General features: G+C 41.8%; 6 protein-coding genes across 17 annotated transcripts in view; 1 reads left to right on the top strand and 5 right to left on the bottom strand.

Moving 5' to 3' along the window:
• Nucleotides 1-7114: 7114 nt before the first annotated feature.
• Nucleotides 7115-17726, bottom strand: LOC116043703 (solute carrier family 26 member 9). The gene is made up of 20 exons (XM_031290570.2): nt 16589-17726; nt 16268-16407; nt 16009-16119; nt 15681-15856; nt 15410-15574; nt 15163-15315; nt 14919-15001; nt 14242-14389; nt 14050-14163; nt 13356-13433; nt 13152-13247; nt 12949-13055; nt 12778-12847; nt 12604-12696; nt 12381-12515; nt 11969-12211; nt 10549-10603; nt 9983-10119; nt 7406-7465; nt 7115-7292 (listed from the first exon to the last, which is right to left on the bottom strand). The coding sequence occupies exons 1-20, from the start codon at nt 16711-16713 to the stop codon at nt 7281-7283; spliced, it is 2301 nt and encodes a 766-aa protein (XP_031146430.1). The 5' UTR covers nt 16714-17726; the 3' UTR covers nt 7115-7280.
• A 329-nt stretch (nt 17727-18055) lies between these two features.
• Nucleotides 18056-21016, bottom strand: slc48a1a (solute carrier family 48 member 1a). Its single transcript, XM_031290644.2, has 3 exons — nt 20347-21016; nt 19540-19707; nt 18056-19393 (listed from the first exon to the last, which is right to left on the bottom strand). Exons 1-3 carry the CDS (start codon nt 20474-20476, stop codon nt 19257-19259), a joined length of 435 nt encoding a protein of 144 aa, XP_031146504.1. The 5' UTR covers nt 20477-21016; the 3' UTR covers nt 18056-19256.
• Nucleotides 21017-24117: 3101 nt separating this feature from the next.
• On the top strand, nt 24118-54583 carry rapgef3 (Rap guanine nucleotide exchange factor (GEF) 3). 11 transcript variants are annotated; one of them, XM_031290635.2, is made up of 28 exons: nt 24118-24228; nt 26551-26636; nt 33478-33522; nt 38146-38252; nt 38342-38463; nt 39665-39842; nt 40601-40685; nt 42256-42316; nt 42720-42796; nt 42926-43072; nt 44173-44279; nt 46610-46698; nt 46819-46897; nt 46986-47136; nt 47252-47334; nt 47436-47466; nt 47600-47675; nt 47869-48006; nt 48236-48333; nt 49081-49206; nt 49592-49773; nt 51020-51110; nt 51197-51247; nt 51382-51469; nt 51786-51850; nt 51960-52014; nt 52694-52765; nt 53819-54583. In XM_031290635.2, exons 2-28 carry the CDS (start codon nt 26574-26576, stop codon nt 53935-53937), a joined length of 2586 nt encoding a protein of 861 aa, XP_031146495.1. In that variant the 5' UTR covers nt 24118-24228; nt 26551-26573; the 3' UTR covers nt 53938-54583. The 11 variants fall into 11 exon arrangements, with proteins under 11 accessions (XP_031146495.1, XP_031146493.1, XP_031146496.1 ...); XM_031290633.2 differs by having other exon boundaries at nt 33478-33540; XM_036007818.1 differs by lacking the exon at nt 24118-24228 and adding an exon at nt 25760-25907.
• A 31-nt stretch (nt 54584-54614) lies between these two features.
• On the bottom strand, nt 54615-93923 carry itga5 (integrin, alpha 5 (fibronectin receptor, alpha polypeptide)). Its single transcript, XM_031290629.2, has 30 exons — nt 93460-93923; nt 82869-82999; nt 78599-78699; nt 77923-78046; nt 77071-77132; nt 76931-76976; nt 76706-76831; nt 76071-76115; nt 75773-75816; nt 75498-75554; nt 74825-74877; nt 74440-74648; nt 73509-73700; nt 73373-73418; nt 72790-72903; nt 71424-71479; nt 70846-71003; nt 70494-70631; nt 66235-66302; nt 64603-64753; nt 64420-64512; nt 63048-63127; nt 62814-62894; nt 62606-62711; nt 62067-62225; nt 61299-61406; nt 58451-58564; nt 57758-57859; nt 57529-57651; nt 54615-57423 (listed from the first exon to the last, which is right to left on the bottom strand). The coding sequence occupies exons 1-30, from the start codon at nt 93666-93668 to the stop codon at nt 57340-57342; spliced, it is 3180 nt and encodes a 1059-aa protein (XP_031146489.1). The 5' UTR covers nt 93669-93923; the 3' UTR covers nt 54615-57339.
• Nucleotides 93924-126174: 32251 nt separating this feature from the next.
• Nucleotides 126175-135143, bottom strand: csrnp2 (cysteine-serine-rich nuclear protein 2). Of its 2 annotated transcripts, none has more exons than XM_036008061.1 (5): nt 134446-135143; nt 132581-132892; nt 132205-132467; nt 130611-130907; nt 126175-129308 (listed from the first exon to the last, which is right to left on the bottom strand). In XM_036008061.1, exons 2-5 carry the CDS (start codon nt 132801-132803, stop codon nt 128352-128354), a joined length of 1740 nt encoding a protein of 579 aa, XP_035863954.1. In that variant the 5' UTR covers nt 132804-132892; nt 134446-135143; the 3' UTR covers nt 126175-128351. The 2 variants fall into 2 exon arrangements, with proteins under 2 accessions (XP_035863954.1, XP_035863955.1); XM_036008062.1 differs by having other exon boundaries at nt 132611-132892; nt 134446-135142.
• Nucleotides 135144-135507: 364 nt separating this feature from the next.
• The window catches only part of tfcp2 (transcription factor CP2), a 13128-nt gene continuing 4456 nt past the window's right edge, over nt 135508-144179 (bottom strand). Inside the window, exons 4-16 of the mRNA XM_031290551.2 lie at nt 143567-143643; nt 143077-143182; nt 142689-142795; nt 142315-142467; nt 142105-142215; nt 141269-141360; nt 141041-141089; nt 140465-140558; nt 138656-138746; nt 138091-138197; nt 137102-137244; nt 136900-136951; nt 135508-136795 (exon numbers count right to left, since the gene is read on the bottom strand). Coding sequence (XP_031146411.1) covers nt 136758-136795; nt 136900-136951; nt 137102-137244; nt 138091-138197; nt 138656-138746; nt 140465-140558; nt 141041-141089; nt 141269-141360; nt 142105-142215; nt 142315-142467; nt 142689-142795; nt 143077-143182; nt 143567-143643 — 1220 coding nt within the window. The 3' untranslated portion in view covers nt 135508-136757. The remainder of the gene's footprint in view (nt 136796-136899; nt 136952-137101; nt 137245-138090; nt 138198-138655; nt 138747-140464; nt 140559-141040; nt 141090-141268; nt 141361-142104; nt 142216-142314; nt 142468-142688; nt 142796-143076; nt 143183-143566; nt 143644-144179) is intronic.

Below are 144179 nucleotides of genomic sequence, written 5' to 3'. Positions count from 1 at the left end.
CCCCAGAATCCAGGCTAGCTAGCAGCCTTCCTGATTCCCGGCTGGCTAGCAGCCCCCCTGAATTTAGGCTGGCTAGCAAACCCCCTGAATCCAGGCTAGCTAGCAGCTTTCTTGATCCCCGGCTGGCTAGCAGCCTCTCTGAGCCCCAGCTAGCTAGCAACCCCCCTGATTCCCTGCTAGCTAGCATCTCCCCTGAATCCAGGCTAGCTAGCAGCCTTCTTGATCCCCGGCTGGCTAGTAGCCTTCCTGAGCCCAGGCTAGTTAGCAGCCCCTCTGAATCCAGGCTAGCTAGCAGCCCACTTGAGCCCCAGCTAGCTAGCAGCCCTCCTGAATTCAAGCGAGCTAGCAGCCTTCCTGAGCCCAGGCTAGTTAGCAACCCCCCTGAGTCCAGGCTAGCTAGCACTCTCCCAGATCCCAGGCTAGCTAGCAGCCCCCCTGAATTTAGGCTGGCTAGCAGCCTCTCAGAGCCCCAGCTAGCTAGCAACCTCCCCGAATCCAGGCCACCTAGTAACCCCCCTGACTCCAGGCTTGCTAGCAGCCTCCCTGGTGTCCCTGAGCTCCCTAGTATCCCCGAGCTCCCTAGGGTCCCCAAGCTGCCCAGTGTCCCAGCACTGCCCAGTGTCCCAGCACTGCCCAGCTTCCCCGAGCTCCCTGGTGTCCCCGAGCTCCCTGGTGTCCCCGAGCTCCCTAGTGTCCCAGCACTGCCCAGCTTCCCCGAGCTCCCTAGTGTCCCCGAGCTCCCTAGTGTCCCAGCACTGCCCAGCTTCCCCGAGCTTCCTAGTGTCCCCGAGCTTTTCCCCGAGTTTCCTAGAGTCCCCGAGTTTCCTAGAGTCCCCGAGTTTCCTAGTGTCCCAAGGCTGTCCTTGATCCTTGATCCCCAGCTGACTAGTAGCTCTCCTGATCCCCAGCTGACTAGCAGCTTTCCTGATCCCCGGCTGGCTAGCAGCCCTCCTGAATCCAAGCTAGCTAGCAACCCCCCTGAGCCTAGGTTAGCTAGCAGCCTCCCTAGTCCCCGGCTGGCTAGCCACCCCCCTGAATCCTGGCTGGTGTCCAGCCCCTCTGAACTGGCTATAGTCGCCCCTGAGACCGCCCCTGAGACTTTGCCGGTCTCCGGCGTCCCTGGAACGGCCCCTGGGACCGCCCCTGAGACTTTGCCGGTCCCCGGCGCCCCTGAGACCGCCCCTGAGACTTTGCCGGTCCCCGGCGCCCCTGAGACCGCCCCGGAGGGGCGCTGCCCTCAACGTCCAGTACGGCCACCAGAGAGATTCTGCCTTCGTCGCCGGTGGCCAGAAGGTTTCTGCCTTCGTCACCAACCACCTGAGGACTTCTGCCTTCGTCGCCGGTGGCCAGAAGGTTTCTGCCTTCGTTGCAGGCCGTCTTCGTTGCTGCTCTCAGTCCCCTGTTGCCGAGGTCTCAGTCCCTTGTCACCGAGGCCTCTCTGCCCTCTGTCGCCGAGGCCTCTCTGCTCCCTGTCGCTGAGGTCTCCCTGTGCTCTGTTCCCTGTGCCCCAGTGAACCTCTGTTCCCTGTGCCCCTGTGACTCTCTGTTCCCCGGCCCGAGTGGCCCCGCTCTGTGTTCGCCCGAGTGGCCCCGCTCTGTGTTCCCCCAAGTGGCCCCGCTCTGTTTCCCCTCTGTTTCCCCCCGAGTGGCCCCGCTCTGTTTCCCCCGAGACTCTCTGTTCCCCCCAGGCCTCTCCGGCCCTCTGTTCCCTGTGCCCCAGTGACTCTTTGTTCCCTGTGCCCCAGTGACACTCTGCCTCCCCCGGACTCTAGCCGCCCTTTTTGGTTTTTTTTTTTTTTTTTTTGGTTTTTTTTTGTTAGGGACGTCTGGTATCCGCCCCTTGAGGGGGGGGCTCTGTTATGGTTTTGTACATTTTCTGTTTTTTTTGCATTATTCTGTATATTTCTGTTCCCTGTTGTGTCGTATCTTGTTGTGTCAAGTCTCTGTGTTTAGTTTATTTCATGTTTCCTGTCTGTTGTTCTGGTTTCCTGTTTTATTTTGATAGTCTGTTTTCTGTCTTGTCTAGCTTTACTTTGTGTTTTCCCGCCTGTGTGATTGTCTGATGTGCTCCACCTGTTCCCCAGCCCTGGTGTCACCTGTCTTGCGTCTTCTCGTTACCTAGTTTATTTAGCCCCTGTGTTTCCTTTGTCTGGTGTCAGATCGTTTTGTGTCTGTTTGTGTTCCTGTCCTGTCAGCGTGTCGTAGCCTGTGCCCTTGTTTTTGGATTCCCTATTCTGTTTTTTGTATTTTGGACCTTTTTGCCTGTGCCTTCAGGACTTCCTTCGTTGTTTGCTCTCCTCATTTTTTGTTCATTAAACCTGTGTTTAACCATCGCCTGCCTGCCTGCCTCTCTCTGCTTTTGGGTCCTCTTTCCTCCGCCTCCCCGTAACAGTTTGCCATTTCCTAGTTGATGGCTATTATAAAGTGTTACCGAAACAGGTAATTAGAGACTGATCCATCTCATGTTTGCTAATATCTGCTGACCCAGAGTTTAATATCACGACACTCGGTTCAAAAGACTAGGCTTGTAGGCTTTGTGACAGTTGTTATTCAATTTAATTTGGCTCAAATTTAAGACTTAATAAATCACCAGCAGAGTTAAATTCCACCCCGATGAAAGATGAGCCATGATAGAGAAGTAAACAAAAGCAGCAAAGGGCTTTGGATAATGGCTGCCTGGCGTGTCTGTTTACTTCGATAAAAGCAGAGATGTCTCCTCTGAGCTTCAGACAGGTGGGTTTCCTCTGCAGACAGAGGTTCCCATGGGACAACAGGAGAACAAATCACCACTGTCTGAACCACAGTTTTGATGAAAAACACTGCACAACCCACCAATTGTTCCCTTATTTTCAGTGAGTTTTGTGTTTTTGAAATAAATGTGTCATACGGAGAACTGTATGGGGCGCTTTCATGAAGAGCTCAGTGGAAAGTTAACTTGCAAATGTTTGTTAATGATTCGGATGTATTTAAGCAGTTGAAGCAAAGGGGCAATTTCACTAATGCTTGTGTGGTCAATGGTCTCCTGGCAGACATTTGTAGACACTCAGACACGGCTGGTCTTTGTCTCTAAAGACTGATTCAAGTGTCTGCTGAGCCACACTCCTGACAGTTCAATTCTTCAAGCCTGACTTTTTATAGTGTCAAGAAGTGAAGTGAAACGGATGGCTCTTGTAGATTTTCCAAGCAGTCCGTTACTCTTACTGTGCATGAGTCTAATCATCTCTTTAAACAACCCTGTCTGTCTCTTACAAAAACATCTTGTCATACAGGATGTCCTGTGTATATGACCATATATTCACAGCTATATCGACATCCTGTCAATGGCGATGAAGCTCTTGTCAATAGATTAAAGACTTGAGAGAAAAGCCTAAGCAACCCCCCCCACCCCTCCTGAAATGAACAAGCAATACATATACAGTAAATTATGGTTCACCATTGGACATCAAAGCTTTTCCCTCTTTTATGTCCTTCTTGGCCCAGGAGTTTATCCTGCAAGATTCTGAAATGTAATTAATTGTGCACAAGCTTTAAAATTATGATTGTGTAATAACACTCACAACACTGATGACATGTTGCAAAGCATCAAGTTGAGTTGTTTAGTGACTTCCCTTTGCGTTGCACCACACTGCGTTGTTTTGCATTGTCTTATCTAATTTCCCCGCTGATTCTGAACAGTTCAGTAAGGAGCTAGTATCTGTAATCATCGAAACTGCCGTTTTTATCCAATAAGACAGGAGAGCAAACAGTACCTGACGATGACATGATAAAACGCCTCAGTGATGACAGTCATATAGTATATATATATATATATATATATATATATATATATATATATATATATATATATATATAAGCTGCACATCTATCTTTGTATTGATGGCATGTTCAGAAGGAAGGTCAAATGTGTTCATCCTTCCAAAGCTTTATCTTCTTGTGCCAGCTTTGGTTTATGATGCTGTTTATGAAATTCAAATTAATTCCTTTACTCCCTTTCCCCTTAAAAACAAACACATTGAAAATATAATGATACATCTTTGAGCTTCTCTGTCACCTCAATTTCAATTTCTCTGTTGGTAGTTTTTATCGTGCCATAAAGGTCAACGTCTTATGAAATAATTGAACACGTGTGATTGCTTTTAATGCAATAATGTTACCGTGAAATGAAAGAAGTCATAACATCTACAAAATGCAAAAGAGAAATACAAAAATGGCGAGCGGGTTGAGCAGTACTTTCCATCAGACATGGAGCTGTGGCTTAATTTAACTATAAATAATTAACCATCCTCCAGTCAGAGACGCAGACTCGATAATTTTATGCCTTAATTAATCACAGGAGAATGTTCCATTGTTGGTGCATTTAATTGCTGTTGGAACTACTGAAATGAGACAATGTGGAACATTAATTAATATCAGCTATCAGTGGTCAGATTTGCCCTCAGCAACTTTGTAAACAAACCCTGTCCAAAAACAATTTGCTGACATTGCACAATCAAGATTTATGATTCCCCAGCTGCAAACTGGTTTGTTAATTAATCAAAATAGATCCCCAAACATAGGTCTACAAAATGCATATGCAAAGCACCAACTGCTATCGCTTGATCAATGTCAAACATCCATTATTTAAAAATTCCAGAAATGGTTTTGGTTGTCGTTGTCATCCTCTCTCTTACAGGCCCACCGCCCATTTGAGCAACAATCTTTTGATGCAATTTGGCTTCCCTGGCTCTTTATTAAAGCGCTCCAAATTCAAATCTTGATTCTGAAAGGTCAGAGCTGAATATTTTCTCAGGGACAGCTCTTCATAAAGGCAGACGAGCACTAAATGACAAGGTCCCATGCCTCAACGAGGAGATAGAGCCTCTGACACCGTGCAATTAGTCTCAATAGTATGAAACCACTGGGCGTGTAAACAAATTGAATACATTAATCTCTCCGTCTCAAATATCTAAAAGGGACCTTGTTAATTAAACCATCATGGTCAATGAATGTGCAAGGGGTGTAAAATGAATTTTTTTGTGAACTTGCAATTACAGGGATTGAGAAGCTAGCCCATTATAACAGGATCTCATTTGAAACAGGATTTAGCTAGAAGCATTTCATAATTCAGTGTAATCATCATTTGACCTCCAGAAATGATAGGGGGGGGGGGGGGGGTTCTACCTATGGCTTTACTGATAAGGGCCAATTATATGGCACAATATCAATAAGGTCAAATTAAAAGGCCTATAGTAAATTTAGACAAATGAAAAAAAGAATAAAGGCAGTACACCACAACTTTAAATGTAATGAGGGCAGGTAGAGATAAAAAAAAAAAGCCGAGCAGTACCACAGGGCAGCCCTCCACTGATAGGTGGGTGTAGTCTAGATGCGAGTTGACAACTATAGAGTGTTACTGGTGTTCAAATCAATTTCGGGAAGGTGCTCCTGAGCAAGGCACTGCAAGTGCAAAAGGGCTTTACCCTGACTGACCCTTTACTGTAATTTCTGAAAGAATGGATAGAGGCAGTGGCATGTGTCCCAATTCCATACTACACACTCATTGGGTACAGTACTACTGCAGTGTTTCTCTGGAGTACTGCAGGCGGTACGTGAGATTTTTCTTCATGCACAATTCTTAAAATAATTATACTATAATAATGAATGAATTTGGTGATGGGTCCTAAACATTTGGAATGAAGGCTAGCATTTCATTGTTTTTCAGTTACACGGTTGTTGTTAAGCCTAAACAGTTGCAGCGCAAATTTAAAAAAAAATATTTCAAAAAGGGGTACATTATTTTAAAAAGTTTGAGAGTATTTGTCTTGGTATACTGTATTTGCAGTTAGTTTTCAGGGAAATGAAACAATACGTGTGCCTGAATATGTGTGCAATACTGTACTGTTGGAATGACAAAGCTAAATGTTATACCAAGGATTGAATACTTTGTTTTTCAACAGAGCTGTGAGCAACTCTTCAACTATTTCTTCTGTGCATCGTATTAGTATGCATCAACAAGACAGTCAAAAACCATGCATGTGTAGTATGCATAGTGACTGTTTTGTGTATTTAACTTTGTAATTTGTCCAGTGTGAACACACTACATGCTCAACACCTGCTTAGAATTAGTATGTTGTATGCGATTGGGACATAGCTTATGTTTATGTATAAGTGGGACGTAATATGTGAAGAAACAGTCAAGTTCTTGTTCCTTATAAATTCAAACATTTAAAGACAAGAAAACCAGCTAAGAGTGTCTTAATGGCTCAAGCTAATTATTCAGGCCCAAGCAGCAAAAGGCTTCTACAGACAGGCCTCAACACACACACACACACACACACACACACACACACACACACACACACACACACACACACACACACACACACACACACACACACACACACACACACACACAAACACACACACACACACACACACACACACACACACACACTTTCCCAGAGCTCCAAATTAAAGCTGATGGCCATAGAAACCTTGTAATCACTTGTGGTGCCAATTTGCTGCAGAGAGGAAGGAGAGCAGAGGAGCAGATGTGTGCCAGAATACCTTAGGAGGATTTCTTAATAGCTTCATAAATCCATTCAAGCATCACAAGCATACCAACACCACTGTAAGCCACCACATGCCTTTAAGCACCTGCTACAAGTCAGTTGGCCCACATATTTGTTACAGTCACTCTACCAATGCAACTGGCAACCAATTCAAAGTTATTTTGGTTGTTGGTAGGAGGTTTTATTCTGCCTGATGGAAAATGATGGATACTGTGAAAAATAGAGTTTGCGAGACAACAAAGTGATGGAAGTGCTGATGTTACAGTATGTGTTCCTCCTTTCATTTGTGTTTAGTCTTTCTCAGTGTCTTGCCTCCTCAAGGACTTGGCCAGACTGCTCAGCTGGCTGTAGCACACAGCTGTGGCCATGCACACTCTCAGTTAATTACAGGAGCACTTCGGTATGACTGCACAGTCAGCAGGTTCCCTCCACAGTTACTGTGAGAGGTGGGCGAACTGAGCCTCACAGTTCCCCTCATTATCTGCTCAGAGCTCACTTGTGCTGGTATGTACCACCCCCTGTCAGTGGAGTCAAGTACTGATTACTGGGCCCATCCACAAAGTTAAACATTTTATTTAGATTATTTATACCCAGCAAAGAAATACGAGATCAAGCACAGAAAGTATTTTTGGCAACAATACATTTCAATAAATTACAGTGACATTGAAAGTTTACAGTTAGTATCTTCGGCATGTTTCTCCCGCTCGTCTTCACTGCAGGGATCAGTGCTCAAAACATTTCCTGTAAAAGTAAAACTACTCTTAGATATAGAGTAATGGTTTCATGGTGAGGTAGGCGAGTTTGTCATTTTGTATCATGCTTGTATGCTTTTGTATAGGCGAGCAAGTGCATACCTGCTCCAGATCCTTCTTCTCATTAATGTTAAAGGCAAGTTCCTGTCTTGCTCTCTCTGCCTGCAGCCAACAAAGTGAATGTACATATTTAAAGTCAAACAGGCATGAAAGCAAACAAAAACAAAAAAAATTATGTCGGTAGTAGAATACATATGGATGTTAGAGGCAAGCTTTAGCTAAAATAACTCTAAAGTGGTCTTTAAAGTTATCACATACTCAAGGGTTACATTAATGTTTACAATTTGTAGTGATCTTGTGAAATAGTGTTATTTTGTGTCTCTGGTGCTTCCACACGCATACAAACTTGGAAAAAAAAACATCCATGCAATTTTGAGTGAGATAAGGGTTTCTGAATGTATCCTGCCTTCAGTCTCCGGGTGAGCTCGTCAAAATCAGCAGGGCCGTTTACGTCATTGGCCGAAACATTTGGTGTGTGCTAACCACCTTAGCTAATACCACATCAGCTAGCTGAATTAAAAAACTAGACTTTTGAAGGCATCGTGATGAACCAAAACTGGGTGTAATACACAATGAAAATGTTCAAATAGACCAAACATATAGGTACTTAGGCACAGTGTTTGACTCACAACTGAAATTCAGTGAGAACACCGATAGTATCATTAAGCGAGCAAACCAAAGAATATACCTACGGAGGAAGCTTAACTCTTTTGGGGTCTGTAAAAGAATTTTATGCACATTTTATCAAGCTTTCATTGAGAGCCTATTAACATTTTCTTTTATATGTTGGTTTAATGGACTAACCGTAAAAGACAAAAAGAGCTTGAACAACATTGTTATGGTATGCTCAAAAATTACTGGTACCCAGTTAAAAGATCTCTGTTCTCTCTGGAACACACGAGTTGTCCAGAAAGCAGGCAGAATACTGTGCCAACCAGATCATGTACTCAGTAATGGATTTGTTATCATGCAGTCAGGTCAGCGGTACTATGTGCCAATACGGAAAACTAACCGCTATGCCAACTCATTCATTCCCTCTGCTATAAGACTGTTAAATGAACAGCATACAAGACTGTTAAATGAAAACAGATAACTATAACAAAACTTTTTCTTGCACTCCGTTGCTCTGTTCCGTCACTGGCAGGTGTGTGTGAGTGTGAGTGTGTGTGTGTGTGTGTGTGTGTGTGTGTGTGTGTGTGTGTGTGTGTGTGTGTGTGTGTGTGTGGGTGGGTGGGTTGGTGGGTGTGTGTGTGTGTAATGATTGGGTCATGTGTAAATGTGTGGATGTTACGGAAGAGAGAAGCTTCTGTATACAGGGGGATGTATGCCTGCTGCAGTACTATTTATTTATTGTCTATTGTTTGTTGTTTATTTTTTAATTTATTATTTTATAACATTACATTATATAGATTGCGTGCTAATGCACTTTTTAATGCACTTTTTAAGTTAGTTTAACCTTTAATGGATGGGTTGGCTGTAAAACTGAATTGCCCCTTCGGGGATTAATAAAGTTATCTGAATCTGAATCTGAATCTGTTTTTCCAACTTCGGTCAGTACAAGGCAGGATTAGCCGGGAGACTTCTTCTAAACGAGGGCGCACTTCCAACTTTGCGTGGAATACCTGAAGACGAGGGACATGTAAGTAGTTCTATAGTGCTCTAGCAGTGTTTTGCCATTGAGAACGAGGTGGCTAACTGCTAGCAGCGCTAGCTTCTAGCTAGTAGTCCTTTCCTAGCTACTGCGCATGTGCGACTCCCAACAAAGATGCGATAGAAGTGTGATGTCTCACTCTGTAGCTAAAACAGAGAGCTCAACACACAGGGTGAAAAGAGGAGCTGCAGCAATGTGCAGTACAACAAATATATGGTGTTTTTTTGAATATTAAACCATATAAACCTATTCTGATATAACCTCTAAATACAATTATGAATCTGAAGATGGGCACTTTAAGTCCTTCTGAGCATCAGGGGTTTTGACAGTTGAGACTGGCAGCACATAAATAACCTCCCTTAATGAATCGTGAATCAATTGCAACATTGTTATCCATATTAATTATTTGAAGCTCATCCTGTCTTTTATTTCTTTTAAAAATATGTTTTCTTATTCTTACCTACATTGTACAGGTTTTATACACCAACTGGTTTTGTCAATTGAAAAACCTGATGTTTTTATGACTGTTCTGGTTTATTTTGCTGTTTCGTGAAGCACTTTGTAACATGGATTTTGAAAAGTGCTCTATAAATAAAGATTATTATTATTAATAATAAAGTGTAGTGTATGTCCTGTCAGATGCTTCAAAAGTTGCCTATGCCTACCAGGCGGTAAAGCGAAGACAAAATCAGGCACGCAGCTACAATATGCAGCGTGACCTTGGTGTAACTTACAACTTTGTTTGCTGTGGCACTTAATGTGTCACAAAAACCTGTGTGATATTACTGTTTACCCTTGTTGAACCAGATAAGGTGACAAAAGCTGTGCTGAAAGAGGAATTTGGTACTTAGAAAATAAATCTCTCCTTATACCACTAACCTTAGAACCTTTGAACAGCAGGTGTTTGTATGTGATGTTATGAAAAGGATTTGTATGATAAGGTTATTTTGTACAGTGGGGGGGCCTACCTTTGGGGAGACTCGCCTCTCTTCAGTGGTCTGCTGAGCAAACACAATGGCATCGTGGACAGAAAGGAAGAGATTACTGCGGGCAATATTGCCATCATCAAAAGCTCCTCCATTCTCCAGTTCTTCATACACCGGGGCTGCAGGCCACAAGACAAAAAACATCACACAAGGACTTTCATGTGCTATTTAAAGTGAAATAAAATGGCTACACTATTGGCCAAAAAAAAGTGCCATGCTTAAAGTGGAAAGAGGGTCTTTTCATAAAACTGGGCTTGCTATGCACTAGAATGAAAATCAGCAAAGTATCCCTTTAAAGGTTATCAATCCCAACAAATTACTGTGGATCACCATTATATCTTTATCTCGCAAGGAAATGGAAAGCCCATGTGCCCTATGACGAGTGTTTAGACATTTAATCTCTGACTTACAATTGTACTCTCATTCTACCAGTGTCCTTCACAGACCTTATGGACTTAAAGTTGAAGGAATAACTAGGTCTCTGTATTCATGCACTGTTCATTATAGCCAACAAGTGTGAAATGCACTTAAGTCATTTAAGATCTTACCTTGAACATTAGCCAGGTACAGCTTAATGCCCAGCATTGTGTAGCTTGAGTTCATCTGTATGGGAAATAAAGGACACAAGACATGGACATGTTGGAATAACTCTGATTGAATACTTCCATACTTAAAGCAACACTAGAGAACTTTTCCCGCTTTGGTCCCCCTACAGGTTGGAAGCGGAATTGTCCAGTTCATTCAAACTACAGATCCGCTACCCGATCTGGCAAACTTGCATAATGTAATGTAATGGACAATTCCGCTTCCAACCTGTAGGGGGACCGAAGCGGGAAAAGTTCTCTAGTGTTGCTTTAAACATTCTCATGAAAAGGTTCAGTAAGGAACGCCAGGGTTATTCTCACAGTTCAGTTTGTCAGCAGGATTACAAAAAAAACTACTGGCCTGATTTGTATGAAACTTGGTGGATAGGTGTTAGCCTGGTCCTACCAGACTCTGGCAAATTTAATTTGTACAGAGAGTCTGGCCACTCTCCATTGACAAGTGTTAACTTCCCTGAAGGCGGGTACTCTGTTGAAGTTTAAAACTATTGGATCTGCCCAGAGCCACTCTGGATCTGCCATAACCAATCGCTAACGTTTGGTTGTGAGGTATGTCATGCGCATGTGCAACAAGAGGGGAGACCGACAACTATCGGCTTATATTTACCAGCTGCATTAGCATCGCTAGCGTTAGCCTTAGCCAACTCCTTCACCACTAACGGAGCGAGCTGGAAAATCTAACTTTTCCCGAACCCCGTGGGGAGGAGGGCCACAACATCATGGCCACCAACAAAACTCAGCAAAGATTGTTCTTGCTTGGGCTTTAACTTCTGGATATTCGGCAGCGTTGCCACAACGGACCGAATGGCTTCGCTCGCATCTTTCTAGCGCACGTCCTAACGTCATCGTTCTCAGCCACTCCCTCTGTTCGCTGATTGGACCGCCAAATATTTGGCCGGAGAAAACCCAAGAATATACCGCGAACCCAGACGAAGTACTGAAGGAAAATGAAAATTGAGTGGAACTACGTAGGAGGGCAGAGCCAGGCTAGATGGGTGTTGCATGGGCCAATACATTTAAAAGCGGATCCAAATCACAGGGTGGATACACAAACACTTTTGTTAACATTGCGAGATAAAGTGCGGCCTTGGCGGAGTTCTGCGCTCTCCGAGTGCCCTTCTAGTTAATGTTGTTGTTGTTACTATTATCATTTAATTAAATAGAAACCTTTTCTGTGATCTAAAAGAGCCTTTTCATGCAAGAACCTCAAAGGTTCTTTTGGATGAACCCTGAAAAATTGCTTCTTAATAAAGCTTTTAGGGGTGCCATACTATATACTGAATGCACCAAAAAAGTGAACATAAGAAGGTTTAATATAGAATTATTCGTTTTAAGAGTGAATCTATTATTGCAAACAAGCTTATACCTTTATCAATACTTTGATGCCCATTAGGTCTATGAAGCAGACCCCTGCCAAGTCGAGGATGAGGGTGTGGAAGGGCATGGGCTGGGACACCAGTGTGGGGCTGGGTGGCTCTTGGTCAGGCGCCTGCTCGCCCAGCTCAATGTCACTAGAGTGGAAGTTGACATAGCTGGTGGGAGGTTCAGGTTTGCTGGCACTGCCATCGTTCATCTCAAAGTCTATTTGCAGTTCAAGCTGAGATATGGTCTAGATTCAGAGGAAATACATAAGAGCCAGGTGCACAGAAAAGGTCACAGGTTGTATTTTCAGAAAATCTTTGTAAAGTTTAACCTAATGGGAAATACTGACAATAGAATCATGACCCATAAAAAGCTTTGTGTTTCTGGCTGGTAGCTTCTAGGTCAAAAATCCCCACCTTCATGTTCGCCAAAGAGCTGGGTTTCCTCTTTCTTGTCTCATTCTCCTTCTTCTCTTCTTTCGTTTTTTGTTTCTGTTCTTTCTCTAAGAACTTCCGTCTGGCCAGGATAAGTTTACCAGGGTCCAGCCCAGTCTAGACACAAACATGCCTAAGTAAACACCAATATGCCACATCATTCTGATCTTGAATGATAGCAAAATAGGTCATTTTTTCACTGTACCTTTTTGATGACTCTCTGGCGAAATATTTCAGCATTTGCAAAATAGAGTGGTGAGCAATAGTTCACTATTTTCACACCAGTTATTGACACGACCTGTGGAGTTGTGACGAACAAATGAGATGCAATTCCTCTTACATTACGTGTAAAACTAAAATACACACAAATACGTCATACCTTACTGTACACCTTTGGATTTTTGTAGATATCTGTATCCATAATTTGAACCATTGCTGAACCATTGCGACTATGAGGAACACATTATTAAAATGAGCAACATATTAAGAAACATTTACACTTTGTTGCATTTTCTTAATTTTGGTTAAAAAATATAGAGCGTTTACTCACAACTGTGTCTTGAATATCACTACCAGGATGGAAAAGCCCACTCCGATAGCAACTCCATAAGGCAAGCTGAGAAAGAATGTGGCCAAGAATGACACAACCCACACACACTGGAAGAGAAAGAACAATAGAATAAGATAAAATATAGAGAGAAAAAAACATACATCACATTGTGCTGCAATGTTGCAGACAAGGCTTTGACTTACACAGTCCAATTTGCTCTTCTTCCATAAGTAATAGGGATCAGAGAGCTGTAGGAGCGTGTTCTTCAGGTTGACTGCAATCAAGGCTCCAAGCACTGACTGGGGAAACCAAGATTACATAGGTCACTGATCATGCCTAGATGTTTCTCATACCGCTACTTCAACTTTTTGTCTACTTTTTCAAGTATCAGTCCTTTGTCCACCTACTTTTGGAAGTGGTTTCAGGAAGGCTCCCAATGCCAGCATGGTAACCATAACAACCAGCATCACACATAGACTGGCAAACTATTAGAGGGCAGCAACAGAGGTGCAGTAATTAGTTGTACATACTACATATTTTTTTTATGAAATTGCACTTAAAGGCAGGGTTGGTCACTATTTCCAATATCCCATTTTTTATATATTGTTTTGAAATGGTCTTTACACCCCGACAGCTAAAAATAACTTATGGGATCTGAAAAAGGAGCGAAAAAAATCTGTCATCTGCAGCTGCTGTGATCCTGTAACAACGCTCACCAACCACTGCCTCGCGGTCCGCTTGGAAATAACCAATGAAATGCCTCTCTGCTACGCTGCGCGTACTCTACCCCTCCCGTGTACGAGCCTAAGCTCACTGCGCGTCGTAGCCGCATTACTAACAGTAGTCATGTTGGTTTTAAACATTCGTTATGATAGCATTAGGTGTTTGTTAAAATTGCGATCCTTTTTCCGTTCTGCTCTGAAGCAGCAACGTGTGTGGACGGAGCCATGAGGGCAGGGGTTAGACGGAGCCCCGAGGAGATACTACTTTGAGATCTTGCTAGCTTTTCAACATTACCAACCCTGCCTTTGATGAATAACCCACACACTACTTGAGCTCAATTACAGTTACAGTACGTGGGAGCGGTGACGCAGCACTCACCTGTGATGTTCCACCAGCATTGTCTACCGCCAGGGTTACCGACAGGGCACAGCAGATCACATGGATCTTAAAGAAGGACCCGAGGAAATTGCTGCAGCCAAGAGCCAACATTTCCTGCGCAAGAACATGCATGTTGTATTTACTAAATTGAATGAAATGCACATTTTGAACTAGTAAAAGATATGCTGTTACCTGGTTGGGATCCACGTCGTAGCCATGCTTGGCAGCCAGTGTCCTGCCCATTGCCAGGTTAATGACATACCCCACGATTGCCAGGGAGAAAGCTGTGCTCAACATGTCTTCCCACTGATTCACTGTTGGCAGGATGGGGGCTGGGAATCTGGAAAAGAGTGAAAGAAGTAAATCTAAATTGCATGAGTAATTTGAATTAATGAAACTACCATTGATTAAAAGTATTAGGGCTGCACGATATGAGGAAAATATGCAATAACGGTGAGAATCACAATAATGTTATTACTTATAATAAATGGTAAATAAACAGATATTAAAGTGTACTCAGTTAGGCTGCTTTCAGTATTCTGCTAAAATACAACAAATTGCTTGTTGAATCTAAAACAAATGAAAGGACATATTTTCAACATTCTTTTATTGAACAAATTGAATATTGAATTGTATTTTAAAAGGCAGCACTAAAAAAAAGAATGACAGTTACATTATAAAGTGCAGTTTTCTACTGATATTTTCTTTCAACTAAAACAAACAAAATCTGTTGTGTGGTTTTTGCGATATGTCGCAGCCTTTTGCGATGTGTTTATTGTGCCAGTTGATATCACGATAATGATTTTTTTTTTTTTTTTTAAAAACGATATATTTTGCAGCCCTACAAGGTATGGTGATGTATGCTTTACCCCAAAGGTATTTCTCCCACTATGTCCATGTGGTAGATCTCAGGAAGATGCAGAGGGCCTGAGATGGCTGTCGCCACCACCACCTGTGGAGAATAGGAATCAATCCTCACTTTAGTCCTGATATTGTATATAATTATGTCACAAATCTACTAAAGAGATCTGTGCAACAGCTTCATGAAATTAAACAAAAATTAAAATAGGCACTTTTGTGTCCTCGGGGAAATGACAACTATAAACTACTTACAATTATGATCTCCATAGGAATGGGAAAGGGCAGCTTGTGGCGGTAGCGTGCACTCAGCTCCTTCACTACAATCAGAACTATGCTGCTGACCAGAGCAAATACCAACGACGCTATGTTGGTATCAGGAAGGCTACGTATAATATCTACGAGAGTCTGTGACAGAAAATGTAAATTACATCTTTTAATGACAAATCATACTACCAAAGTATTTTGATGTTCTTTGACAACTATATGGGGAATCACTTACATATATAACGGCCAGCGGACCACTATAAGGTGGCATTTGGATGCCAAAGATGTACTTGAGCACTGAGATGAGGATCTGCAGTCCTGCAGCAGTCATGAAGCCCCTGACGAAGGATTCCGACAGATAGATGGCTACAAACCCAAACTGCATGAAACCAAGGCCAATCTGCACACACATAAGTAGTTCTCAATGTGTCACGTCTACATTAAACTATACCTCACGTCTTTCAAACTTCACTAAGCTTTAACTGACTTTGATTTTAGACGAGTACCTGTATAATTGCAGTGAGACAGGCCAGGGTTCCAGATATTCCCAGACGAACCTCATTCATCTGGTCTGTGTCCACTATTGTAGAATTAAGTGTGGCATTGAAATGACTGAAGTCTGACTCTGGCGCCAGCCTAAGACATACGATTCCCACCATAATGCTGAGGACAGCAAACGTACCTAGACAAAAAAAGCAGTGTGTCACATTTATTTTCTTTGCCATACTACAAACTGGGCAGTCAGGCCGAGCGCAGCTGATCTGCACTGCGCAGCTCCGGCAACTTATCACTGTCATCATATGAAACCGCTGTAGATAAATCAATCTAATTTACCTGGGACCATCTGGTGAGCAGTGCCCATGAAGAAATACGGGATGAGAGGGAAGAAAGAGGAATAGAGACCATTGACAGGAGGGAGGCTTGCCAGGAGGGCAAATGCCATGCCTGGAAAGAACAGGAACCTTTTTTATAACTGTCACGTAAATCAACAAGAAAAATCCAAACACAATGTTATGTACTGGAGCCAACGTCACTGCAACTAGCTTCAGTCAGTGGGTATTAGACAGAGGCATCAGAGAGAGTATTGACTGACCCTGGGGAACCTGAATGGTGCTGGCGCTGACCCCGCTGATGACATCACACAGCAGGTTGTCTTTCACTTTGTACTTGGGCAGCCAGCTCAGTACAGGCAGATGTCGGAATAACAAGCCCTTGAGTCTCAGCACAGAGCATCTGACAGAAACAAACAAGGGAAACTCTTTGAAGAGCTCGGATTCTCTGGTTGCAGCGCAACTAAACTTTATAGCTACAGGGCTCTCCACTGTTTGAGCACAAAGCTTGTCAAAGGTAGAGTTTGCGTGATGGGAAGACTTGTAGTTCATGTTGACTGTGCGGCGAGATTGCAATTCTGTACCTGAAGAGTTTCTTCACTTTCTCTCCAACGGGGAATTGTCGACTCTTCTTGTCAAACTCTCTGTCAAAGTCTGGGAGGTTATATGCCGGCCTGTCAATCACATAACGTGGGCGGTCCTGGTTCATGGCTATAGCATATTGAGACACATTAAGACCATAGAAAGATCTCTCCAATACTATGTCCTCATGGTGCAATTTAAGGAATTATATTTTTTAAAGGTAGCATCAATACCATTATACTTCAACAGCACATGCTTGGAACAAGTTTACACAGTTGATTTTTTACACGTAAAACATTAAGTTTCAGGATGATATTTATACAGCTGTGGACACAAGGGGATCTTTAGGATTGTACTTCTGTTGTTTTACATTTAGGTGGCACATTTCAAGTGCAAGGCCTTCATCTCACCTTGAAGGGTGTAGGATCAGCCAACAGGTGGGTGGACTGCTAAAATATTTGCTCAAGACCAGGTAAATAATAGCACACGCACAAGATCACTCTATGCGTCTTAAAGTTTGGACGCTGTAGAAACAATTCTACCAAATTACATGTTCTATAAGAAAATCAACAATAAAAAAAAAATCTGCACATAAAAACATGGCCATTTTGCTATTTGGAGTAAACAAATGGTCAAAAACTGGCAACTAACTTCTAACAAAAAAGCATATTTAACTTTAGGCAAAAAGTGCTTGGAACATTGTAAAAATTGTTTAGGCAGGAGGGTTAAAGCTCAAGAAGAAATAACGGAATATAAAAGACAGAGCTGCATATTAGCTTAATTACATTTAGTCAACAATGTGCATTTAGTAAAAGTTTGTGTTCTGTTTAATCTCTGCCATTGTCTTTCTTAGAGATGTGTCCTCTTCGAATGAGGGCACCAATTAATTCATCAAAAATGACAGCAGCAAGTAATGAGCTGAGCCCTAGAATTTAACACGTTGATTTCAATGTCGGTAGGTTTACAATATGATTTGTTGAAGTAGAAGTATGAAAAGACAGCGCTGTACCTTATTGTTGAAGTGCAACGTCTGCAGGCATGTGGCTCAGATGTATGTGTGTATTGCCCACTTGTTTGTTTCCTTATCAAGCGATGCTAAAGACCCTCTACACCTTGTGGGTGGAGCTTAGAAACTAAAACGCTTTATCACACAGGTGTCAAACTCAAGGCCCGCGGGCCAAATCCAGCCCCTCGCAGATTTCTACTTCACTTCTTCTACCTCTCTTTTTTTCTATGATGGATAAGGAACTTTTTTTAGGACTTTGTGTCGACCAAACCCTAAGAGAGGAATATATGAGACACAGTCTCAGTCAAAGACTATTTGACTTTTGCGTTTAAATAAAATAAACTAAACATGTCTGTCTCTGGATGTGATTCTCATTTTCCAGTGTGCTTTAGCACATACAGCCTTAAATGGTTGTTAGGGTGCTGCTGTATCTGTGTAGTATAGAGGCAAGGAGACATGATGCAATTACCAATGAATGCAACTTTAATGGGTTCAGTTTCTATTTACATGTAGCATCCTCACATTCATAATCTCTCAACAACAAAAATACATTTAAACATGTTTTTGTGGTAGCAAGCAGACATGAGCAACAGCTGGGACTTAACCACTTACACAGCCTAGTTTAACTTGACTTACACAAATCATACTAACAGTAAAATAAATGATACATATAGTGTCTTTCAACATTTAAAAAAGCGTGAGACAGAGACGGCCATGTGTAAAACATGATTATTCCATTGTATTAGGATTTGAGTGTAAAACACTAGCATCAATATGAAAGATTAAAGTGCAATCATTTTTCAAATTCATTTGCGTTTTCTCTTAAAAGGAATGTCATAATTTTCCAGTGGACTCTTGACTGAAAAATGCAAGTCTCCCCCTGGTGGAAATAAACATGAAAAGCACAAATTCCACAGGAATGCCCTTTCTTCAATTCTACTAATAGAAAAGCGGGGTATGAAGGGAGAAAGTAAGTACATTAACTACCATATCTAGAAAGCTTTGAATGAGAATTCAAATATTCATATTGGTGAATGGATTTTAAAAAAAAAATGGTTTCCCAAACTGCTTCATTGACGGATGAAAGGGAGCTAAGAGACTGACTTTGTATAGACAATAGTGACGAGAGTATTCTGTGGTTTAAGACTGCAACTCTGAAAAAGCTCATTTGGGTACAAACATTCAAGCACTCTAACAAACACCGTCAACCAATTAGCAGAGTGGCTTCAGGTAGGAGGTTTTAGTTTTGGTTTGAGGATTTCGACTTTTGGGAGTATTTTCACTTTCACTTTAACAACGTATTTGATTTAAAGCCTGTTATGGTGGGGAATTCCTTGTATGTGTTAGCTGCTGTTTTAAGATTAAACAATCTCGATAAACAGCCTCAAGCAATCAATTCACAATCAGTTCCAGTCTTCAGAGGTTTAGACTTATGGCTAATTACAGGAATATAGTATCTGGGTCATTACAAGTAGGAGAACAGGTAACAATACAAATACAGAGCTTAAGCAAGTGCAACTCCATATAGTTAAGAGTCACATGACTTTTTTTAAATCTAGCCTGGACTGCTTTTCCTCCTCTTTGTTACAAAAGCTCTTTGACCAGCTCCTGCTGGCAGCTTAAAACTCCTCAAAGTCCATTGCAGACTATAAAATCAGTACTGACTAGAAATCGCTGAGGATGCTGATGTCTGCAAACTCCTGGCGATATCTGTAGGAGTATAAGGCCAGGAGAAAGGACCATTTCAGAGTCAGGAAGCTCCACACACAGGAGAGATAGAGGCTCCTCGGGTCAGTAGGAGCTGTGGGACAGAAAACGCAGAAAGGTGAAAACTTTGCATCAGGAAATCAATCTAATAAACAATAAGCATGAGTCCTAATAATTTCTTCTAATTCTCTAGTATACCGATTACTCATTATGAACTAGGAAAATTAGAGAGAGGATTACCTTGCTTCTGTGTGATGGCGAAAGTTAGGAAGGTAATGAAAGCGGTCACTGCAAAAACTGAGAAGAGCACACCAACAGCGATGAAGAACTTGAGGCCTTTGAGCCAGGTGCGCCAGAAATCCTGCAGGTACATGATGTGTGTGACAAGACACCAGAGCGCCAAAACTCCTGTTGAAACAAACAAACACACACACACTTTCATAAACTATCAAAAATAGAAATTATACATTTGGAGACAAAATGACATGATAAAGTGAGTGGTGTGATTAACAGCAGCAGAGTCAACGGGTCTATGAAAACAGTTTAGACTAGACTAATATATGGTTAAGTAATTAAAAGTTAGTATTAAAAACATTTTTTTAAATCTAAGAGATCTGTATAAAGATTGTTTATCTTATGTGGGTTTTTTTTAGTGACATTCACTAAAACTAGTATCGGCAGAGTTAGAGCTTATAGTGATGCTGGGGAAGCGGATAAGCTACAAATCTGGTCATTTGCACAAATGTGACCTACATTAGAGTATTTAGCCAGCTAAAACAGAACGAAAATGAATTCAAACCAACACTGACAGCAAATAATATGTTAGGAACCTTAGTGGCAACAAGAGTGAGACTATATAAATAAAAGAAAACAAAATACAACAAACACCTTGTTATGATTATGGTATGGTGTGATGTTTGACTGCGCAGGCCTTGTATAAGTATTAGGCAGCCTGATCCAATATCCAATATCACGTAAACAAGACGCTCCCATTAACAGTTAACGATATAACTTGAACTTTGTGATAGCTAAAGTGTGTAAACATACCTGACAGGCCTCCCATGGCCGCCGTCCATGGCTGTTTGTATGCTATATTCCAGACGAGGAAAGCCGAAAGTCCAACCATGGTGCCAAAGGTAGCATATGCTATGCTAATGTAAATTCTGCTGACTCCCATTGTAAAATACAATTACTGCCTCCCAAATGTTTGTAACAGGCGTTAAGTATGGCGTATGTTTATTAAGCTACATCAACAAACTTACCGCCTCATTATGTAATATCAGTGATACAAACGAAAGGAAAACGACAACATCAAAGTCCCCTGGACTAATAGACTAACGTTAGGGAAAACGACGCTTATCACTGTTGGCAAGACTAGCTAGCTTTAGAAAAAGCTAAGTAATAGCCTGTTCGCGTACCTGATACAACCCACAAACTCCGATGACATAATTTAGATTTCAAGCTAACAGGCAGCAGCTAAACAGCAACCAAGTGTTTATCTGATGTACACCGCAAAGATGGCAGATGGTTATGCTCCAGAAAACACCCCCACCGTGGATCCCCGTCTTCAGCCGATGCCGAAACACATCCGTCTTCGGTTACATACTTCACTGTTATAAAACACTTGAAATACAACATAGTTGATGTTGCTGTGTTTAAAAAACGAATATGTTCCGAGTGTGTTTTCAACAATTTGCCGCAAAGTCATCTATCACTTATACATACAAATATCTTTGCACTGAGGAAACCCCCAACTCGCCAACACACCGCCCCTAGTGGAGCAAAGAGAAACGGCAACTTAAAACTTCTGGTGCCAAATCGGTTATGATAATTTGGTATTCAGTACATTGGGTATTCATTTTTGGTTACATGGAGGCCATTGACAGCTCACTGTGAAGGCATTTGTTATTCAAAAATATAACAATCTATAAGATGTTGCATAAGTTCATACAGTCAGGCAAAGAAATAAAAGCATTGTGTTAATACCAACTGTCAGCTGGAAAGACTATAGTTCACAAACAGGGGTGGAAGAAAATCCTTCACTTAAGAAAAAGTAGCAAAAACAGACTCAATACTCATTTGCAAGTAAAAGTCCTGTATTAAATGTCACTAAATGTGGAAATGTATTTAAAGTATCAAAGTAAAAATACTCAATGCTGAGAAAATGGTTAGTTTTACTATTGAATTATTGTTTCTGGTGAATTCATGTGTAAAAACTCATGCATTGCCAGACCTTACTGCACAGCGCTGTGGAGAAAGGTCTGGCAATTAAACCTGTTTGAGTCTTGATTCACTTGGATCTTTAACCCGAGTCTTTAAATTGACTCACAATCGCGAGTTGTTGACAACAGTTAACGATGACTTGTGAGTTCTCGCGGGAGACAGTCAATCCCGCGAATCAGCCGGCTACGTTGTCATGAGTGGATCTGTAACAGTCGAGCGAGTGAAGTCTCTCCTCGAGCTCAGGGTAAATCAAATCCACAACAAAAGCCATTCTTTCACTTGTGAAATAACATACAATGTTCTGCACGTAGCCTAGCTAGGCATACAGTAGGTTTGGTGTATAAATGTAATATGTTAAAATGCAATTAGGTCGAGCAGACAGTCCGAAACATTGCCAGCTCGCAGACAACTCACGAGTCCTCAATGACTCGTGAGTTGTCGATGACTCGTGAGTTCTCGCGGGAGTCAGTCTAGGCCTACTGTAGGTGTATAAATGTAATATGTTAAAATGCAATTAGGTCGAGCAGACAGTCGATTTAAAAAAAAAAAAAAATAATAATGTATTCACTACGGGCATTTCTTCCTGTTTCTATGTCTACACTGAAAGCCTATATATTGCTTAGGTTACACTAAGTTAAGACAATAAATAAACAGTCAGGCTCAAAATGCTTTCTTTCCCATGACTAAATGGTTCTCCTGTGAGCTGATTTGAACTTTTACTTACTGTTGGGAAGTCTAACATATTTTACATACTAAACATTTGATGAACTTGTTGTTTTATAAGTTCATCATTATGTTTTATACGTAAAATCTGTGTCTGCAAAGTACTAACTAAAGCTGTCAGATAAATGTAGTGGAGTAAAGAGTACAATATTTTCTTCTGAATTGTATTAATTAGCATAAAATGGAAATAAGTAATTTACAATTACATCAAATTAGTACCCAAGTACAGTACTTACAGTTTTTCTCAATTGCTAAAACACTAAAACCCATTGGCTGAACAAAGTTCTCAGTTGCCTGAACTCATTTAGCTAATGGTGCAGTCTATTGTCAATACCTTAAACCATTTCACATGGTAAAACACAATTTGCAGATCTCACTTTGACTTTTCGGCAAAACTCTGAACACATTCTCATTCTCAAAACACATTCTGCACTCTAATGCACATGTCATCCATACTGGTAAACACAAGTGGCAACAATCAATACAAATAGAGAACACATGTCATTGATTTCACTTGTTTCAAATGATGTGACACAACCACTATAAGCCAGTTCAGAGAGCAAACAGGTTTGTGAAGGTGGGAAGGAGAAAGTCTGAGAATGGATAGAAGAAACGATGTGAGAGGACGAGGACGAGTGCGTATACGCGAGGTGTCAGGGCTGGATACGGAACACAAGAGGCTTCTTCCCCCGTTGCCTCAGGAGGGACAATATTGCTTGTGATGTAGACAAAGTGCTCTGGCTTGACCCAGCCCAAAGACAAGAAGAAGCACAGTGATCACATGTTTACTCCTTTGATTTTTGTCATTTTTAGTATTGTATATTGTAGTACAGTGCATTGTAGGCTTTACACTGTACAATGAACAAATTGTATGGCCCTGAACATTGTGCTTTCCAACAGTACTGACTGCTCAATAGATTTTGACTGGTTGCAGGTTCATATCAACAAAGAACAAGAATTACAGTATCACAGAGACAAAGGACAAGTTTGTGAGATGCAGGGTACAGTACTGTAAAAATAAGGGTACAAGGAGGAGGAAGAACAAAAACAAATTGCAAAGAGCAAAGCAGAGTAGTAATTTCTGATCAATTTTGAGCTACTATGATAGAACATGTTTTTGTTCATCTAAAGACAATGATGGAAAAATATGAAATTTGTTTTGAGATTAAAAATGTACTTCTCCCTGAGAACTATATGTTTTGAACAATGTGTTTTCTATTTTTTGGTGTATTGTTTACTGACTGCTTGATAGTGTATATCATTTTGATCACTTTGTTTATGATTTGAGAGCAGTGTTTGATTTTGAACACAGGTAAAACTGTTTTGAGGCGAAAGTTTCATTTTGCAAGAGGAGTCAGAGGTTTTGGAAATAGTGCTTGAAGATGAGGTTTTGTGTTTGTTTTCAAAAAATGGAGCAATTTTCAGTAATTGTGTTTTAGCAATTGAGAACAACTGTAAGTAAATGTACTGTTACATTCCACAACTATTAAATATTAAACAAGATGCACAATTTGCGAAGCAAAAATGTGAATAAATCTACAAAAAGGAGATATTCACATGAAAACATGACTGTGGCTAGATGGGAGCATGCAGGAAGTAAATGTATCTGCAGGAAACATTAAAGCATAATGTTATCATTTATTCTGAGCAATGTTTTATAGTTTGACTGTAAATCTAGCAAATACACATAATGTGTAGAGAATTTAAATATGTGGTCCAAAGCATTCCTGTGGTTGTTAGTAGCTATGTTGCAGTAAAGGATGTCACCCTGCCCCCCCCCACCCCCACCCTCCGGGGCACTGTCTTCTGTCTTCACAGCCAATCAAAAAGATACAGGAAGCTATGTTCAGCAACACTCCCCACAACTTGCATAAAAATCATCCTCCGGCATTTGAAAAAAGCAAAGGCTGAAAAGAGAAAGCAGAAAACCCCAAAAAGCGTGGAAGCCAAAAGGCTGAAGAATCTTACACGAGTGTGCTAGTGGTGAGTTACTGATGATTACTTATTAAAATAACGCAATAGACTGACATTTTGTGTGGTGTGTATATATGTGTGGTATGTATATGTATATGTGTATATATATATATATATATATATATATATATATATATAATTATTTTATTTCTTCAGATAGAAAATTGGCCATGGTATACCATGCAAATTTAAGAGAAATATGAAATGTCTGACAAGATGTTATGAGCAGTTTTTATATATACACACACAGATCATTTTACTACTAACTGCGTAAAATTTCAAGACAAAGCAAGTTATACTCTAATATGACTGCATGTATTTGGTAAGTATCAACATGTGACTGAGCAGCAGGAGGTACATGTGTAAGAACGATGCTCACAGACTGATTTTAAAAAAAAAGTTTAGAATTATTGTCATCTATTTTATTGCTTTTGCTCGTGTGCTTCAGTCTTCGTTTGACCATGGGGTCAAACTAAAAAAAAACTGTCACTGCTTACTGGACAGGGGAAAGGAAGGAAAAGGTGTGTGTGAGTGTGAGTGTGAGTGTGTGTGTGTGTGTGTGTGTGTGTGTGTACCACCAGACAGGCACAACAAAGATACTTGGCAAAGTACACATTCCATGGGCGTAGATGTGTTGCAGGAAATCCCACTCCCATTCCCAGAGGATCCAAATAGAAACACACACAAATAAATACAGAGAGAGAGAGAGAGAGAGAGAGAGAGAGACAGACAACACAGCAAAAAAACAAAAAATATTAGTTCACCAGTATAATACAATATAAAAGTGCATTCACATCCATCACTAAAACTTAATTTATGTAGTTTTGATGCTTAAGTTGTTTCAGTGTATAGATTATCATTAAATCATTTCATACATTTTTAAGGATTTATGTTTACATGAGCATGAGGCTTTCATGAATTTCCTCTCCACGTGTTGTAGATTGTAGAGCATTAGTGTTCTCAATAGAGGGCAGCATTTATTTTCAAAATGCCAGACGTGCATGTGAACCGAAGCTTCAATTCAAAATGACCCCGGGACCTGAGTCACCGAAGAGTTCAAGGTGTCAGCGGCCTACTATGTCTCTCCTGTGAGATGGAACTTTCTGATGTTCACACCTGAACAGTATTCTCTGAACCTCAAACAAGGCCATTAAACAATGCAGCAATCATGAGCTTTCATGTCAATCCCAGGGCCACAAAGCAATTACCAATTATTACATTTTCTGGCTTTTCATAAATCAATCCTGAGATTATCCCCATCCAGTGTAGATTAGCCTTCTAGAAAGCAGTTTGCTCCTTTAGTGTGTATTTGGTACGGAACTACCATAAATTCCCCAAAACAAAACTTTTTCTCAGTGATGTGCCACTGTGCACACAAGACAAACAAGTCACTTTGTCAAGATACTATCAAACAGACACATCTTAGCAATGTGCTCTTCCTTATCAGCTAAACCATCATGTTTACATTCCCTCAGGAGGTCATAAGAAGGAAAACTGGATTCCTTTATTGTGAACATTCTTAATTTTGCAACATAGAGAGTCCCTGTGCGGCATTTGGAAGAGACAGAGTCACAAGTTTAGCAGGAGCACGGAAAACTTTGTTTTGACTGCTTGCTTGCTTTTAATACTGGATCTGGGACAGCTCTGACTGGAGCATCCTCATGATCCATCCCGGAGGTCTAAACTTGGTAAGGAGTTAGTTTTTTTTTTTCCAGGGTGTGCAACGTAGCTTCTGTTATGCAATTGAGATGAAGGAGGGGTTGTGATTCCAAGGGAATTGAACTCTGTAGGCTTTTGGCATTCACTCAATACACACGCTAATGTAGTAGGACTCTGAGAAGGGAGCACTAATGTCTAAAACAGAGGCAACATACAAGAGCAACAGGTGCTGGACTTTTAATTATATTGCACAGAAGAGGCAGTTCCATTACATTGCCCTCCTGCATCTTTCCAGCTGGAGGAACCACCAAACCGAAGCACAGGAAAGCAGGACAGAATTAGTCTTCTTGTCTGTGTGCGTCTTGTGGAAAGCCATGGCAAACTGACTCAGGCACTGAGGTCAGTACAGGAAGGGCAGCCCTGCACTGGAACAATAGCAGGGATTTAAACAAGTCTTGCATAACATATCCAGGCTGCAGGACACAGTCATAACTGGAGGTGCACAGGAAATCAAGTTAAATAGAGGGTCCCCTTGTCCTTGTTTGACAGTCTGCACATTTACATCCATTTGCTTTGCTTTGGCCATGAATCCACGAATGACATGACAAATGTATTAATGTTATTTACTTGGTACTTAAAGAAACTTATTATTACCCTGTTTATTTCACACAGATACTGTTCAATCCATCTCCTCGATGGAGAACTTGGTCAAATCCATCTGTTCCCCACCAAGACGTTGTACACCAGACATAAGTGAAGTAAGTCATCTGCTTCTATGCTGGAACACAAATATAAAGTCAATACAATAACACTGAACCAGAGACAGAGAAAGATTAGGCTAAAAGCAATATAGCAAGATGCATTCACAGCTGAACGTTTCAACACCTGTTGGTACAATATACAGCATCATGAGTTTTATGAATCCATAAACCAGTAATGGGTAACAGTTTAACACCTGTGCAAAGGACAAACCCCTGTCATCAAACTGACAATTGGAACTGTACCAAACTACTGATGAGAGACACACACCAAGTGCAGTTCACCAACCTAAACTGTTTTCTGCCCTTGAAACAGTTTATCTGCGAGTCCATGCCTATACAGACCCAGTTGAGCCAGACAGCTGGACAGCCTGATAAGTGTGTGTGCAGAGTTCTGCAGCTCAAGTGTTCTGCTCTGAACTACTACACTGAGCAAACTAGACTATACAGTGACTGCATGGAACATTATGACTCCTTTAATAACCTTGACCCAGTCTTGTGAAATTGCAGAGCCAGGTGAACTGCTAAACAGGTAGCTTACCAGCAGGTTAAAGGGTAACTACCGTTTTTTTTCAATCTGGACCGTATTTTCCTATGATTTTGTGTTTAAGTGGCAGATGGGAACAACAATCTTTGACATTGGTCCAGTATTAAGCGAGAACGCTACAGTCGGCAGTGGCGAAACAAGCTACAATGTAAGTTAATAGGGCAATTGTGCAGCTTGTATTTATGTTTACAAAAGTGCTCGTTTTGCCACCGACAGGCTCAGATTAATATCCTAAGTGTCTGACAACATTATGGAAAGGATTTCTAAGGAGGTCAACCTTTCTGTTAAAGAGGAAGATCCTTTTTTTAAACATAAAAACATCCACGAAACTGTATTAGCTAAAGCCACTAGACTCCATGTAAATAAACAATAATTTTAGCATTGTAAAATACACTTCATTCAAAGTCGACAGAAACAAAATAAAACTATAAAAAGCCGTTTTGGGTCGTCTTTCCACTTTTCCAACCATCACAACCCTAGTTTTGGTTAAAAATAAACACATAGTTTACCGATTTACATGTGAAGATATGTTGGCTCTATACATGCTTAAAAGTATGTTTTTTTAAAAGGGAGTCTGGTGGGTTAAGCGCTAGCGACCTCAGAGCTGTTTCTGGTTAAACAGAAAGGTCTCAAAGAGGTTTTAAAAAGGTCTATCTCTGTAGGGATCCTTTCCATAATGTTGTCAGACACTTAGAATGATAATCTGAGCCTTTCAGTGGCCAAAACAGCACTTTAAGTGGACCAAACTGACTGAACATTTGCCCCATAGGGTTACATGCAGCCCGGTTTGTGGCTGCTGGTTACAGCGTTCACGCTTAATACTGGACCAATATCAAAGATTGTTGTTCCTATCAGTCACTTAGACACAAAACCATAGGAAAATAGGGTCCAGGTTGAAAAAAAACAGTAGTTACCCTTTAAGCCCAGCTACAAATGGGTCATTCCATACCAACTCACCTAGACCTCCCAGTTCATGGACTTTCATGAAAAGAATCATGTGAAAACTTTAACTTCATGGGACCTTGCAAAATCCTATAGTTCTACTCCAAATATTTTTTCAGTTATGAAGTTTGGTGGAGCTGAATTTCATATTTTTTTTTTGTGATTTTTGTATGTGTATTCTAAGCTTTACCAATTGCTTATTTTTCACTGGACTGGGTTGAAATTTGTGAACATCCAAGAAACCCTAAAGATAATTTTCAACATGTATGTGTTTTACATATAAAAAAATAATAAAAAGAAATAATTTAACTAGTGGACATATATTTATTTATTTTTTTTAATTTAAAGATTCTTCATTCGGGTTAAAAAAAAAAATGGAATGAGCCAGATGTAACTTAAAAATATATTGCTGTGTAACACATTGATGAGGTATTTTAAAGAAAAGATGGAGATCTAGCCATAGATTTTTGGTTACATTTACATTACATTACATTTGGTCATTCTTGCTATCAGTGAAATCTGTATATGCCTGGTGACACATTAGGCTACATTTCCTGTTCACGTTTTAAAATAAAAGGACAAAATATACAGTGTGCACCTGCCCACATACACACGGAGTGCAGGTGTCACGTTAAATAAATCAAACGCCAATGATTAATTAGGCGGTAAAAAAAATGCCAGAGGAGGCCGTCTCTCTGATGACTCCGTGTTAGTGCCTTGCCAAAAAAAAACACGCAACACAGCAGTGCGCCTGTGCTGCCAGGGATGGCTGGAGACTACACACTCCTTCCTCACTGAGAGGCAGACACGTCTATCGAAGGTAGCCGGTGTAGGTTTTGGATGCAGGGACAACGTACAGAATCCTGCCTGGATTTTCTCGTACAATATGCGGAGTCCTGAGCTGACGCTGCGTTGTGTCGTCGGTGCGCAGTAAAAAAAAAAAAAAAAATGAAGATAAAAAAAGCGGCTGACAGATCGATCTACTTTGCTGTGAATAATGTCTGGAGGTGCAGAGTCCGTGTGCACAGCTTCTGACTGGGAAAGTTGTTTGTCGGTTGTTTGGATCTGAGACAAGATGCATCTGTTTCGGAGTCACAATTACCAAGTGTTCCCGGACCGCTCCTCAGTGGAAACACCGACCATACGAGGCATCAGCTGGGTATGCCGCTTTAATGTTTGCTTCAGAGAAATAACTGCGAAGTAGGAGATGAGAGGGATGACAATCACTATGTACCGCCAATGTCTTGCAGGCTATCGTAGTGCCTTTTAAAAAGTAATGCTAAGATAACTTAGGCTGTCCATATTCATATGGAGACTTCACATATCTTAGACTTTATCACAAAAATAAGCACTCAAGAGAGGTCACTTGCTTTCTGTAAATGTTTTGAATTAGTCACTGCTGGAGAAGCTGATATAATCCTAACGTGTAGTCCAAATTGGCATGTAGTGAATGTCTGCACATGGCTTAAAAGCCCTAAAAGCCCTAGTTTTTTGTTAAAGTGACAACCACCCAATTGGCATCTAATGCATTTTGTGCAGAAACTCAGGAAAAAAAGTCTGAGTTGCAGGATAGGTGGAGAAAGAGAGCAGGTGAAATGTGTTTATGTGAAAATGGGGTTTAGTTCACCTCACTTCCTCTCACCTCCACTATGAAAGAGTTTAAGTCCCCAAAACAGCAGCTTGCACATATTTCACGAATGCGTCCAGGCAGTGGACTGAAGCAGACTTCTCTATTGTTTTAGCAGCTTGGGTGTGGAGACGCAAGAAGGTAACAAAGCACAGTCTTTTTTTAAACTTAAACTCAGGTTATAAATAGTGTATTGTTCACCTACACTACAATATCCCCGCTCAGTTTACAGACGAGATTGTAGAAGAATGCACAAAGGGGAGGTTTTAGTCTCCAGGTCACAGGAAGACACAGAACAGTGAGGCTCTAAATTTACTTTGGCGTTTTAAGCATTAATAGGTCAAAGACGACTGTAAATCTCCAGACTGCATTCTGCATTCGCCGCTGTTACCAGCCAAATATCATGTCATATTTTACATAATGCAGCACAAAAGGTACAATACAATATACAATACAAATACAAATACAGTTACAGTAAATAACTGACAATTATGTTTTGGATCTGGCATGTCAGTCTGATACCAGACAACCTGAGCTCATAGGCTCAATGTAACATGCTACACATATTATCCAATGTCACAGGAGTGGTCAAACTTGTTGCAGTGAGTTTGTCTTTACTCAGGTTATCTTATGCATGATATATTACACAGAGATGTCCCTGCCAGGCCAATAAGATTTACACAAAAGTGTAATGTTCAAGTTAACAGCATACTAAAAAAAAACAAAAAAACACCCTTATCATACAATGAATAAATGCACTGACTTGACATTATGATTATCTTTGCTTTGGGAACAGTGTTTGTAGTACTGAACCGGCACAAAGGCAGTCAGATCTGCTTCAATAACAAGATTCCTTTTAGAATTGCATGCTACATTTAAGGCTTGATAAGCAGAGACATTCCCCCCCAAAATACTATCCAGTACATCTGTTGATTGAGGTATGATATCAACAATTGGCACAATTTAACTGGCATTGAGGCATTTGCTAATTCCTTCTCTGAGCTTATGCAGGCGAATACCTTCAACAGGGGCAAAACTGAGCTCTGTTTGCTGTCATTATTAGGAGATGCCAGGGCATCGTCTCCCTGTCGCTATTGCTATTTCATACCAGTGCTGAGAGATGAGACAAAGCAGAAAAAAATACCTCACATTCATAAAAAAATAAATAAAATAAATTAAAAAAAAAAAAAAAATATATATATATATATATATATATATATATATATATATATATATATATATATATATTCAGTCAAATATACTTTAATTAGAACCAAAATCACAAACATACCATATTTTCAAGCTCTTCACCTACAGTAACAAACTTGCACTGGGAGCTAATGGGTTGTTTTTGTTGTCCAATGTGCCATTCAGGCTATGATCATCACGGCTGGCTGCACAACGGCTAGACAAAGCAGCAAACGCCACAGAGTCTGTCTCTAGAGGGACTGGAGACACTTGACAGATGTATATCAGTCATGTGAGGTTGAGAAGCTTCCTGATCAATACAGTCTGTCACTGTATGAATGACTTACTTTGCATCACGTATTTAGGCTTCATAGCCAACAGGTACCCATCCCATTTAGAAGGCCTTAATATTTATCCTTGCAACATGAGCAATCCAAAGCGCACTGAAAGCAATTGCCTTTAGAATACAGGTAACCTTATACGACGTTAATGGGATCATAAAAACTAAGCCACAAAGAACACAGCGAAAAAATTACAATTTAGGGCGAAGTAACGTTACACACATGAGAATGTTAAATTACAACTAGATTACTGCACAGATGCAAAACCAAAAAAAATACATAATTTCCCATAATACGCAATTTCATATTTTCCACAGTTTATATAATTCGAATTCGAATGTTCTCAGTTCTCACTGATTTGATTATACTGCTCAGCCCCTGTTTGTAACGTTAACGTATGCCTAGCTGCGTAAGTTAAGTTACGCGCTGTCAGTTTGTGTAACGTTAGCATGTTTGCCCAACTTATAGTCTTGCAACTTTATCGCGTTGTCCTGCTGCTTTGATGCTTGTTAATCCTTTCAGAAAGATGCTTGAGAATCCTGGAAGCCTGTTCTTGACCAGGTATCAACTCCTCCGAATAACACAAAAAAAATTCTCTGACAAGCTAACGTTAGTTTTTTTTTTTTTTTTTTTTTTACCAGCGGTTCGGTTTATAACAATACCCCGCGGCTGGTGGGCACCGATGTGTTTAATTTCAACTTTTAGTTCTGAAGTCTGACTTTTTGTGCTGTAGAAGATAACCCACATCGTTCATGATGGCCACAGTTACTATCTTTAAAAGAACTACCAGCAGAAGACGACACGTAGGCTATGACTTGGCAGACAGCCAATCAAATTGCTGAGGCAATCAGTCACACCTGGCAAATTAAAACAATATTTGCAAATAAATAATAAGTTCACCAAACACTACACAAGACCAATGCTGCAGACTGAGGAAAATATAATTTATTTCTCTCCATATACCCAAATCAGTTAACATGTCAACATGGAGAATCCCAACCAAACATGTCCCAGTTTTCATACAGCTACTGCAGTAGTGTGCATAACACTGTTAGCTCAGCAAACAACAGACAGACATAAAGTACTCTATCCAGTACAGGTTACAATTACAGTAAAAAAAAAAAGATCTGAAAAAAAAACAGAAAATACAGTACAGAAAACATTAGACTTACCTTCTGCATTTGTATAGTGCTTAAACCTGATTGGTGTGTCTACAATTAAGCAATCATGTGTTTGAGTACCTGATGGCTGTGTTACACAGATTGGCTCATAGGTGTGGTAATTTGATAGTCAGTGCTTTGGAATTGCAAGGAAGAGACATCATGATGTACTTCTGTGTCTAATGTATACAAGTGTGTTTAGTGTTTTGCAAAAAGTGTGAGGGTGACATTGATAATTGTGTAATACTTTTGATTTCAGTGTGTAAGCAATCGACAAAAATTGTAAAACTATTCTATCCAGCAACTGTAAGCTAAATTGTAAGATATAATAATGACAAATAACAGCAGTAATCGGTGATGCTTATGTCATGCATTAATCCAGAATTATATTCATTCAAAGCCATTCAAATGACTTAGTACCACTAAAACCACACTTTCTTCTGCCACCAGCAGGTCTCCCCAAATGAATATTTGTACATTGCAGCAAGTTAGGGCTGATCTGACTCACAGAGGTAGGGAGTCTCCATGAATAACAGGCAGATGGTTACATGCTTGTATATGTTGCAAACGCTGCAGTTCATTTAACCTTGAAATGGATGGATTTTCAAAAGCCTTTTCATATAAAAAGCATAGTACATAGTTAAAAGCAACCTTTTCACTTAGCAAAATGCATGGCAACAGGCTATGTACTTTCCTTTGCTGATGTCTATGAACTCTTTCCTCCCACTTCATCACACTCACTTGACACCCACCCACACCACGCTGGAGACAATGGTAACACAGCGCAGATTGAGATAATGTATTTGTGTTGACCTTCATCTCAATGAAAAGAAATAATTATTCTTTCTATCTGGATGGTCCAGCTTGGTTATATCTGTTTATTTGGTGCAACGGCAGCAAGATAATCATCGGCGACCAGTCCAGCTAGTTCCTGTGGAATCCTGTTCCAAAGAAAGGTGTCTGCTTTATTTCAGAGGCTTTGGACTTTGCAGAAATGGCTCAGTAGTGATAACGTCTTTCTTCCTGTTTCTCTTAGACTCCACTGCCAGAGGCCCTGAATTCAAAGGACACTATGAAGCAGGTGTGTATGCCAGAGATGGTGAGCTATGCCTTGGTACATCACATCCCCACAGCAGAGAGTAATCCAAGGTTCTCACTGGTGTTAGACCCCTGCTGAACATAGGAAGACACACAGTGTCAGAGAAGTGTGATTTCAGCAAGTTTTAGCACTTAAGCAAGTATAGATAGTTTCCAACATTATTGAAAACGGACATTTCTAATAAGACTGTTGGAAACTGGATTGTCTTTAAGCTTTGATCATCAGGGTTAATTATTGTCTAGCATCTTAAGTCATATGATATCCTTGTAATTTCTTCTTTATAACAATTTCATAATCATGTTTTCAAGCACATATCAGGCTTCTTGTCACTCTTTAAACTGTCACCGGCTTAGACGTTTCTCGCTCCTCATGGGTCTACTGACCTCTGCCATCACCCAGAGTTGCAGTGCTTGCATCCTCTCAAACTGCTGAACTTGTTCTTTTGTTGTTATAACATCCTGCATTACTACTCAAGCGAGTCTTAAAAAACACATTCCTAGCAGGGCATGCAGTCACAAGGAGTCTAAAGGCCGCTCCAGGGCCCACAGTTAATTGACCCTCCCTACACTCCCAAGCCCTATACCTCACCCGGCCCAGGCCCCTCTCCCTGCCTTATCTCTGTTCCTTCAACAGCATGCCATGGAGAGAACTTTGAAAACACTCACAACAGGGTTGTAGGCCTACATCGTCACCTTCCTAAAACAATGGCCTAAGTCATTTTTTGACAAAAAAAAATATTTTTGCCTAAATCATCTCCTCATGGTGCTGGCCACTGGTAAAATTGCCTACATCCTCAGTTGAACAGGTCTTGTGATTCTACAGCTTTAGTATAATTGCCTATGTCAAGCGTGTGACTTAGGCTGTTTAGTTTTTTGTTTTCTGAAAAACCGGAAAAAAATAACTTATGCCATTATTTTAGGAAGGTGACGACATGGAAAGTCAATTCTGTTTGGGTTTGGGTTGGGTTTGAGAAGAAAGAGAGAGAGAGAGAGAGAGAGAGAGAGAGAGAGAGAGAGAGAGAGAGAGAGAGAGAGAGAATGAGAGAGAGAGAGAATGAGAGAGAGAATGAGAGAGAGAGAGAATGAGAGAGAGAGAGAGAGAGAGAATGAGAGAGAGAGAGAGAGAGAGAATGAGAGAGAGAGAGAGAGAGAGAGAGAGAGAGAGAGAGAGAGAGAGAGAGAGAGAGAGCGAGCATCTTTTAAACCCAAAATAATCAATGCCTGTGCATTTTAGTTGTGTGCTGGAGAGAGAAGATAGAGTAATCATGTCTGCAGGAGGCAGGCGTTGCTAACATCTTGAAGCTTTGTTTGGTTGCTTAGCAAGTGTTGGCTCCAGATTCTAAAAGTCACTAATGAGCATCATACATTCTGATAGCACTGGACAAGACGGATTGTTTTTGATAACCTGCGTTTGATTGTTGTGCCCCAAGTTTGATATGAGATGCAAAAGATGTCGTTTTCCTCTTTAGACACGAGCATACTGAAGTAGAATTCACCATACTTAATCACAAGCTTAACTTGTAACTTGTAACTTGATCTCTGCTCACATTTAGAAATACATTTTTCATTTGTGTAACGAAAGTTGGACACGTCCCAGTGTAATTTTGTTAACAAAACATACTTTTAATTTTCTTTTGGCTGAGGTGGTTCTGCTCTGCATGTATACAGGACTTCATAGACTGGATACATAGGTTGCGCACAGTTATAAAATGTGTTTGTGAGGCTTTCCCTTGTAGGTCAGATGTGTAAGTTCACATAAACTACAGATACAACTTGAAAGATCTGAAAACTGATGCCTAATGACCTGATCAAAGGCCTGGAAAGGGGAAAAAAAAAAAAACATATCCGTCATGTATTGCAGGATGGCAATGTTGCCTTCCAAAGAGTGGTCTTGTATTTTTCTCACACAGAGAGAAGGAAAAAAAGTCAGGTATCTGTGGTCCACAGAGCTGGGTAACGCTTCTCGTCAACTCACACAGTGTTCATCTGTAGCTTCTTCTCACACAACACAGCCCACCAAGGTCACTGAGAGTGAGAAACAGAGAAATGTCTCGCCTACAGAGTGGGTAACTGTGCTCATCATCATTCCACCCCACAAGAAAATTGCATGAAACAAAACCACCGACACTCTAACACAAGTTAAAGAAACTAATACACAGAATAGATCATGTGATTGTGTTGTGATAAATGCAATTACGACCTTCTTTCAACCAAATGACTGTGTTCACTCCTGTGTGATATTAAGCACATGCCCTGCTGGAGAGTGTTTGAGAAAACTGTACAGGCTGTAAAGCAGCTGTTCTGTAGCCCTGCAAAATAAAAGTAGGTGTAGTAATTTAGAATCATATAAATATCCTATACATTTTACAGTTTAAGTGTACTTAAACTGTATTACTTTACTTAACATCAGCAGTCTTAAAGAACTTTTTGAATATAGGCTCTTGGCAGTAAAATTACCTCAGCAGCACAATGGACCCGAGTCATAAAATGGGTTATAACTTCCTGTCCATGTGCAAGTACATCGGTGTTGGTCGCTGCACACTGGCTGAGTGCGTATTGTACTTGGGGAAGGTGTTTTCCCTGTAAACAGTTACCTGCGGGTTATAGTTTCTAGATAACATGATTAGGTGGCCTCTGGTTAGGTTAGGTTACGTTCAGACGATAAACAACACACAGTTCAGCGCACAGCACTGCTATGAATCACAGACTAAATGTTTCTGCATGTTTACATGATGGTCAAGTTTAGCAGTGAGGGCTAGGCTCCCTTCAGTGAAATTAGGCTTTTGATAATGTTTTTATAAGGACTGGGTTAGGTAATGGAAAATGCCTCATCAAGAAAATACGTTTTGGAGCTGACATGCCTGAGAATGTGAGTCCCGGGGGAAAATGGGCCCCTGGGAATATTGGTGACCTCGAGACAACATAACTCCGGAGGGGCACAGCAGACGCCTTAGAGCACATTTACTCTGCTGATGTCAGGTCTGGGAACAGGCATATTAGGTTGAAGTAGGGCTGGGTGATTTGGCCAAAATCTTCTATCCCGATATAGGTCATTTCATATCTCCATAACGATATATATCATGATATAGCATGTTTTCTCGTAATTGAATAAATAAATAGTCTATTTAAAAAAAACACAGCCTATTTTTGTACACTCCTGTGTGAATTAAATACTTGACAAATGAAAAGTACTGAGAATTTTCTCATTTTATTAAGCACTTTAGTGCAAAAGAAAACATAGCAAGGTTAAGAACATAAAGCGTCGTCCAAATGACGTCAATATTGCCGTTACGCAGTTCGGCCACTGGTTTTTCGGCATTGTGATAGAAACGAGATATAGCGTCATATCACCCAGCCCTAGGTTGAAGTGTGTACTGTGTAGTGTTACCCACAGGAGTCTGTTATAGTTGTATGTTGTAATTAGCAGTCCTGTGTGAATGTGGATCTAACAAGCACGTGTCATAGCCCCCAAAGAGCATCACAGGAAGAGGTCAGTACATAAGTCAAAGGTCATCAGGCGTTTCTATATCCTGAATGAGTTGTAGAACACTAGAAAAGGCAAAGGGCGTAAGTAGTTTCTGACAATTGCTTCCTTAAATCGCTACGCCAAACACTGATATAGGAAATGGTCATTGTTGGTAATTTTTTTGTGCATCTCAAGAACACCACCTTGCGCAAATAGCAGTGGCTTGAGGGAAATCCAAAGAACAAACAGGCAACCATCTGAGGCACTCGTGGAGTCACAAGACTTGGTGCAGGAGATATGAGAGAGGGAGTCTAACAGGGAGGAGCACAGTAAAACTGTCTACTTTTCTCAATCATTGGAACAGTAAATATTGTTGGATGGTTGTTTGATCCAATTTGGTTTTGAATTGAGTGTACTGTGAAGCGTGAAAAGGCCTGAACCAGAACGGCCGCATTACAGCCAAAAAACAAAGCACATTCTTGTTACATAAGCCCTTGCTTCTGCATCGGTGGCTGACAGGTTTTGCACCCCTGTCTGCAGTCTTTTTTAGACCTGACTCGAGTGAGTTGTGTGTATGTGTGTCAGGGGGTGGGAGTGAGGTGGGGAAGAATCGAGAGAGTTTCAAAGGAAATACAGTGAGGGTGGTCAGAAAGGGAAAGTTTGTTGTCGCTGCGTACCGCCCAGAGAGTGAGTTGTAGAGGCAGGGAACTCGGCGAGATGTGGGAGAGTTTAACAGCAATTTTTAACACATTCTCACCTCCCTGAAACCCACACACACACCACATTACAGTCCAACACCCACAGGAATCTCCACTCACGCTGTTGACGTACGTGCCATTACACACACGATATTCACGCTGAGGGGAAATGCAAAGAAACTAGTCTCCATCTCTCACACTCACACATGCACACTTGTTTCTTTTGCTAACTTCTTTCTGCTGCCAACACACAAGCCTGCTGTTTCAGTAAACAAGACCGCCTGTGTTACACATCCTCCTTCTTTATGTACACATCCCCCTCTCACTCTTTTGCTCCCTGTTTGATCAGAACATAGAAGGGAACACAACTCACATTAATGTCTACTTATAAAAGAAAGATTCTAGTAGTTTAATTGCTGTTTTCCTTTTCATTTTTTTCAAGTTTCTTTCAGATCGTGTTGTGAAAGCAGCGAGATCAGTGTATAGTGTTATGATCGAGAGGAACCCGGGTCTGATCCGAGATAGAAAGTATCACCTCAAAACATACAGGTACCTACACTGGTGGTGGGATCTCTTCCACGTTAAAAAAAAACCTCTACAAATGAAATGCATATTCATACGTTACATTTCTCTCACAGACAATGTTGTTCCGGTAAGGAACTTGTTGATTGGCTGATGAAACAAAATGAATGCCTGCAATCAAGAAGCCAGGCAGTTGGAATGTGGCAAGTCTTGGTAGATGAAGGAATCATTGTTCATGGTAAGAAGTAAAGAGATGAATTTTTTAAATATAAATCTGCCTTTTGCTTTCGGCTTGGATGTATACCCTTCACACCAGACAGTTTTACTTACCAATATTTGAGCAGCCATAATTACAGAGACATTAACATAATCATGTCTTGTAACATAATCATGTCTTGGGCGATTAAAGGACAATTCCGGCGCAAAATGAACCTAGGGGTTAATAACATATGCGTACCGAGTCGACCGTTCTCTGGGACATGTTTTCATGCTAATCGAATGTGTCTCTAGCTTGAAACAAGCTACCGCAAACCGGTGATTAGCTTATAACGCTAGCCTTCGGGGCAGAGGGTAAATCGCTATTTCTACAACCGAAGCATTGAGAACTTTGTAAGTGTACAGACAGTTTATTAAAAAGACCAAAAAGTCATGACCAGTCAAACCACAAATGCCCTGCTTGAGCTATGCTACTGGTTACTGGTTGCACGGCGTTCGTCGTAGAAATAGCGATTTACCCTCTGCCCCGAAGGCTAGCGTTATAAGCTAATCACCGGTTCGCAGTAGCTTCAAGCTAGAGACACAGTTGATTAGCATGAAAACATGTCCCAGAGAATGGTCGACTCGGTACACATATGTTATTAACCCCTAGGTTCATTTTGCGCCGGAATTGTCCTTTAAGGCCTTGGTGTGGACTGTAGTATGTATAATAATTCCACAAGAATTCAGTCATATTCAGCTTTTTTTTAATATATATAATGATAATAATGTCTCAGACTGCACTTGAGAATTTACCAAAACATGCTTGAGTAGCTTGAAATCTGTTTACTGAGCCTGCCAGGGCATTTGTTTCACAATGTGTTCTCAGTCAGTCAAGTGCTCACTAACCACTTATGCTCTTTGGATGGGGCACTGTCTTCCTGGAAGAGACCACTCCAATCAGGATATAAATGCTTCATCATCAAATTAAGGGGATCACTCTGCATAAATGAATCTGATTTCCATGTATCTTGTCAGTCTGGAGTTTTGTAACGTTACTACATGACAACTCATTCTCTTTAAAAGGTCAAAATGTATTTATGTATTTCCAATTTTGTTTCCTTTTTTTTTTTTAAACTGTGTGTTTTAGTTAATTATCTGATTTTTATGTAAACATCTTTTCTCTTAGTTACATTTGGGTCTCATTTAGTCTTTTCCCGCCTCTGTGTTCTGCCTCAATCAAGTGAAACATGAGTTGAACTTCCATGACAAGGACACCCAGTTCTACCGCTTCCAGGACTCAGAGTTTGGCCTGAACCACGTAACAAACGAGAAGGAGTTGGAGGACGAGCTGCAGGAGGCTCTGTCGCTGCTGTCTCAGCTGGGTCCCGATGCTCTGCTCACTATGATTCTACGCAAATGGTCAGTATGTGGAGCCTTTATAGAAGTATTACCAGTGGTGGAAGTACATTTATTCGAGTACTGTACTTAAGTAGAAATTTGAGGTACTTGTACTTGACTTGAGTCTTTTGTTTTCATGCCACTTTCTACTATTACTCCGCTACATTTCAGAGAGAACTATTGTACTTTTTACTCCACTACATTAATCCGAAAGCTTTAGTTACTTTACAGATTAAGATCTGTGCACACAAAACACAGTTTATAAAATACGATGTTTCCATATTAAATTAAACTACCCAACAATGCACAGTACAGCTGAAATGATTAGCCGATTAAAGACTTAGTTGATTGGCAGAACAGTTTGGATCGTTTCCAGTTTCTAATATGTGAGGACTGTTCTGCATTGAGTACTTTTACTTTTAATACTTTAAGTACATTTTCCTGATGATACCTACATACGTTTACTTAAGTAACATTTTCAATGCAGGGCTTTTACTTGTAACGTAGTATTTTTACAGTGTGGTATTAGTACTTTTACTTAAGCAAAATATCTGAATACTTCTTCCACCACTGACTATTACGCATGAAAACCTGTTGTATATTTGTTACTGCCTATCTAGCAAAGACCTTTTCATAGTGATCATATCTAACAATCCTGTAAGGGTCAAACAACCTTTCAAAGGAACCAGTGAAGTCGGATTTTGTCATCAAGCCTGCAGAGTTTTTAAGTGCATCAGTGGTTGATTGCATGTGTGGTGTCTGAACGTCCCTGTGTTTAGCCCCAGTCAGAGGAGTGCTGAGGACCTGGAGGTCATCTATGAGGAGCTGCTCCATGTCAAGGCTGCAGCTCATCTCTCCACCTCTGTAAGTCTCTGTTTCTGCCTGCTCTGGACATCTATGTCATTGTGATTAAAGCCACTATACGTAGTTTTTGTGCGTAGAAAAGTCAGACAGTCAAGCACTTACACTGCACTTAAGAATCGGTACTTTGATGGTAATAGTATACCTTGAATCTAATTTGATACAAGAGCTCCATTTGAATCTGAATCTTTGAATCAAGGCGAGCATTCTTCTTGCTTAAAGCTTTAGCGCGTAACTTTTATATTAATGAACATCCATTACATCCAAGCCATTGCCAAATGAGTTGATACAAAGCTAATTAAGACTATCAGCTCCTCCAACTCTCTCTGTATTTCTCAGTATGGCTTTGTTTACAAAATAGAGTCGTCCGGTGACTTTCGCACGCAGAAGCTCAAGTACAGTTAATGACCTCTTCTGAAGAGTCCATCATGTTTTTTTTTTATTTTCTGTGTCCTCCTTGACTACAAGCAACTGTGTGGAGGAGGGGGGGTGTCCACGATCACGGAAGGCTTCCGTCATGTGGACGCGCCGACAGTGTTGTTGTCATTACTTAGAATTTCTCACTACACACTATAGCTTTAAAGTGTCTACGAGGAACTCTCAGTTGATTCTAGCAGCCCCTTTATTTACAATAAGAGAATAAGTTACAGATGCATCGTTGCATTTCAAGTGTTGCATACGGTAACTTAGCCTACTTTGGATGTATCGTGGGCTAAACAGGGTATCACTGTCACTGTGTCACGAACCAAAGCATTAGCAAGAGTTTGTTGTAGCAACCAACTTAATGATAAAAATAATAACTTAGATTTATATAGCCTCTTTCATGAAACCCAAGGACGCTTTACATGTACAAGTACAGGGGGACAAAAAGAAAATAGTAGGCAAACACAAACACGGACTGGAAAGAAATAAAAACTGGGCACTAAATGGAAGGGGGACGTAATTTCTTGTAGGCTACTGACATACATCCACATCTCGCATTGTAAAGTTATTTTATGAAGGAAATAGACATATCACATACCTGTCTAGGAGGAAGAGGGCCAATTCGGGGTCGGTTTTGAATCCTTTACAATCCCGTAATTGTCTCCATCTGTTGAAAGCTCGATTCTCACCATTGTATGCTAAATAAAGGAAATTAAAGCAGTTAAAGCAACACTTGCCCCATGATGTTTCTGCTATTTTTTCATTTGGGATAATAGACCTTTTTCACAGCAGACATGTTGACATGTCATAGTAGGAAAAGCACAGGTGTATTCAAAACCATTAATGATGGCTGCATTCCACTTAGGAGAGGCCCTGGTATTGTGCATGCTGACTCACTGAAATAGCTTACTGGGACACTTGATGGAATTGAGCCATCCTTAAGATTATCAATTTCAGCTGTGCTTTCCTACTATGACAAGTCAAAATGTCTGCTGTGAAAAAGGTCCATAGTAGTTGCTTATTACCAAACCATGCAGTTTCCTCTGATTCTTAAAGTACTTTGATCAAAGAACCTTTGGAGTTAAACAATCAAACAATAAGGAGTTATCAATGCAGTTCAGTCTAACTTCTTACCCTGTTGTGCTTGTAGGTGCGTAAGGAGCTGGCAGCAGTGCTGGTCTTTGAATCACATGCCAAGGCCGGAACAGTCTGTGAGTGTGACAGCTTTGCTGACGTTTGAGCTTGGCTGGGAGAAAGAACCTTGGACACAGAGACACTCACAGTTTCATTGTGTATTTGAACCACACTGCAGTACACTAATGTTATGATGTGCACAAATGCCCTCCTATCCTAACATCCTCTTCTGCACAACACGCCATTCAGATATATTATCTCTACCAAACCATGTATTAAATCAGGAATATTCAAACTGATTCATTACTTCAGTGGAGACAATCAGGGCATCATGTGCATTTTTTTTCATGAATATGAAAGTCATGCATACATAATGAAGCCCATTGTAGACGTGATCTTCATGCAATTGTGATGGTTATTCACACAGAGACATGTGTAAAGTACCGATGTTGTTGCTGACTGTCTATTTTTGTGATGTAGTGTTCAGTCAGGGGGACAAAGGCACTTCTTGGTACATCATCTGGAAAGGCTCTGTAAACGTGATCACGCACGGGAAGGTAAATCCATTTACTGCTTGCTAATATAATAATAATAATCAATCTCAGAACTGGCACTCATGAAATGCCTCGTTGCTTCGGAATTGGATTCCAGTACAATGCAATGCTGAAAGTGCTGTGTGCACACAGGGCCTGGTGACTACACTACATGAGGGGGAAGACTTTGGGCAGCTAGCTTTGCTGAACGATGCCCCTCGTGCTGCCACCATCATCTTGAGAGAAGACAACTGCCATTTCCTCCGTGTGGATAAACAGGACTTTATACGCATCCTCAAGGTGTGTCTGAGCATCTAATTACATGTCTAGACCAGTGGTTCTCAACCTGGGTATAATTTCTAGGGGGTCGCCAGATGGTTAGGGAGAAAAAAAAATGAAATAACATATTCTAGATTGGGGAATGTTTTTTACATTGCTATGTGAGTTTGGTACATTTTGTGTGGTGTATTCAGAGCTTCATTTGTAAATCAGCAGGTCCTGGAACACAGAAAGGGGTCTGAAGATGGGTCAGGGGGAGAGAAAAAGTCACAAACGCGTCAAAAGTCCACAGAGCCCGGAGCACATTGGACAAGGCTAGGTGCTAGCTGCTAAACTAAAACTTAACTGTCATTAAAGCATAGCATGTATTAGTCTCGCTTTGCCAGACCTTCCTCCACAGCGCTACGGAGGAGGGTCTGGCTAGTCCACACAGCATTCTGGGATGGGAGAGAAATGTGCTCTGGTTTATTGGCATTTCTTTAAACCAATCACAATTGTCATGGGCGGTGCTAAGCGCCACACGGAGCTCCGGTGTCGCTGCAAAACAACCTGGGGAAGGAACTTGTTTTGGTGGAACGTGTACGTTCAAAAGTTGTTTTAGTTGTGCAACAACAGAAAACTCAGACTGGACAGATAGTCTAGCTAGCTGTCTGGATTTACCCTGCAGAGATCTGAGGAGCAGTTAACCATAGTCCTCAGAAATCCACCGGAGTTTAAAATGCCAACACAAAGAAAGCGGAAGGTGACGGACATCCGGCCGAAAAGAAGGACGTATGGTGGAATGTCCGCCAGCAACGGGGCAATCCCGGAAGTGGGACATCGTGGATATAGACTTAACATGTATTAATCAGAGCATTCACAAAAATCACTCAAAATCATCAGGGAGAGGCATTTAGAAACAGCTGTTTACACCAGTTTGCAGCTCTCTTTCTCATTGTCGAGGGGGGGCGGGGGGTCGCGAACACCAACCTCATTATTTTGGGGGGTCGCGACTCGAAAAGGTTGAGAACCACTGGTCTAGACAATGTCAAAAATGTACTAAAGTGGCTTTTTCTCTGTGCGCACCACATATTCAGATACCCAAATATGCATTTGACTCGTCATCCATGTGTGTCCTTTAGGACGTTGAAGCTAACACAGTGCGGCTGCAAGAGCATGGGAAAACGGTGCTGGTGTTAGAGAAGAGCACCGACTGGGCCGCGCAGGGAGGAGCAGGAAACAACAGCAAGTGAGAAATTCTGATGCACTCACCTCTGAAACAACACAACACTTCACAAGCAGGTTTACAATCATTAAGATACTTTACCTGGGCGTGGGCAGATACTAGACTGTATCACGCCAGTAACACAAGCACTGCCATTGGTCATCATAACACAGTGACAGACAAGTATGCAGAGCTTTTTTTGTCAAACGTGGCTAAGGCCTTATTAATCGGCTGCTATCTGACAACCAGTAAATAAATGGACTTCAACCCTGCCTTGGTGAATGACTTGTTATCAGTCTCAAAGTGTTTTAGCAAACATAAATTAAGTAACAACCCTTACTTGCACACTTACACACACTGCAACCATCTTCTCTTGTTCTCTCCACTCTACTAAACAACCAAGGTGTATTATCTGAGGAGCCCAAACAATTAGGGCTGTCAAATGATTACATTTTCTTAATCGCAATTAATTGAATTTCTATAGTTAATCGTGATTAATCGCATGTTTTATCACATGATTAAAATTCTATTATTTTGCATTTCAGAACTGTTTTTAAGTACATATTAACAATGGAAAGCAATTCTTACCAGTGTATCTTGATTGGGAATCAAATGAATGCAAAGAAAGTGACTTTATGAACTTGATTTTAAGATTTGTATTTGTTTATTATATATTTAATCACACAGTCATTCAGTCACACATTTGAATCTAGAGTCAATATTAGGGTTGGGTATTGTTTGGTTTGGATACCGGTGCTAAAGCGGTACTTTTAAAACGGTACCGGTGCCTTAACGGTGCCTGAACCGATACTTTTTAAGAAAGTTAAAAAAAAAAGGGTACTAAACAGTTGGCAACATTAAAGAACGGCTTGTTTATTGCTAAGGCCATATCGTCAAAATTAAATGTTTAATAATAATGTAATCACTATAACAATAACTTATTTCACTAGTAAATAGCTGTTGAATGACAAAAACAACCACCAGATGGGAAAAGGACATTTAACAACAACTTTGAATGCACCACGAGACTGTAAATTACCAGTTTCATTGAACGCACCGTCTGTGTTTTTCTGACAACAGCAGCTGCATCCCAGTGTTGAATCCTCTACAGTGAAATATAGTCACACTTTACACAGTTTACTGTAGTTGTCAGCATTGTAACCGTGTTTAATCCAGCTACTAGCTAGCGGTAGGCTAACGTTAGCTGCTGTCGAGTATAGTGTTAACTAGCGTCACGTGCAGCAATGTTTCTGTTTCCTGTAACGTCTGTTTCAGAGCATCACAGAGAAGTGCAGACATATCAGTGGCACCTGAGGCGCCAAAATCCGCGTTGCTATTCCTGCAGCAGCAGGATGTGTTACGAGGAAGTACGGCAAAATAGTAGTCTGTTAGGCACGACGCAAAGCCGAGTGAAGTGAAAATCAATTAATAAATGGCGGCATGCGATTAATACGATTAAAAAAAATTAACGCATTATGCTCGGCCCTTAATTGCATCTTGATTAACGCGTTAATGCTGACAGCCCTACAAACAATATTACATTTTTCGGACCTGATGCTATTAGGCAATAAGCCCTCAAATTTAGAGATAAAACTGTCATGACGTGGATACAGTGTGTGCCGGATGGCACTGCATTTTATAGGTCGACAATAAACACATGATCTGTAATTCATCCAACGCTGCTGTTCACTCATGATATGCTAGTGCCAACTCGCCAAGTGTTGTAAATACAGTAGAGGAGTCTGCAGGACAAACAATGCAATGATTATGTCAAAATCTTTTTTCTAGTTCTTCTTTTTGGGCGTCAGTCAATGTGCACACAAACCGATGATACATATATGCAATAAACTAAGATGTGTTAGCAATAAGCTCAAAGCACCACTGTGCCTAAACAGAGTCTCAACGAGCCTATAGCTTGGCTGTAGACTGAGTCTCGGTCATCTGTAGTCCCTGGACAGAGGTTACGCAGCTGGATGGAGACGGATAACTTTGTTAAGCAGCACTTTACTGTTCTTCACACTTCATCAGCTCCACAACAACAACGTGTCCTCATTTTACTTCCTCACATGTAGCTGAACTAACCAATCAGATGCTAGTATAACTTAGACTCAGGTAAATGTGAGGAAATCCACAGAGGTAGATTCTTAACTGCTGATGTAAATATGCAAGTACTGACTGATAAACACAAATATGTAAATAGTTAAGTGTATAAACATTGTAAATACATTTTGGTAAATTAACTCCAATATATGAGTTAACTTGTAAGGCACTAATTAAAAACACACAAAGGAATGTGTGCAGAGCAATACGTCAGGAAAAATAATCTGTTCTTTCTCGTGTTGTGCTCTGTGCAGGTACACGGTTATGTCAGGAACACCTGAGAAAATCCTGGAACACCTCCTGGAAACAGTAAAGCTGGACTCTAATGGAAATGACGCAATAGGTGGGAGCCTGCAGGCATATTCTAGTCTTTTTTCCTGTTTTAATGGAGTGATTCAAGATGATCAGACTTGGTCAGCTAGTTAGTTAACGGTGTGTTGTTGTGATGTTTGTCTCCCTGCAGCTCCCTGTGTGACCGACTTTCTGCTCACCCACAAAGTCTTTATGCCCTCCAGCCACCTGTGTCCCGCACTACATCACCAATATCCTCTGATGGTTATTATTATTATTATTATTAACTTAATTAACTAAGTTAATTAACTTAATTATTAACCTTAACCGTCATTGCACCTATGAGGCAGAGCTCTCTGAGGGTACCGATCAGGAGAAGGCTTCCTACATTCTCAGCACCAAGCAGAAGGTAGTGAAGCTGATTGGCCAGTGGGTGGCACTGTATGGCCTTCTGCTGAAAGAAGACCCTATTGCTTTGGACTCTCTGGAGGTGAGATTGCAGTCTCCGTTTAATCATTCTGTGTATTGGAATATTTCCATTGTGAGGACAGAAAATAAATAATTGTATGCCTGCTTTTTCAATTTCCATGTTTGGGCTCCAACAGAGGTTGAAGAAGGAGGTGGCAGGTGATTTCCGTCTGTCCAGCATGCTGAAAGAACAATTTAGGGAAAGGAGGAGAACCAAAGTGTAAATTGTCTATATTATCTTATAACATCTAGCTATTTCTCAACTCATAAATACTGCAGCATGCCATTTAACACCTTTTTTATCTTTTAATGTCTTTACAGATTGGAAAACGGATATCAGTCACTGAGCAGGGTAAGCGTCTTGTCTTTTTGCACACGACAGCTGGGTGCAGAATATTAACGTCAGAGATACATTTGAATGAGAAAGCAGTTAGAATGTCATTTGCCAGTTTAATGTCACTGACACACTCTGATGATCTTGATAGAACCAGCAATTTGATTGGTTCTCAAACTGTGAGGAGCCAGTGGGGAGGTTACAACCAATCAGAGCACAAGATAAAGGTGAGTAAGACTCTATATCTGTTTTGGATCATCTATATCACTACAATAGGTTGCATACGCAGACGAGTTCCATCATATTAGCTCATGTATCTGTGGGTGTTGTTCCTGAGAAACACACATCGTTACTCAACGTCATCAGTTATCAAATCAGCATATCTTGACATGTTTTGGCGTCTGTGTCTTTTCGGTGCAGTGCTGTATGAGATCTACAGACCAGACAACAAGCCTCTCACTCTGATGCTCCCAGTCAACACATCTGTACAGGACGTCTTGTCAGCGATAGTCAAACCTGGCACTGATCACATCCTGGTCAAAATGAACTCTACGGGAGGTGGGACTCTATATATAGAAAGAGTATTTTTATTTTATGTACCAAGATATTTTTCGTTTTACTTGCTGGTTCCTGTAAAATTGTTTCAATAAAGCATTTAGAGCTGCATATTAAAACAGTTTCCAAGCTTGAATTCCAGTCTAGAGTCATGTTTATAGATTTTTTACCATTTCACCTCTGTCAGTTCATCATGCTTAAATGTAGTTTTTGATGTATTGAATGCACACAGAAAGAGCTCAGCTAAAGCTGGATGCGACTGCAGTCTACACGGCCCTGGGGCTCAACGAGAGACTGTTCATCTGCACAAGCAGCCAAGTGGAACAACTGGTGAGGAATAGGTGCCCTCCATTCCATTTCTTGTTTTGGACACTTCAGACATATTGTCATCAGTGGTGGAAGAAGTATTCAGATCCTTAAGTAAAAGTACTAATACCACACTGTAAAAATACTCTGTTACAAGTAAAAGTCCTGCATTTCAATCAAAATGTTACTTAAGTAAAAGTATGTGAGTATCATCATGAAAATACAGTTAAAGTATTAAAAGTAAAAGTACTCAATGCAGAAAGAAACTCACATTTTACAAACTGGAAACGATCCAAACAGTTCTGTCAATCAGCTAAGTGTTTAATGGTCTAATCATGTCAGCTGGACTTGTAGGGCGTTACATTGTTGGGTAGTTTAATTTATAATAAAACATTGTATTTGTAAATCGAATATGTTTAGTGTGCAAACATCTGTTTGATTTGTAAGGTAACTAGTAACTAAAGCTGTCAGATTAATGTAGTGGAGTAAAAAAAATAACAGTATTTCCCTCTGAAATGTAGCGGAGTAGAAGTAGAAAGTGGCATGAAAAGAAAAGACTCAAGAAAAGTACAAGTACCTCAAATTTGTACTTAAGTACAGTACTTGAGTAAATGTAATTAGTTACATTCCACCACTGGTCATTATGTTCATTGCTTACAGTTGAGTTAGGGTTAAACATGGTGGTTTGGTTCAAAACAGCTTACCTGCCCTAAAAGGCACTATTATTTTCTACCTGCTCATTTTCTTTCCCTTTCTCTCTCTTTCTCCTAGATGCCCCTGGCGGAGCAGCAGGGTCCAGAGCGAGGAACAACGGACATCCTGGAACAGATGTGCTCCAAAGACATCGCCAATGAACTCACCAACTATGACTGGGAACTGTTCACTGCCATGCATGAGGTAGCTAACTCTGAAGCAGATATGACACATTTTACACCTGACCGCAGCATATAAACCAATTGATACATAACAAAGAGGAAATTGCTTATTTACACTTCAAATGCCTCATCAAGGCTGAGCTCCAGTAGTCTATCATGAAAGTAGCGCCAAGGCTGAAACCGACATTCAGATATTTCCTCGTTTAAACAAAGGACTGGGTGTCTCTTTGATGAATGTCTCTGAGCCATGCTCCTTGGCACTTTGCCATCAGATCACCTGGTACTCCGGTACAACACTTACTGCATGCTTTGCATGTTTCCGGATCAAATCATAATTATGAAGTATTCGCCGTGTTCACAGTGTGTGTGTCTGTAATTTATGTGACTCACTGTTCCTGTTTCTGAAGGTGGAGCTTGTCTACTACATATTTGGCCGTCATAAATTCCCAGGTGCCATCACAGCTAACCTGGAGCGCTTTGTGCGTCGCTTTAATGAGGTGCAGTACTGGGTGGTGACTGAATTGTGCCTCTGCGAAGACCTGGTGAAACGTGCCATTCTGCTCAAGAAGTTCATAAAGATCGCTGCAGTGTAAGTTAGAAACCTTAGCTATGTTTTGATGGCAGTGTAGGTCAGTCGGTTCAACACTTTGGTCCAGACTGAAACATTGCAACATATATTGGATTGCCATGAAAGTTTGTACAAACATTCCTAGTCCTCAGAGGATGAAGCCTCGGGGATCCCCTGACTTTTCCTCTAGCGCCACCATGAGGTCAAGGTTTTAATTTGTCTAATACTTATGGTTTTATTTATAGTTTATGATCAAACCTGCAAAGTGAATGACTTTCCCATCAGCCTCAGCTGTAGTTTGTGTTTAGTGCTAACTAGCAAATGTAAGCATGCTAAAACACTAAACTGTATATCTGCTCAAAGACAGGGTTGGTAACTATTTCCAATATACACTTTTTTATATATTGTTTAAAATGGTTTTAAAACCCCGACAGCAATAAATAACTCATGCGCTCTGAAAAAGGAGTGAAAAAGATCTGTCATCTGTAGCTGCTGTGATCCTGTAACAACGCCCACCAATCACTGCCTCGCGGTCCGCTTGGAAAGAACCAATGAAATGCCTCCTCGCCCCGCTGCGTGTACTCTACCCCTCCCGTGTACGAGTCTGAGCTCAATGCACGTCGTAGCGCATTTCTAATAGAAGTCATGTTTGTTTTAAACATTCAGTATGATAATATTAGCTGTTTGTTTACCGGTGAATGAGACATGAAGTCAAATGTCGGTCCTTTCTCCTCTCTGCTCTGAAGCAGCGGTGCTCGTGCACGTCTGTGTGTGGGTCGGAGCCCCGAGGAGATGCTACTTTTCAACATGACCAAGGCTGCTTCCCAAGTCTCTTGTTTGATAGCTCCTTCGACATTTTTAATTTATTTATTTTATCAATGATTCACCTTAATATTTTCTGTTAATACAGTACTGCCGACGGCGACTACATCATATCTGTTTCCAGCAAAACACACCGAAAGCAGAAAATGCAGGAAATCCATGTTATGTACTTTTTTACAAATTAAATAAATGTCAGACTGACTTTTTAGAAAACAATTCGTTTTTAGAAATGTCTCATGAGATATTGTCTCTAGAAGTGTATTATTCAACTTTTGTTTTTGTTAAAGAAGGAAAAGGAAATCGCAATACTCAATACTATCGAATCGCAATAAATTTAAATCGCAATTAAAATCGAATCGGCACCCATGTATTGTGAAAGAATTGAATCGGGATAAAAGCATATCGTCTCAGCCCTAACAGCCATGACGTGTCCTCTCTGTCACAGATTAAAGGATCAGAAGAACCTGAATTCCTTCTTTGCTGTGATGTTTGGTTTGAGCAACAGCGCAGTGCACAGGCTTTACAAGACCTGGGAGGTGAGAAAGCCCTGAATGCAACAGGAATGATGATAATATATTTGTGTCACTGTTTACTAAATGACATATGTTATTGTCTATCCCAGAGAATACCCAGCAAGACAAAGAGAATTTACTATGCTTATGAGAGGTTGATGGTAAGTTAAACTGTATGCTCTCTTTTCTGGACATTTTATAAATGTTCCAAAAACTCTAAATATACTGTTTGGAACATTCATTTTGTGCACTAATATGATATAATGGTGCTCTGTTTATTCTCTGTCCCTGTTAGGATCCCTCACGCAACCACAGGGCCTACAGACTGGCTGTGGCCAAACTCAGTCCTCCCTACATCCCCTTCATGCCTCTGCTGCTCAAAGGTGACAGATACTTATTAGAATCCGAATACTTTATTAATCCCCTCAGGGAAATTGTTAAGTTGCTCACAGTCAAATTTAAGTCAAAATAAGGGTAAGAAAAAACTAGTCAAAAGTGTATAAAGTAGCTAAAGTGCAAAAAAAATAAAAAGTTCAGTAAAAGTAAAGGTTAAAAAGATTATGGTGTACTATGGATTATACAAATGCTATTGAACATAAATAAAGTACAGTGTGACATATACATACAGCATTAGATGTGAATGTTGTGTAAATGAATTCACTAATCACTCACATGTTTTCTGTTCCTACGTTTTCCCAGACATGACATTCATCAATGAGGGAAATCCAAACTATGTAGACAAATTGGTGAATTTTGAGAAAGTGGTAAGACAGACAAATGTTTTTGTAACGTTGCTCGGCCCAATTTTTCTGCTCACAAATCTTTGGCATGTCATTTAACTTCAAATTTTTCCTTTTCCTCCCATTGTCACAGCGCATGATCGCCAAGACAGTGAATATTGTACGAGGCTGCAGAAGCCAGCCTTACGGTAAGTGATCCAGTCGAGCTTGTCGTACAACTAGCAGATTGACGCTGACACAGCGCTGGGGAGATGGGTCTGGCAATGTGAGACTACAGCACTGGCAAGGGTATAGGTCAAAGGTCAAACAGTTGCACGTGCACGCTGAAGTAAATGGGTGATGTAGGGTTTTGGCTACGAATGACACATAGGGATGTAACGATACACTATACTGACGATTCGATACCATTCAGGATTTTAGGTTTACAATACGATTTTCTCAGGAGGTTTTTAACAGAATAAGCTGCAGACAAATGACTGAAAAAATATTCCTTAATTTATATAAACTGTGCAAAACAACAGACGTGTCCTTTGCAACTGAAAATGTATTTTATCTTAAATAACAAAAATCCCACATCAAAAAACAAATCCCACATCAAAACAACTAAATAAATAGAAAAATAAATCTTTTCAAATAAATAAACTGAGACTTAGTGACGTGAAGACAGGCAAAGTGTAATTAAATTACATTACGCCCTAGGCTGTTTAAAAATAATCGCAATAGTATCGCGATTCATTTTTTTATCTCAACCGATTGTAATCTTTACACATTTATATGGATGTTTAACCGAGTAATGATGCATCGTTACATCCCTAATGACACATGAAGGATATATCAGGTAGGTAAACTTGTCTTTCTCTTCTGCAGTGCCATCGTCTCCACAGAGGGGCCTGGCAGATCGGATGTTTCTGGAAGCGCCTGCTACTCGCATATCCACATGTAAGCTACATCTGCTATATCATTAACTGCTGGATCTAGTTGTCCTTCCTCTGTAACTGAAAGAGTTACTTTTATGATAATCAGAGTTTTAGTTCGGTGTGGCTCCACAGTCGAATTTCACATTTTTACAAAATAAGGAAGATTTGCCAATACAAACACTTCGTTCAGCCCTGCAATAGAACTCAGACCTATTAGTCAGCATTTTTTGCATATACAGTATGTGAACACTCCAAAGGGACTGAGACCCCTTTGGAACAAATTTGACTCAAGTCCGTGTTGCACTTCTCTTAGTCTACGACGTTCCACTTCCGGGATTGCTCTCGTTCTGCCGGATATTTCGCAGGATGTCACTCTTTTCTGTTGTCCTTTTTCGGATGTTCGGTACCTTCCGCTTTCTTTGTGTTGGTGTTCTAAACTCTGGTGGATTTATGAGGACTATGGTTAACTACTCCTCAGATCTCTGCAGGGTAAATCCAGACAGCTAGCTAGACTATCTGTCCAATCTGAGTTTTCTCTTGCACGACTAAAACGACCTTTGAACGTACACGTTACACCAAAACAAGTTCCTTCCCGAGGCTAAATTGAAGCGGCACCGTTGGTCCGCTCGGCGCTTAGCACCGCCCAAGACGATTGTGATTGGTTTAAAGAAATGCCAATAAACCAGAGCACATTTTTCTCCCATCCTGGAATGCTGTGTGGACTCACCAGACCTTCCTCCGCAGCTCCGTGGAGGAAGGTCTGGCAATGCGAGACCACACTTCTCTTCACCTGTGAATTGTTAACACAACACGCTTCAGGCTCGTTTTGCCTTTTGGTCCTGTATGTATTTCAGCCCCGAGGCCCCATCAGAGCTGAAGTGGACCACAAAGACAACGGAGTCCTCTTTCAAGCAAATTGACGATGTGAACGCAAAAAAGAACCAAGTCCCTTTTCTGTTAGTCCACTTTTTGGTCAACCTTAAAAGGACTGAGTTTGGTTCGTTTAAAGAGGACTATATGTGAAAACACCCTTAAACATATGCTGAGTCAACAATGGTTTCTTCTTCTCCCCCAGGCTCAGAATATGCCCTCCCTCTGCGGAGTCCCAGCAACATCCGACACTACATTCAGAACCTGAAGGTGATTGACAACCAGCGCAAGCTAACACAGCTATCAAGAACAATAGAATGCTAGGGCATCAACCTGCGAATGTGCAAAGACTGTAACCAAAGACTGCAAATCTGAACCAGAGAACAGATTGTAGCTGGATGAACAAAACTTTCACACTCGCCTACACAAGATGGATGTCTGGAGGCGTTGAGTGCCGTGGACTGATTCTAATTCAAGGAGCTTGGACATTCCTGGATAAGCTCTCTGCACAGCAATCAAGAGTGACAATGTGCTGTGTGCACAATAATAACCTCCTAATGATAAACCAGAGAATCCAATTCTGTGTCCGAGAGACTTGTGGGACACTTCTTTTTTTTAATCCAAGAAGCTTCAGGACAGTATGTATGCCACAATGGAAACTGATCCCCTCACAAAAGCAATGTTACAACATGTACAGTTAAGCAAAGTATGCCTGTCTTTGGTGTCAAAACCATTTTTGTGACATTTTATATACTGCTGTCTGTGGAAGAAGCACTCTGGTGGTTCTACAAAAGGACCATAAGAACATATACTACAGATGTTTGCCATAGCTAAATCACTTTAGGTCAGTTTTTTTGCGCACTTTTTTCACTAATATATTGTACGAGATCATTTTTTTTGGCAACGAAGCCACTAACTGACATCATACATTTCATACAATGTTGTCTTCCAAATAAATTATTTTTCTCAACTATGTGTGTCAATGAAAAAAAGCACAAGAATATGTAAAAAGGGAAATATTTTATTCAAAGTACAAACCATAACAGGTACAAATTGACCCCCAATGTTCTCCCCAATATGGGGTGAGAAAATTTCACAACAAATCAGCTATCCTTTGAATTCAAAAATACTCTCCATGTCATTAATATGTACAACTTCTTTTTGGAAGTCCTGGAGAGTAAGAATGGGCTAACACAAAAAAAAAAAAGAATAAAGAAAAGAAAGAAAACCCAGTGCCTTCTCCTGATGTAACCATGGAGGAAGTAGTAAAAAGTCCCCCTGTCATTATAAATAATGGGTCGACATGTTCGGTAAAGAACAAACAATGTTAAATGTTATAAATCAACTACCATGTGGGCATTTTGTGGACCATTTGAAAAATTGTAACTCACTAGCCAATACAAGAGACCATATGAAAAAAGTGTGATGAAGCAAACAAATGTAAACCCTGTGGTTAGTATAATGTGGGTGTTTGCGCAGGTGAAACGGCAGAGCACAAAAATGATCAAACTAAATGTCAACATACCCCAAGTTCAATTCAGATATGTTCTAGTGGTTGTGTTCCTGGGCCAGTCTTTGGTGTCAAAATCTGTACGATCACAAAAGTGGTCCAGCGCCAGTGATGAATGAGCAACTCGTAAGTGGAAAAAAAATAAGTTTCGCACTTGAAGTATGTTTAGTGAGAAAGCAAGTGATAATGAAAAAGCCAGAACCTCACAAAAGGATTTAGTGTATGTGCTTATCACATACTTTGACACAAAAAAAATACTGGTTTATCACAATGCGGTCACAAATAAAAGAAAAAAAAGGCAAGCACTGTAATATTAAAAAGAGTGAATATAAATATTGCACTTCCAATCATTTAGTTCCCAGTGCCTAGCTGTTATCCCTTTGTTAGAGGTACAAGACATCCTGCAGGATCTGGACATAGCCTTACAGTCTTTTTTTTTTTTTTGATTTACAATGAGGTTGTAAGTGTTTTAAAGTAAAGTCGTCCTGAACACTGACTGTATTTCTGCTATCATGACTAACAGTAATGCAGAATGGCTTAACCTCAACGATCTCAAGCTACAGAGGTGATAAAGGATGAACAGGACTAAGCAGTGGGAAAGGTAATAACCAATTCATACACAAAACAAACATTCATAAATATACCATTCACACAAATGCATGTATGCATTAAGTCACACACAAGCGCACACAACCCTAACTCTAACCCACAGACATGAAGTATTTACATTTAAGGCACATACAATATCTATGTACACGACAAGTAAAAGAAACCAACACAAAGCATTTGAAAGTTCAGTCCCTGTAGCCTTTTGGTAGTGGGATGACTTCAGCCACTTCTCTTTCTAAACGTGGGCAGCTTTTACTCAAAGACAATCAAAAATACAGTATCTCACAGTAACGTGCACTGTAAGCTGAAAATGGATCCTTCACACTCAAAGAGTGATGATCCCCGCCTGCTCTCAGACTTAACACTCTCTGTCAAAGCTACAATGTTGCCGATTGTCACGTCTTTGGTTCAAGACACCATCACGCCATGGCGAGGTGGTTTCCCCTAAGCGTCATTTAGTCGCACGTGGTCTCGATTCGAACAGAGCAGGAGTAAAGACAGCTAAATATTCTTTAGGAGAACGTCACCACACCACACTGTTTCAAGCCTAATGTGAGGTTTCACAGGTCGGTGGTGGATCCAGTCCCATCCTATCCCAGTCGACTACACAACAATGATGATGCGAGCATTGGTAACTCTGAACATGAACAAACAGGATTTAGACAAAGTGATCAGTAGGAGTCAAAATCAGAACTCAAAGGAAGGTCAGTCAGTCAGCCTTAGGTGGAATTATATCAGTAGATTTCCTTTGAGTGCAAAAACAACTCAACCCAGCGCTGTGCACCAACCTGAGGCAGAGAGAGATCATTTTGGTGAACAGTTAAGTTCCGTCCCTGCATTTTCTACGCCCGCTTATCTTGTTCAGGGCAGCGGGGTGCTGGAGCATATCCCAGCATGCATTAGGCAAGAATCAGGGGAACACCTCGGGCAGGTCAGGGTTTTTAAATTACGTAAAACTGTGTGTGATAAAATGGCGTGATAAAAGCAGAGCTATTTAACAGATTAAGTCTCAACATCTAGGCCAGTATTACCGACATTGCTGTAGTCAGGTTAATGTTTTCACCTGAAACCTGTTTTCCGATCTTCTGTCAATAATGTGTTCAGCAGCTTAATTCACAGCTCCTGGCTGCCATAAGCTACATGTGGCCATATCCTGTCAGTGGCAGTGAGCACATCAGATCATTAGCACCAAAATAAGGCAGTTAAAAGGGGGTATTACAGAACTCTCCATCACAAAAATCCACAAAAGGAAACCCAACAGGCATCTCACTGCATACGCAGGCCGACGGTTGCCTGTACTTCTTTTGCAGTCACTCTTTTTGTTGTTCAGTCCAACATTAGCCTTAAGGCATTGAGAAAAAGTTCTATTTAGTAACGATCCCAACCTGCCAACCAACAAGACATAAGTTAAAAAAGAAAAGAAAAAAAACATTCATTTGGAGAACTTTGGATTTTTGTCTTCCTCTAGTGCAGCACAGTGGAGTTCCAGTGGTCTCTCTTTCTCTTAACTCTTCGACTGCTTTCTGATCCACTCTACATGTTCCATCGTGGTTCTCCGTTGCAATCATATGGCCAGGTACTGTGGTTCTGGTAGCTCGGGTTGTCCTTTAGGCCTCCGAGGCAGCCTGTGGTTTGAGTTGAGCTTTCTCCATGGCGGTGCCGTAAGGTAGAGAGCGCTTGAAGAAGCCGAACTGCAAGAAACGTTTTTGGGAAAAAGCAGACATCAGAAATGAGTACAGACCTAAAGCGCTTACAATCATTTTTAAACCCATGTTATGTTTCACAGCAGCACTGACCTTGTATAGGACGTAGATGAGTAGAGCTAGAAGCAGTAAACCAGCCAGAATGGCCAAGATGATGATCCACAGAGGAACCGAGTTCTCAATATCTGGTTTATTCCACACCACTGGGGTCACCACCTGAGGACAAAAGCACCGTTAGTCAGTTTGTAAAACACAGGACATTAAGATACCTCTGAATGAAGTAGGCCGTATGGAATGAATGAAAAAAACGTTCTTTAAATACCTGTTTGTGTCCACTGGGAGCATGTTTGGGTAAGATGGCATAAGGCATCTTCTCCACACTGTATCTGGCCAGGCACTCCAGCACATATTGCTTATAAGCTCTCTGAAAGAAGTAGTGTAGCAACTTCAAAAATCGGATTCGCAATGAACGCAGTCCACCAGTTATACACTAGGTGGCAGCAAAGACTGCATGCTTTTCCCAAAGAAAATCTCATCCACTTTCCTATCTTACAAGAAGCTGTGATACCAGATAAAGAAGTTTAATACATGCAGAAAGAAAAGAAAATGTAAACTCGTAAAAACTGCAGTTTGTCATCTAGATTCTCCATTAGTCACTGTTATCCCATTTGTTAAGACAAAGGGAGACTGTGCTAGGCCTTAAGAACTGATCCAGATTCAACACAAACAAATATGTGAAGACTGACTACTGCAGCTGTGTACCTTTGCCAGCTGCACATTTCAGGTTTTAACTCTCCATGTTTTCTTTTTCTGATGATGTAATGAAAAATGGCTTCTTACTTCCTGTCAAAGCCTGATATGAGAAAATACAACACTTGGCACCGGTGGGAAAAGACTAATCTATAGTGCACAGCCTTTTCCTCCGCCGTGCCTTTGCCATCTGGTGGGAACACGTGTTCATGTACAGAACATGTCTATAGTGATTTAAGGCAAGGTTCATCTCTGACTGACAAACCTCGGTGAAGGTCTCGGCCCAGATGCGGGAGCGCACTTTGAGGATAGCAGTTGTCCCCTTCTCCAGCAAACCCACGGTGCACTGGACCGCCCAGCACTCCGTATTAGAGCAAGACTACGGAAACAGAGAGAAAGGAGTTAAGGTGATGTTAATTAAATGCTAAATCCATTTTGTTTAAGTCAGACTTGTGTGTAGATAGAATAAAAAAAAAAATATATATATATATATATATATATATATATATATATATATATAAAAAATTATAAATTGAATTGAAAAAAAATAAATATATATATATATATATATATATATATATATATATATATATATATTTTTTTTTTTTTTTTTTTCCACAAAACTAAACCAACAGGACGTAAATATAGGTGAAAGTCATACAGGCAAAAGTGAAAACTGGTACAGATGTGGGTAAGGACAAATAACAGCCATGTTAATGCTGCAGGTCCAATAAATATAACAAAGAGCCCAATGTTATGATCACTATTCCACGCCCGTTTCAAATTAGATTGAAGGAATGTCATGAGACTGTAAAAATGCAGCATGCATCACTCTCCACATTATTACATTATTACAACCAGTAAAACCGACCCATTTTTCTCAAGACTGTAGAATACACAGTCTTAATTTCCCAGCTCCCCATAATGCAGCTTGACAGTTTAACGTTTTAGAACATGCACACACTATGTGCTGTAGCTAGACCACCCCCAGATTGAGAGGTTTCGGCGGGTTTCCTGCGGGAGCGCATTAGTTTACTTATTACACCAAGTAGGGCAAACACAGGAGGAGAAGAGAGTACCCCGCCCAGTTCCCTTAGGCTTAGTCTTAGACAGATTTAATGAGGGTATTCAGACAGACAGGGAGCGTATCAGTCCACTTCCTCCTGGTAGACCTCCTTAATGTCCCAGGGGCACTGGGGCCACAAAGGTTTGTGGAAATGACATGAACATGGACCAGTGCCAAAGACGCCTCAGACCCAAGTCCCACATGTCCTCCCTGGTGGGACTATGTGGTCAAAATCTGGAGCATGGAGGCTGTTCCCACAGCTTCATGAAATAACTGGCCTCACTGCACAGCTGCTGTACACAGTTGGTACTGTATTCAGTAATAATACAGTTCTAAATGTTAGTAATCAGTAAGAAATACATAGAGGGTTGCACACGTTCCAATAAACCATCTAGTCTACAGCTACATGTTAATAGGTTGTTAATAAATGGATTTTGGTCCAGATTTTCTGTTTTTTCCAGAAGTGGTCCATCAGAGTGCCTTCCTGATGGATTAAAAAGCCAAACTGCAGGATGAACACCTGTATAACAGAGAAATGTATCACAACCTGGCAACCCTGGTATTAGAACGGGGTACCAAACATAACAGATATGCTTGCCAATAAATATGTACTGCAACATAACTAAAGTGCTGCAACACAATGAGAGTAGTGCAACAGTAATTATGAAATACGTTTTTTTTGGATTGCTGGTACAATTACAGCCAGGCTTTTGTTCTTTATGCTTCAAAGACTAAGCAGGTCATTTCAAATTCTCACACTATGACCTATTCTGACTGCTTCAGTCAAGCTTTGCTAAACACAAACACTGACACTTTGATCAGGAGACACTTTGAACAAAGATGTCTGTCCTCCCGAGCGTGAAAAATAAAAGGGCAGACACAGGGGGGGAAACGGGTGAATGGGGTCCTATCTTTGGACATGCTTGATGAACGAGCATAGTTAGGAGCGACAGGCGCACAAAGACCTCTTTGGTGGAGGCAGGTATCCACAGACGGACAGAGGCAGAGAGAGGAGCTACCTGCGGCTGAGTGGATCAATAGGCCCAGTGTCTAGGGGGCTCACAACACCCAGAGCCCAAAATTAGAGAGCAGCTTGTGAAGTAACCAGTGCATCACTGACAAAAAGCCTCCCACGTCCCATCAGCCTCTCCACCCCTCCACCACTACTAAAGGCTCTTTAATGTTAATCACCACAATGGGACAAGCCTGTGCCCTCTGACCCCTCCCTTTTAACGACATCATAACCTAATTACCCAATCCCAGGAGCCTCATGAAGGAGCAGGGCCAGTGTCACCAAAACAGATCCAGACCTGCACACTTCTCAAGTTGGCACAATTATATATATATATATATATATATATATATATATATATTTTTTTTTTTTTTTTTACTCAACACACAAACCAGCTGTGTTAGTGACACTTTTTTTGGATTTTTTTTTTTTTTTTTTTTTTTTACATACTCCCACAGGGGAAATTACATTTTTTTTTCACTTTGTTGTTAGTTACACACATTACACACAGGCCTGAAAGACCTAAACATGGACAGGTGCCCCGAGCAGTTGGGGGTTCCATGCCTTGCTCAAGGGAACCTCAGCAGTGTCCAGGAGGTGAACTGGCACCTCTCCAGCTCCCAGTCCACACTCTGTGCAGGGACTTGAACTGGCGACCCAACCCAACTCCCTAGGGACTGAGCTACTGCCACCCCAATGTTTTAACTACATTACATTAACTACATTAACGACATTAATCCACAACTGTAAACTCAAGCTCCTCATTCCCTCACTTTCAAATCCCCTGTTACATTAAACTTCAGCTTTTGGCCTGATGATGATGAACACGTTGTATGAATGAATAAATTAATGGTTTATGTCTGGCCGCTTACACGGCCCATGTCCATATGTACATAAAGGGTAAAAGTATAAAATATACAATTCAACACAAAAGCCAGATACATATAGGGCAAATACAAGTAGGGTACTAATTTATTTAGTTATATATATATATATATTTATAGAACGGGACACTTTCCCTTTTAAGCATCTTACCAGGTTAGTCAAATGAGCGAGCTGATTCCTGTGGACGTCCCTCCTCTCGATACGGTGCTCATGTCCCTTCAGTGCCAGGATAGGTGGCTCTGTGGATGTGTGCTGGAGCTAAAGGAGGAGAACACGAACACACACACACACACACACACACACACACACACACACACACACACACACACACACACACACCTCCCATTAGGACAACACCCAACCCAACAGGCAGAAGAGCACACCACCCTTTCTATCAATATAAAGACCTAATGTTAGCATGACCCCAGGGCTTTCTGTCATTAATCAGAAGCATGTGAGCTCTACTCCACATGGATTCCTGTGGAAGTACACCGTACTTAGCAATTCACCAGGGGAAAAAACACATTAGATCACAGCTTAGACAAATGACCACTCACAACCCTGTGCAGCATATATCAAACTTTGAATGTTAACACAAACAACTGCACTGAAACGCTTTCCAAATCCTGAAGCTATAACTTGGTATAAGGGGGATGTCGAAGATGAGTGAGTTGCTGGGTGAGGTTGTTCATCAAGCTGTTCTGAGCAAAGGGAAGAGCTGGGACTTCAAAGTGGTGGTGGGGTAAGTGTCCTGGGTGGGGCTGAGAGGCTGGAGGGAGATGGTGGGTGTGGGCCCATCAGCGGGACGGCCCAACTGTTAATCATACATCTGAGTGGGAATCGGTGGGAGATGTTGTGACTGATTTGGCCTCATTTGACCCTGAGAGGTGTGCAACTGTCTGTCTGCAAGACACTTACTTCGAGGTGTAGGTGGTTCATGTTTTTGTCGGAGGTGCAGTTGATGGGGCCTTCTATGGAGAACTCCAGAGGGTAAAGAAGGGTTTGACCCTGGACTCTGAGGGGGCAGCGCAGCTCCAGCAGGGTGTGGCTGATCCGGCTGGGCCCATTGTTCACCAGCTGGAAAAAAGGAAATGAAATAGGAAACTTTAGTATATGAGGTATTACACAAAAGCAGCTTGATAGTTTCATTTTTGGAGTTGTAGCTGGGAGGCTGCAACAGATTTGTCCCCTTGCTGAAACTTTCATATTTGACATATTTTGTTTAATCTACAAATAGGTCACCTAAAGTAGAGCGCTGTTAAATCTCACGCAAGTAAAAAGTGGATCAGTATAGCCTGGGAATACATCACACTGCTGTAATCTGGAGTACATCTTCTTTGGTTTTCCTTCATTGCTGCCCTGGGAAGTCAACTTGCTTTATGAACAGTAGGATCTGCTTTCCAACCCAATCTGCTCAGCCCCAATGAGTCTGCACAGCTAAGAATATGGCAGATTACCTCATATATGTGTTCCACTACAGGCCCGACGTCCTGCTCCACCCCATAGTTTTTGGTCACCTTCCAGTTGGCCGGTGGGAAGAAAACCTTATCTGGTCGAGACACACTAAAAAGAGAAGCGGTGATGTGAGAAAATGCGTAGGAAGGCACCAGAGACTTAATGAAATTCCAAAAGTTCAAAATGAGGGAATCCTAACACTCCACTCACCCCTGTAGAATGACATCAGCCTGAACAACCACCTCCAGCTTGTAGGGCACAACCTCACTGTGGGAATTATTCTCATTTTTACTGTGGAAACAGAGAGAAGAAGAAGAAAAAGATTCTGATTAGCTGACATCATTCGAGAGCTGGGGAAATCAGTACTGCTTAACCAGATAGCACAATACTATATAAACTGTTAAAAAAAAAGTGTCTCAGATACATGTTGACCACAAGTTGTACCTGCGAATCTGCAGCTCAAACTGAACAGTTTTGTGCGTGTCCTTCAGCCGTGGCACTGTGAAGCGCAGACCTGCCCACAGCTGCAAAGAGGAAGATCCAAGATATTAATCATCATCATTATGTTAAAAAAAAAAAAAATGAAGTAGATCACAGAATATTATATTTTCCATTATTACGTAACCAGCAACAGAGAAGGATAGAGTTTCTAGACTCTATTTACAGGATGTTCAAGGACTCTCAGGCAGCCGTTCCTCCCCTCCCCACTGTACTCATCTCATCCATCTGATAGATATGTGATTTTCTTGGGTGTGTCAGTCCGTGAACTCCACGTCTACCCAGCAGACAGATGCAGTACACGTGGGCAGGTCCAAAATGTGGCTGAGAGTTCTTTCTTTGCCCTTTCGTTATCTGTAATTTCAGATCCATTCGTTTTCCACACAAACCGGTACATTAAGTCTCTCTGCATCTACCTTTTTTTATGAGCTACCTCTCATTCACTTCAGATCAATAATTTGTTTTCGAAATGTGCTCCATGTACTATATAAGCCAGAGCAGCAGCCAGTCCTTTTCGGGAAGATCTCATCACCTCACACTTTGGCGTTGCAGCTTTTGGTTCCCTTTTCCTTGTTTTTACAGCACAACATCCGTGCAGCACATTTTCCCTCCTCCACTCCCTTCACTACTGACTTTACAGATTCCGCCCATCTATTTGTTGAACTTGTTTTAATTATTTTGTGGCGTTCTGAGGTGCTCCTAGGAAGCTATGTGCTGGGGAGAGATGTGTATGATGGGCTTATGGTGTTTTCATTTATACATGTGTTTATTTGGTTTACTGCTTATTGCCTATTTTGTTATTGTTTTGTTGTAGGGTCTTGAACATTGTGGTTATTGTGTTATCTATTCTTGGTTTTGGAATGGGTGGGTGGTGACGACGAGTGGTGGCGGAAGGACATGATGTGTTCATGTTGCGAATTGTATGTTTAGCATACCCTTGTAGCTCCTGTTTGTGTCCCAGTCTTAGAGTTGGGCTGTGACTGTGTCTGTATATCTCTTCCAGTTAACATGTAGTCGACAGTCTTCCGCTACAGACCTATTAAAGCATGCCAACTTGTGACTCCATCATTAAAAAAGGGGAACTCTACTCAGCAGGGAGCTTGAGGGCACAGATGGAGTCTGTACTTCCTGTCACAACATTTCCTGACACATACTGACTTATTCCTGTGCTGTTGACACCCAACCTGGAGATGGCGTGGAACCTTTTTTTTTTTTTTTTTTTTCTACAAAGAGCAAGAAATCACGATGTTGTGTCGACTGTTGTGCCGTACCCTACAATCCTTATACTAATACTCCCAAAAGACAGTGGTGTCCTTACACTGGTGCCAGACTTCATCGGGTTGCCCAAATCACAGCTGAGGTATCGGGTCTGGTTCTCGGTCTCATAGCTGCAGGTGAGCTGGGTCAGGCTCTGAGAAACAAGAAGACTGAATGGTCAAACCACAGCAAAGCACAATCATCAGGGGGACAAGACCAACAGCCGTAATTATTTTCTAGTCACCTCATTATTGCGGGCAATGCCGCTGTAGTCAGCTTCCGGGGGCAGCACCACATACAGCTCGGCCTCGTACGCCCCTCCCTCGCCCTCATTCCTGGCGTTGAAAGTTAAGGTCAGCGAGTTGTCATCACCTAGGTAGACTTCCTTCCTGTTCCTGAGGACCCATCCAAAGAAAACGTTGATTACTAATAGGGTCAATGTTCAGGTTAAACTGTGTCAGGACTCCTAACAAACAGATAAATATGGATGAAGTTGTGTTACGCTGTTGTGAGAAAGCAAAGCGATTCTTTGTTTGCGTTTGCTGGCAGCAGAGTGGGCAATAAACTGCAGTTGCTTTTAGTGAAACTAATACATTTTTAGGCTTTGTGTGCTTGATGTTTCTTTTTTGGTTTAGAAGCTTGGCTGCAAAGAACACATCGATTAGATTCATCTCACAAAACCCCACCATTAAATAAAAAATGTTCCCGGTGTGGTAATAAAGTCATACATGCTTAATAACACAGCGTAGGACTGTAAAACACCTCCCCCTTTCCTTGCTTTCTCTCACTCCCTCCCTTCACCTCTCTCCACACAGCTAGGAACAATGAGAAATTCCATTTGGAGGGCCACACAGACGCTTTTAATTACAGCCCGCTCTCATAAAGCAGAGCAGGAGAGCAAGGGAGAGACGATTTCTGAAGCTGATCCTCTGCCAGCCTGCGAGTCAACTGCTCTCGGATTCTAACTGGCATTGCACTTTTTAGACCAAACAAAGGCTCAAAATTTGAAAACACCACAAAACCTTAAAGCTACCCCAAGAGACCCTCGCTCTAACAGATTATGTGCTTTGGCAGCGGAACAGAAGAAACAACATTGCAGGAATGATGGATACTTTTTAAATCTGAAATTCCCCTAAATCACGGCCGTCCCATCGACCCCTCTTACTACTATTAGGCATTCTTAATTTACAACAGCGCAGACAAAAACATCGAGCTATTATTTTAAATTGCACCAATCACACTTTCTACGGCTCGATGTCTGGAGTTGCACTTGGATGGAGCGCAGCACTAACACCCGCTCACAGCAGGTTGTTCCATATGTGATGGATCAGCCATACATTGGGGGGAAAAAATGGTGGCAGATGGTAGATAAATATAGGAATGTAAAATCAAAATGACAGAGCAGAGAAGGGAGTATCAGGGAGGCTGTTATTTTTGAGAAAAATGCTAACAGATTTCTCGAATCAAAGTGTGGAAGGCAGGGTGCATCTGACGGCTGCAGAAGCAGGCGAGGCCGGGACTCAGTGCCACACAGCTCCCTCACTTTCCCTTTCATCTCTCCCGTCTTTTCCCCTTAGCTGTTTGTCATAGCACCTGTAGAGCAGAGCTGCTTCCTGTTTTCAGAGGACGGTGTACCTCTACTCTACTGCAACACTGTGGCTATTAACAGTCCCTCTCTGGTATGCTAAACTAAACTAAGCAGTGGAAAAAACAAAAACAGCTGTATTTACACTTTAGCACTCAAATCCAAGGTCCTATTGGAGGTGAAGATTTCAGTGACCCCGTTTTATTTTATATTATCCGTCTCATATATTTTCCTGAAATCCATACGCCCTGGGATTTTTTTTAAATATATAAGGAAAATTAAAGGACTCACCCGTGAACTGCCAGCTTCAAGTCAGGAACACAGATGTTGTCCTCTCCGCAGTCCAACAGAATCTGAGCCTATACGATGCACATTGGGGGTGATAAAATGTTTAATAGGGGCCAAAGAGCATGATGGTCATACAGTAAGTCATGACTAAAACACACAGCTTTTACATGTGAAGAGATAGGCACACAAGATAAATCTAATATCTGTTTATGGGAGACAACAGGATGAGTGCAGCAAGATGCGACATGTGGTATGACTAATACATTCCACACACACACACACACACACACACACATCATCAGATAGTTAAAAACAGTGTTGTGGCTCGGAGAGACAATGTCTGACTGAGTGAGGTCATGACAGGCACAGACGCACTCCCCTGTACCAGCTGTCCCGGCCGGCACACACACACATGCTTTCTGTTTGTGGCTTAAGAGAAGGAAATGGTGAACGGAGGAATAGTCCAGCCCAGAGACCGTGCCAGAGGAGATACTCCTGTGGAGCTGAGCCCAAAAGCTGCCAGCTCGCTCCCAGCTCGCTCCCAGCTCTCACCAGCATCCCACATCACAGCGCTACAGTATGTGGCAAACCACACGCTACGCCACCCAGCGAACCACAGCAGCATATGATCATACGGAGAGGGAGGAGAGAAACTAGAGAAACTTACTGAGACAGAGGATATCTCTGTTGACCTGAAAAGCACAAGTAGGGGTTCAGCTGTGGTCGAAGATGTATTCAGATCCTTTACTCAAGTAAAAGTACTAATAACACACTGTAAAAATACTCAGTTACAAGTGAAAGTCCTGCATTGAAAATGTTACTTAAGTAAAAATATGTAAGTATCATCAGGAAAATGTACTTAAAATATTAAAAGTAAAAGTACTCAATGCAGAACAATACTCATATATTAGAAACTGGAAACAATCAAAACTGTTTTAAACTGTGTTTAATCAGCTAATAATTTCAGCTGGACTTGTAGGCTGTTATATTGTTGGGTAGTTTAATTTATAATAAAACATCTTATTTTATAAACTACATGTGTTTTGTGTGCATCTTAATTTGTAAAGTAACTAGTAACTAAAACTGTCAGATTAACGTAGTGAAGTAAAACTTAGAAAGTGGCATGAAAAGAAATGACTCAAGTAAAGTACAAGTGCCTCAAATGTAAACTTAAGTACAGTACTTGAGTAAATGTATTAAGTCCCATTCACCCTCTGGGGTTGGGAGAATACAGTGGAGGGAAAGACAAGAAAAGGAACCGACACACTGCTGGATAAGTGGATGACCGCTGAACGTGTGGCAGGGCAGCGGCAGAGAAAGCCCTGCGGATTGCTAAATTGCATCCCGCTGCGCCTGTGACAGTGTGATGATGCTCATGACGATGAGGATAATAAATAGAAATGGAGGAGGAGATTAGAGAGAGCCAAGCGCCCCCCTTGTCATTACACCATCCAGGGGCTCTAATTATGGACACCGTGGTAACCACCATGATAACTTGGCCACATGTGCACCCTGGGTCTGTGCATGTGTGTGTGTACGGCAGGAAAAAGACGTCCATAGGCCCATCACTGTAGTTAAACAACAACAACACTGACCTCAGCATGTGACATAATGAGGTCAAGCATCGTGCAGTGAAATCCAAACACTAAATTTGCAAAAGAAGGGAAATTCATTAATCAAATTCCTACTCATTTGGTCAGATGGTATTATTCTAAGAACAATTTTTTGCTTTGATGTTCTAAAAAGGTGACAACAACTGGGGTCCTTTCTGGTTCTGCACAAATGTATGTCCGTGTACAAGATCTGAGAATGATCGCAATTAACAGATCCATCGGGATGCCTTGACGCCTCATAGAAAACATGTGGAATATGTTAAAATGACAAAAGAGATTGAGACGGTGCCGAGCACATCAATCATCTCTCATTCTCACTCCAGCTTGAAGAGAGTAAGAACTTGGCAGAGTCAACCAAATGTTACCACACATTCTCAAAGCATATGTGGAAATCGATAGGGCATCATGTGTCTGATCAAGGCCAAGGCTGCGGTGTAATCGTCAACCTTCACTGTTTATACACTGTTACATTAACACAGTCTAAAGCAAGATTAATGAAATATGTTGGCAGTCTGACACGACTCCCACTACCCTTTTACACACATATACACAGGTTAGCTTTGCCGTCTTTTTCCGGTTTAAGGATGATATTTAGCCCAGGCTTGTCTCAAGGTCTTGGTTCAGCAATAGACCACATCTGTTGGAGGCCCCGCAGCTTTGATATCTAGCAAGGACATCAATGACAGGGTTCAGTCCTGATCCAAAAAGATATAAACAAACCCCAGTAGAGAGAGAAATAGAGAAAGGGAGGGAGATAAAACCATGCTGATTGCCATTCAGTTTGTTGCTGAACTCACATATGGTGCACGCTGTGCCACGGCTGTAAGGATGCCCACATGTTGAGCCAACTCTACTCACTGCCAGAGGAGAACTGGCAAAATGCCACGAGATTTCAACCAGATGGGCAAATAACGTGGCTGTGCACCCACCCTAAAATATCTCCCAACCTTCTGTGTCTGCAGCCTTGGAACGAGTCACCTATGTACCGTTACGCAGCCAAGCAAGCTTAGAGAAATTCCTGCTGGGGCAGGGAAACTCCACTGTACATATGCCTCACATTTTCATTTTGAAACAGCTTTCCAGACACTCTGGAGCTCTTCCCAGCCGAGTAGTTCAGAATTTACATAAAAAAGAATAGACTCATTCTTTCATCAGGGACAGGGGAAAGTCAGTGAGATGCTGGCCGGGGTGGAGATAAGGGGAATGATAACTCAATGTGGCAGATATTCTTATCATCTGCGCAGAGCGAATGAGTTTAAGGCCGGCTTCACACTGGGTGCGTGGCGTGAGCGTGTCAGCTGCGCGGCGTGTACGTTTTTATTTCGGCTCCCATGTTAACAGGTTAGAGCTTGCACACTGCCTGCGTGACACGCACGTCTCAGGCACGGCTCGAGCCTGAGATTTGTGTCAAAATGTGTCATTTTGACACAAATACATATTAATAAATGACATGTTGATGTTTGAAAGTCTCTAGGTTTTGACATAAATGCAGATATAAATGTAATAAAAAAAATTATATATTATAAAAACAAGATATTCTGTAGCCTATTTTGCCGTCAATACTGCCGACGTTGTCTTTGCTATAATCAAATCAGTATATATTTATGTTTAACATGAAGTATACTACCGCTTGAGTCAATGGGAAACATAAGGCGCTTTTCCATTACACGGTACCTGCTCGACTCGCCTCGACTCTACTCACCTTTTTTGGTTTTCCATTACGAAAAAAAGTAGCTGGTACCTGCTAACAGGTACTTTTTTTAGTACCTCCTCAGTCGAGGTTCCAAGCGAGCTGAGGCGAGCCGAAAAGGTGACGTGAAAGCGACAGACGGGGGTGTCCTGAACAAACCCGCTTATTTTTAGTAACAGTTTAGCCAGCTGTGTTTTTTGTTGCTGCCTCCAGCTTCTTCTGAAACAAAATGTGTCTTCTGGCTGTGGCAACAACAACACACCTTCCACGTTCTGTGTTAGGTCACGGCAGTTTACTGCGGCGCCGCTTGTTTCAGTTCTGCGGAGGCTCCAGGCAGAGCTTTCACTGTATCCTACATACACACACACATGCTGGCTCGACGCACACACCAGCTGACAAATGTATACATCAAGCCACATATTACATAGGCTACGGCGAAAGCTCTGCGTGGAGCCTCCACAGAACTGTAAAACAAGCTCAAGTGGCCTGATGTTTATACTTGTGCGCTGGTGTGTGCGTCGAGCCGGCATACGACCAGCCACGATGAGGCGGTACTAAAATCTGCAATGGATAACGAACGCACAGTGTGCCGAGAACGCACAGTGTGCCGAGGCGAGGCGAGTAGAGTCAAGGCGAGTCGAGCAGGTACCATGTAATGGAAAAACGCCAATAGATGTGTACAGACAAGGCTAGCAACAGCAACGCCGTGTCAGACACGTTTCTGGTGTGCAAAGACAGAAAAATCCACGCAGCCGCCACGCATCCGCCACGCAACAGAAACGCCACACTCACGCCATGTAGCCAGTGTGTGGCCAGCCTAAGCAAACTAAGAAGCATATGTACATTATAAGGGAACACTGCTCCACCATATATTGATGCTAGAAGGCCCGTAGATCAAACCAGGGTTAGCTAACTGTGCTGGATAGAAGATTGGGGAATTCTAGTGCTCGTCAAAATACCTTCTGTTCAATTGCGTTGGTGGTCTGATAGTTGAGGATGGGCCGCAGGCCGTGGGAGTCAGCAGCAGCTTTTGGATCCAAGCTGAAGTTCAAAGCCACATAAATGGAGGAGAGTTTATCTCTGAAGTCTTTCTCATCCTGCAGTCAAATGAACACATACCAGGGTTTTTGTCAGATGCAGTTTGCACAAAAAGTGAGAATCTGTAATCGTAAAAAAACAACCACAGCTCCAGCTTCATACTTTTTAGAAAACCTGCTTTTGTTCACACGTACTGCCGGTGATTATGAACTAAGTTACAGGAAGAATAATTACAGTCAGAGAGGTTTTTATCAGAGAGGAAAAAGAGCATACTCTTAGGTAGATCTTGGTGTTGTCGCATATACGATCGCCATGGCGCACCCTCACACTCCTCTGAAGCAAGGGCTGCTGGGAATCCAAGAACAGAGCCCTCCTCACTGCCCCTTTCTGCTTGTGCTTATTACTATCGAGCTGCACCTCCACCTGGAAATCTGGAACACGTAACACACACACAAATGGGCATTCATGGCTTGATGAATGTTCCTGAGTCACGTAATGACAGGTTTTAAAAAAAGAGCTCCATAAATACTCTGAAGCACACACAATGTAGTCAATGTAACTCAATGGCATGGGGAACACTTGTATATAAAGGAAGGAGTAATTAGAGATAATAACTAGGGGTTGATGTGGAAGGGGACTGAGCACAGAGAAGGTTTGATCATTAAAGGTGGATCACTAAAGATATTTTGCACACTGCGCTCTCTTTTTTGTCATAACAAAATCCAAAAAGCTACATCACCTGCCAAAGCACTTGAACCTACACACTGTTATGGATTTAAAACATTAACATTGGTGGCTATTTGACAGTTTCCGTACTTGTAATAAAGTGCAGATGTGGAAAATTGGCTCACCTAGGATGTCTGGTAGGTGCTTCCCATCAGCAGATATGCAGAAACTCAGGTTGACACTGTTTTGGACAGAAAGGACAAGGACATGATGAGGGAAGCATGTTCATTTATGGCCAAGATTCAGTGCAAATATACTGCACACACAAGACACCTCACTTGCCCTCTCTTGTTCTCTCCCTTTCTCTCATGGCCCAAGCTCCTTACATGGTTCATGTTACAAGGCACGAGACGTTATGGGAATATAATGCATAATATGCAAAAAATGCCAAATGTTTGGAGGCAAACTGGCCTCTGACCACTTTCGCCAGCCAAGCTGATAAATCGGTGTGTCTCCGTTTCCACACACACACACACACACGGAATAGCAGAGTTAAGAAGGGTGAAATTGGGCGACTCAGGTTTCAGTGCTGACCAGTCAATGGCAGTCTATATAAGCCTGTAGCTCTCTCCCATGACATCAGGCTGCTGCTCTCCAAAAGTCTGCAACCCCAAAACCCCCAATCCTCCAATCCTTTTACTTGTTAACCCACACAAGAGGCGCAGAGCAAACACTGGAAGAAGTGAGAAAGGAAAAAGGGAGAGTCTGTTGAAAATAAACACAGGACAGAGAAGAGAGGTTAAACGGGAGACAGAAAGACAGAGTGTACAGTGACTTCTTTCGAGGAGTAGTAAAATCTTCATGTATGAGCTCCTGTGTCTGCTTGTTTCTGCACAACTGTGTGCGCACGCTCACGGAAGTCTACGTGTCCTGATGTTTCCCAGCTGTGTTCAACCACCAAACAATATCTCATTCAAAGCAACAGCAAAAAAAAAATCCCGCCCCCCCCCTCCCATTATCCCTTGTGCTCTCCTTTCACCCCCACCAAAACCTCCGCATCACCAGGCAACGTAGTGTAATCAAGACACATGTGTATACAAGAGTTTCCTTTATGGATCAGGATCTGGAAAAGGGGGGGGCAGACACATGAGCGCGGTGTCAACCATGTCGAGCAGCGAGCAACCGTCTGTTTCCTCTCTCCTTTTCTGGAACTGTGCACATTTGGTGGTGGAGGCCAAGAACAGCTAACAATGCTGCTATTCAGCATGTTATTTCTCTGCTCCTCATCAGAAACAGTGTGATATGAAGACATTTAAAAAAAAAAATAGGTCAGATAAGAGAAGCTCTCGGTTCAAATTAATACCGTGACTGTTGATGGAAAGGATATTTCTTATCAGAACTTCCTGCCAGGATAGGAGTGTTTATGCATGTGGGGGGAAATGGGGAAGCCCATCATTTTGCAGTTGGTTCAAACAAATACCAACAGAGCAGTACTCAAGCAGAGTCACAGGAAACTGAGTGTAGGTACTGGACAAGATGCTGAACACTCACCAAGAAACAGGAATGCTGGTGTTTCCATTGGTGATCATGCAGTTCTTCTCTTCAGGGTTGATCATGGTGGGGTAAACTGTCAGAGAGGCACTGGTGTTGACGATTGGGCGGGATCTGTGGGTAACAAAAAGAATGTACATTTTAATCATCAAAGACTACATTTCCACTTTTACTGCCTAAAAGGAATAGCTCGACATTTAGGGAAATATGCTTATTCAAGTTAAATGAGAAGATCGATATTACTCTCATATCTGCCATTAAGGAGACAGGACAGTCAGTTTAGCTTAGCATTAAGACTAGAAACAAAATATAAAAGAAAGAAGAAAAAAGATCTGCCTACAAACTCTAAAACCTGCGGATGGTGGATTCCTTTACCACTGGACAGAGCCACGCTAGCTGTTAACCTCCGTTTGCACTCTTTATGCTAAGCTAAGCTAACTGTATTTAACTGTATTTAGTTTAGGCATGAGTATTGATTTTCTCGTCGAGAAAGTGAATAAGGATATTTCCCACGTCAAATCAAACAAACTTTAAACAAACAGGCCGCATGATGTCATACAGTATGTGATTCAAAACAACGTACCGATAAAGAACTGCCTTATTAACACCAAAAGCACCAACAATGAGATCTGAGGAAATAAATGAACAAAATTAAAAAAAAAAAATACAAAACATTTAAAAAGCTAATGATGGCCATTGCATATTGTAGCCTCACTGACCTGGGTATCCATTCATGTCCAGGTCCTTAGCACCTCTGAGAGCAAACCCAAAGCTGGCAGGAATAGCCCCAGCAGCCCACTGGCCACTGATCACCTGAGATGGCTTTTCCCTGAGTCCTTCTGAGTATCCATTATAGATGTAGACCAGTCCCTGCCGATCCTCCCCTCCAAATGGACAGCTGATAGCCACATCTGCCAAAGGTCAAACGTGAGAAACAATATTAGTCTATACATAAGTTAACAGATAAAGCAGCTTATATTATACAAGGTACAATATTCCTTTTAGTAACAATACTAAGATGGTCTACAGCCAGAGGATCTGTGAGGCTATACTAAGGCATAGCTGTGCTTTGAGCTAAATGCTATGTTTGCTAATTAGCAGTAAACACAAAGTACACCTGAGGCTAATCATGTCATTAGTTGTGCTACTTGATCATAAACTGAAGTTTTAGCAAATTAAGGTTGAGCAAGAGGAAAAGTCAGTGGATGACCAAAGTCATTAGGCTTCATCTTTTTGGGAACACAAACTGTACAAAATGTCATGGCAATACAGCTAATAGTCTGGACCAAAGTGTTGGACTGACTAACCATGCAATCAACATTTCCATCCCGCGCTACGTCACTAGTGTTGCAAAAAAAGGTTTGTCTGTGTTAGACTGTTAGCCTACCAAACCTCCAATCGTAAAATTAATCCCACGATATTTTAGCTGTCCAATCAAATAGGAAAAAATAACTTTGTATAATTTCCATTTCCATTACATTTACTTCTTTACCTTAGCTTATTTATTTGTTACTTAATTTTCAAACTACTAAAATTTAGACACATCTGTATATCATTTAACTTAATCTTTAAATGATCCAATTTACACTATTATGATCTATTTTCATGCTTGAAATATCCCATCAATCCCCCTAAAATCCCCAATCTTACCATTGAAACCATCCTGGTTCAGATCCCCCAGTGGTGCAATGGTGCTGCCAAATCTCCCAAACACCTGGGTGCCTGTCAGGTGAGGTAGGCGGAGCTGCAGGTCCAGGGGGCCACGCTGTAGGTAAACATAGACCCGGCCCATCTCTTCCAGGCGGCCATCGGAGCCCCGGACCATGAACATAGGCGCTCCCACCAGCAGGTCAGCCATCCTGCAGACAAGAAAGGAAAATCACACAAACTCATTTAAGCTCAGACACATTGACGCCAGTAATGGGTTGTTGGTGGCATCCAATCTAGACTTTGCCAGCTAATTATCTAGCAAGAAAGAGACGGAGGAAGACAGGAAGGGTGAGAAAAACCGACAGGGACAAGGCGACTAACTCACCCATCACTGTTGATGTCAGTCGTTGCCACTGCATATCCAAAGTATGATCCCATCTGTAAAGAAAAGTGTTTCCACGACTTAAGCCAATAAAAATCTCATCATCAAAAGGCATCGACATCATCAAGATTTGATTTGTTCTTTGATAATACAAGACAGTCATGCTACCGCAAACTTTAGACTTGCTTTCTGCATTACTAGAAAAAAAGGGAGGCCTGAAGGAAACATGAGGGCTTGATGGGTTTTACAGGTTAGGCCCAGTTTGGTGCCGTTTCTGTTCCAGGTCAGTTTAATTTTCTGTCATGAATGATCCTTGAGTCTAAAAGCACAGACATCGTAGGAGCAGTCTGAATTGCCAGAGTGTAAGCAAATTCACTTGTGATTTTATTTGTTCAGCTGAATCAATCATCACTGTTTAAACAAGCTCTTCTATTCCCAGAACCATTTGCACAAATTGCCACTGCACTTTCCCCTCAATAACTGAGCTTTACAGCAAATCACGACGAGACCAAAATCTAGTTAAAAAAACGTTGTAAAGGAAATTTGCAACATTTTTGCTTACACTGACTGAACAAATTAAGAGCTCTCATGAGGAGCTGGACAATGAAAACACAGGAAGTGGAGCACGAAGGAGCTTTTTTCTGTAGAGGCCGGAGATAGGAGTTCTCTGACTCACCTGCTCGCCAGTGTAGTTAATCACGGTCTTCAGATCCGTACCGTTCAGAATAGACACCTGCAACACAGCAGTCACATATGGTCTTTTTATATACTGTACGTCTAATCTAAGCACAGTCTCTGGTATGGAATTCCCAACAAAAACAATTCCCACTGCGACAACATCACTAAGGCTTTTACTTTCCTGTATCGGCCCCAAATCTAAAGCCCAGGCCTCTCATAATAATAGCACCAAAATGAAAAGGCAAAATGAGAGCGATGATTGAGATTTCTTACCGAACCATAAAGCATGAGTCCTTTTGGAACACCAGCCACAAAATCTGAGGTGCACAGAGAGATGAAGCAAAGATTTAGAAGGGAAAAAATACAAGTCAAGCACAGCAGGAGGGCAAGAGAATTCCAGTATTGACGACGTTTCCAGCTCAATAATCATGTAAAATATTGGAGCTGACTCAAGTTTATGTTCACTCCAGCTGTAGTATTTGCATTGCTATGTGACTGATGTGTGTTTTGCTTCCTGCACGCCTCACCTAACATTGGCCATGTGCGTACATACCCTATCTTATTGACTTACCTTCCGTCTGATCACCACTGAATTCCCCAACAGCGATGGAGTAGCCTGCAGACAAGAACACAGACATCAGCCTCAGCTTGCAGGCCAAGCAAATGGAGATATGTGTGAATGCTGTCACGTCATAATTCAACTCTGATTCTTCATTGACCACCTGACTGGGGTGGGTGTGGCCTGCCTGCGTCAGGGCATAAAGCGGAAGTGAAACAGAGTAAGGGGGTCTGTCTGGGACATATGACGGTGTCTACACGAAAGGTTCAGCGTTTCCTGAGTTAATTGACGTTTTCCATTCTCCAAGTATGTTAGGGCTGCGTTTTCATTGCATACTAAATGAACAAGCCAACTGAGTGACAATGCTGAAGTTTCCACTGAGTGACAAAGAAAAGAAGTGTGGGCTGGCCAGGCCGAGGAAGCCGCATTGCCAGGCGGGGGGCAATAGGGAGATGGCGCCTAGGGCTCGGAACGCAAGGTAAGGCCGCACTGTCACTTGTTCCAGTTGGCGATTAATTATTTAGCTCACTGAATCAAATGTACGATGTAACCAAACTCTGTTGTAAAAACCTAGACAAACGAGCGCAAGCAATTGAAAAAAAGTGTAGTTATCATTAAAGCACCAAGAATATATTGGCCTTTCTTACCTTGGTAGCTGTCATCATGTTCAGATTTGACCTGTCTGGTCTGGATCTGGCCCTCCACAGACTGCATGAAATAGCCTGGGTAGTATGCTTTGATAATGTCCTCCTTAGCTGCAGCGATCACCTGACCTAAAGTAAGACCACAGAGAAATAAAATTAACTTGGAAGGACATTTTGAGGTCTGGTTTTTTCTGATTTTCACATGGTTGATTGGTATGTCCTACATACCTTGCCAGAAGTAGCTGCCTGGCCCTCCCAATACCACTTTGCCATCCTGAAAGATAAAACCTGGGAATTACTACAATGAAAAAGGTAAAAGATTGTCCCAGAAACCAATGGCGGTTTACTAACAGGAACTTCGTTATTACCGTTGTGAAGTCAGCACTGAATCCCCCCTGACAGTAGCCTTGTCCCACTGCATCACTGATCTCTGAAACACACAGGACAGGAGTGGTGCTTCATGAAGAGACATTACTGCACCAACAAAGACATTTTCCCTCATAGATGGCAGCGGTCATATTAAGATAAGGTATGTCTAGGAGAAAATTTAATTTTAGTATGGTTCAAGTTCTGAAGAGAGGTAGTCTGGCTCAACGGAAGTACATTTCCAGAATAATTGCGTGACATCCGGCGCATGTCCCGCACCTTCCGCTCTGTGTGTGTTGCCGTTCTCAAACTCCGTTCGCTTCGAGAAAAAACAAACTTCGAGCTAGCAAGCTTCACGCTGAAAATGGCTGGTTTGGATGAATTTGGATTGTGCAATAAGGAAGGCATGGTTCTTTCTGTGAATGATGGTAAAGATTTACAAAGACTACATTTACAGCATTTCCTCTCTAACTGGGACGTTTTGGGACTGATTGGTAGATTGCTGTGGACGAAGTACACACGGCGATACACTGGTAAGAGCTAATGAGGTTTAACCATAATTCAAATAGCTCACGTTACTGTATTGTGTGAACAGTTAACTTAATTTAATATTGTAGGTGGCGTTTTCTTTAGCTAGGGGCAAATGTTCCACCAAAACAAGGTCCTTCCCGAGACTAGTTTGCAAAGCCACCATCATTGCGTCCGGAGCCGCCCAAGACAATTGTGATTGGTTTAAAGAAATGCAAACAACCCAGAGCGTTTTTTTTTCTCCTTTCCTACAATCTATGTGTTGGTGGTTATTCCACAGCGCTGTGGAGATAGGTCTGGCAATGTGAGACTAGAAGCGAGGTTACCTGTGCGACAGGGAGCGTACTCCACAAATTTAGTGAAATTGCGGACTGAGAGGTAGCAGGTTCCTGTAGCATCAGAATGGGGGACATCCTTTTCAGTCCGCCAGGAGTAGAGAGGGGCACAAGCCTGGGGTAGAGAGGAGGTAGAGAGAGAGAGGGCAGGGGGGTGGAGATGTGTTGATGAATAGGGGTGAGCTTTTAGGTGGGAGATGTTTTTCCAGTTGCAACATCACACTGGTGAACTCAGGAGGCGACCCAGGCCGAGGTCAGCGGTACATCTGGAGCAGGGTAACGGCCGTAACTCAACCCAGGTCACAACCTGTACTATCAGACCAAACAAGGCGTAGCTCAACTTCCATGTCACAGGGAGGGGGCACAAAACATTTCTTTACAGTGTGTCAAGACTGGAGGCAAAACTGGACCCGAATGACAACAACTTAATGGACAGTAGTCTGTAAGACACGTTTGAACTAAAAACATACACATTCCCCCGGAAGTTAGAGTGGGACAAGACATCACTCAAAGTAGAAAGTTTCTCACAGCCATGTGGCCAAACACTTCAAATCACTTAAAGCCCCAATCATAACAGCAGAGAGCACCAGTGATGTGGTAGAGAGCTGAAACTCTAGTCCTTCTCTCTGCCCAACCCCCAAAATCACCCCTGAGAGGGTCACCTTACCAGAATTGTGTCACCGTGAGAACGCACAGTGGCGCCAAACCATTGGTGGGACTTGAAATCACCGTGATATTCTGTGTCGTTGATCAAGACATTGCGATCCCCTGGGAAAAAAAACATAAGAAAATGACACTGATTAACATGCATTTCTTCATTTCCTTGACTTCAGTATCTACAATTCTGCCTTTCCCTCCCAGGCCCTTGGAAACATCTGGACAATTGGCAGAAAGCAGACTTTAAGTGTTCAGTTACACTATTTTTCATGCAAAGACAATCAGGGTGAGAATTTGAAAAGTATGGCATTTGCTACTCGGCCACTGTTCAGGAGATAGTAGTTTGCTAGCTTGGCCGGGTTTGTACTGAACTGGCTTAGCTTAACCTCGCTGACCCTTCACTCCGTTTGACCACCTGGCCACTAACGCCGATCTCCCACTCCAACGCTTAGACAGCAGCAGGTGACAACAGATGGTCTGGGGAGTCAGATTTAAACACGACTTTATCGGAAGACAGATGTTACATCTGTGCTGCAATGGAGAATGAAATGCAAACAAATTGATTCGGCAAGGAAGTCACATCACTATCATATAGCTCCCACACTGAGGGCTGGCAACTCAGAGTATGAGCTGACATCTATAAGGAAAGTGCAAATGTGAGGTCAAGAGCAACTGAACCACTCCTACTTAACCCTTTGCAGTCCTCAGACTTATTTCCTCTGTAGACTTCAGGCATTAGGGGTGGGAAAATAATTTGATTCACAAATCGATTTTTAAAAATCAAATTTCTTTCCCCAGAATCAATATTTTTTTATTTATTTTTTTTACCAATGATTCACCTAAATATTTTCTGTTTATATGGTAGCGCCAACGGCGACTACATCATATTCAAAAATGCAGAAAATATATGTTATGTATGTGTCAAAACAAATTTTCAAAACGTTTTTAGAAATGTCTCATGATATATTGTCTCCAAGTGTATTATTCAACTTTTGTTTTTGTTGAAGAAGGAAAAGAAAAATCGCAATACTCAATGCTATCGAATCGCAATACTTTCACAAATACTCGCAATACTACAATCGCAATGAATGAAAATCGCAATACAAATTGAATTGGGACAAAAGCATATCGTCGCAGCCCTAACAGGCATATTGCAAAAGAGCAGAACAGGGTGTGAGGACATACTGCAAGAGATCAGGACCTACGTGGATGTGAAGAAAGCAGGCTGTGTGTCAGGCCTCTCTCTCCATGCCTGTCCGCCCCTGGTCTTTCTTCCCAGCCAACTAGGCTGCTCCGTGTCTTTGTGGAAAGAGCAAAAGGGGCCGGGGTCCAAGAAAAACATACACACTCTGGCCCGGCCCGGCTTCCTCGTAGCAACCTCCCAGTCATCTCTGTTTAGACACACACTTTTCTCCCCCTTTCTCTGTTTTCATTTTCAATGTTATCTCCATCTTCCTATTCATTTTTCTTACACTATCTTGCCCTGGTCTCCATGTCTATACAGCCCTTTCTCTCCTTCGTGTTCAGGGAGTGCTGCTCCCCCTCACCCGAGACAGTAAGCAGAGAGATTATAGGTTTTTAAGAACCAAACTGTATTTCTGCTTAAACTCCAGCACTGGGGTTTCCTGCTAATGTTATTCATCATGGGCCTACAGCGGCGAGCCCTTCCACCAGCGTTTTAAGAGTTTTAAGTCTATGCGTGAAAAGAAGTGCTTTAGCCATACAGTTAATAACATACCCAGCGCTTCAAACAGCTCCTTATAAGCTTGTTACTTTAACTAATCAGCCTTAGCCGCATGGTACTTTTTCTTAAAGCATACACCTTCTTAATGTTTTCATAACTCAGGGGTCTTTGTTTGGATAAGGCCAATGCAAAGCCACCAGTGAAAGGTGGGAGCTGCACAGTGACTGCGTCGGTTTGAGTCATGTTACCAAGGCAACCAGAAGCAGCAGCGGAACGTCCTCTTGTAATTCCATACTGCATAACTGTGATGTGTGAGGTATCTGGCCATGTAAACTAGAGGAAGCACATCAATATAACCGCCTTAAGAAGCTAAAGTTCTCACATGGCGGTATTATTTATGGCATTAGGTCTGTGTCACTATAACGGGTGATGAAAAGTTCTGTTTGTTTTCTGCGAGGCGACTGAAGGCAGCCAGCTGGAGCCACGTGAAACGCTTTCAATGAAAATAGAGGAGATTCAGAGAGGAGATAGAGGGAAACCTAGAGACAACATGTCATCTGACCAAAGTCCCCCTGGGAGGCCGGTTAGAACGGTGTGCTGATGTGACATGGTGCCCGGCCCAGTCTCTCCAGGGACCAGCAGAGGAGTGTGGGGGTCTGGAGTGCGTCAATAGAGACTCACTCATTGCCTTTGAACTGTGTGTGAGACGACAGCCATTAGAGGGGTTAGAGACTCTCAGTGTGAGTGTGTCTGTGTATTTTTGTCCGTGTCAGTGGGGTCGAAGACAAATGGCCAAATTCACTCATCACATCAGCTGCCCCTGTGGGAGTACCGACAGCAGGAGAACAGAGGGGGACAGGGTGGAGGAACAGGGCTCTGGTTTCTCCCTCTTTCCTCCTTCCCCTCTGGCCTTTTTGCCCTCCCTCCCTTCCTCCCATCCTGTATGTGCCCTCCTCACACCCTCCCTACTGCCCTTGCTCCCCTTTCCTCCTCTCAGATCCATAGACAGGCTCTTATCTCAATGGAAGAGGAAGTGGATAGGAGCGGCCTCTGGCCACTTGACCCAATTAGTTAGGCTAATTAAGAGGGTCTACTGCCTGTGGGTCAGAGCTCAAACACACCAAGAGACAGGGAGCCCTATGACACCACTTTGTGGTGGAATACCACATACTCTGGTGGAAGACAGCACTCCTTTACTCCAGCATTCATAGTGGAGAAAGTTTTAAAAAGATTTATTGCTTTAGCCATTACTATCAGAATTGGCAAAGAAACCCGTCACAGCCACAGTAAAGGAATTGCAGAAGTAAATGTCATCCATGTAACAGCTGTTTGGCATTGCCACATTTGCATGCAGATGTGCATGTATCGAGTGTTCCTCCACTGTTCGGGGATTCTGCCGCGATCCAGATGTCGGAACCGGCTCTGGCACTCTGATCAGTTCTTTCAAAGGCCCTTAGAAAATATGAAGGACACTCTCTGACAGCCCAGGGGACTAACCTTCACTGTGAGGCCTCGCTGCTTTGCACATGACATCACTCACTGTGGCCTCCAGCCAGCGCCCGTGGATGCGCAACACATTTTTTTATGTTGCAAGAAAAACAGTGCAAAATAGTGGAGCAAAGGGTACAAAGCAGCAGTGTCCAATAAAAGAATGTTGTTAAAGCAGGCTTGTGAAACACTCAGTGGAACATTTCTTCCTATTGTGCATTATGAACGGTAAATTTAGGTTGGCCCACAATGCTAAACTTTGATTTCTCAGGAAAGAAGCCAAAAGCACCGTAGTAAGACGCGTCGCTCTATGTGATTCATGCTGTTTGTGTGTGTGTTTGAATGGGTGATTGTGGGTTTTCAAGCTACTACACACTTTGATTGTTCCTTTCCTCACCTCGCCATGGCTCCTTTGTGCAAAACAGGCTGATGGCTACTCTGACAACATACGGAAAATGAATCCATTCATTAGACAACATCCTGGACTTCCTTGTGTTCCCCCAAAACCACTTTACCTAATTCTGACTCGACTGGAGCCTTTTTGTAGGGGCCAGCGGTGTTTGCTTCACCTGTCATACTAACAAGACATTTCTTTGTGTGACCTATTTGTTTATTGGTTGCTTATCTCCCCGTAGCTCCTGGGGTAAGGAAACACAAACACGGCCTGGAGGAAGGAAAAGAGGAAGCAAAGAGTATCTTCTTCAACACCCAATTTATCCTTTTCATCCCCAAAGACAGTGACACAAACAGGAAAAAAAAGGATCATCCTGCGTCAGGAACCAACGTAGCCGACAACAGATCAGTGGAGTGGAACGCTGATGCCTGACCCTGACCTGTTACTGCCAACAGGAAGCAAAGAGGAAATGCTCCGATGGCTTCAAAAGTGTACAGAGAAGCAGCATACCTCAGCTATTTTAAGAGAGTTTTAACACCATCTCCATTTTCTCAAACTCTCCAAACAACAGGGTAGTTGCACGATTTTTAATTATGCATAGATTTATGCATAAATAAAGTTTTAAAGTTAGCATTTGTCTTCTAATCAAATATCAGGGAAATAAAACATAGTTTGGCAGCTGAGTTAACAGTACAGCTCTATCATAATGCTTACCTTCAGTATCAAACTCGATGGTGTGACAATCTGATTGGCTGAGGCCCCATGGACAGTAGAAGACGGATCCTCCCTCTGTGACGTCAACCTGCCTTGTGTTGGCCTTTGGAGCTCCTATCACCACACTCGCACTGCAAACAAGAGACAGAAACAGAGAGACAACGTGCTGTAAATGTATTGTTACAGGTTTACAGGTGTATATTTTCTTTCCCAAACCATTGCTAAGCTTTGTAGTTCTTAGCCTGGCCTTAATTAAAAATTGCATTCCAGACCTCCCACTCGACAGCTTTAAACACAATGCAGTATGCACATTTTACCGCTTAGCGAGCAGTATTCTGACTCACAAGCAAAACATTTTAACAGGTTGCAGCACTGTTTTACATAATCCCATACAAGCATGGGGGGCTGCTGCTATGACATGTGCACGTGACGCTCACAGTCCACTTGTGCAGTCAAAGACACAAGGAGAAACACTCACATACGATCACACATGCATCCCCTGTGGGGCAGATTAAATAGGAAAACAAGAAAGCAGACAGGCTAAGTGGAGTCACACTCTTGTTTCTTCAGCTGTGGCACTAAACTTCAATGTCCTTGGAGCTACACTGTACAACTACAGGAAGGGCAGCCGACCACTTCAACTGACATGGAAAGAAGCAGTGAGGGTACAGGTGAGCCTTCAGAGATGAAAGAGAAGTCTGTTAATGGGGAAAACAAAGATTTGGAGATGGTTAAATTGAAGAAAAAAATATCCCCCAGTAGATAATGTGTCTTAAGTGGATGGCTTAGCCATTACCTCATTCTGGACCCACTTGACTCGACAAGCATCTCAGGCACAGTTGCTGGCATTGATGTGGGTAGAAAGGCAAAGGACCATTGAGACCAGACAGTGTCTAGGGGGCTCCAAAACAGGAAGAGCACACCCTTTCCTGCCCCAGATCTTCCAATAGTGCGTGAGTGTTTACATTTTGGTTAAACTTAGCATCCTGCCCCCAAGGGTAACTACTCAGCAGGGTCCAGAGGAAGACATGGAAGCCAGCATGAGTCAAAAAGCAGTAAAACCAGCTGCAAATTTTTTTCAAGGCCTTGTAATTCACAATAATTAATCCAAATGAACCTATTAGCTCAGATGACAAAACGCAGAAAGTTATGGGTTAGTTTATGGAGAAAAAAATCTAACAGAAGTGGGCCAGAGTGCGCTGGTGGTCAGTACAAAGCTTTCAAATCATTTCATCATCTGTGGTTTTGAAAACACCCAGCTGTGGGAGAACAAAGGAAAGGTCACAGAGCAGAAGTTATGAGTTTAATATCACAATGATACTGCGGTCTTAATACCTCAGAAGAAATACAGTGCAGTGCCAATACCAAATGTGGAGCAGAAACTCCTGGTTTGTGTTGGAAGAGAGAAAACGAAACAAACCAGCCAGATTTGGAGAGCAAGAAACATTTTCTGACAGCATATGCAGACGCAGGAAGATCCCAGTAAAGCGGCAGAGCTCCACCTGTACAATAATCTAAGTCACAGAGTGGCTTCCTGGTCAGGGATTCTCATGATGAGACTGCTGAGGATCATCCTCCTGCTCTCCTGTCTCAGAACTCTCCCACACAAATATGCAAGCAGTCAGTTAATATTTAACACTAGGAGACCACACTCTGGTAAACTGTTCTGAACAAGAACAGTTCCCAAATTTTACCTGAAAACAAAAGATAGGTTTGAGAAAAAATCATTTTAAAAGATTGACTGTATGAATTATTACCTGTGCTCAACAACACGGCTGTGAAAGTTTCGGAGCAGACCGAAGAACAGAGTAAACTTATATTTCTACAGCAAAAACCTTTTAGAAATAATATAAATGCAATAAGCGACACCACTGGAGCAACATGCACACATAACGGGCCCAAGGAAACTGAAAGCTGCAGCATCTTTTGTTGAATTAAATCTGAACAGAGTCCAGCCATAGTTGGCTGTGGCAGCTTTTCAAATGGAGAAAAATACAGGAAATAACATAACAAGCAGATCACGCTTTAATCAGCAAGTTGGCGGTTGAAGCGAGTTTTCATTACCTTGCACAGATACACACAGATGTGCAGACACACAAACAGATTGATAGCAATCTGAAAGTACTGTAAATGAGGAGGAATTAGCATTTTCATGGGTCTTTATCTGGCGAGGATCAGTCTAAACTGGCATTTCTCCACCCTGCACCTTATCTGCTAACTGTGTGCTCAGAAGGTAGAGCTTAAGTGTCATTAGCATTTAATGAAGCTGTAACTGCAGTCGGCTGAGTGCTGCATTACAAATTCCTTTGTGAAAGTAAGTGGAGTGTATGAGTGGCTCTTGGGATGGGTATGCAAATAGATGTAATTGGTCGGGGAAGGGGGTGGGGGGGGTGGAAGAGAGCGATGCTCAGCTGTTCAGCTGAAGGATAGACTCGTTGTGTTGTGTCCGAGCCTCTGTGTGTGGCTAAAGTGAGTTGAGACAAAAGGCTGTTCACAGAGGTGATTAAAAAGCAGCACCATCACATTGATGGGGATCACAGCAGGCAATGCTCAGGATGCATCTGAAAAGCCATAGCCTATATCCACGACGTTCCACTTCCGGGATTGTTCAGGTGCCGCCGGAAATTCCGCCGAATGTCTTTCATTTCAGCCGGATGTCCATCACCTTCCACTTTCTTTGTGTTGGCATTTTAAACTCTGGTGGATTCATGAGGACTATGGTTATCTGCTCCTCAGATCTCTGCAGGTTAAATCCAGACAACTAGTTAGACTCCACCCAAACAAGTTCCTTCCCGAGGCTATTTTGCAGAGGCGCCGTTCCTCCGTGCGGGGGCTTAGCGCCGCCCAAGACGATTGTGATTGGTTTAAAGAAATGCCAATAAATCAGAGCACGTTTTTCTCCTATCCCGGAATGCTGTGTGGACTAGCCAGACCCTCTTCCGCAGTGCTGTGAAGGAAGGTCTGGTAATGCGAGACTAGAAAAGCCATGACTAATCTTTAGTGATGTTCACTGAAATGTTTTGGCTACTGGAGAATTACACCACTCTTCACTTGCCCATTTGTCAGTTTCGTGTTGCTATGGACGAATAGCAGACCCCATTTTACACACAAGAGAGCGACTTGAGCAATGTCCCAGTGGGGAAGTACAAGGATGAAAAGCATTAGCGGCTTCACCATGTCTAGCATAGTCAACCCCACCAGCTGCCATAGAGCAGCCACTAATGACCTCCACCCCCCCAGCTGACAATTAAGCATTAATTAAACTACAGTAAGTGATTTGGGCTGCAAGTGAGGAATGCGTAAACAGATTCACTGTAACCCAGGATTGGGTTCGTCTCATTTGAAGCTCAAGCAATCAGAGGACATTCTACAAAAAAAAGTCTTCCACCACACCGCAATTGCCAGACTATAACCACTATTTTATGTGGGGTTGAGAAATTAGGGGTGATGCAGAATGCTGGAACTTGCTGATGTGACACTATCGTGCGTTGCCATGGCTAATGCAGTTTATGATGAGGTTACAGAGGGAGGTTGTCAGAGGGCAAATTCCTCTGTTACCCCCCGCCCCCTTTTAGTCCAAACATTCTCCCCACCATTCCACATTTAATTGTCTTCCACCCAGCTGCAAAGCTGATGTCACTTGAACACTATTATAATCGCCTTAAGCGAGAAAGAGGGGGAAATCACAATCACATTTGTTAAGCTTGCCAGTGCCGGCTGCAGTCACCACCTGCAGTCATAAACGCAGCTCAACGAACGCTGTGGCACAGGCACAAAGGGAGCGAGTTGGGGTTGGCCTTCAAACCTCAGCAACACCTAAGTAAAACATGTACAGTGACCCATGGAGTTTACACAGAGCTATCAACACGCTTAAACATTGGAGTGGTTCCGTATCAGTAAAGAAACTCAGAGGCAGTGACCTGATCTGAGCCAGAGGCAGCTCTTTGCCTTCACTGCACTCCCTCCGCGGTGGAGATATGGAGCATGCTGAAAAAATACAACATCTCTGAAGAATCACTTCACCAATTATATCAGTGATTCCCCACCAGGGGTACCCCTGGGGGTACTTCTGCAGTTGCCAGGGGGTACGTGTAAAGATTGGAGAGTAGCTCAACAAATAATAAAATAAAAAAATAAAAAAATGATGTGATTTGATTGGAAAAACATATCAACATAACAACATGAAGTCAACTGTAACACCTAAACACTACGTGTTGCAGTTAAGAGTGTGTGAAAGCTAGCTGGCAAGCAAGCACAGAATGTTAAATATAATGAATAAATGTAGAAATAAATAACTACTTGAAAGTAATGACTAAACAGATCGAATGCTTTTTTAAAGTAGCTAAAGTAATGGAGAAACAGTTAAAATAGCAAAAAGTTGAAATAGGTAGCTAAAAGTAATGCCTCAATGTAACATTAATAGATAAATGGTTGAAACAGCTTCACTCTAAGTTGAAGTAGCCTAGAAGGCTATTGTATGAAATAATTAATATCAACTTTTATATAAGGAATAGTGTTATACAGTTAGAACATACAATGTGAATTGATGAAGGAGTATGTAAGTTCATCTGACAGGGCTATGGGGGTACCTTAGACCAAAAAGGTTGGGAACCACTGTATGAAATCATACCTGGATCAATGGGAGTAGACCATTAGTTGACATGTTGAACAAATTAATGAATAATTGTATGATGTCACCCTGCAGCGATATTGACTTTTCAAAGCATACGTGGGCACTTCAGCTGAATGAAGCACAAGTAGTGTGTGATGACTTATTCTAGACCACATGGAGCCATACGAATAGTCTCGTGTCCTCTCAGAACCAAGGCCAGACAGAAGCAGTTTGAGTCGTTGCGGCGGCCATATGGATGGACGGACGGACGGACACACACACACACACACACACACACACACACACACACACACACACACACAACTGCCTGAAGATGATGAGAGTAGCAGTGCCTGCTGGGATGGCGTGTGCTGACTACAGATAGTCTACTGTGCTGTGCTGAAGCCACATTTTTTGTTAACGGTCAGATGGTACTGTTAAAACCAGATAAAGGATCTGTATGTTGCTTTAAAGACATGTCTGTTATGACAACCTATGTACATTTCCACATCCCAGGACGAACTTGAAAAAGAAACCATTGAGACGTGAACCCGCACCGACCAATGATGATCAGATAAACAGTCCAGTCTGTCGAGGATCTGAACCCACTATCACCACAAAAGCATTTCCTTGGTATCCTCAAAAGGATAGCAGTGGTGGGCAACAGGTGGCCTGCAAATCACAAGCGCTGCTGGCCAAGGTAGCCAAACAATGTTGTTTATTGTAAAACAGGAAAAACGTAAATTTGAAAATAATAGTTTAGACTTGATGCTTTTACGCTCCTCTGCAGCTGGGCAACTGTCCTAGTAACTGAATCAGCATGTCGACACCGAGCTGATTTTGCGGTTGTTGTTTTTACTTCCGACCTTTCAGCAGGCAGCAATCACTCTGTGGCTGTATTGTACCATTCTTATGGGTGCTTTTACAGTTAATGTGTGAAAAACAGCAGCCGCTTTGTCAGAACCACCAACCATGCAAAAAGCATTTCACGAGTGGCAAGTGAGAAATCTGAAACATCCTGCTACTTTTATAAAACATCAAAATGACTTGTGGTCGAGCCTATGCAATTTCTCATGCCAAACTGTTTTCCCACCCCCACCCCCAAATATAAACCCTCCCTCCCCTTTCGTGGTCCAACTTCCCTAAAAATCCTCCTGCAGGGAGTTTAACTGCTGGTGGTTCACACCTCTCCACAATGCTAACATCAGGGGGTCCAGTCCTCTCACCTCAGGATAGAGAGGCTGTTGTATTAAACATGGTGATGTGTGTGTGTGTGTGTGTGTGTGTGTGTGTGTGTGTGTGTGTGTGGGGGGGTGAAGCAGCTGTTGAAACACTTTGGTCTGTGCACCCCCACAACTCTAGCCATACCCATGAATGTACATACAAACGCACCCACACATCCAGAGACAGTAATGGCCAGAGGTTACGTCTCATTTCCATCTCGAATAACAGTTTTGATGCTAATTTGAATTTCAGCCAGTGGAATTCTATAGTGCACACGCGGACAATGTCGTCATTCGCTAATTGCTATATAAAGGAAAGCCTTTATCAAGTTACCATAGATGTGAGTAATTTGGTGACCTGGGGTTAAAACAAACCAGGCCTGCTGGCAGTCCGAGATTAAATCTAGCAAAGTGTGAGCCAGGACGACCCTGACCAATAGCTAACTCCATTCCAAAGTAGACATGACGTCCTCTGGGCATTCCCAAACCAATGCAGCAGACGTGACAGGAGGGTCCGTAGGCCCTTTAAACACATCGTCACCATCCACACTGACATCTTTTTCCAGCGAAACACACACATGCTCATTATTTAAAGCCCCCTTTTTTACCGACAGGCCAGTAAAAGCTAGACAGGCACTTTATGTTTGAGACAGACTGCAGTGTAGCCATGCTAAGTATATCCTGACTGACCTTTACAGACTCTAATGTTCCCAACCTACTGGACTGATTATCATAGGTGCACACAACATTTGACAACAGACAATTAAAGCCGTTTTTCAGAAGGTCGACAAATTAAGAAAGAAATGAGTCATAGTGAAAACTCCTCAAATGGAAAACAGTAAACAATTTCTGGCGTCAGACAAAGGGTCCCATTGTCTGCACGCAATGACAAGAACCTGGATGAAGAAAAGCTTGGCAGCACAAATATACAAGCTTTGCTCCTGCCGCCCAAACACTTACTGGTTTGATTTAGAAACAAGTCCATAAAGAAGGACACCAGTGAAAACAATAACAGAAAAGAGACTGATCATATATGGAGAGGGACCTCTGTGTAGACACAAAGAAAACATTGTAGCTTTTTAGTGGTCAAAAGAGAGCTCAGTCCAATGTCAATATTAGTTCAACTCTAACCCTGTTTGAGAGGGTAAACTTCAGTAAAGTGACCTACATGGGCAAGCTGACCCCGGCATGTACCCGTCATGGCCAAACTATCCGTGAGCTAATGCACATCACCCACATCACTGAAACACATGCAGGGACTGGATCATATTACTATCTCCATCAAACGCTCATCCATCATTGGACGTTTTTGTGTGTGGCATTTTCAGGCCTTTATTTGATAGGACAGTTTAGACATGAAAGGGGAGAGAGGGGAAACAACACACAGTAAAAGGGACGCAGGTCGGAATTGAACCCTTGGCCGCTGCGATGAGGACTGAGCCTATGTACATGGGGCGCACGCTCTACCAGGCACGCTCTACCAGGTGAGCTACCCAGGCACTTCTAGTAGCACTATAATCTCACTCAGTGCAGTTAAATTAAATAAAAAGTGGTTAAAATGAATGAATGGGCTGCAACTAACGATTATTTTCATTATCGATTAATCGATTAAGTAAATTATCTTCTCAAACAATGGATTTGTTGTTTGGTCTATAAAATGTCAGAAAATGATGGAAAATGTAGATCCCCAAAGCCCAAGACGACGTCCTCAAATGTCTTGTTTTGTCCACAACAAGCTTTATTCTTATTCGTCACATACAAACAGTACAATGTGAAATTCAAATACTGCATTTAACACATCCTAAGTATTAGGAGCAGTGGACAGCTATACATACAGCATCCGGGGAGCAACTTGTGGTTCAGTGTCTTGCTCAATCCAACCCACTCTACCTCTGAGCCACAAGCAACACAACTCAAAGATGTTGAGTTTACTGTCACAGAGGAGTGAAGAAACTATGAAATATTCACATTTAAGATGCTGGAATCAGAGAATTTTTACTTAACATAAAATAAATGACTCAAACCGACTATCAAAATAGTTGGCGATTAATTTAATAGTTGACAACTAATCGATTAATCGTTGCAACTCTAAATGCATGTTTTCTCAAAAGTCCAACATTAAACAGCTACCTGTAGCTGTCTCATCCTTACATACACTCCAGGCCAGGTCTGTTATTATTTACAGCCCTCCTGAACTTTGACTCCTATCTTCAGTATGATCCACTCCCTTATCCCTGCCTGGCACAGGAGAAAGTCAAAGTGGAGTCAGTTGCTGTTGTTTGATTATGATGTGTTTGGGAGAGAGTCAGCGCTCATGATGAAGAGGAGAGGGTGCTGCTCAACATGAAATAGCACACACACACACACACACACACACACACACACACACACACACACACAGGGAACCATACATCCTCTTGCCCTTCCTGTGTGTATCTGACAAGAGCCGGCACACACACTGTTCACAGACACTATCCTCAGGCGTTCTTTCATGGTGGGCTGGCTGCCAGTGTCCAAATTTAATGTTATTACGCCAGGCCGAAGGGCACGACAGACCCACATATATAAACTTGTTGTCAACGATGGGCGTCACACTGGGAGAAAGTAAGCCTTTATGTTCACAGGCCTGTCAGGGAGAAGTATCTGCCTCCCTTGTCTCCGCATTTACATCTGCTATCAGATATAGTCCAACCAGTCATGAACACAAGTGTTCAAAGTCAGAGCCAGGCTAACAACAGCTCACCCTGACAAGAAGAAACTCCCTGTGCAACCCTCAGCTGACCTCACCCCTGGATTCCAGGTACTCCCCCACACCCCATGTCTCCAAAGTGTGGGCGATGATGATGTGATGGCAAAAACAAGAGATAACACAAACTCATTTCATGACTCCACTGGTATCGTCTGATATGTGTCAACCTCTAAGAAACTGTGAATGAAAAGAGGCAGAAACATATGGTAGCAGATAAAGCGGTGAGTCATGATCTTAAATGTGCTCTCTCGTACCGTTTTGTTTGACATTTGACTTCTGAATACATATCATCCACAGGGAAATTACAGGGCACTAGGTTGTAGGAGGCTACACTTAAACATTATTCCTGTTCTGTTCTGCACATAAAACCCATTGTCTCATCTCCTCCTCCATAGGCATGGCGTCTCGACTGTAGAAAAGTTCAGATTAAGTCATCAGTAAGATGACGTCTACGCCGTCTCACACTTAATGGGTCGAGGAGAGATGATGGGGAGAGAGGCTAGACAGTGGGGGAAGGTCTAGGGGATGGATGAATTAAAAAGCTCTGCAGAATGACATCAGCATAGGAGGATGTAAGGAGGGGGATGCTGGAGAGAGAAGAGGGGTTCATGCATTCAAGCTTCACGTCCTAAATCATACTTCTCTTCTGTAGCCCCTGCTTCCCAGGCAGAGAGATGAAGACCAATAGCAGCAGGCTTTTAAAGAGACAGGGAAGGCCAGGGGAAGAGGGGGGAATCTCCCCATGTCTGAGTGTCTGCAGTCCAGGGAAGTGGGGAGGAGAAACAGGGGAAACTAGAGCTGCTGCTGGCGGCCCACTCGGCACAAAGCCCTTTCTCAAATCCCAGTATGCTGGCTGGTCGAACAGTGGGCCGAGACACCGCTGGTGCTCAGCAGACACAGACTCAGCCAGGAAGTCTGAAACCTTGACAGCGGCTGCATAACCTTTTGTTAATGGTTGGTACGATTACAGGGTTGGATCCAAGGCCCAGCGAAATGTACTGAATGTGTAGCAACAGAAATGCAACTGTCTGTCAGCAGCTGAATTAACACATGCCTTGTTTTTTTGCTGCATCCTGTTGATATAAATACTTCATGCTCCTTGAACAGTCAGAATGTCCCACACTCTTATTTTCTCCTCACACAGGGTATTAGACCTGACCACAGGCATGTATGTATGCACAAGTTTAAGTCCCTCAAAGTGACTGATGCCAAAAGTCTCTTAAGGAAGAATGTGAGACAATCACAGCATGCTGCTGGGTGTCAGGGATCACATCCCCACTGAGCCAGGAAGAATCACAATCTGCTGATTGTAATGCTTCCTTTGGCAGGCAGCATTTTAGACAAATAAGATGGGATTGCTAAAGGTTGTAGTTAACAGGCTTTTTCTGGCGTTTAAAGGCCAGAGCAGATTAAAAGGTCAGAATTAAATGTAATTTTGTTGGGCAATAAGATCAGGTACTGCCGGTGGTTCCAAAAGGTTTTGGTCTTTGTTTGGGTTAATTTATTTTTATAATGAAATAGCCACTCTTTTATATTAGCATTATCTGGGCTTTAATGTCGGAGTCATTTAGCACACAAATGCAATTTCCTGAACATATTCAATTACAGTGAGTTGTGTGCACACTGAGGGTGTGTGCGCTGTGCGTAAAGCACGTATCCAGAGATCACAGTATACCCACAAACCCCTGAATTAATGTCAGCGCCACAACATCATCACACAAATGAATTCCGTAGGTCTGTTTCCTTTCGGAAACTTGTATTATAACGTTAACAGGGGAGTTGTAAATGTTCTGAAATTTTGGCAAAAACATATAGTCCCATGGAACGTTTGCACGCTGCGCGCAACATATTTGTGTACAACTGGGTATATCGTGAAGCGCCCGACACAATTACAAACAAATGATCAGACTGTCCTGGAGCTTATTGCTTTTAAAAAAAAAAACATATTCTTCCTTTTTATTGTAGAAAAAATGAAGATTGCATTACTTCTGTGTTAAAGAAACTCACCTGGCAGAATCAGCCAAATAAAAGTCAACAGCATATCCGAAGTAGCTCCCATTAGGTCCGCTGTAAACAGCTGTGTTCTCCACGTCCAAGTTGAACGCCTCGCAAACAGGCTGAGAAAAAGTTAGTAATAGCCCGCTGATACAAAGGAGTGAGCGTGCGAGAACGGCTACTATTCCCGGCGTCTTTACGCGAAATCGTTCCAAGCCCATATTTGAAAATAAATTAATCCACTCAAGTGTGTTTTCAATTGCGAAATTGCCCCAGTTTTTGTGCGCTTTCGAGTCCGCAAATCAGGCCTGAAAACAGTGGTGGGATATGGCTAAAACTGCATCCCTGTAACTCTAAGCAGCCAGTATCTCATTAATGCTCCGTCAGCTCCTCTCAGCGTCCTCACTCCTCTGTCTGCTTCTCTCTCTGCCTGCTTCTCTCCAGCCCACGCCTTCTCTGCTCACCTACTCATGATACATGGAGCAGGGAGTTCCCAGAGCCGTGACAAAGTTTGGAAGAGGAGGAGCCTGTGATTCCCTAAAAAAGAAGAGGGGTACTTCTCATCCACTAACCTATCTCGGAGTACATGTTTACCAATGTGGTGGATTGGGGATCACTTTTGCACTTTTAAGTTCAGAGACTTCCTTATCAGTGGCACTAAACAAAAGAACAATGAGTCAAAAATCCTTCTTTTTTGACTTTATCTCACAGTTATCTTGAGCTTTTGTGACTTCTTGTTGTTTTTAGAGAAGGCAGTCTGATAGTGTAGGTGATGGGAGGTCAATGAAACTCCACATGGCCAATCATACAGTATATTTATCTGCTATTCAGATGCCTCTGCTGTAAATGACATGATCATCTTGTGGACCTTTAGGCTTGAGGTTTTCACTGGTAAATCAGAAATTCAAACTGTTCTGAAATTCAGGGTTTTTTTTGCCTTTATGGGGATTAATAGCCTTAATCCAGACTTTATCAATAATAATAAAGCAGTTCTGTTCATAGTTTGGATATTTTGAAGCAGCATCTTTGTTGATTCCATAAACATGCTAAAACTATATATATATAGAATATAAACCACTGCTCCACTGGTTAAATAAACCTCCCACATACTGTATACAATTCTCATAATAAAGCAAAGACCTATTTGCACAACTTCACACTAATTACACCTTTGTCACACACCCTTGCATCGCAATGTGTGATCCACATGTATTTCTATCTAATTACAGCGTTCATCTGATTTGGGCATATGAAGTCCTCTGGTGCTTTTTGGGGGGGTGTGGGAAGATTTCTTATTGCTGCCTCTGAGTCACACGAGACCGAGGAAAGTGGTTAGGCTGCGAAAAGCAACTACTCGCTGAAATGAGACCTTTAATAAACCTATCCTAGCCGGCTAGGATTAGTGACTGCTGGTTTAGCTGATGCACTTGAAGCCTCAGTGATTGAACACAGGGGCCAAATTTGGCTGTGTGGCAGTGGCAACATAAACTCTCTGTCAAGTGCTGCTCATATTTATAACTGGTCTGAAGCTCCCCGACACAGGGAGTAAAGTCTGACCGTAGACTGATGGGAGCAATCCGGAGAGTCTGGTTGGGGGGCCCAGTTCACAGCTGTTGGGGGCACTTGATGGTTCAACGCCTTAATCCTGGAGGGGTCTCATTCTCTCACTCTGTTTTTAGGTTCTTCGGGATGATTTGTAGATGAAGCAGAAATCAAGACAGAAAGACGGGTTATACTGTATGCAGCCATCAAAATGATCTGGAGTCCAAACTTTCCCTCTGAAGTCATGGTTTGTTTTTTTAGAAACCCCATCATGCAAACTCTGAAATAGGTACGTCAACTCATGCCACTTTGATATGTGTTTCTGGATCTTCTGAAAGTCATTGGCCACAAGCCATTGGAGGTCATCATAGTCATTTACACACAGCCCCATGACCTCATGATGTATCAGGGTTAGTTAGAGGGGGACGAGCAAATACTTAAATAGATAATACTGGTATCAGCTCTCGCTTGGTCATTGTCTTCTTTAGTGTCTGCCTGATTGAACGGCACAGCTTTCATGTTATCTATCCACCAACATTTATCTATGTGACATCGTAAAGGATCAGGATTCACCAAGCGATAGGAGAAATATTCCTTTCAAGTGTTTTGCCCCCTCTTTCTCTTCACACACTTCTGTATGTGTATGTGTGTGTCATCCAGTAGCAACTTTTTACCCTACAAGCCAGTGTATACAAGTGTTTTCCGTTAAGCATATTTTGTGTGTGAAGCCAAAGCCTGTTCTGCTTTTTGGTGACTCGTAATTGGGTCTGGCTAACTGAACAGTATTTTCCATCTCCCTCCAACTGCGATTTCCGTTGAAAAAGGGGGTGTGGTTTTGTTTCAATGCCTCTGCTTTGACATCATCATTTGGCCACTATGGCAACAGATCTGAAGTGCAGCAAAACACTTAAAGAACATTTCACAGGACTCTACACAGCTGGCCAACTATTTTAAATATAGACCTGACACATTGGCACTTCTGCAAGGCCAGGCGTATATATGTGCGACCACATGCACACACACACTTCCACTAACTCTCTTCTTTCCTGGTTACTGAGCATATGTTTTCCGATATAGTAAGACAAATTATTAATAGGACTACCAGAAGGCCACTTAGTGCCGTTATCTTCACGCACATATATCATGATATGTAAACTCAGTGTTTCCATGCAATTGCTTCTCATTTGCTTTACACTTTACAATTCTTTATGGGGCAGTTAAACAGAGTTGGCTACACTTTAAACTAAGAAAACATCACTGTCACCTGTCAACTATCTCCAATTCTATTCAAAGGAATAATTCAACATTTTAAAAACAATAAGTTGTGGCTTTACAGGAGTTATGTGTCAAAGTATTTCTAAACTAGTGAGCTTTAAAGATGTTGGTAGGTAGAATTTGTTACCTCTCGACAGAGCCGGGCTAGCTGTTTCACCCTGCTTTAAGTTTTTATGCTAAGCTAAGCTAATCCCCTCCTGGCTCCAATTAAATAATCAGCAGGCAGATATGAGAGTGGTATGGATCTTCCTATCTTACTCTATGCCAAGAAAGCAAATATTTCCCAAAATATTTAACTACTCCTAAAACTCTTCAAGAAAAAGTTACACATTTTTGGAAAAATGCTTAAAATACATACACAACCATACAAAAAAAAGTGTAAAGACAACAGAATAGTTAATTAGTGCATGGATTTTGGACAGAGCAAAGCTAGCTGTTGCCCCGTTTACAGTTTTTGTGCTAAGCTAATCAAACCGGCTTCTCACAGTAGCTTCATATTGTAGATCACCTATTTTTTGGCTCAGAGCTCAATAGCCTACACAATCACAGCAGTCACATGCGTTCAACAGAAGAAAATACAATTTTAGCTTAAAAATATGCTTTGATTGGCAGTGATGAACGCACAACCCAAGTGAAATTCAGGCCATTATGGGGCTAATGTAGACAGCTGCATTGATTAAAAGTGTATCTGTGCCGTCAGACGGGCATGAGACGTACAACTGAAAAAAAGTGGCTGAAATGCCTCCTGTGTATAGACAGACCTTAAAATGCTTGTCAAATGTCAAACTATTGCTTTTAAACTCTTCACTTCAAAATTAAGGTTGTCTCTTCAGCAAACAATCACTACATCTATCAGCCACGTTCCAATGATCTTTATTCCCCCGAGGCACCCGCCTCCCCCCCACCCTCATCTAATTCCTCTTTGTAGCGCAAACGGTGACACTGATGGGCTCCACGGGCCGGGGGCAGGGTGAGGAGACACCCTGATGGCTGCCATTAGGCAACTGTTTTAGTGTTTTAAGTCTTGTTTTAAGGCTCAGAACAAACACCATCTAGCTCTCGGGAACAGACAGCAGATAAAGGCCACAACAGGCAACTTGATACTTTGTACACACACAATTCAACAGTCACAACAGTCAGGAGGATTTAACTTGTGTTTATTCCTTTAGGCAGTTTGCCAGTTCCTTTTTCGGATGTATTGGATATATGATATATTTAGCTGTGGATAAAAAGAAGTCCTGTTGAGCAAGAAAATTGAAGGTAGTGGTGGAAAGTGTGGTTTCTGAACAGAGGGCTATACTGTTGCCGGTCAGCTCTCACTCATGTACAGTAAGTCTTAGAGAAGAATGGGCTACTGTGACTTTAGATTCAAACTCGCTCTTGATCTAAACAGTAAGAGTGAAACCTGTCTTAAAATGTCTTTCAAACACACAGGGCCAGCTTTCCTTCCTCTTCTCTCCATCTCTCATTGACTGTAGAAACACAGTGACACACATCTTTACAGGCAGGAAATACCTCCAATGTAAGGCCTGCCTGGGCTTCCTGTTTCAGCGAGTTCCTACTCTTTGTGTCTCTGTTGCACTCACACACAAACACACACACACACACACACACACACACACACACACACACACACACACACACACACACACACACACACACACACACACACAGACTCAATTCCAATCTGCTTTGCTTTCTCCCCTCAGCTCTGTAACATTCCCCATGTACAAGGAGGAAAGGGTGGTGAGGTGTTGCTGATTGCTCCAGCCAGTCTGAGGCATTGCATACAGGATGACAGATTTGTCATGAAGGGGTGGAAGTCCTGAGCTAGCCCGTGTTGCTGCATGGACTTCCAATTGTTTTCAACACAAGCTCTTAGCAACGTAGTTTGAGTGAATCATACGATTGTTTTAGACAAAAAAAAAAATCATCCCGGAGGCTCCTTACAAGGCAAAGTTAATCCTCTCTTCTGCATTGTGGTTTCCTCTTGTAAATGTTAACTGTCAATCCAGACAAATTGAGAGAACGTGTGTGGGGAGCAAGATGATCCAAGCAGTGTCCATTGTTTAGTTGCCTAGTTAAAACAGCCACAAAACGCCTGAAAATGAGCAGTTGTGTTTTTATGTACATGTGCTAATCAGTCCAAGGGAGCAGAGCAGTAAAGCAGCAGCCTGCAAAGCTGCTGGGGGGGAGACGACCCCGCTCCCAGCTCCAGCAGCCTTGTTCTACACGCCATAACACACACAAGTGTCCCCTGACCCGCCTGCATTTACAGCCAGCGCTCCGCTTCACGCAGTGTTTAGTCTCTGTCCCAGCTCACTGAACTTGTTTGCTTGAAAACAAAACTCTTTAAGGGGCGGCATGAAATGCTTGACATCCTTTAATGGGAGGTCACTGAGGCAGAGTGGCCGGGCTAACAAAAACCAACACAAGATGCAAGCAGTCGGCTATAAAAAATGCTACAAGGTGGGCTTATAAGAAACTCATCTTAAATACCAGAATCAACAGTGAAACATAAAACTGGTAACACTGAGCTGGACCACAGCATGCAATATTTGCAGGGTATCATAATGAAATAACAAATAAACTGCAGAGGGTATGTTTCCAAAACCAGGTCAAAACCGTTTGAAAACCCGTGAACAAGGATGTTTGCGTAGAAAGATGACATTGAACAAGATATGTGTGCACAGCCAGTCGTCCAGTTTTGCATTCAGGTCCTGTGTTCGGGGTGTCATGTTTTATTTGGATGGCCTATTTGTCTCTCAGAGTAATGGTGTGCCCCCTGACCCCCTCCTGTGTTTTGCTGTTGGGGCGGGCGTGCTGCAAAGGCCGCCGCCCGGGCCTCGGAGTGAAGGAATGCGGCTATGAAATGTGTGTATCGGGGTACAGCAGGAGAGGGCAGTGAATCAATGTGATCACTGAAGAGCCTCGGGTTGTTGTTTCACACGCAAATAAACACACACACACACACACACACACACACACACACAACACACACATATAACCATTCACACATTCCCTCCAATTTGCCACTGTTGCTTTCCCACACCCACTCCCTTGACCAAACATGTTTGACACAATGCATATGGAAACAGTCGCACCCGGCTTCCCATGATGAAAACAAACTGCACTTAAAGGGAAAACAGATAAGTATAGATGCTGTTTCTTCCTTATATTCATAGACATAAACGTTCTTTTTATATATTTTAAAGTTATTGTTCCAAAAACAGCCAACGACTGCTGTTTTAAGCACATACAAATTTGTATTAGACGTATGATTAAAGAGGGCACCCCCACTAAAAAGGCCTTTGGCTCCACTTGTGTTGTGGCTTGAGAAATCTCATAATGGGTGGTTGATGGCACCAGTAGACACAATACCATCGCAGTGACTTTCAACACTTCATCAGCTGAATGGCGACATGCACTTCCTCCACTGACGGAGACACTTCTAGATGAGATTGATGGATCAACAATGGCAGCTGAGGGCAGAAAACAAAAGCTTCCCATAATGTCTCCTCTACATGTTTGCAGTAAGACGGGTGGACAAAAAGCTACATTCACTATCATGTATCATCTTCATCGATGGGTGTAACACATATAGATTCCTGAATGTTTCTGGTTCATATGTTCAGGTTCCTTCCTGTGGTGGAGGTTGTCATTTATCACTGTGGTTTATTTTTTTACAGTCAAGCAGTGTAGGATTCTTCGACACAGCATGACAAATGCTAATACCTCTACTGTCTTCTTTTTGATTTATATAGTAACACGACTATAGCGAGTGCAGCTGCTCTGGGAGGCTGTATTTAGGCGCAGCGGTGCTGTGACATCAACATGCTAATATGCTCACAATGACACAGCGAACATGTTGATGTTTAGCAGGCATAATGTTCACCATGTTCACCATTTTAGCTTAGCGTGTTAGCATGCTAACATGTCCTAATCGCTACTAAACATGAAGTGCAGCTGAGGCTGTGAATGTCATTTGTTTAGGTATTCTGTCATAATAGTAATAAAAAAATGTATTTAATAAAACTTTTACAGATAAAGTCACAAAGTGCTTCACAAGAAACTAATTGTTCAAAAATTAGACCCAATAACAAACAAAACAAAAACAAACAAACAAGCAAAAAAGAAATAAAATAACAATGGAAATAACAATTAAAAAAAAATTACAAACATAAACCAAAGCAATGGAAAATTTCAATTCTGACCTGATGGCAGTGTTGTAATGTAACGAAGTACAAATACTTCACTACTGTACTTAAGTAGAATTTTCACGTATCTGTAGTTTACTTTGTTATTTGTTAAATTTCATGAAAATCCATCCAATAGTCAGGATATTTAACTCAAAACCACAAATGTCAACCTGCACTAGAGGAAAAGTCAGTAGGATTCACATCAGGGAACAATGCATGTCTTATCTAAATGTATCTGGTATCTGGTAGATGTTGAGATATTTCACAGAATAATATAACTTGAAAACCTGTTGATGGCAAAAGAGGAAAGTAAAGTGCTAAAGTAATTAGGATTCATCCTCTGGGGGCCATGAATGTTGTACAAACTTTCAAGGCAATACATCCAATCTAAACCAAACTACCAAACTACATTTCGTTGCTCTGTACTTGTGACATGTGCAATGACAATAAAGTTGAATCTAATCTAATCCAGATAGATTTTTTAGATATTTCAGTCTGGATCAAAGTAGTGGACTAACAATAAGTCCAATATCACTATCCTCAGAGTCATGCAAGCACGGCTAAAAATAAACATAAATGTAACATTCTTCTTCTGGTGACTCGCACTTCAAATCATTCTGATACTTCCTGATGTACTGTGTGATGTCCGGTCCAGACTGTGCTTAGCCGAAGCTGATGAACAACAACACAGTCGGTCTTGAACTATGTGGAGGTCTTGCAGTAAAATAATGTGTCATACTTCAGCTGTGTCACCTTCTGTAAACATAAAAAAATAACTATGTTTGGGATGGTGAGTCACAATGCCCGCTAAAATGTTACACCTACCCTCCCCCCCCAGACTCCTGTTAATCTGTGCTGCTCCTCCTTATAAGTCAATGTTGATGTTAATGCTATCCAGACCACCAAGGTGTCACGCACACTTGCACAGCCTTATATAGAAGCCATCAGAGGTTTATGATCAGTGCATTAGTAGTATCTGCCGGTGTGAAGCAACATGCAGAGGCTATTCTGTCATCTCGCTAATGTACAAGTCAAAGCAAGGTCACATCCCGTAGTGGTCTGGTGAAGTAGCTCATACCCTTCCCTTATATGAGGATGGGTCCCAGCTAGGCTAGGCAGAGCAGGAGGGGTCCTGGGAAACGATTGGCATGGTAACATCAGAATCAGAATAGATTTTTTTTGCCAAGTAAGTATGATACGATACAATATACTTTATTGTCACCTTAGGGAAATTAGTTTTGGACTCAAAAGCTGCACACATAAATAAATGCCTTGACAATAACAAAAAACAACAACATATGAACAAACATTACAGCACCAACTGTACCAGTAAAACATATTGCACGTAACACACATTTCCTTCACCCCACAGTAAAACACCATGAAACTATTGCACAAGCTCTACAGCCTCAAGCAGCATTGTTTAAAGTTTGACAGAGGTAGGAACAAATAAAGTAACACTTACAAGGAACTTGCCTTGGTGAATGGTGCCTTACATAAACATATTAAAAGGAAATAAGCAATAAAGCAAAGTACTGCAAAAGACCAGAACATGCATTTAGAATATAAATATTACATTTAAAACTATGTAAAGGACACGATAACCTTATACATATGTACAATATAACTTTTTTAGTATAAGAAAAGAAGGCTGTATGGTTTTATGCGGGTTGTGCAAAACTGTTGATGAGGGAATGTGCAAAAGTGCAGGATATATAATATGTGCAACGGTCAGGTATATAGTCCAGGACGTTCAGGATATCAGTTTATAGGTGGGGGTCGAGATTAATGAAGGCATAAGAGAAGTCTTGGCACGTAGCATGTCCTCTGCCTGGATAGGGTTACATTCCAAACAAACTGAAAACATGCACACAATCAAACAGCGCACTGGGGAAGTGTCTTCTCTAATGAAAGGGTGCAAGGTCAGCAGTATTATTATTATTTTTCCTCCGCTTGAAATCTGACCCATCACAGGTTCATGTGTTAAAATATCCAAGAAGGAATCTCCACCTGTTCTCTAAATTTATTTGTTCAATAATTTGATAATATATAATAGCAGATGCTGTAAGCAGCAAATTAATATATGATGTGAATATTCAGTTCAAAATCAACTTTTTTCTATTTAAACAATAGCCGGTAGGAAAAAAAAAAAATCCAGTCAGGTATTTTTATTGCTTCCGCATCTAGGTCTGGGACGTCTCCATGGAAAATCTTTTTAGTAGGCCTTTCTGCTCTTGGGACAGTCGTTAATACTGAATCTACTACAGCATGTTCAACTACTCTCCTGGCTGTAAGGAATGCTCTTGACTAAATATAGCTTCTCTTGCCTTGTATTTTGCTCAGTAAAAGGTAGGTTTATCCAAAACCTCATCCCAAACACAGAACTGGGTCCTATTCACCACTGTGTAACCCTAATCTGTGAATATCACATTGATTCGGTGCTTGTGGCATGTTTTATATGGGAACATGGATGGACATCAATGTTACTTAAGTAAAAGTATGTAAGCATCATCAGGGAAATGTAGCAAAAGTAAAAAAGTAAAGTATTAAAAGTAAAAGTAAAAATAGATGCAGAAAAATCCTCACATTTTAGAAACTGGAAACAATCAAAACAGTTCTGTCAATCAACTAAGTGTTTAACGGTCTAATCATTTCAGCTGGATTTCTGTAGGCCGTTATATTGTTGGGTAATTTAATTTATAATAAAACATCATATTTTATAAACTACATGTGTTTTGTGTGCAACAATCTTAAATGTAAGGTAACTTGTAACTAAAGCTGTCAGATGTAGTGGAGTAAAAAGTACAATATTTCTCTCTGAAATGTAGTGGAGCAGAAGTAGAAAGTGGCATGACAAGAAAAGACTCAAGTACAAGTACCTCAAATTTGTACTCAAGTACAGTACTTGATTAAATGTGCTTAGTTACATTCCACCACTGGGGACATGCTGTGTTATTAGGAGTGGCATGCTGCCACAGTTTACAAAGTATTAAGCACAAACAATGCAGTCTTCCTGCATTTGTGTTGAGGAATGTTGTGTCTTGGTGTTGCTGATGAATCAACTATCCTCAAAAGGAAAAGAGACTCATTTTGCAGCTTATTTAACGTCATATGTCGTTCAGGTAGAAGGTGTTGACATCCCCATATCTGATTGTTCCATCTTATCTATGGTCATTGGAAAAACATGACAATCACATCCACTTTACTTTAATCTGGCATTGACGCAATGCTGCTGTAATGATATTATTATGTGCATTACATGCTAGTTATAGCATTGACAAAATGCATTTTCCTGACCACACTGGAAACGTAATATAACACAGCTTAGGGCTTAGGGAAGGACCACCTACACACCGGAGCAGCAGTGGTGTCTTCCATGTGGGGAACATGACAAAATATCCATCCAGAGATTTAACTCTCACTGAAAAAAAAATGTAATAGTGGAACACCCAGGTGGAAAACAACAGGAAAACATTATCTTGCCAGTAGCTAACTTCCCACGAAGCTACCTACTAACTACTGAGTACTGTTGGGGGGGCAGCAGAAACAAGCCGTAAACACTAACATATCATCGCCTTTTAGGTTGATATGGCAAACTTAATAGCAGACGGTTGCTTATTTACACTTTCAGCAGTTAGTGAGCAACTGGAGTCCTGTTTCTGTCCAACTGGTGAATGGATGTCCAATATTCACTAACTCTGGCTTTGGTTCCTACCAAACAACCTACCAACCCCTGAGGGAAATATCTGTCTCTTTAGCTGCTAAATGCTCCACTATGTTCACCAGCTAACTGTGTCTGTGTGCTGTTTGGTGCTGGGCAGCTAGTGCACTAAGCTTTTGAGCTATGAGAGCGGTGAGATTGAATCAAAAATTTACAGCTATAACAATGAGCTGAAATCTAACTATAAAGCTCCTTAAAGCTGCAGATTTGGTTGATAAATGTATAATAAAATGTAAGTTACTGTAGAACAATCTTACCTATCTTTCTTTAACAGTGCCCAGTCCCACACTTATAAGAGGACATAATGATTAAAACCTGGGTTCACCTGATTAACCCTTGTGTTGTCTTCCCGTCAACCATGAAAACAAACACTTTTTTGTCCCTATCTTAATGTTTTAGCAGGTTTTGTGTGTTTTTTTTTTCAACGTTTAGGTCACTTATTTCTAAATTGATATCGCTTTACCTGACATTTTGTCGTAGTTTTTTGACGTTTTGTAAATTTTTCAATGTTTTTGACATTTTCTCTTGACCAGTCGTATTTTTTGTTTGTTTTTACATTTTCGGCGCTAATTTCAACATCCCATATTTTCTAATATAAAAAACTTTGAAAACGGGTCAAATTTGACCCGAGGTCAACATGAGGGTTAAGCAAATCCACATCCCAGGCAGAGCAACAGCAAACAAAAAAAAACATCTCACACACACAATAGACCTTTTTACGCAGCAGGCATTTTGGCTTGTCATGGTATAAAAGCACAGGTGTAATTGATTAAATTAAAAACGACTACATTCCATCCAGGTGAGCTAGTTTGGTGCATGCGCTGGCTCACTGGGAACCATGATGGAACTGAGCCATCGTTGACCAAATTAGATTCACTTGTGTTGTTCCTACTAACGACAAGTCCAAAATGTCTGCCAATAAAAAAGGTCTATAGGTTGAACCCCTCTCAACCGATCACAATCATATTAAACAGCAATTAAAACAAACACATTTGTGTTATTTATGTAAACCGATTGATCATTTATCAAATAGACTGAAACATTGGACTGCAATAAGTCAGAAACTTGTTGGAGAACAGGTCCTTCTGTGAAAAGAGAGAAAGGTTTTCACATGTATATTTGTTATGTTTTTAATGTTAAATGAACACATAATCACATAATCTTTCCAGGCAGTCATAATCAAATTTGAAACTAAGATCTTCCTCCATCTTTCTATAATTTCTTTATATATAGTTATAGAAATGTGTTTGAAACCCTGTATTTCAGGTTCATTCAGATTTTCATAACGGGAGAAGACGTAGGTAAGGAGATGTTCCTGACAATTGAAATAACACAATGAAGTTCATATAGACCAGCTCAGTCAGATCCATCCTCTTCATGTTTTTATTATTCAAAACATCACTACATTACAAGCTGTTCAAAATGAAAGAAAAATAAAATATGAGCATTTTATTTCCACTTTCAAAGACTCATCCAGGACGTGACAGCACAGCTCTGAAAGCTGATTCATCTCCACCACCTGGAGACTAAATGTCTCACTCGGAGGAGGAATTGACCATTCATGGTAATACATATTTCACACTCACACTGCTGAGCATAAACACCAACACCTTCTGTTTGTGCTTGAATGCTGATTCATTCTCCCTAATGAATTCCCTTGGGAGAGACTGTGCTGTCGATGCCTTGTGACTCAATCCCTCTTCCAACTGGGATTCTAAATAAGGCCGGGTAATTCACTGGTACTCACTGTCCCTGCTTATGACCTGACATGCAGTTCAAGCAGGCAGAAAAGACTGAAGTGGAGCCTCTGTTCTTACTCGCCCGATGTCTCACACATGACCGGCGTGCAGCTTCTCCAGGCAAAGAGAGGGAAGACAGTAGAACATGTAATGCTTTGTATAAAAATGAAGGAGAGGCATCAAAAGGAAAGAAGAGGAGACGAGAGGAGAGGAGACGAGAGGAAAGAAGAGGAGACAAAAGGTAAGAAAAGGAGATGAGAGGTAAGAAAAGGAGATGATAGGAAAGAAGAGGTGATGAGAGAAAAGAAAAGGAGATGAGAAGAAAGAAGAGGAGACAAGGAAATGAATTAGACCAGAGAAAAGAAAAGGAGATGAGAGGAAAGAAGAGGAGACAAGAGGAAAGGAAAGAAGACGAGAGGAAAGAAGAGGAAACGAGAGAACAATAGAGGAGAGAAGAGGAGAGGAGACAAGAAGAGAGGAGATGAGAGAACAGTAGAGGATAGGAGAGAACAGTAGTGGAGAGGAGAGGAGAGGAGAGGAGAGGAGAGGAGAGGAGAGGAGAGGAGAGGAGAGGAGAGGAGAGGAGAGGAGAGAACAGTAGTGGAGAGGAGAGGAGAGAACAGTAGAGGAGAGGAGAGGAGAGGAGAGGAGAGGAGAGGAGATGAGAGGAGAGGAGAGAACAGTAGAGGAGAGGAGAGGAGAGGAGAGGAGAGGAGAGGCAGCTATGAGGGGGTAAACGGTCTGGTGGTCTTGAGAAAACATCTGATTCACAAAATGATGATTATGAATCATCTGATCTGTCCCAATATCCCAAATTACACATGTCCTCATGTTCTTCCCCCTCTATTCCCATTTCAGACATATTTTGTCTAATAAAACAAGAAAAAACACTATTACACCATACTCAGCTTTCACATTTTCTCTGTGCATGTTTCTCCTCTAACAGGCTGCTGGCTACATTTCAATATGCTGTCTGTGAGTTCAAAGTTGAAGCTGGGTGGTTATCTGTGTGTGTGTGTGTGTGTGTGTGTGTGTGTGTGTGTGTGCATGTGGTTGTAGTTAGGTTGCTTCATCCGTTAAGCTAAATGAATAAGATGTCAAGAAGAGGAGTATTTTCTCACATATACAGCGGGATACGTTTTAAAGAATTATCTCAGTTAAGTGCTATGCCGGCTTCCCCGTTATCAGCCAGTAGTACTCATCTTTTGAGTGGATGAAGAAATCTCAGATTCAAATAGGGAGTTAACGATCCCATCTCAGGCAACTTCCGAGAGCAAATTACAGTTAAAAGTTTGTTGTCTATGCAATTCTTTCTTTCTTTCTTCCTTTGCCTACTTGACTTACCCTCCCCACCTCCTCTCCTCCGTCACTCCTACAGTGGTTCCCTCTGGAGCTGTGCAGTGAAAGCTTCACTCCTCATGCGCCATGTGTCTGGTTTCTATTAGGGATTTGGCACAGGCCTCTGCGTGCGTTCTGCCTAGGTACGGGAGCTGTTAAGGCAGAAATTTCCCTTTTACAACACAGCCCCCATCCCTTAGTCTGTCTCTCTCACTTTGACTCTTGACTCACACACATGCACGTGCAATATGCAATATGCATATACTGTATATATACATTTTGCTTAGATATATATATATATCTAAGCAAAATGTATATATCAATCCACAGCTGCCCCCCCACTGTCACACCCCTGCAACCAGTGAACATGGACAACCCGGAACATTTGAGTCTCCCAGTAAACTTGTGTGTGTTAATACATTGGTTTCCATGGTTAACAAGGAGGGGTGGACTCCCTCGAGGAGTTGCTGTCATGGGCGCGTCCATTCTTTTTTGGACGGACCCACCTCAGCTCATCAGGATCTGGCCGGACAGCAGCCTCTGTGGGGTTGGGTTACTCTTGGAAGAAATACCTTGGTTGTCTTGTAATACCCCATGTGATGTGAACGACAATGACCTCTGCCTGGGTGGAAGGCCAGAGGAAGAAAAAATAGTACGGGCTTGATGGGAGGATCAGAGAAAATGTTGGCGGAGCCTGTGAGAAGTAAGTGGTGAGAAAAATGATCATTGGGATTGAGAAATAATTACATGGATCTTGTGAAAATCGAAGCCGCTGGTGTGGATGCAGAAACAAAAAGTAATTTCAAGGACCATATCATTTTAGGCTGTTAACTGCAAATTCCATATATTATACATTACTGCTGATCATTTCCAAAGCATACCATGGATTCAATCACACTTAGTTTGCTTAATTTGTTGTTATGATATTGTTGCATGGTACTGCAAATATTAGAAAGTACTGCTCTGAAAAGTCTTCTGTTGGCTGCTCTGAGATCCAAATTTGAGAATCAGCGGCTAAAAAAAACCCCTCAAACATGTTAGATCGGGAGATTAAGCACAAGAGAAAATAGACAAAAACCTGTGAAATTTTTTTTAGGTGGATGAATCTGGAATTACCTTGAATTCACCAACATATAGTTGAATTGTAGTCAGTCCATAAATGTTGCTGTGGAACAGCACTCAAGGTAATGTAAAGTATAGGTTGTATGTAGTTAAAGGATAGATTCACAGATTTTCAAGTCTGTCCTAAAACAGTGCTGTAATCAATCCTCCTGTCCATACTGGTCAACAAAAGATCCCTTCCTAATATTCTTTCAATGGAAGAGATGGGGACAAACTCCACAGTCCTCATTCCGTGCAAAAAATATATTCCAAAGTTTATTTCAAGTTATTTCAGGTCACCACTTGGTGAGCCACAGTGGCGAGAGAAAATCAAAAAGACTGTACTACTCACTTTATTTGCCTAACCCAGACCTCTGGAGGCTCATATCAGCTTCAGATCAACTTTGCTCAGAATGAGGACTGTGGATTTTGTCCCCATCACTTTTACATTGTAAGCACATTAGGAGGCACTTGACAGTTTCAGAGTAGAGTATTATTATTTTGAGACAGACTTGAAAAATTAGAAAAACACAACGTATACTGCTTATAAATGGGTACTCCAACTTAGTGTTGCACTGGGACTTGAAAGAAAAAGGTTTGAATAAAAGTGGTCCGAATCAATGCAGCAAAGGCTGAATATCTGTACATTAAGTCTGTAAACTGAGTCAAGCTCCAAAAATCTGAAACTAACATTCAACTTGATAGCATCTCTCGTCAGACCCTCCCTGCGTGGTAAACACCCACGTCTTTTTAAACTCTACGTCCAGAGTTTGCAATGCAGGCTTTCTGTTGAATATTTGATGGCTCCAAGCCCAAGTTGAGATAACCCTAATGACATCATCAGGATTATTTCTATCCGACTTTATAAAGCTTTTCCAGAGCCACAGAGGACATTATACAGCTGTTTTCTCCGGCTGAGTAGTATGACACTGATCTTCATGTGCCCCTTAAACCAACAACCCCCTCATTTTCTGATACAAGACATTCATAAAAAGTAAGATCAGAACTCTTCCTGATGGCCTCCTGAATGAATGATCAGTAACCTGGCATGCTAACACAAAGGCAGAGCTTTGATTTTCTTTCTTTTTTCAGATTCAACTTCACCCTGCCTACACTATGTGTTCCCGTGCCGGCTGCTATAATTGCTTCCATGTCTCTCAGTTGTGGTGCAGGCCATGCTGATGATGTTAGTGAGAGGTGGAGAGAGGAAAGGTTTTGGATGAGGACAGCAGAGACCAGCTGGGTGGGGTCATTTACTGGCTGTGGAGGGCCCATTCTCTCAGCTGAGAGTCTTGCACGTTGATGATGACACAGCTATGGAGACCTCTGTGTGCGCGCTGGATGAGTAAGGCTTTCCTTTGCTCATAACGTGCTATTTCCATAGCAGTCATGTCAGGCGTCCTTACGTCTCGAACCGCAACCTCCTACAGCCAATTAAAGTCACCACGCTCTTAGTATAAAAGGAATGAGGTAAATTTAGTGCATGTAAACCTGTAAACCAAACAGCTTTTTGAACTGTGAAAGGCCCTCACATGTGAAATGGAGATGTATTGATTTGAAACACATTGAAAGGAATTTATAAAGTATTATTTTTCCAGTAAAAAAGCTCCTTTTGATCTGTGATGTGCAGGAGCTTCTGAAGATTTTTTCCCCCCACTTATCAACACATGTCAGTCTGATAAACCCTCAGCTAGACAGTCAAAGCCAGATCTTTTTAGGCAAACAGAATGATCTCAGTACCCAGACTATATCCAGGTGTTTGGATGCTCCACACCCTGGCAGCAGGTGAGGAGGCTGGATTCCACAGGTGCCATGTGGTTCCTCTGACTTCAATCTGCCAGGTGTTCCCATCTCTCTGAAAATACCTTTTGATAAGAGCAGCTGGAGGTGATGCATCTTTCTTGAGGAGCAAAAATAAAATGCATTGACAACTGAAATTACTAACTAATATCAACTTCCTTCTCACCCCACATCACAGAGAAACAAGCTGGAACAGTAACTTCGTGAGAACAACAACCAATTGTTTCCCACTCCTGGGATCTGGTTCTTTATTCACCACATTACCACTGATGTGAGGGTGGCCTGCACTTTACTTTGATATGTGCCTATATGTATATTGTTGTCTCTATTGTACAGTATGTGTATATATTACTATTTGTCTACTGAATGTTTACTACTACATGTCTATTGGTTGAATGTATAGAGAGTTAACACCTACCAAAGTCAAATTCCTTATGTATGTAAGAATACTTGGCCAATAAAACTGATTCTGATTCTGAAGTCTATTGTTAAATGGGGTTTCTCGATAAAGACAGCTTGCAGATGAGGAAATGTAATACAAAGGTGCAGAGCTTCATCTGTGTCTTCAGTCTGTGACTGCACTCCTACTCACTCCCAGTGTCTGAGGCGAGAGTTCAAGAGAAGTCTGTTCATTGCAGACTCAGTGATGCAACACCAACGTGTACAGTAACGGTTTCTTGACTGGGCGCAGTGACTTCTGGAATCTTATCATCAGTGTGAGGTTGCTGACTCTTTCTGTGGTTTGCCTTTTGAACATACTTGACAGATAACAGACAGTATAAAACATGTGCGTGTTCACGGAAAAATGTTAGAGAAATACTTATCTGTCACGAAAATATTCTCTCAGAAGATACATTGGGGAAGCCACAGAACATCCGTAACCTGGCTGGGAGAAAAGAGCAAGCATTTTATCTCAGAGATACGCAGACTATTTAAAGGAGTAGTTTGACTTTTTGGGAAATACACATTTTCACTACCTTGCCAAAATCTTATGAGAAGATTTATATCACTCTCATGCCTCATGCCTGTGCCCTAAATATGAAGCTCAACATCAACGGCTGGTTAGCTTAGCCTACAACAAAGACTGGAAACAGGGGGAAGCAGCTAGCTTGTCCCTGTCCAATGGTTTCCAGTCTTGAAGCTAAGCTAACCGTCTCCTGGCTACAGATCCACACTTAACGACAGACATGAGAGTGGTATTGATCTTTTCATCAAATCAAAGCAAGAAAGCGAATGTGCGTATTTCCCAAAGGTTTTACTTATTTGCCCCTCCATCCCTGTGTGCCAGGACATTTGCTAAAAAGCAAAGTGTTGAAACACCATGACTATGATCTGAAACACCAAAGCCAAGCTAAAACTCAGGGTGTGTTTCTTCCTGTTTCATTAACACAAAGAAGAAGTCACATTGAGGTTACATCTTTCTCACATCTTGTTTAGACCCTGAGTGGGGACTTATCTTTGGGTGACTCATTGAGGTTAATACAGAAGCGTTTTGGTTCAGCTGGTAACTGCAACCACAGGCTGAGCATCAAAACATGCGAGACACGCTTTTTATCCATTAAGACACATGATTGGAATGAACACTTTTTGTTCAAAACAGCTTTATAAAAGCAAAAATAGCCTATTTAATTATTCTGTTACTTACATTGTTACTTAAAACTAGTGCTGTTAGTTAAACGTGTTATTAACGGCGTTAACGCAAACCCATTTTAACGGCGTCAATTTTTTTATCGCAAGATTAACATTCTTTTTGGCCTAGCAAACTCTGTAGTTTTTTTCACATGCTGTTGCAACAACTAGTAATGTTAGAAAAACTACAACACCACACTGGATCTAGCTAGACCGGAAACAAAACAACAGGCACGCCGCACACACTTGTTTGGGCTTGCGAGCCAGCAAAAGAGTAGTAGGCTAACGTTACGTTTTGAGTGGATGGCGAGCGCGAGACGCCGAAATGAATGTCAATAAGATTCTGAATGGAAAGTTTACTTTTAAAAAGTTGCCAAATGGTTCCATTGACAAGACCAAAGTGATCTGTGTGTTTTGTCGTTGTGAACTGAGCTATCATCGCAGCACGTCCAGTCTGAAATACCACTTGATGGCCAAGCATACAGCTGATGCCAATTCTCCACCCCCTCGTCAAAGCCAGGCGACAAAAGCACAAAGCAAGCCGATCCACTTTTCCATGTTGATAAGAGCATTAAAATGAGAAAAAATTATTGGACAAAAATAAATCTAGGGACATTTAGAATAGATAAAAATGTGCGATTAATTGCGATTAATTGCGAGTTAACTATGACATTAATGTGATTAATCGCGATTAAATATTTTAATCGTTTGACAGCACTACTTAAAACACTTTCCTTCAGCTGAGGGCATCCAGAGAAAGTGCTGTTGTCAATGTGAGTCTGTGACTTTATTTTCCTTTTGAGGGATAAAAGAGGCTCAGACAGATTTAATGCATATACTAAAGGCTATGTAAACTGAGATGAAACAGAGTATTGTAAAACCGCAGACTAATATATTCTGCAGGTCTTCTTTACATATATATATATATATATATATATATATATATATATATATATATATATATATACATATACAGTAGCTAAAGAAATGAAGGGTCAAAGCATCCCAAAATGACAAACACAGATTCATTTAAAGGAGTAGTTTGGCTCCAATTCCGATTCCAATCTCATGCCAATCTCATGCTAACAGAAGCTAGTTTGCTTATTTTAGCATAAAGACTGGGAACAAGGCAAAACAGCTAGCCTAACTTTGCCTGCATTTAGGTAACAAAATCAACCAGCTCCTCTAAAGCTCTTTCACTTCGGGGGGTTTTCGGCTCACAAACTAGATTGAATGTGTTAATTAGTGAGCTGCTTGACGCATTTTGTTACTTTTGGAAAGACTGTTTCCAGTCTTTGCTATAATCTAAGATGACTAGCTGCTGGCAGCTTCACATAGCTTTATAACTGTGAAGTGTGTTTCCCCAAATGTTATTCCTTTAAAAAAAAAAATGATACATTAATAATGCACATGGACACTGTTCGATGACTCAACCATCCAGATGAAACACATTTCTCATGGCTTCCCCCGAATCCATCTCAAAGTTTCCCCATGCTAAATTCGTAAGACTGTGGAACATTTTCCTTATTGCTTCTGGTATCTCTACCCAGACCCTGTAGACTTCCTCTACTGTGACTGCACTCCTACTCACTCCCAGTGTCTGAGGCGAGAGTTCAAGAGAAGTCTGTTCATTGCAGACTCAGTGATGCAACACCAACGTGTACAGTAACGGTTTCTTGACCGGGCGCAGTGACTTCTGGAATCTTATCATCAGTGTGAGGTTGCTGACTCTTTCTGTGGTTTGCCTTTCGAACATACTTGACAGAGTGAATAACCGAATAACTATAAAACATGTACGTGTTCACGGAAAAATGTTAGAGAAATACTTATCTGTCACGAAAATATTCTCTCAGAAGATACATTGGGGAAGCCACAGAACATCCGTAACCTGGCTGGGAGAAAAGAGCAAGCATTTTATCTCAGAGATACGCAGACTATTTAAAGGAGTAGTTTGACTTTTTGGGAAATACACATTTTCACTACCTTGCCAAAATCTTATGAGAAGATTTATATCACTCTCATGCCTCATGCCTGTGCCCTAAATATGAAGCTCAACATCAACGGCTGGTTAGCTTAGCCTACAACAAAGACTGGAAACAGGGGGAAGCAGCTAGCTTGTCCCTGTCCAATGGTTTCCAGTCTTGAAGCTAAGCTAACCGTCTCCTGGCTACAGATCCACACTTAACGACAGACATGAGAGTGGTATTGATCTTTTCATCAAATCAAAGCAAGAAAGCGAATGTGCGTATTTCCCAAAGGTTTTACTTATTTGCCCCTCCATCCCTGTGTGCCAGGACATTTGCTAAAAAGCAAAGTGTTGAAACACCATGACTATGATCTGAAACACCAAAGCCAAGCTAAAACTCAGGGTGTGTTTCTTCCTGTTTCATTAACACAAAGAAGAAGTCACATTGAGGTTACATCTTTCTCACATCTTGTTTAGACCCTGGGTGGGGACTTATCTTTGGGTGACTCATTGAGGTTAATACAGAAGCGTTTTGGTTCAGCTGGTAACTGCAACCACAGGCTGAGCATCAAAACATGCAAGACACGCTTTTTATCCATTAAGACACATGATTGGAATGAACACTTTTTGTTCAAAACAGCTTTATAAAAGCAAAAATAGCCTATTTAATTATTCTGTTACTTACATTGTTACTTAAAACTAGTGCTGTTAGTTAAACGTGTTATTAACGGCGTTAACGCAAACCCATTTTAACGGCGTCAATTTTTTTATCGCAAGATTAACATTCTTTTTGGCCTAGCAAACTCTGTAGTTTTTTTCACATGCTGTTGCAACAACTAGTAATGTTAGAAAAACTACAACACCACACCGGATCTAGCTAGACCGGAAACAAAACAACAGGCACGCCGCACACACTTGTTTGGGCTTGCGAGCCAGCAAAAGAGTAGTAGGCTAACGTTACGTTTTGAGTGGATGGCGAGCGCGAGACGCCGAAATGAATGTCAATAAGATTCTGAATGGAAAGTTTACTTTTAAAAAGTTGCCAAATGGTTCCATTGACAAGACCAAAGTGATCTGTGTGTTTTGTCGTTGTGAACTGAGCTATCATCGCAGCACGTCCAGTCTGAAATACCACTTGATGGCCAAGCACACAGCTGATGCCAATTCTCCACCCCCTCGTCAAAGCCAGGCGACAAAAGCACAAAGCAAGCCGATCCACTTTTCCATGTTGATAAGAGCATTAAAATGAGAAAAAATTATTGGACAAAAATAAATCTAGGGACATTTAGAATAGATAAAAATGTGCGATTAATTGCGATTAATTGCGAGTTAACTATGACATTAATGTGATTAATCGCGATTAAATATTTTAATCGTTTGACAGCACTACTTAAAACACTCTCCTTCAGCTGAGGGCATCCAGAGAAAGTGCTGTTGTCAATGTGAGTCTGTGACTTTATTTTCCTTTTGAGGGATAAAAGAGGCTCAGACAGATTTAATGCATATACTAAAGGCTATGTAAACTGAGATGAAACAGAGTATTGTAAAACCGCAGACTAATATATTCTGCAGGTCTTCTTTATATATATATATACATATACAGTAGCTAAAGAAATGAAGGGTCAAAGCATCCCAAAATGACAAACACAGATTCATTTAAAGGAATAGTTTGGCTCCAATTCCGATTCCAATCTCATGCCAATCTCATGCTAACAGAAGCTAGTTTGCTTATTTTAGCATAAAGACTGGGAACAAGGCAAAACAGCTAGCCTAACTTTGCCTGCATTTAGGTAACAAAATCAACCAGCTCCTCTAAAGCTCTTTCACTTCGGGGGGTTTTCGGCTCACAAACTAGATTGAATGTGTTAATTAGTGAGCTGCTTGACGCATTTTGTTACTTTTGGAAAGACTGTTTCCAGTCTTTGCTATAATCTAAGATGACTAGCTGCTGGCAGCTTCACATAGCTTTATAACTGTGAAGTGTGTTTCCCCAAATGTTATTCCTTTAAAAAAAAAATGATACATTAATAATGCACATGGACACTGTTCGATGACTCAACCATCCAGATGAAACACATTTCTCATGGCTTCCCCCGAATCCATCTCAAAGTTTCCCCATGCTAAATTCGTAAGACTGTGGAACATTTTCCTTATTGCTTCTGGTATCTCTACCCAGACCCTGTAGACTTCCTCTTTCACAGGCTCAATTTTCCCGCAACCTTCTCCACATGCAGAAGAACTCATGCTGTTTTAAGGCACCGGGCACCCTCATTAGCACAGCATGGGCTTTAACTTCCTGTATTCTCTAATAGGGACACACCCTGCACCGACAGTGATTTAAAGCCAAGCGTTGACGGCAAGAGTTCCTAAACCTTCCACATTCATATATCACCTGTCACAATCCTGCAATCACCATTCTCCTTTCTCCCTCTTCCTTTACCCTATGTGATCTGATTCATTATTTTTCCTTTTTCCCTAACATTTGTTCCATACACGATTTGCGAGTCATACATTTAGGATTACATAGACAGACAGAAACTGGAGGATTGCTTGGTCTGATTCTAAACATGCAAGTGTATGTCACCAAATAAATACAATACCGTGCATCACAAGAGTCCACCATGATGACAAAGAAAGAATACATTAGGGTAATGAATGAGGAGCAGCTGTTGGTTCAAACCAAACAACGGGACTTCTCTGACTCACCAGCTTTTACCCCGTAATCAGGGATAAAACAACGATTCAGGGGGGAGAAAACAGACCTTCAGGTGATTCGACAAAGAGTGCGTTGATTCACCTGCCAGCTGCTGGTGAGGGGGTCTGGCTGCTCAGGAGGGGAGGCTGTGATTAGTAAGAGGCTGGGAGATGGCCTCCCCTCACCGGGTGAGTGGCCACACTGTGCAGGAGCTTAATGAAGGGGCCTGAATGCAAAGAAAGACCTGCAGGGGTCAGAGCCTGATGTCGGTGAGAAACCACAGAACCCTCTAATCTATTGACGTGTGTGTGTGTGTGTGTGTGTGTGTGTGTGTGTGTGTGTGTAAATCTATGATTTTGCCAAAGTTCTCTTTAAAGTGTCCGTAGACTAACTGCAGTGATATCTCGTCATGCAGATAGCTTTGATGTAATTTGTCCAGGTTTCGTGTCTCAGACTCTTTCCTCCAATACAATAGAGGTGAATCTTTTTGTTTTTAATACTTACAGCTTTGGGAAACTTACATTTATATTCCTAAATTGCACAGCAACGTCTTTTCAGAAACAGTATACCAGTTAGTTGGGATAATCGCCAAAATACACTGTTAAAAGAATGGTTCGACATTTTGGTAGGTCCACTTATTCTCTTTATCACTGAAAGTTCGACGAGGAAATCAATACCACTTTCATATGTATTCTAAATACAAAGCTACAGCAAAGAAGAACGGTCAAGAAAGCAAATAATGTAATCTATTTCTTTGAGCGTTTTGAGCACTATTTTGTTTGGTTTCCAAATGATCTGTTGGCAAAACAATCTCACCTCAAGGACCAGCTTTTGATCACATCACATGTTCTTCAACAGCAGATGGAGTTTGCTCAGTCAAACTGCATGGCTAAACATGGTTTTTCATAACTTAGAGTAAACCAACCCTTTTAAAGGGCACTTTGTCTAAATAATTTCCTTTTAAAAAGGAAAATCACTTTAATAGTGGAACAGTTGGGAAAGAAAGATTTTAGCTAAGGATATGGATTATGGGGAATACCCATCACTCGCTGGGATGTCAGCCATGGCCTCCGCTCAGAAAAGAGTTAGCATAATATCCACTCACATATCCAAAACATCCCTGAGAAGTCTGTACCCATCTCTTAAAGATACAGTCCTCCAACACCAAGTATATACAGGCAAAGATCTAATCTTAATGTTTCAACAGGCCAGGAAGAGAAGACTAATGGCATCTAATTCAAGCCTTTATGCTCATTCCAAAACAATGACTTTTCAGTGTTTCAACCTCAGGGGAAAAGTGGTGGCCTGTGGGAAACAGCACCAGAGGGTGAAATGAGGCGGATCGGGACATATTCTAATCATTAACCATGTAGTTTGTCTCCAGTTCACGTTACTTCGCCAAGACTATATGGCAGTTTGAACTCCTCATCTTGTCCTCTCTCTCTCTCTCTCTTTCTCTCTCTCTCTCGCCCCCCTGGAGCTTAATCTCTGGGAGGGCGTTTAGGGTTTCTATTGAAATATTTTACCAGCTCCCAGGATGCTTTCTGACACGGGAGTCAAGTAAATCTGTACCAAGATCACAGCGGAGTCCTCTGATGTTTTACAAGAACGCCTCATCAGTCTCAGTTAACTCTTAAAACCCCAGACAAACGAAGACCCCCGGTAACCAGATTTCTTATTGATTCCCTCGAGAGGTCAGTGGGAAAGCCATCGCATTACGGAAGTGCTGAACCATAACATTTTCTCTGGGAGCAGCTGGGAGCGTCTGCTCATTAAAGGAAAAAGAAGGAGATCAAATTGACATTCAGCAGTGTTATGGCCTTCTAACTCTTCCCTGTTGCTGCTGCATAATCTCCCCTTTTTACCAGTTTACACAGCTCAGGTGACTCTGCATGCTAGTACTGATGTTTTCTGAATCCTGCAGACACAATGAGGAGCAATGTCTTTTTTTTTTTTTTTTTAGAACAGAGACATATGTTAACTTCTGTTCTGCTCTCTGCATTTGGCACCTGGTATGCTTTTCAGTTAGCCTGGTTGACATCAGACCCTTCTCAGTTGTAACTGAGAGTGGGTCTGGGCAAGGTTCATTCGCAGCTCATTTCCAAAGGGACCAACAGACACCGCTCAAATGCCTCTGAGCACATTGGATAGTCCTTCAACCAATCAGATCAACGATCCGGGTGACGTAGAAGCTACAGCGGCATCAACGGGTTGCTGTGCTGTGTGTGACCCCGTTGATTTCTACAGAGACCAGTGAAGGCTATTAGAAGCACTTTTCTGGTGATGGCTGAGCGTTACTGTGCAGCCTCCAACTGAGCTTGATGACGTAGATGTGACGTGAGCAACCTGTCTGAAAGTTGGAAGTCTTCTGGTAGCTGTGCCAAGAGAAATCTCAATCATTCCCAATCTTGCAGAGACGGAGAGCGTAGGTATATATAAGGAGATAACATAGGCACAGGCTAATTATTGCTAACTAAAATGCTAGTTAACATTAGTAATTAAACTTAAACAGCTAATGTAAGTCGAAACTGCCTGCGAGCTTCTCCTGTACTATACGGTAATTCCTCTACTATGCGACAGTAAGTCGCGTGGTTATGACACAGTCGTTAGCCTATTTTTACAAAAACGTCTGCTACTGAGCCATAACGTGAGATACAAGGTAATGGAGCCTTTTATACATTGTGCAATGCTAACGGCGGGTGAGTGCTTGTTAGCATCAAAATGGCGCCATAGGAGGTACGCGTTGTGGAGAGAGGCTTACCCCCTTGTTCGGTAGCCGTCATGTTGAATGTAAACAAAAAGCTGCTCGCTGTCACTGTGTCTGTCATCGTGTAAAGCCCGCCTCAACGGTTGTGATTGGTGCCTCGATTTGGAAAAATTGGAAATGGGCTTGAATGGGCTCCTGGCCAGACTGACTTGCAGAGCAAATCTCAAATTTGCCGGAAGTTCGTCAGGGTTTTCCCAGGCTACCTTTCAGTGATTTATCTGAAACATAAACTTAAAAAATAAACAGAAACAGAGTAAACAGAAACCAATCCGGCGTTCCAGAGCATTAGATAGTTTAACCTCGCGTTCATTTGGTTGAACTGATTTGTTATCTGTTGCTGATTGCTAATACTTAAAACTTGACATCAGCCCACAGATGCAGAGCGGATCTTAAGAAATCCAAACTATGAATGACCTCACATTTCTCTGTTTAGTCCCCAAGTCAAACGGATGAGTGTCCAGACGAGCAGCGTATTCTTAAAGGCCTCTGATACCTTCATTCTCTCCGAGAGGATCCTCTTTCCACTAAAACCCTTGAGAGAGGCTATAAATAATCTTCTGAAGTCATCCCTGATGCGTAATTAATTTTCAGCAGTAGTTCCCTGGTGATGAAGCGCTGCAGTGTTATGACAAGCCACTCAATCAAGCCTATCACCTGTTGGACTCATGCTACGCCTGTTTTCCCAGCAGTAACCCGAGAACAGGCCCTGCTTCCCAGCACGCATTCGCACCAATGAGACAGCAGGTAAAAAATAGAGTTTGTCTATGTCAGAATTCCCTTATACATTTAGTATTGGAAACATATTCTTAAGGTATTTTTAATGGCAGTTATAATCAAATATATGTTATATATCTTAGATTTTTTTGTTACGTTAAGGTTAATTTAAGCACAGATGGAACTTTTTCCTGTAAATCTGTAATATGTGGCTGTGTACACTGTGCAAAAGCTAGGATGTATTAAAATTATGATCCTATAAAGGGTTATCAGTGATATTTTATCTCATCACTTTAATCATTTTAATGAGAAGCAGTTAGCCAAAATACAAGATTATTTATCAGCTTCAACCTAAACTGCACCTGTAACCCTAAGCGGCACATTTCCTGAGTAAACTCCACCCTTACAGATTACTCCACAAATGGAAAGCGGCCTCCACCCTCCAACATCCCTTCCCTAAACACACACTTCTGCTTCTGCATACATGTTTCCATGACACCAAGGGCAATGAGAGAGGGAGAAAAAAGTCAGCACACACACACACACACACACACACACACACACACACACACACACACACACACACACAGTATGGAAACTCTTACCCACAGAGACGAAATTGTTTTTACAGGTAGACCAGCGAAGCCCTTTGTTACAGGAAATGAGGGCATTTGGATAAAACAATCAAAATACAAGACCGCTACTGAAAACTGAACTACTATAAACTTCAACACAGCCCCTGCTGGGGCTGACTATCACTGCCAGTTTTGTGCAAGCAAGAGAGAAACACAAAAAGTACTGTAGGAATATGGTATTAATTAAGGTTGAAGAGTGACTTGCTTGCCTGCCGTGATGGGGGTTTGACATTTGCCACAAGCAGGGAATTTTACATGATTCACTTAATTGTCCATTAGGGAATGGGGCGCACGTACAGGAAGTGATTCTACATCCTTTCCCAGATTTGCAAAAACACATATTCCTCTTATTCCCACCACATCTACAACCCAAAGTCTGACCCCCACAAACATGCTATTGATCATGTGAGCCCGAGGCGACAGCAGCATCAGGATCAAGAGCAGAACAGAGCTGTAACAGCATTGTTAGAAAGTGCATTTAGACAAAGACACATCTGTAGAAAGACAATTTGAAACTCTTTGATATCGTTATTTTTTTCCTTTTCATTCTCAGTTTACAGCTCTGTGAGCCTACTCAGTGTTTTGTGCTAAATGCTAACATTAGCATGCTAACATGTTCACAATGACAATGCTAACATGCTGATATTTAGCAGGTAATGTGTATCATGTTCAACATCTTAATTTAGTGTTAGCATGCCAACATTTGCCAATTAAAACTTAGAGCGGCTATAATAGACAGAGTCGCTCATAGTGACCTACAGAAAATTATCACCCGAATCTGCAACTCCCCTCAGCTTAAGTTTAGCTCATTGTTTAGCTGTCTTACCTGCAACTTCACTGTTTTGGTTCACTTTCACCACTCACATAGCATCATTTTCAGCAGCAGCAGGCAGCTGTTTAAGCAAAAAGATCTCCTAAAACCAGCTGTGCACTACCTGCTCAGCACCACACAGCACACGGATAGAGTTAGCGACGAGCTGGTGAACGTAGTGGAGCATTTAGCCACTAAAGAGACAAATATTTCACTCAGGAGTTGGTAGAAACCAAAAACAGAGCTAAAAGAGAGAGAATATTGGACTTACATTCATCAGGTGGACACAAACAAGACTCCGAAAGAGTGATAATGTTGCTTCAGAACCTGATGTGTAGGCCTAAAACTAAACTAAACCTGTTTGCTAATGAGTTCCCCATATCAGCTTAAAAGGTATGTCAGTGTTGTTTCACAACTTGTTTCCTTTGCCCCCGAGTGGCCAAAAAATCAGTTATAAAAGTTCTGCTGAGGCTGATGGGAATGAAAGTTTTTAAGGTATTTGGTCATGAACCAAGTATATAAGTAAACTTTGACCTAGATGAGACATCAGGGTATCTCCAAAGTTATTACAATTCATCCTGAGGGCAACACAAATGTCTGTGTCACATTTCATGGCATCCATACAGTAAAACTTTGACATGTACCCAATGTCTGGCAACCCAACTAAACGTTTTGAGAAATTGAGAAATGTTAGTTTGGACCAAAACAGCGATATCCCTCGAGCCTCACTGCTTGTGTGGTTAAAATGCGGTTTGGGTAGTGAGAGCATGAACTGCATTGTTATATGATATTGCAACATTATTTTAATGACATAATATTACCACATGAGGGGAATATCATTATTCATCCATCAGTCCCTGAACCTTGCCACTTTTGTCCAGTTAGCGTCATCCGTTGTAACTATTCAGTTGTCAGTTGAGAGTTTCAAAAAGACAAGTAATTATGAAGAAAACCTCGAACAAGCTAAGATAGCCAACAACCAACCTTTCTCACCACTTTAAACAAATTAACAACAGCCAATTTACAAAGACTGACTCCCTTAAATTAAAGGTATCGTCAAAGCTTCAAGAGATGCAGATTCCGCTTTCTCCAGATACTTCTGATATGAAGTCACCTCTTTTCTCTCCTCGGTTAAGATAGGAAACACTCACATGAGGTTACCCACTGGTTGTTGTTAAGAGGCTATGTAAGCATATAGATATTTAAACTTCCACCTCAAGCAAATCTGGGCACACAGCCAGTTGCTTAGCTAATGGGATGGTTTTTATTACAGGACTGAAAGGAAGCAAGAACATGTTAACAATAAAAACATGCACGAAACAGAAACTTTTTTTCTTTTTTAGTAACCTCCACAGTGTATGGATGTTTAGAGTCGATGTTGGGGAACTTGGATGTAGCCATGATGGACATGTCCTTGGGGACCAGCAGACAGAGCAAGACACACCATATTTCACACAGCTGTGGACACAGCTGTTTTTCTGGTTCTGCTGGGAGTCACTTGGCTGCGTTGCCATGCATCAGTTTCCTTTTTTTGCTTGTTCAGGCAGTGCCATCTTATACCCAGAGCTTGATGACATAATATAAATCTTCTGGTTTTGGCTTCAGTGTGTTCTTTCACATTTCAATCCTGGACTGCATTCGATGCTACAGAGTCAACCATCCCAAATGAATCATATGCAACCGTTTGCTTTAAAACCTCATATTATATCCAACCCATTTATATCAATGAGGGTAGAGTAAATAATAGAAACACCTCTCAGTATAACACAATGCAATTCAACAACCTCCATAATGATCACATAGTTGAATCAACATCCCTCTTAAACAGTTTGAACAAAAACTGAACATCATAACCTTCATGGAGGACAGGAAAATTGGCATCTGAGTGAATGTTTATATATAGAAAAATATTAAAGCAACTGTAAAAGGATTGGTGTCTTATAACTGAATATTGTGACCAGGTCAAAGTGGAACGCCTGGCATCATTCTTTGCTAATGTTTTACCACAGCACATAAAGAAGGAGCTGCACTCTTTAGGTGTTGGAAACACTCTTCTGTGACTACAGGGATCTTTGCCTCAGCACACATTATTACAGATTTTTTTTTTAATAAAGCTACTTCTTTCCTATGGCCACCTGTAACCATAGATAACATTATTATCCTCAAAACCCAGTGAGCTTTGCTACTACTTCCTGTTGACAACCCATCCCCCTCGCTCTGTGACAACAGGCAGCTTTTACTGTGAAAATCATGATGAATGGGAAAGGGAATTGCCCTTCTCTTAGTCATACATGCATCCCTGAATGCAAATCCCTGAATAAAATATAGAATAGCTTATATATATAAGAAAACAAAGGCTATGGCAGAGAATTTAAGAGAATATTTTTTGCATAAAGGCACCAAATATAAAGACAAGCTAGGGATATACATTGCCATTTCACTGATGGGCCCAAAGAGAAAGTGTGAGCAGCTTTCAGTTTTGTGTTGACCTTAACGGCCCTCATTGTTTCCTTCTTCCTGCTTTCAGGAGGGCATTTGGATCCTGTCTCTGAGCACACAGAGTGAACTTTGTGTGTCGGGGGGTCTGGATTTCCCTCCTCAGTTCAGCCAGCATGTGAAGAGCACGGCAGACCAGTGAAAATACCATGAGCCAGTTTTATGAATAGTGCCATTTAAAAGGGATTGGTTTCAGTGAAGGCCTAATGATGCCATAGCACTAAGCGTCACAGAGCGAGAGGGAAAGAGAGAGCATTCTTTCCAGGCGCTGGAGCAGCACTTTCAGACTGGTAGACTGGAGTGAGGTGGTGTGGCAACTTTCCATTTCACATACGTCACCCCTAATGCCCAGTTGCTCTCCACGGCTGTGTCCAGTCACAACAGTTAAATTAAAGCCCAGATAAAGCTGGTGATTTTGCACATCTGTCAACACGCTCTGAGATGACTGTGGGAGCCACTCTCTCCTCTGATTACGCTGTTTTTTCTAAATATTTCCACAGGCTTGTGTTGGGCTCCATCATCAGCCCTGAAGCTATCAGGCCCAGCTGAGTTCTTCCGGCCATTGGAGAGGTGAAACAATAGAAAGCCAGGGGCCAGAAAGGTTAAACAGACGATGCATAGTTCTCAGAGCTGTGGATTGCTGCCAGAATTGTTCCAAAGGTAATTTGTTTTTGCATGTTTGTGGTGTTTCTTTGTGTGTGTGTGTGTGTGTGTGTGGGCCTACTCTCAGGCTGTTGGCTCACTGAATCACGCCACACAGTGACTGGCACAAAAGAGAATGGGAATTTTAATCAGGTAGCTTTAGGTAAAGAAACACACTTAGAGGGGTACAGCAGCAATTTAGTATTGCACTTCCACAAAGTTGGGAAACTTTGTAAGAAACACATTAAAAGCAGAATGGTCAACGTCAAAACAGCAGAGGCTGAGATATCCAGATGTTTGGCTCCAAAAACACTGGCTCCTACACTTCCCAGAATGCAACTCAACAGCACCTTCCCCGCCTGATAAATGCTCACATCTTTAGATGTTTACACTTATTTTCACAAGCTGAGAAGTACCCCTCAGGGGTTACAACTTTGTGTAAAATCGGTGATGTGCCCTTTAATATAACAATATGATCGCCCTCTTTAAGATAATACCAATCTTAAAGGAATTCTCGCAATCAATGACGTGACTGTTATTCATACCGGGGTTATCAGTATTTGGTTTGCAAAGCTAGTTGAGGGGAAGTAACTGTCAAAGCAGGGAGTGTGCATCCTGCATCCCAGAGCAGAGACATCGGAGCTGTGTGGGTCACACTGGCTAAAGGGCGCTCATGATCAAAAGATGGTACTGGATGCCTCTGATTATTCTTAAGAATCAAAGCCAGGTCAGAGTTACTATCTCCAGTGGTACTATAATCCTGTGGCGTGGATAAAATGTAGAGCCTCAGATTTCAGAGTAACAACTGCAGTGAGTGAACCCAGTAATGTGACACACACATCTGCATGTAGAGAGGTTGTGCTTAGAGGAATGCACTGAGTGTATGCTGCCACCTAGTGGACAGAGACTGTACTGCACCTATCAGACAGACCCCCAGGATCTAATGAGGACAAAGGCTTCACGTGTTCTCCTTTTGGTTTCTCCTTTAAAGCGACAACATAAGATCTACAGACTTCACACAGGTCAGTCACATCCGTTTACAGTGGATGATTGTAATGACCAGACCCAAACGGAATCTGCGCATGTTTTCACAGTTTTCAGCGCTGACCCAGAATTAAAATCTGCAGAACTTAGCAGACTGTTTTTCTGCTTGGGGTGGAGATGTGTTAACGTTCTGGGTGTTTTTTCTTCTTTTTTTTAAAAGGATAATTCTGCGGAATTCCGCATCCCCATTTTCCATGTGGCCCTAGTCATGACAAAACAAACAGATAAACACTAACTAAAATAACCATTGAACCATTTTTCAAATCAGAACCGCTAAAATATGTGAAATATAACTGCACTTGAATTCATTTATCTTCAAACTGTCATCAAGTTAAATATATCTAGATCCAAAGCTATATAGAACAGCTATAAGATATAGTAAAATCACAAAAATGGGATCATCATCATGTGAATAAATGATCATTCCCACAATTAGTCTAGTCAAGATAATAGCAAAATGTCATCAATGGCAGCTTAGCCTGTAATGTTTTCACCCTGTGTTCATGTGAATTAAAGATGTATTACCTGCTAAAACCAACACAACACAAACACAACTCTATCCTTTTAAAATCAGTGTTTTATTGTTTTTATTTTTGTATAAAAAACCTTTTTGTCCACTTTAGGCAACAGTTAGCATGAGAGTAGTTCTCACAGCTTTTAGGTGAAGTCTAAACATATCAGTCTTTTCTAACAATCACACACCCCTTTCACACAGAGAAACACACAATCACATAGTGTACTGGAGTTAATTGGATGCAGTGGTCCCAGACCTAGGTCTATTAGTAGAAAGCCAAGGACAAAAGCTCAACAATAGGCAGCTTTTAATCATCGTCGCTTTAAAGATGGTACTATGTTGAGGCAAGTCACGCGAACACACAACGGGCCACAATAAATCTAAAGCCTCACTTTTTTTTTGTTGTTTTTTTTTTCAATCTGATGGTTCAAAGCGTCATCTAATTAGGGTTGAAACCACTGCTTTGGTGCAACTCTTAAGCAGATTTATATTAAGACAATACAAAAAAAAGGCAAAGAAACACATCAGACATCTCATACACAGCAGCACATCCTGTGTTCGGCGAGCCGTCGCCAAAAGCAACAGCTGTAATTGTAGGCAACAAAACAAAGGACCGATTTTGTGTAAGAGGAGTCGGCACACTTATGCAGATCAGTATTAATCAGACATCGCTTAAAAAAGACATTTAAAGACAGGCAATGTTATACGATTGCATTTACATACTCAATGACAAAATGACAAAACGCCTCATTCCAGAATCTCCACATTAATCATCTGCGGTGCAGTAGCTATTGCGTTTCTACGAGAGACTCTGCAACACTTTTTACTTCTAAACATCAGTCATCGAGGAACATCTCTGTGAAATCATATTTCTCGTGATGGTGGAGAGAGAAAACAAACAAACAGCGAATCGTAAATATGTAACATCAGCACCTTTCAGGAATAAAATATGTATCCTCACTAATATACTCCCCCCCCCCACACACACACACACACACACACTAAAATATACAAAGTCAGGTCGTTGTCAATCTGTTTCATAAGTTAGTAACATCACATCACTTTGTATAACTACTTTCTTTGACTCTTTCAATGCTATATTCTTCATATGCAATGTGATTTGATTCAGAATCCTCTCTTCCTCATAATGTAGTATAATTCATTAAAAGAGGAGAGGCCTGAGGAAGATCTATCCTGGCATTTCATCATAATAACATGACATGACTACATGGGGTTACGGTATAGCAGTATAAAAGATCTCCTTTCACTCAAAAAAAAACAAAAAAAACAAAACAAAAGAAAACAAAAGACTCAGGACTTCAAACCAACAGTATCTAATCCACAAAAGACACATTACTCAAGGAAATAATAAGTAATATCATAGGCATTGGAACTACAGGTAAACTAGAGGTTTTTGTCGACAAATCAACTGCATTTGCACAAGCAGCGCGAGGTGAGCAAGAGCAATAACTAAGGCCAGTGTTGGTCCGCTGCTCTGTGTTAGTTTTCCTTCGTTTAACAGCAGCGCCGCAACACTCGCCCTCGGTTCACAATGTGCGTACGGTTTAAAAAAAAAAAAAAAAAAAAAAAAAAGCAGCAACCTCGGCTCTGTCTTGCACATTGCTAATGCATATACAGTACACAAAAACAAGTATTTCCAGGATAATTAGGTCTATTTTCAGCGGAGGATACTATCGGAGGCCTTTATTTGGCTTGACTACAGCACAGGTTTGCTGTAAGGGAAAGTGAGCAAGTAGGTATCTAAACTCACAAGCTTCGGGCTCACTGCAAAACAATTTGTGTTTAGCATTGATAGCTATTTTTTTTATTTTTGTATCGTCACCAAACAAAAGGCTTATGTCAGCATTCCCACATTGTGTTTCCTGTTTGCTACGATGGAAATTAACAAAGCACTACTTGCTGTGTACTTTCCCATCGACCAATGACTCCTACACACACGTGTTTTTTTTTTAAATGGTTTTTCCATTAAGGCCGTATTGATCACACCTAAACTGAATTACGTACAATGTTTCCTTGTAACTGCATCCATATTACTTCTCGGGAGTAGTCTGTATGTGCTTTCAGCATCCCACCCCCCCCACTCCCTCAGGTATTGTAATACTCACTTCTTATTCTCCACATAATTCAATGACAGTCACTACAAGAGATTGCAACCTGTAATAATTCTTGATAATAGCAGTGATAAATGTGAAATGTGTAATTTCTTTTCATCTTAGATGAAGCTATTGTGCAAAATATCTGCAGAGAAGCTAGAGCTAAACTTCGGGAGGCAGTGGATTGACTCCTCCCTCCAAGCATGCCTCCCGTTGGCACTGCTGCACATCAGCCAGGCTCTGCCGGGGACTCGAGGGCCTCTCCTCCACCACTGCCACGCATCCCTCCGAGCGCAGGATCACATTGGTCAAAGACTTGCCCAAAATCGGCCTGCAGGGGATCTCTTCAGGCTTATCATCTTTCGACTCCTCTCCTCCTCCTCCTCCTCCTCCTCCTCCTTCCTCTTCTTCTTCTTCTTTCCTTTGGCCTCCTCCTGAACCCTGTTCTCCCAGCGAGCGCTCCTCCTGTTCCGCCTCCTGCGCTCCGTGCAGGCTATCGAAGGCCCCCGGTTGTATGGGGCCGAGCTGGTAGTAGAGCAGAGAAGTGGAGTCTTTGAGGAGGGCCGAGGGGCTCTCCTCCTGGTTGTCAGTGATGCAGAGCACCGTGGCCCCCGTGGGGAACGGCCCCTGCAGGAGGACCTGCTCCACCCCCGGCACCTCCCCCTGCCCGGGCAGGAGGCAGAGAGGCTGCTCTGCGCCCAGCTCGGGCTGCACCGCCTCCCCTTCCGCCTCCTCCCGCTCCCGCCTCTCCTGCTCCTCGGCGCTCTGCAGGTGCAGCACGGCCGTCTCGTTCTCTCGCTCCAGGATGTCCTGCTCTGCCAGGAGATCCTGAACCTCCGCCGCTGTCTGCGCCTCGCTCTCCTCCAGCTCAGAGTCCAGGCCGGCGACGGAGGATAGGTCCGGAGACGTGGGGCAAGTGGAGGAGGGGGAGGACATGTGGTCGGATTCAGCGTACTGGTCGCCGGTCCCTTGTATCAGCACCCTCCTCTTCTCCAGGTCCAGCTTCATGATGGTGTGCAGGTAGTGAGTTCGGACGCGTAGAGGGTTGAACTCGATGCGGCCCGCCATGTTGCCGCAGCCATCCCGAGAGCAGCCACATGGGAACGACATTCGATCCACCTGGGAATGAAAGGAGGGGTCATTTCAGTTCCAGTTTTATTTGATTTCAAAAGGAAAGGCTAACCACTTTACTGACTCTTTTACACAAGTGTTGTATAAGTTATACAAGTGTTTACAGTTGTATACGGTTGTGGTTCCTCCTAGTCGAGTGAAAATATATTCAAAAAAAGAGAAAGGCACACTCAAAGACCTTGATGATTCTTCTAACAGGTGTGCCACTATCATCAACAACATCGACAATACTAGGGCTGCAACAAACGATTATTTTTATTATTGATTTCTTTTCTTCCGTTTTTGTTATTTTCTGAATCTATAATTCATTTGCGTTTACAAAACATCAGAAAAATGTCCATCACAATTCCCTAGATTGAGACATCATCACTTCTTGTTCTTCTTGCCCCCAAATATGACATTACATAAATGAGTTGTACAAATGGATGATGGTGTTATTGACTAGTATTTGATTCATTGCATCAATGGGTTGATTTTGTTAAATTCAGCTCATTTGACCGCACTGATCAATAAAAGAGAAATTGCATTTCAAGCTCAATGGATGGCTCTGTCTGCAGCCCTGTATCATACCGTGCTTTGAATATACAGTAGCATTCACAATTCCTAACAGGAGAAGAACTGATTTATTTTACCAACTGAAATTAAACTACTGTACACATGCACAGAGGGTCCTTTTAGGTGGTTCTCTTCCCTTAGAGAGTAAAGCAGAGACTTTCTTTGTGCCAATACTGAAAAACAAAGTACAGACACTTTTTTTTTTTAACAAATGGAAGACCGGCAAGCAGAATAAAACAGCAGAGGTGCTGCAGGAACAAAATATATCTACGCAGTCATATTTTCAATCTATAAGGACAGTCTCACTGGAATAATGAACATGTTTATTTCATGGATACACAATTCTGGCTTAGATCACAGCAGACATTTTTGACTGGTCATAGTAGGAAAAGCACAGGTGTTGTTAATAACATTAGCGCTGGCTCCGCTCTTCAAGCGTCCCAGTAAGCCATGACAGGGTGACAGTGAGCCAGGATGCATAATATGGGGACCCTGAAAGTCAAATGGCCATCATGAATTTCCTTATTTATACCTGTGCTTTTTCTTCTGTGATGTCAAAAGAAGAAAAGGCCAATGGGAATGTAAATTGCACATGACTTCAAATGATTCAAGTATTGTAAACCGGGCACACATTTCACTGAGCAGTGAAGACTGACTCATTCCAGCCTCAGCAAAAAACTGCACAGTGGCTCCCTTCTCTCTGCACATGCACACAGACAAGCCAACAAGCCTTACCTGGCACTTAATCCCAGCCTGGCTGCAGCCGCAGTGGCGCGGGTCGCAGTACAAGCGGCAGTCACAGCCGCATTCCTCTCGCGACAGGCGGATGGTTCTGAGCTCGGCTTTCTCCCGCGCATCTATGCGGGCGATGCCGGACGCTCGCAGGAGGGCTCGGCGGCGCTTTGTGGGCAGCGGCTGAAGAAAGAAGCAGTCGTCCACCTCCACCTCGTCCACGTCCAGGTCCTCATCTGATACGTCCTCCAGAGTCAGCAGGTCTGCCTGAGCGCACTCCACCGTGCCGTTCCTTGTCAGCTGTGGACGACAGTTAGTGTGGAACTGTGAGCTGGAGACAATAAGAGACTAATTCCCTATTTAAAGCTCAAGAGCATGGTAGTTAATATTGATACATCAAAAACAGCTTTATCTGTATCTTAATCATTTCATAATGGAACTTTCAAATGGACAATGTTAGAAAAAAGTACTCAGATCCTTAATTTAAGTAGTAGTAGTAGTAGTAGTAAGTCCTGCAATCAAAAACCTGCGTAAGTATAATAAAGGAGTATTATCACCAAAAAGTACTTGTTCTGCAGAATATTGGCCCCCATAACTGATTCATGATTCATAAACATTATTATTATTATTATTATTATAATAATAATACTGGAGGACCTGCCAACAACTCAGATACACCTGGAATGTAACTATACACTGTCAAAAATAGTAACCAGTAACTTTAAATGTAAATGTAGATACATGTAGAAGTATAAAGTAGCATAAAATGAAAAGTATGTGTAATTAAAATTTGTAAATGTACCCTCATGTTATGATATTCTACATGTCAAGTGAAACAGGACACTGGGCTCATTCAAAAAAACATTCTCTTAATCAATCAAGGGTGCATAACATTTTGTAAGGCGTCATAGGCAAAAAAAAAATACTGTATACTTGACCCAAAACTAGGGATGCACCAAATCCAGATTTTTGGGGTTCGGCCGAATACCGAATCCACTGGTTAAGATTCTGCCAAATCCGAAACCGAATCCTACTGCCATCATCAGTCCATTAACACAGTAAACACATTAATGTATGTACTGTACCTGAAGTTGCTGCATTTTGGCTGCTGTCTGTAGATTCCTTCATGCACAACTCGTATTCTTTCGGATGTTTCATACGCAAATGTTTTAACAGCGGCGATGTTGTGTATTGTTTAGGGTCCTCGCCACCACGAGACAAATCGGCATTGCAGATTGAACATGTAGCTGGACTCGAATGGCCTTCTTTTGACTGAAAGTACTGCCAAACAACACTTTTTCTGCTCACAAGTTCCATTTTCACTTTCTCACAGCCTACTGCATTGAACAATCCACCTACGTAAACACCTCCCCGTAATCAACGGCGGTGTCATTACGTCGACCAGCGTGGCGAGCGTAGTGCAAGCGTAGGGTTCAGTTCGGTGGAAAAAAATTCTAAGGTTGGGCAGAAACCGAACCCCATCAAAAAGCCCAGTAACCTGGATTCGGTGCATCCCTACCCAAAAAAAGGAACTTTGATTTACCTCAAATCACCCACTGATCAGTCACACAGTCTGAGATAAAAATGGGAAACCTACCTTCATCTTGCGGGCATTGAGCTTCTCTTGGCGCAGGTGCTGGCGTAAAGTGTGCCGGTGGCTCGTTTCCTGTTCTCGGGCAAACTCGCCCAGCGTGTAGTGTCTGATAGAGGAGTGGTGACGGGCCATGCCCAGGGAGCTGCCGCCTTGGCTGGGCACGCTGGTGAACCCCTGCCGCCGGGGAAAGTAATACACCGTCACCACATCAAAACGTACCCGTTTTCCCCCCAGTGACGGCTTGTGCTGTCTGAGGATGGAGGTGGCTGAAGTGGAGAAAAAAGGGGGGGGAGACGTTTGGAATGCAACGTTATACTTGAGTAATTAAATACTTTAACTAAGCTAATTAACTGTTTGAGTGGGTCTTAGAGTGTATTGCCTTTAGCGTGTGTCTCCGGTTGTTCCTTACGGGTAAATGCAGTGCTGGAGGGGGGGTTGAGGCTGTCACAGCTGTCAGCACTGTCACTGCTGGAAATGTCATCGTCGGAGTCCTTAGGTGTAGAGAATGGAGAGCTGTTGTCCACCTCTTCATATCTTCGTTTGAGGCTGAGGGACGAACCTGCCTCCATGGAAACTCGGTGTCTGAGGGCACAGAGGAGCATACGTCCAGCCACAGACAACGCACTCGGGCACCAGGAAATGTGAACCCAGAGATGTGGGAAAAGTGGGTTCTCGTGGATGATTTAAAACCCTTTCATCAATGAAAGGCAAAGTGTGGATAATGTTTGTGGCACTGTGTTATATCTGTTTGCTAATTAAACTCCTAAAAGACTAAATGTGTTTGGATAATGTGTATCTGTGTCAGTCAGGTCAACTCTCGGCACAAACACAGAAACCAAAAAAAAAGGTGACATCGACTGTTTCTGTTTGGTCTCCTTTCATCTGTATTCCAGCTCCATCATTTCCTCCCTCTGCCCCCCACCCCCTCCATCTCACATGAAATCCTACTTTAAAATCATCAAGTCTAGAGACGTCACCATGGCAACTAGGCAAGCCGGTTTAAAGCGAACAGCCTTGAAGCAAATGACTGGCCATGGCTTTTTTTAAATCTTAGTTCTGCTATAAACAATGCAAAAGGAATTGATATTAGTGAAGCTGATCAATCACAGCAGCGGGCTGCGGTCAAACAGGGTGAATGAAAAGCAGCATGTTTTTTATATGTATTTAACATGTTATATTATGAATTATGAATATCACGATATTCCATGAAGACGTGTGGTCATGCTTATCTTATTATATATTCCCTATGAATAAGGTACTTCTAAAGGTAATTAATAGTTTACTATGCAAATTTTGACTGTCTGGGTTAACATGCTACTGACAGCAACATGCTGCATCTTTATTCCTTAAGGGGACAGCTCCAAATGAGCCATTTTCCATCTCAAAGGGAAAATCCAGCCTGACATGGGACAAACATGTAACATTTGTATAATATTGTACAGTGTAGTTTGTCCTTAATCTAAACAGAGATACGATGTAGGGATGATGTCATGTAGAGACAAATCCTGGAGCTGATCTGAGGACAGTGAATAATGAAACAACTGCTGCAGCCACGGTGATTTTACTGGGATATGAGGACACTCCCTGTCAAAAAAGTCCTAAAATTGGATGTAATGTCAGTGTGAAACTAATCAATTCATGCCTCGATGCTTAGGGAGATGTCGTGTAGTCTGTGTTCATTGAAACAGTACACAAATTGTATTTTAATGTGGATTTCCCATCTATGTTCCTCTTTGGAATTAGGTTTTTGACCTAATTTAACACACCAGAGGAGGCTGCAAAGTCTTACATGCTCAGTAAAGATGCCAGTGTGGTTATAGCATCAATGTGAACCATTTTCCACCTGGGGACTCCCAATATAAATAGGAGGCAAATGGAGCAGAGGCTGAATTTTTGATAGTCTGCTCATTTCCCTTATGAAAATCAGACTCACCCTCCTGTTCCTTTAAGGACTTAGTTGGACGGACTTGCAGTATGCTTACAGACAATTGTGACTACATGGTGTAGGCTATTTACCTTCAGGACAGGCGGTGTTGGTGAGGGGTTTGTTAAACTGTGTACATGCAGCAACTGACTGCGTTGGAGAAGGTTGGATGTTATCTGTCTAACAGGCAAAGGCTCAACCGTGCTCTCTCTCCAACTCTACCCATTTTTTTCTTCTTCTTTTTTTTTTTTTTTTTTACACACACATAAGGCACACACAATGGCAAACCCCCCGGTTAATGAAATACTAAACCCTCTTACCTGGGGCAGAAACAAGGACCCTTATTCCAACCAACTCGTAGGTCGTTTCCCTTTCTAATGTGAGCTGCACATCAATCTTTCAACGCCCTATGAGATGCCTTTTTAGTACAAAACCGATATCTCTGAACCGACTATCCAGACTGCAACCGTGGGGCAATTGTAACCTAAAGTAATCTGTCTGGAAGCTTGCGTGACTGTCAATTTGCAACACTTATATCTGACTATAGTAGGCTACTTAGGCTCCATGCTCATTGTTCTGCACACACGAAGAAAGCAGGAGCTGTCTACTAGACCTGCGGGTTTTATTTAAATGTTGCATGCCTATCCATTTAAAGGACAGACGGTAGAAATAGGGACGTCATATGAATAGCGGCGATTTATTTCCTAACATGGAATAATATAATTAGCCGAATGTCTTATCTTTCTGATAGGCTTGCGATGTAGAAATCCGCTGACATCTGTGTTCGTTTATCCTTTTTCTCGCCGGGGCGGGTTCAGTCGGCGGTGCTTACTTCGCTTTCGTCTCGCATTAACGCGGATTTTGACTTCTTATTTTAATCGAATGTTGTCAAAATGTTGCAAACGTAACGAGAAGACGCCTTTCTCCCCGTTCCGCCCCGGCCCCGTTTGTTACAATGTAACAATAGAGGAAGAAATTCTTCCCTGCAGCCGTATATATACTTTTTGTGACATCACAGGCATGCCCTGCGCCGAAGCATGCTGGGAAATGAAGTGATTTTTTTTTTTTTTCTCTTCTTCTTTGTTCATAGTGCAGAAACAGACGTGCAAAATGTGTCTGGGATTTAACATAACCCTGACTCGTCTGTATATACACAGTATGAAAAAACATCATCATTGTTGTGTCCTGTCTTTGTTAAAGCTAGTTTCCATAGCGACAAAATGCATGTCTGTAGCAGGTCTAGGAAAGCTATGTATTTAATATGAATGAAATACTCTTTTCTTTTTTGGGAGGAGCTTAAGAACGTTTAGGATATTGTTAAAAATCTCATTTTTTAATTTTTGCAAACATTTTAAAGAGACAGACAACAGATGGCAGCCAACACATGGGTAAGTCTTTTAATAAACGCTGATGATGAGATGGGGCAAAGATGGATATCTAAAATGACAAGCTATCACTTTCATGTAAGCAGCACAATGGACTGAACATAAACTAACTATATCTCTTCACATGCAGCTCTGGTGTGCCCAACAGCTCCTTTTCATTACTATTTTGAAGTATTAACATCCAAAACAATAAAAAGAAGGGACATAAGTATGTAAAAAAAACAAAAAAAACTGCCACGATTCCTTGTGAAATTTAAAATTTTAAAATCTATTTACAAATGTTGGAAAATGGCCAAAAATAAACATGATGAAATGTTGATGTGCTAAAAAAGCTGATAGGGATGGGGAGCACATGGGCCAGAGACAGTTTGCTGGTGTAGCCACTGTGATCACTAACATAGACAGTGTTTCATCATCATTCAAGGTTCATAAGATAAGATAACAACCACGAGTGCCAGTGCGAGCTCTACACTAACTACAAGGATCTAACAGTGTTTGGGAATCTGCAAAACAGGGTTTTCTTTCTCAAAAGGAACAGATCAAACCAGGAAAATACTGAAATTGTTAGCTGTTAAAAAGGAATCAGATGTTATGGAGGACCGCTGGATGCCAACAGTTTCCCTTGATGTCCTGATTGCTGATTTGATGTCTCTCGTGGTGCTTTGTTTGTGACTGTTTGATTGTGTTTGCTACGCCATGTTCCTTGCAGACTGCCTTAAGTGGATCCCGGTAAGGCAACCTAGCATGAAGAGGAGACATCATGCTGCTTTGCAGGCTGAAAGTCAACGACTGTCAGAGTAACTATCTCCCTTTCTGTCATTTTGATTTTTTTTTTGCTTATTTGGTTGTTGGTTTTATAAAGAGACGACAAACTGTTTCTGAAGCACAGAGCTTTGGCACACCAGATGCTCAGCTAACAAATAAACCGCGATAGCAGCTGTAGTGCTTCTAACCTCTTTCATGAGACATAAGCGACAGAAGAAAATGCAACCATTTAAGGGAGACAATGGCAGGCGAGAAGGAGATTTTTCACTTCACTGTGGTAACAGTCACTCACTCAGAAGTAAGACAATAAGGTATAGTGAGAAGAGAGCCAGGTGATGCAGTCGCATGTTCCTCCTAGCAGCCTCAAGATGTTTCCCGGGACGTCCCCACATATTCCAGGAACAGCGAGGAATATGAAGCTCTAGAGGGGCTGACTGGATCGAGTCTAAAGAAGAGAGTGATGCTTTTCTCTTGCCCAGTATTCACTTCAAGATGATGTGGTAGCCGTCATTAGAGTCATCTGCAAAGAAAACATAGTTTATAAATAAACTCGCAATGATAAAGATAATCACGGTAAATATAGAAACACATAAATCATTATTTATTAATGCCACGCTTATATACCTTTCATTGTGTCCAAAACAAAACAAACTTCATCCTGAAAGTTCTGAATCATCTGTTAAAAAGAGAGTATATGTTTAATGGAGGAGGGAAACAAGCTAATGCGGTTTATGAGCATGTTCAATGACAACTAGTCTCTATCGCTTTGTGACTGTGATGTGAAAGTGTAGCCTTGGTAGAGGCAGAGAACAGAGGGATTACTTGCCTCGTCACTGACCAGCACGTGGATGCCAGTGGGTCCCTGTTTGAAGATCTGATTTATCTGTCTGGGTGAGATGTTGAAGAGCTGAGCGATCTTCTCTGTCAGCTCAGCAGCTGTGAGCTCCTCCAGGTAAATGGCGTGATATACTGAATGAAAAAGGCAAGCACGAAAACAAAAATTAAAAATATTCACCTGCTATTTCGAGACAGTAAAATCTGTACTTAAAGTGAAAGCCTACCAGCACCTCTGAAGTAGCCTAGAAATCTAGACGCACCCTAGCGGCAGCAAATGTCATTTGCAGCCAGGGTCAGTCTAGCAACTCTCCGTTGGCTTGCGAGCTAGAAAAACCAAACTCTGGTCAGGCCAATCACATAGTGTATAGAGTCGGTGGGTGGGCTTAACATAATGACGGAAGAGTTGCGACGGTTCTGCGTGAATTCCCTGCTACTTGAAAACAAAGAAGATGGCTGCATTCTTAAAAAAGGAAGATGTGTTCAGAGTTTTGCCGACCGGATACGGCAAAAGTTTAATCTATCAACTAGCTCCACTACCTTCTTCGTTGCTCTGGTTGGTTGTAGCGCTATCCTATTGCGTGCAGAGAGAATTTGAAAGACAACCATTTATCCCGCCCCTCGGATTGAGCCCTGCCAATGGTGAGTTCCCAGACCCAACATCTTGATGTGGGTCTGGCGTGTCAGGCTACCTCTGAAGTTCACTAAATAACACATTATCTTCTTTGTTCAGTCCGTATTAAAACCGAGATATTAAAACGTCAAAGTTTTACAAGAAGCTGCCAAAATATTTCTGAGCCTGGCGCCGTGGGCCGCTCTTTTCTGTTTTCGTTCCAATGTTTGATCTTATCTTACGGTGATTTTGGGATTTTGAGGTGTGCCTTCTAGCTTCTCAACTCTCAGGCATCCTGTCCTGAATTCAAAATTGAATTTATGCTTTTGCTATAACAAAACATGCTTGAAACATGAACATGCACTGACCAAAGAAAGTGTTGGCGGCAGCGTCTCCGTTTTCATGCTTCGGTTGCTGCTCCCGTGCCTGCTGAGACTCCTGGCAAACGTAAATGGTCAGCCTCGGGCGAACCACCCTGTAAACAGCATCCACAGAGAGGAAATAACGACATGTCCATACATGTGTGAAGCCTCTCTTATGATACATCAGGTGAATGACATATTATAAGATGGGATTCTGTGATTGTGTCTCGTGTCTGTGTTTTTCCTCGCCCCCGGCACACCAAATGGTGGGCTCGGGTCTTTGTAAATCATAGTGTGGTCTAGACCTACTCTAGCTGTAAAGTGTCCTGAGATAACTTCTGTTGTGATTTGACACTATAAATAAAATTGAATTGAACTGTGTGGCCGGGTTGGGTCAGTGGGTAGAGCAGGTGCACATATACTGAGAGGTTTATGCCTCGACGCAGAGGTCCAGGGTTCGAATCCGATCTGTGACGATTTCCTGCATGTCTTCCCCCTCTCTCTCTCTCTCTCTCTCTCCCCCCCTTTCTCTTTCAAAAAAATTTAATTGAATTGATTAAAGAAGACCCACCGTCCTTTCAGTGCATTGAAGAGTCTTATACCATCAGCTGGCCCACAGATCTGAATGACATCCTCCCTGGTCAGCTTCAACAGGTCTGCCCCTGGTACACAAAACACAAGACCTTGCTTAAGAAAAGCAAAACCCTTCCCTCTACAACTGAACAAAAATTGGATAGCTCACCTGGTAGAGCGTGCCCCCCCCCCATGTACAAAGGCTCGGTCCTTGTCGCAGCAACCGCAGTTTCCACTCCGACCTGCAGCCCTTTGCTGCATGTCATTTCCCCCCTCTCTCTCTCTCTCTCCTTTCACATATTCAGCTGCCCTATATAATAAAGGCCTAAAATGCCCAAAAAATAATCTGGTGTCTGGTGTGCTTGGTGTCATACAGAGTTAAGGTCCCCATTTGGTCACCCTTAATAAAACCAGATCTCTCAGAGTTTTTTTTTTTTTTTACATGGAATTAGGGTTGTGCTGATGGACTATTATCATCGTCCGTCGTGATGGCTGGCCGACACCCTGTCAGACACACACTAATCCTAGTCGCGGGCGCTGGACGAGAAATTGACAAGTGCGTCGGTCTTTTAAAGTAGCAAAGACACTTGCGTCGGGCTTTGCGCTGTGTTGCGCAGGGTGCAAGATAGGGCCCCTTAAGTGGAAGCTACTTTTTCCCCCCTTACGTGCAACCTATTTGTGAAAAAGACCATTGCTTTGAGCAGACTGGATTGGCTGCAGTGATACATTCTCTCTCTCTCCCTGTCAGTTGCAGCTCGCTCTACCTGCCACTGGACACAGCGGTCTCGGGCGAGAGACCGCTGCATTAACGTGGAGCGCTATCACACTTTCCTTTCTCCCCTCATTGGACTAAGTTTGTCGACACTACTTTGTGCGTGCATCAATAAGTAAGTCTGATGTCCTGTAGGTACGGGACGATGTTATACAGGATTTATGAATGTACGTTAGCAACAGTAGGCTAATTCACGAGGGTGCTATTTTATGTGTGAGCTAATATTGCGCATCTGTTCATGTGCGCTGAAAGAGTTGTTTCTGTTTATTGAATGCGTTATTCAGTGCAAACATAACCGAGAATGTAGTTAAAGCTCAGTAGTGATGGTATATTAGGTTATTACTGTCGCTCTGTTGAAGGCAAACGTCCCACTGTACTGTCGTTACGCAGATCACGGACATCTGATTGACTTTACTGCCGAAAGTAGGTCAAGTTGTAAAAAACTGCTGCTACCAGCAGGGCAGCATAGCCATGTAATACTGTCTATTTACAGAGGGCATTTAAATATGTATGTTTGATCGTTGGATCTATGTTAAGTGCTTAAAATCTATTCCCCCCCCCCACTGTTATTGACTGATCGGACATGTTGATGTTAGACTTTTTTTTCTGAGTCTTAAGAAAGAAAAATTAAGTGATCATTTTTAAAGTGCTTTGTAAAAGGCCAAATGGCATTTCATTTCTCTTTGCATGTTTTACTGTACACTAATCACACAGCACTGAATTCCATCTTGTGCCATGTTGAAAGTGACACAGAAATTTTACTAGGTTCAATTACTGTTGTGACATTAATATAAAAGCAATTATTCAGACATGAGACCCACACGTTCAATAACAATCACATTTACATAACAAGGTGCATGTCTGAAGGAGGCTTATTTCTACTTATATTGCTGTCTCTTTACTCTCTAAAATGTTACGAATGACCAGAGCCCACGAGGGCTTCAGTCAAGCTTTTTTTGTGGCAGTCACAAGTGACACAAGTGATACTAAAATGAATGGGTGTTTTAACTTTTATGTATTCAAGAGCCATATTACCTGAGAAGTTGGTGAAGAGCCGACAGAAGGGTGAGAAGCGGTTTCTTAAAAGCCACTGTTGTGCATCCTGTGGTGTTGCTGTGGGTAACAGATTCTGGAGGAGGGAAACACAGAGACAGAATCCAATATAAGAGCATCTCAGAGTTTGCTTGTAGCCGTCACGAGTGAAATTACTGGCATTTTCTAAAACTTCCTCATGCCATACAGGATACTGTATGTCCCATGCTTGAGAAAACACTGAAAATCGACATCTGCCCAAATATACAGCGTGTACAGCATGAAATATTCTGACTAGTCCTGTTTCAAGGCTAAATAACAGCAGCACTGAATCATGGGCTGGTTCCCTGTGACGCATAGAAAAGATAAATGTGAGTATTTTAGATTTTTCATTATTAAATGCATTCATCCACACCTTGACGTTCATTTTTGTTTGTTTTCAAAGTGCCGGGAGGCAGAGGTTTAACATCCAGATGTCAGCTTTGCATTTGTCAACATTAATATTCATGTGCAGTGGTTCAGGGAGGCAGGAGGTAGCCAGGCAGTGAATCCAGAAAGCGGAAATGCACTTGTACTTACATCTGCTACCTGAACGACAGGCTCAGGCTGATGGGTTGGCGATCCATTCCTAAAAAGGATGAAAAACGTACCATGTTAGAAGCCTGGAAGAATACAGAAACCCACATTAAGCAGAATTTAAACACCATGCATGTTCCTCACTAACCAAAACCACACAGCTACTATGTGGATTTGATGGTAAATTCAATTCAAGCAGCATTAATCATGAATCATTGACAGAATGTATACCCTTCCGCAACTGGGAAGCTGTTGTGTGTGCTTGTGCTGAAGCCAGGAGATGGGGAGTTGCTCACATATGTGACCTCAGGCCAGGGACAGCACTGCAAAAGAACATTTGTGTTATTGTGGCACCTCAGAATTACATTTCTGCTGTCAACAGTTATAAGATGCAGCTTTCCCGTACATTTAATTTCTGTTTGTGTGTCATCCACAACTGTATTTACTAGTTTTAAATAATTTGCTGAAATTTGAGAGCCAAAGTTCATTAATTCATTTGATGGACAGACAATTGATTATTTAATTTCTAATCAACTATTTGTAACTGCTTGTGTAATCAATTCTATTGTTTGTTGCAATCAAACCTGCCAATCATTCTCTGATTACAGCTTTTGAATGTGAGGATGTGCTGCTTCTCTCTGTATTATGTCATTGTAAAGTGAATGTCCACACAGTATTCCGGGATGGGAGAAAAACGTGCTCTGGTTTATTGGCATTTCTTTGAACCAATCACAATCGTCATGAGCAACAGTGCTTCTGTAAAATAGCCTCGGGAATGAACTTGTGTTGGTGGAACATGTGTACGTTCAAAAGTTGTTTTAGTCGTGCAACAGAAAACTCAGACTGGACAGATAGTCTAGCTAGCTGTCTGGATTTACCCTGCAGAGATCTGAGGAGCAGTTAACCATAGTCCTCATAAATCCACCCGAGTTTAAAATTACAACACAAAGGAAGCCCAAGGCAACGGACATCCGGCCTAAAAAGAGGGACATCAGGCGGAATTTCCTGCGGCACCGGAGCAAATACGGAAGTGGAACGTCGTGTATATAGACAAGTGATATGCTAACCTCTGTCAGGATTGTGGTTTTATAGGAGGGCTGGTACTTTTCCTTTTCCTGTGGCGCCTTCTTCTCCATCTTCTCCCTGTCAGTCTTCTGCTTTCTGTCTGCACCTTTAGGCTGAAACAGGTCATGTGGGAGTCATTTAGGTGGTGGTCATAAATAATAAATGTGTGCAGTACATCAATGGGTTTTTTTTTTTCTTCTCTTTCTCCTCACCTTGAATACTTTGACCTGACAGGAGGCAGAGTGGAGGTGTTCTGTGTACTCTTCACTCTCGTTCTCTTTAAACGTGTCGATCTGGATCCGAAAAGGCACCCCCTTTTCTCCTCCATGCTTGCGCATTGTGAATTCCGTGCTGATGCAGTGTACCTAAAAAGGAAAAAGGAATATAAAATGTTAATCTGTGCAGGAATGATGACATAAGATAAAACTTAGGTCAGTTAAATCAATAAATAAAACAGATCTTGGAAAACCTGTTGTATTAGTGATTACTGCCTGCAGATTGACATTCATGCCTCCGATTACTGTCGTTGCTTTGTTTTATGAATGAAAGTAATTCAGGAAAACAAAAGTGTTGTCCGTCATGCTACCTGGATAAAAACTGAGGTTCTTTTTGATGGGTCCCAAAGGAACTCCACAGTGTTAAGCTGAGTAGGGTTAGCCCTGGGGTCGATTATGCCGACGGACATGGGGATATCTGCAATGGATCAATGTAAAACAAGCCGTTATCAAAAGAGTACTTAATGGACACCATCTTCTCCATAATATCACCATTGTCATCTAAACCTTGTACTTATAGCTCAGGCTAACAGTCAATATCCTGGATACATCCAAAAACTACTGGATGGTTAATATGCATACAAGACTGCACAGCAACATTTTTTCCACACACACAAATCAAATGTAATATGCATGTATAAGACCCAGAACCTTCGGGAGCCATCAAAGTAGACCGGCCATTTCTCATTCAGTGCTCACCCAGGTCGAGGATGCGATCCCCGGGCCTGTTCCAGCGCCAGCCCTCCAGCTGCTGGTGTTCTGTGTACTGAAGTCGTCGGTCATGAAACACCACACGGATGATGCTCTGAAATTCAAAGAGAATTTTTTTACAAAAAATTCAAGGCAGATCTTAATGCTATTGAAGCTAACATGTTTATTCTGGTTTGTCCCGGCAGACCTGTGCAAATATATTGTAATACATGTTAGGGCTGCACGATATGATGAAAATGTGCGTTAACGTTGATGAACATTCCGATAACAATATTACTTGCGATAAATAAACCGATATTAAAACATATACTCAGTTCTGCTGCTCTCAGTATTCTTCTAAAATACAACGCAGCCTTTCGCAATGTGTATATTGCGCCAGTTGATATTGCGATGACGATACATTTTTTTTTTTCTTTTTCAAAACGATATATTGTGCAGCACTAATTTATGTGTGTGAACTGGCATGTCTGGATCTTACCTTCACCATTTTATCAGTGATTTCCGGAAGTTCCCCAATTTTCCGATTGTCAAGCATTCTAATTTCATAGGACTGCCCTGTAATGACAAGTCCATATAGTGAATAAAAAGTAGGGCTTGGTCTGAAATATTTTTTTATATTATATTATAAATATTTAAAGACATTACTGACTTTAAGACACTGTTGCAGGCTACGTTTTAAAGCTAGAGTGAAGATAAAGGTATCATATGAAACTACACTACCCAAGGCATCCACTGGTCACGCTAGCTCATCGGGAAGGGGGCTTAATAACGCTCCAAAGTTAGGCTCAATTTGGGCAAGGGAAAAACTGGCATGGACGTTTGCAGGATGTTTGGCTTTAGGAATACCGTCTCTGCACCACACCTTCTGCACTAAAGAAAGCACTTGTACAATTATTTCTGATCACTCAATACTCTACTAGGAGTTGCCCTTCATTGTGTTGACCGCTGTAGTGTGTTCATGTCAAATAAAAAGTACATTATTATGCATCTGCTTTTGGGGTCAATTCTTAATGTCAACATTAATATTTCAACTAATGCACCAGGTTAGAGGGTTCCAAGTACAATTTACAACAGTAGTTCTCTGAGAAGCT

Source organism: Sander lucioperca, chromosome 12 (assembly GCF_008315115.2).
Source record: "Sander lucioperca isolate FBNREF2018 chromosome 12, SLUC_FBN_1.2, whole genome shotgun sequence".
NCBI lineage: Eukaryota > Metazoa > Chordata > Actinopteri > Perciformes > Percidae > Sander > Sander lucioperca.
The sequence above is the reverse complement of the archived record's forward strand: the minus strand, read 5'-3'. Positions and strand labels throughout refer to the sequence as shown.

Excerpts from the sequence above, each read along its gene's own strand:
- csrnp2 (XM_036008061.1), bottom strand. The coding sequence starts at position 132,803 with ATGCTCCTCTGTGCCCTCAGACACCGAGTTTCCATGGAGGCAGGTTCG. Across the intron at positions 132,468-132,580 it reads ACCGGAGACACACGCTAAAG|CCACCTCCATCCTCAGACAG; the intron begins GCAATACACTCT and ends TCTCCACTTCAG. Across the intron at positions 130,908-132,204 it reads TCAATGCCCGCAAGATGAAG|CTGACAAGGAACGGCACGGT; the intron begins GTAGGTTTCCCA and ends TGTCGTCCACAG.
- LOC116043703 (XM_031290570.2), bottom strand. The coding sequence starts at position 16,713 with ATGAACCAGGACCGCCCACGTTATGTGATTGACAGGCCGGCATATAAC. Across the intron at positions 13,248-13,355 it reads TCCTGAAACCACTTCCAAAA|TCAGTGCTTGGAGCCTTGAT; the intron begins GTAGGTGGACAA and ends TGGTTTCCCCAG. Across the intron at positions 12,697-12,777 it reads ATCCAAAGGTGTACAGTAAG|GTCGTGTCAATAACTGGTGT; the intron begins GTATGACGTATT and ends ACAACTCCACAG.
- rapgef3 (XM_031290630.2), top strand. The coding sequence starts at position 29,201 with ATGCATCTGTTTCGGAGTCACAATTACCAAGTGTTCCCGGACCGCTCC. Across the intron at positions 39,843-40,600 it reads ACTATGATTCTACGCAAATG|CCCCAGTCAGAGGAGTGCTG; the intron begins GTCAGTATGTGG and ends CCCTGTGTTTAG. Across the intron at positions 49,207-49,591 it reads TGTTCACTGCCATGCATGAG|GTGGAGCTTGTCTACTACAT; the intron begins GTAGCTAACTCT and ends CTGTTTCTGAAG.
- itga5 (XM_031290629.2), bottom strand. The coding sequence starts at position 93,668 with ATGGGCTTGGAACGATTTCGCGTAAAGACGCCGGGAATAGTAGCCGTT. Across the intron at positions 78,047-78,598 it reads CTCACGGTGACACAATTCTG|GCTTGTGCCCCTCTCTACTC; the intron begins GTAAGGTGACCC and ends TCTCTACCCCAG. Across the intron at positions 74,649-74,824 it reads ACTGACATCAACAGTGATGG|GATGGCTGACCTGCTGGTGG; the intron begins GTGAGTTAGTCG and ends TCTTGTCTGCAG.
- slc48a1a (XM_031290644.2), bottom strand. The coding sequence starts at position 20,476 with ATGGGAGTCAGCAGAATTTACATTAGCATAGCATATGCTACCTTTGGC. Across the intron at positions 19,708-20,346 it reads GGCCATGGGAGGCCTGTCAG|GAGTTTTGGCGCTCTGGTGT; the intron begins GTATGTTTACAC and ends TTGTTTCAACAG. Across the intron at positions 19,394-19,539 it reads CGCCATCACACAGAAGCAAG|CTCCTACTGACCCGAGGAGC; the intron begins GTAATCCTCTCT and ends TCTGTCCCACAG.